At 42.5% G+C, this 134834-nt stretch overlaps 1 protein-coding gene across 2 annotated transcripts; it reads right to left on the reverse strand.

The window, feature by feature from the left end:
- Nucleotides 1–248: 248 nt before the first annotated feature.
- On the reverse strand, nucleotides 249–96490 carry SLC9A2 (solute carrier family 9 member A2). 2 transcript variants are annotated; one of them, XM_047781330.1, is made up of 13 exons: nucleotides 95965–96008; nucleotides 60051–60190; nucleotides 55921–56384; nucleotides 47454–47704; nucleotides 29941–30158; nucleotides 29278–29480; nucleotides 18791–18880; nucleotides 18163–18233; nucleotides 12216–12377; nucleotides 8000–8096; nucleotides 5419–5550; nucleotides 3496–3586; nucleotides 249–2167 (listed from the first exon to the last, which is right to left on the reverse strand). In XM_047781330.1, the coding sequence occupies exons 3-13, from the start codon at nucleotides 56326–56328 to the stop codon at nucleotides 1797–1799; spliced, it is 2094 nt and encodes a 697-aa protein (XP_047637286.1). In that variant the 5' UTR covers nucleotides 56329–56384; nucleotides 60051–60190; nucleotides 95965–96008; the 3' UTR covers nucleotides 249–1796. The 2 variants fall into 2 exon arrangements, with proteins under 2 accessions (XP_047637286.1, XP_047637285.1); XM_047781329.1 differs by lacking the exon at nucleotides 60051–60190 and having other exon boundaries at nucleotides 95965–96490.
- Nucleotides 96491–134834: the final 38344 nt, after the last annotated feature.

Below are 134834 nucleotides of genomic sequence, written 5' to 3' on the forward strand. Positions count from 1 at the left end.
ATTAAAAGTCAGTTTTAATTTATTTCCAGCAGATGAAATATATATTTTTTATATAAATATTTCCATTTAAAATTAAGAATTTTGGCACAGAGTCTTGAGCTTGTAGATTTTAATTGTGTCTACACTGCTTTCCACTGATCCACTTGGAAGAGTTTGGGAAAGAAACTGTGCTCTTTATGAACTTGTACCTCGTGAGTTTCCCCTCCCCTCTCAGGCCCAACAGTCTAGCGGTATGAAAAGATTTCAGAACACGAGAAAGAAGGGTAGATTTATTTCACGTTGATGAGGGCAGAAGAAAAGATTAAGCTCTATGGCAGAGGATTTCTAAGTACTGGATCTTTTTGTTTAATTTATCCATGTTTGTCTGGCAGTTATGCTGTGGTCACTCGTATTCTCTGCTGATTCTCCAATATGAATCCAAGGAATTACATGAGTGGCTTTATCTCACTTCTAAGCCCAGAAATTGAGTCTTGTTCAACTCAAGTTTTAAAGGGTTTTTTCAGGGAAAATGACAAGCCAATAAAATCTATAGTTGGAGAGATTCCAACATTTATCTTTAATGATTGCATTCCCCTTCTTGACTTTCTGCTGTACTTTCGAAAGTACTCAGACTCATAGAATCAATTTTTATATGAAGAGTTGGAGCTATTAATGTATTGTGAGGGGAGAGGTAACAACTACAGATGAGTGCAAAAAAAAAAAAAAGAAAACCCTCCCACATTCTCCAAAGTGCTTCCTGCATAAACTTCAAAACCTGAACACTCCCCAGTTTGTTAAAAATCAGAATATGGTTTATATCAACCGTCATCCTTATCTACTAAGAGCCGCTGTCCTGGAGTCAAAGTTCTAGAATGTTCTGCAGAGAAGTTCTAAAGCAGGTGGTCGCAGATGGGCATGACAGGAAACTCCGCCCAGTCTCACCAGCCAGGTGTAAGCAGGTTCTGCCCTGTCTATGGACCATGGCTGAGGCCCACACGGGGGTGTGGTGGTGGTAGGGGTGTCATCACAAGTTGGCACTGCGTCTGTCATACAGCGTAAGGTAGTTTCACCCACACAACCTCTCTCTTTGTACCATTTAAACAGGAAGGGGAGACGGACTCAATGTATCACCCACATACACGTAGCAGAATGTGGAACAAGGTGGAAACCAACTGACTCTCAAACTTTCACAGGAGCCACACTCTGGGAACTAGTCCACCTTCTCTGCCCAGATGCCCTGGCTGTTGCAGGCCTTAGGTTCTCTAAACCTGCCCTGCTTTTCCTTAAACAACTGGCCAGCAACTCAGGATGGGAAAAGGCCCCCATCCCCACAGATGGCGCCCCCCACCCATCCTTCAGGAGCTGCCCTTGACGCCTGGGAAAGGTGTTCTGAGTATTTTTAGTGCCATTCACTGAAAAACTAATTCAGGTATACACATTTTTTCATAAATAAAATCTGAGGCATATATGTATATATTAAAACTTTCACCAACAAGGGTGTGTTAAAAATTTCAAGTTCTGTCCTTCAAGTTCAACAAAGGCACATGTGATTTTTTTTTTTTCTTCAGCCTTGCACAAAGAATACGACTGCTAGCAACAAGTCATAAAAGACACTTTATGGGATTTTTTTTTTCTTTGATTTTTCTTCTTCTTGGGATGAGCAGCCGCCCCACAGACCAGGGGCGTGAATACTACCCAAAGGCAGGCTATAGATGAATGGACGGTTCTAAGTGGATTGGGTGGTGGTGTGATGATGGCGGAGGAACAAGCCTCAGCGGGGAGGGGCCGGTCCTCCAGGTCTGCTTTGGCCGTTTCCATTAAGGCTTCTCACTCCCGGGTCGACCTTTCTGGTTTCCAGGTTCCGATGCCCTACGGACCAGCCTGGGGGGCGGCTTGGGCCGGACGCCTTCATTCACACTGTCCCCGCGCACGCAGCCAGACTGGCTTTTGGAGAGGAGGGGCTGGCAGAGCATGCCTGGGGACTTGAGGCCCCCCTCCTTGCTGTGGGCCGCCGGGGGGGTGAGGGGCTGGCCTGGCCCAGACTCAACGTCCACCTCATTCTTCCATTCCATCTTATAGGCTTGGGGGGCTTTCTTGGAGAACTGCTCCGGCAAGAAGCGCCGCGCTCGGGGCTGCAGATTGAGGACGGTGGTCCCCATGTCTGGGTCTGAGTCGCTGCTGTTGCCACCTACCAGGAAGCAAAAGAAGGATAACACAGGCAGGCATTTTAATGAGAGGGTATGACAAGCAACTGGACAACACACTCACGGGTCTCGCACCTGTGGGGCGGTCCCTGAGGATGTCCGGGCGGGGCGGGGAGACCAGAGAGCTCACCTTGACTCCAGCTGAGTCCTGGGCATTGGCAGGAGCTCTGGGAGCATCCATGTCCTTGAGTGTGTATTTATACTACTACTGAAGAGCTCACCAAGTGGCAGGCACTGTCCTAGGTGCTTTTAAATGCATTGAGCTACCTAATCCTCACAGTTGCCCACTTATAGAGGCAAAGTAACAGGGGGTTCAAGAGATAAGTGGTGGAGCTGGATGCCAAACTGAGACCACCTGGCAGCAGCTGGGCTCTCACCTGCCCCATCCCAACAGTCCCAGGAGGGCTCCACTCAGTTTACCAGCAGACCAAAAATCAGATGCTGTTATGAAGATTCTTGTCTCTTTTTTTTAAAATGTATTTCTTACGTTTTTTTAAAATTTAAATTTTTGTGTTTTGTTTTTGCTTTTTAGGGCCGCATCGGTGGCTTATGGAGGTACCCAAGCTAGGGGTCCAATCGGAGCTATAGCTGCTGGCCTCCACCTCCGCCACAATAACATCAGATCCAAGCCATATCTGTAACCTACACCACAGCTCACGGCAATGCCAGATCCTTAACCTGCTGAGTCCCCTTTCTCATTTCTCACCTTACCCTCCAGTACCACCAACCATCATTAGACTTTCCTCCTCTTGGTTAATTAAATAACCAAGCAACAAGAGAGAAGGGTATTATTGTTACATCTCACATTTTAATAACATGATACCCTAATATATTTCTTCTGAGGTTCACAGAAAATGGAGTGGAATCTACATAAAGATTATCATCAAATAAAGAGGTTAGCTCTGATGTCAAAGCTTTAATAATGGTAGCCGGAAGTCAATTATATGGTTCCCTTTACAAAAATATATTAAAATTGTTATGAAAATTTGAATTAGCAACATTGTAAGAATTAGAGAATTCAATTAAAACCTTCAAAGATTTATAACTTTCTATGTACCTGTTTACTAACCACATGGTGACAATATTTGCTTTTGTGGTATCAAATGGAATCATGGAAAATAATTACAGATAATGTGCACAGAACTCCATTCCAAAACGGTGTGATGCTGATTAAAAAATCACCATATTACTATGATGGATTTGCAAACAACTGAGCTCACTGTCATTAGTAAAGAAGGAAAATAAACATTTTCTCTTTTATAAACATTAGTAAACAAGTTTAAGGTCTTTTTGCCCCAACTGTATTCATTACCTGCGTTAGAAATATTCTTTTTCTTTTGTAGCTTTTCTGGAAGCTTTGTATTTTTCGGTAAGGATAAATATCGGGAGGTTGTAGTAGAAGCCTGTAAAAAAATAGAAAACCTTATTTAGATGGCACACATGTCACTTACTGTATATTATAACTTTAAAATTCTATGGCAAACAGTGCTAAAAATTAAAATTTTAGCTCGTGTTTCCAAAATGACTGGGTTATAAATTATATATATCTATGTATATCATATATATGTCTATGTACTATAGACATACTGGAGACTACACTAGACATATATGTTCCAAGTAATAATTATTTGATTTACACTAGGTAAAAACCTCTTCTAAAATATAATGGAAATCAGTACTAATAAAAACAAAAATGAAGTGGGACCCTTAGAAACAAGATGCGAAAACTGCTGGGTTTTCTTAAAGAAAAGCTATAGGAAACATTCACTTATAAGAGCATTACTAAAGAAAGATTTAGTAATATGAAAAAAAGTAACCATGTTGTATTTAATAAATCTTGAAAATGATGGAATAAGTAGTATTACTATAGCTCAGTTTTACTGTAGTATTATATAGCTATTCTTGCTGGCATTTCCAACACCACAGTCTCTAGCTTCTTTAACTTTTAATTGATGCTGTCACACGTAACAGTTTTGTTCGCTGACCATTCAATATAGAAGGTTACTGAAAATAAGATGCAGATTCTGTTATGTTCCATCAATCTGTCAGAATACCATTTTATTTCTTGTCTTTTTAGGGCTGTATTTGCAGTATATGGAAGTTCCCAGTCTAGGGGTCAAATTGGAGCTACCACTACTGCCAGCCTACACCACAGCCACAGCAACGCCAGATCTGAGCCACATCTGCAACCTACACCGAAGCTCACGGCAACACTGGATCCTTAACCCACTGAGTGAGGTCAGGGATCAAACACGAGTCCTCATGGATACTAGTCAGGTTCATTACCGCTGAGCCACGATGGAAACTCCCAGAATACCATTTTAAAGTGAGGGGGAGAGAGTGGGATGGATGGGGAGTCTGTGGTCAACAGGTGCAAACTGTTGCATTTGGAGTGGCTAAGCAATGAGATCCTGCTGTATAGCACAGGGAACTATATCCAGTCACTTGTGATGGAACATGATGGAGGATAATGTAAGAAAAAGAATGTGTGTGTTTGTGTGTGTGTGTGTATATATATGACTGGGTCACTTTGCTATACAGTAGAAATTGATGGAACACTAATAAACCAACTATATGGAAAAAATGAACATCATAAAATAAAAAAAGATTAAAAAATAAATAAAGTGGCTTCTTCATCAATACGGCAAAGGCTGGACCTAGTGGAATGCTGAGCATGCTGCATCTGAACCGCGCCCCCCCCCCCGCCCCCGCTCCTCCCGCCACACACACAGAAAATTCCCATGAACGCAGGCAGATGCACCTTCAGGCTGCACGTCTCCCTGGAAAGGTCTAATAATACTCTCAGAAAGAAGCCTGGCCCCTCCATTCAGCTTAAAACTGCAGCCTGTCTGACCCCTCCCTGCCCTCCCAACCTCCTTCCTCAGCCCTTTATGGTTTATTTTTTCCATGGCACTTATTACCTCTAACATAACACACAATTTTCTTATTCTGTCCACTCCTGACAGCCTTCTCCCCCACGAGAACATGGATTCTACAAGGGAAGGGATCTTTGCAGTTTTGTTCATCAGCATATTTATTCCAAGGGCCTAGACGGTGTCTGGAACATGATGGGTGTTGGAGAAACATCTGGAAAGACTTGAGGATGAACTCTATCCCAGTATTCCTGTGAATCATCCCTCACCCCCCAAGGCCATTCTGTCAGCAGACCCTCCAGACTGGCTGCAGGCTCTGCTCTTGGAAGCCTCCCACTTCCCAGAGGCAAGCAGCCTCTTACCCTGTGCTCCCGGTTCAAGCTGCTGTCCTTGCGAATGCTTTCCCGCAGACTGTGCCTTCGGCGGATCAGGATCTCCTTGGCTTGCCTCTCACTTGTGTCCGTGGTCAGATTGTGTCTGTTGTAGGACAAAGTCTGAAATGAAAGCACAAGTGGTGTTTTACCAAAACACTGATCACTGCCTGGGAAACCTGAAACTTCACTCCATTTCTTTGGCTTTGCACCTCTGATAGGCACTGAGCAATGACCGTGCAGAGTCAAAAGGGGAAAAAAGTATAAAAGCTAATATTATTTCAAATTTTGTAAGAATTCATGTTCTCATAAAAGTTAGTGAATACGTTTCATTGGAATGTGTGATCTTGAGAAAAATGAGTGAATTGAGCAAAGCACCTTCAACTACTTTGAAGCACCTTGTATGTATTTACCCATCAGCAGTAGCTAGGGAAAAACACAGGTCACCTTATGCATTCTCCATGGAGAGTAATTCTTGGGATAAAAACTAACCACTCTGGGCCACTTGGTGGTGCCGTGTCCCTTTGCTTAACTTAAGAACAGTTCTTTGAATGAGAAAGCTGCTGCCTCCACCAGCAATGATCAGGTCCTGGTATCTGAAGCCACACCATGTTTAAAATAGGGCTGTTCAGGGCTTACGTTTTTAGTAGGCTATGTAGAAATCTGTTTCCTAAAATAAATTGTAACTAGCAATTGAGTTCCTGTTCTGATAGAATGAATGCATACTTCTTGGGAACATCCTTAGCCTCAGAACCCTAGCAGACCTAGTAGAGATGAACCAAAGTAGCACAGAACACTCAATTCCTGCCTCGAGGAATGTGCTGTTCTAATTGGGCATTTAAAGCTAACAAAATAATATGAAATCATGAAGTGCTCCATGTACGTAGTATGTACAAGCTCTGAGATAAGCCGGGGATGTCATAGAGGGTGTTGGAGAAACTGTAAAAATTGGAGAATATGGACTGACGGACAGGGAAGGGTGGATATTCCAAGTGGAGACACAGAAAAGAGCAACACGGGCCAAGGGATGAATTCAGACCAGCCCCTCCTTCCATGGGTTTCTGGGGTGGTGGGTGAGGGAGAGGTGGAAGCGATGCTGGATAAGGGGGACTCAGAAATAGATCCCAGGAGTTCCCACTGTGGTGCAGTGGGTCAAGGAACCGGCATTGCCGCAGTTGTGGCATATGGTAGAGCTGAGGCTTAGATTCAATCTCTGGCCAAGAGCTTCTATATGCAATGAGTGCAGCCAAAAAAGCAGGGGGGTGGGGAGTGGGATGGACTGGGAATCTGGGGTTAATAGATGCAAACTATTGTTGCCTTTGGAATGGATAAGCAATGGGATTCTGCTGTCTAGCACTGGGACCTATATCGAGTCACCTATGACGGAACATGACAATGTGAGAAAAAAGAATGCATGTATGTGTGACTGAGTCACCTTACTGTATGGTAGAAAACTGACAGAACACTGTAAACCAACTATAATGGGGAAAAAAATCATTTAAAATTTTGAAAAAATGAAAATTAAAGAAAGAACAAAATAGATACCAAACAGTAAAAGAATACTTTACCCTGGAAGCCACAACTGTTGTTCTGCTTCATTTTAAAAATATATGTATGTATTTATTTATTTTTATGGCTACACTGGCAGCATATGGACATTCCCAGGCCAGGCACTGAATCTGAGCTGCATCTGTGGCAATGCCAGATCCTTCAACCCACAGTGACAGGCCAGGGATCAAACCCATGCCTCTGTAGTGACCCGAGCCACTGCAGTGGGTTTTTTGAACCACTGCACCACAGTGGGAACTTCATTTTAAATAGGATGCTGCTGTATTAAAAGGGGCTTTAGGAAAATGGTGCAACAGCTGGAATGCTGGATGGAGTGGGGACGGGCTGTGGGGAGTCCAGCTTAGAAACTACAGGAAGGACTGGACACGAGTGACCAGGACCCCTGACAAGCAGAGTGGCCCGTGCCTCAGTTTCTTTGTAAAATGGAGACAACTTATCACACCACTTGTCGGAGGATTAAAAGAGTTAATACACATAATGTGCTGAAATGGGGCCTGGCAAATTGTATTTGCTAAGTGTCAGCTGTATTATTAGCAAACTCTGAGAATGAGGTGTTAACAAGGCAAATGCTTGAAAAAAGGGACTCAGAAGATACAGGGAAGGAGGAAACTACTGCACTTTCTGAATAACAAAGAAGGTTAAGTACATTTTTAAACATGTTCTAAAGCTATCTTATTTTGAAAAATTTAAAAGAGTAATTGATTACTGTCTTCACCATTAGATAACAATTTTTCTTTTTTTTTTATATCTCCAAGCCCAGAGTAGCAGAATTTCCAGCTCCCCAGGACTCTAGCCTTCAGACTTGACCAAAGTGTCCAGGAGGAGAATGGTACCCAACAGCAGGAAATGGAGTGGGTCTGAGGAAAGGAAGATGCCTGGTGTAGCATCTGAAGAGGGTGGCATGATGGTGAGGCAACAGCCACCATAACTGGGCAACATCAAGTCAGAAGGCATATTTTCAGCCAAAGGCCAGTACATAATCTGCGAAATAAATCATTCTTACTCGCTGACGGATTTGATAGAGATTCCTTGATAAAATTTCTCGAATTTCATCCATTTCACCAGGTGTGAGCTTCCTTATTTTTTCCTCACGACAGTCACTGTGAAAGTTTGGAAAAAGAATATTTTACTGTTCCAAAAGTGTTGGAATCATCAATTTGCTTTCTTAGAGATACAATCTCATTATCTAGGAAGAATATTAAAGAATAACACTTAGGAATTATTCTATTCTATTCTACTCTACTCTACTCTACTCCACTCCACTCCACTCCACTCCATTCCATTCTTCTTTTATAATTTTAGGGCTGCAAGTGTGGCATATGGAAGTTCCCAGGCTAGGGGTAGAATCGGAGCTACAGCTGCCAGTCTACACCACAGCCACAGCAACACAGGATCCGAGCCATGTCTGCAAGTACACCACAGCTTGTGGCAACACCACAGCTAATAGCTCCTTAGCTCACTGAGTGAGGCCAGGGATCAAACCCACATTCTCATGGGTACAGGTCTGGTTCATTACCACTGAGCCACTAAGGAAACTCCTACTATTTTAAAATAATTAAAAAATCTAAAACATTAATTTCAGTGTCAAAATCATTCACACAAGTTTAATCATGCACAAGTTATCAGAGTCTGGTCACGCAATTATGTTTTTCATGAAAAAAGACCAGAGTAGCTTGTAATGCTATCACTTTATTATTTCTAATACTCCATAAATAAAGTAATATATGATTGGAATTTTTTCCCAACAGAAACTTAATTAGCTGTATTTTGCTCCTATGGCCTATTCTTTTAAACACCTCATTAGAAATATCTGCAATGACACCATTTACAGCATGTATGTGTATGCAGTTGATCCTCATTGTTTAAGGATCCCATATTTGAACATTCATCCACTTGCTACTATTTGCTTAAAGACACATCATCAAGACTCATGGCCCTGTCCCAGTCATTCACAGACACATGTGGAGTGAAGAAAAATCTAAGTTGTTAGGCATGCATGTTGCCAAATGAGGCCAAATGTGTCCATGCTTTGCCTCCTTGTCTCAGTCCTTTTCATGGCCTATTTAGTGACATATTTTTCACATTTTTGTGCTTTTTACAGGTGACCTTCCCTGCTGTTCTAAATGGTCCCCAAATATAGTTCTGAAGTGCTATCTAGTGTTCCCAAGGGCAAGAAGTTCCTAAGTTTTAAGTCTACTTTTTTTGAAGGATATCTTAGCAAGAACAGAACTTAACGGAACTCTGTGTTATCAGTTACAGTTTTGTTTTGTCTTGTTTTATTTCCTCAGAATTTTGAAGATACCAATGGTGTCCACTGGTTTCGTTGAATCATCAGTTATCTTTATTTTTCTCTTTTGAAGACAATAGGTCTCCTTTTTCCTATGAGTATATTTAGGATTTTTTCTTTGTATTTTTGATTTTTAGTGGTTTTACTAACATGTACCTACATTCAGTTCTCTTCTTATCTAATCTGCTTGAGGTTGTCAGAGTTCATGTCCTTTATCTCTTTGGGGAAATTCTCAATCCTTATCTCTTAAAATATTGCTTCCACCAATTTCTCCCTCATCCCCTTATTGAGCTTTTCACTATATATATATATATAAATGGAATTATCCCACATGTTTCTATTTCATCCTTTTTTTTTTCAATCTGTGCCTCATTCTGGTTATTTCTTCCTGTACTGTCATCCAATTAATCATTCTCTCTTCAGCTGTGTCTAATCTGCTTCTATACCTACCAAATGAGATCCTAAACTTACTTTATTTTAGCTCAAATACTCCACTTAGATATTTTTTGTTTGTATAATCTCCATGATGATGTCTAAAGTGTCAATGCCATTTTCTTTCCTTAAACATATTATTATTTCTAATTTAAGACCCTGTCTTATAACACAATTATCAATCCCTTTTGTACATATTATTACTCTTTGTTTTCTTGTCTTACTCTATATTTTCCTCAATATTTTCAGTCACATTTCCTTGTCTACTCATATGCTTGGTTCTTTTTGATTGATTGTGAGGCATTATTTATGAAAAAAAATATGGAGGTAGGTTAATGCTCTTTAAAATCTTATTTTCCTCTCGAGAAGATTTAAGTTTACTCCTCTTGAGCAGCCAGGATGTAGGTAATCTAAATCTCTGACGGTTTAAACAATCATGAATTGAGATAATTCTAGGCTTGACTTCTTTCCTTTGAGGGTTAAGGTTTAGAAGTAACAACCTATAACTGGGTATGTGCAAATGCTCCTCCTTCTTGGTAGGTCTTGAATTCCAATTTTATTCTGTAAGACCAATTAGTCTGTCAAAACCTCTGTTTTACCTTTTTAGACTCTCAGATACAGACACATTCTCTATATTCCAGGCAGAAAATGGCAACAAATGCCAGTTCTGTCTTCTTGAACTTCCATCTTTTTTTGACCCTTGGTCAAGGCATTACTTACTATATGGTTATTCTCCAGTTTTCAAGCAGATGTTTAAAATACATTTTGTCCTTTTTTTTTCTAGTTTTCTCAGAAGATAGTGTGGTCTGGCATGCACTCAGTTCATTACTGCCAGAAAAACAATTCCTTACTGCCTCCCTTTACTTTCCTCTAAAGAAAATATCTCAGGAGAAGCGGAATGGTCAATATGGCATTCATTTATCTAACTAAATATCATTCATCTGTAACCTACTATCCATTCATTTTGTTACCTACTTCTATAACTTTAAAAAGCCTTTGCTTTTACTCTGCTTTCTACTGGCTTCAAAATGAATTGTGAACAGAGGTAAAATTGAGATTTCCTTCTTCTAGGATCACAAAGGCAATGGCTCCCTTTTGAGAAGCTAGACATTTGAATTATCCCTTGCTACAACCACAAAAGGAACAGTGCATAAGAAAGATGATAAATTGTAAAGCTTGAGTAAATCTTGAGAATCGGGCTACCTCCTTTTTTAATTTAATAAATTCAATTTCAGGGAAATAGACGGGCTGGCTTAAGGTCACACAGTGAGTTATCAGCATGGCTAGTACTATAAATCAGTCATTCTGCTTAATCATCTCTATGTCCAATGAAATATAATGCTTTGAGTCATCCTAGCCACTACTTCTTTTTATTCTAGATTGTGTAAACTACCATCCTTTTTCATAGGGGGCTGTAGTCCTAGTAAAAATCGTAGTTGATATGGCTGGCTGTGATTTGGAGCTTCCTCTCTCATTTCAACCCTCCCATAGGTAGCATTTTAATTTAGGTGATATTTAGTTTAAATGAGCTTCGAGCTCATCAGTGAAAGAAGAAATCGGTGTAACCTGTAATTTGTCATTTTTGTGATAGAGAAGGAATGATGCTTACATGATAAACTCATTTACTAATTTGCTAACAGTATTTACTGCTCTGCTATAGATTTGATGTGAGTCGCTTTACATTCTGGGCCTTTATTTTCTCATTTTTAAAATTAGGATGACAGACTCAGTCAATACAACTCAATCCTGGATGCATATTAGGAACTTCTACAGATTTAATAAACTTATAAATAAACTTATACTCTGGGCCTCAACACCAGAGAACCTGATTTTATTGGTCTGAGTGGGACCCAGGCACCTGTGTTATTTAAATGCTCTCACGGTATATTTTTGTTTTGTCCACATCCACAGTGTGCAGAAGTTCCCAGGCCAGGGATCAAACCTGTGCCACAGCAGTGACCTGAGCCACAGCAGTGACAATGCCAGGTCCTTAACCCACTGAGCCACAAGAGAACTCCACCAACAGCATTTCTTATGTATAGCCTGGGTCGAGAACCAGAGCACCAGATGATCACAAATGTTCTTTCCAAGCCTTAAATTATGATTCTGCAAATAATCCATGAGGAAATAGGTACAAAATTGCACGCAGATTTATAATGGCAAATATAACACACCTTAAAATATTCTATTTCTACATGCCTGCCAAAGAGGATTTACTTTCAGAACACACTGAATTGCCCAAAGCAAATGTAACAAAAGCATAATTGTCCTAAACATTATGAAGTATTCTCTGACTAGTCGATTCTAAAATAACACAACATGGTGTGATGTGACATAACATGATATGACCCAATATAATATGCACACTTCTAGGCTTTCACCATTTTAGCCAGGATCTCATTCTGCTTTGAGGCCTCAAGTCAAATCCATTACTATTATGGGTTGCAAGCATCTCGAAAGACATGGTAATACTAACTTTTATTTGCAAAACAGTACTTACTTTAGAGAAGCAAAAGACGGGACAGTGCTTATCATCCCAGTCTCGGCCATCTCAATGGCATGTTTTATTTCGAGCTTTTTATATAAGGACACAATGCTAGACTTGGGTTGGTTCTCCCGAATCAAAAGCTTCCGCAGGTATTTGTCATCAAACTTCTTAAACCTAGAATTAAAGAAAACCAAAACTTCAATTAATTAATAAGACACTAAGAAAAAAACCTGCTTTTAACAACAAATTAATTTCGCACTGCTCCAGGAGGGAAGGAAATTTGTCGCAGTGTTTAGCTAGTCTGATCATCCTATTTATTTGCATATGTGCATACCTGAATACATATATAAAATGTATATGTACATTAATGTATAGGTATATATGTAGCACCTATTAGTATATTTTTTATATAGCCACAACAAACATATACCTAATATTCATTAATTATGTATAAAAATGCAGATATTTCTACATTTCCTATGTATCTGATTCCCCCTTTAGCAAAATTACTCAAAAATGTTGTTAATACCGCCTATCTCCAATTCCTCTCCTCTAGTTCTCTTTTGAACCTCCAGAGATCAGGCTTTTGCCTCCAACTGTCCACTGAAGCTATTCATATTGAGGTCATCAGAGACAGGATATAAATGCAATGGCCATTTATAAATTCCTGCCCTATCCTGCTTAAAACACTGTCTTGCAGGACACACACTCCTCTGGGTTCCCTCCCACCACCTTCTCAGCCTCTTTTGTTAGCTCTTTTCCTTTTTTCTGACCCCTTAAATGGGACTGGGTTCAGTCTTTGGTCCCCTTCTCCACCTTCACTCACACTCCTGGAAATCTGGTCTGGTCTCATCATTAATAGCATCTCTATGCCCAAGACTCCCAAATCTGCATCTCCAGCTTCAACCTCCCTCTCAACCCCCAGCAATGAGCACCAGCCTCCTGCTCAGTATCTCCACTTGGACTTCTAGTCAGTGTCCCAAACTTGACCTGCTTCTCCCAAGTCCTCTCCACTCCAGTTAGTGACAACTCCATCAGGCCAGAAAGCCTGAGGTCATTGTTGATTCTTCACAGTCTTTCACATTCCATGTTATGGCCTGAACTGCATCACCCTGCACTAGTCCCCAGTGCCTCAGAAGGACCAGAGGGGATGGTCCAGGGGCCGGAATCCAATATGACCAGTGTGTCTTATAAGAGGAAATTTGGACACAGACATGGACAGAAGGAAGATGATGTGAAGAGGCAGGAAAACAGAAGGACCTTTACAGACCAAGGAGGGAAGCCTACAGCAGAGCCTTCCTTCACAGCCCTGGAAGAAACCAAATCTACAGACACTTCGTTCTTGGACTTCGAGCCCCCAGAACGATGAGGACATTTCTATTTAAGCCACTGATGTATGGTACTTTGTTATAACATCTCTAGCAAATCTCCATAGCCACTGCATCAGCAATTTCTGTCGGTTCCACCATCAGAATACACACCAGATAGAACCATTTCTCACCCCTGTTCCTGCCATTGCCCTGGGCCAAGCATCACCATCTCTCATCAGGCACCTAACCGGTCTCCCTGCTTCCACCACTGTGTTCCTGGAGCCCATCATCCATACGCGCCAGATCGAACCTGTTAAAGTGTAAGTCAAACCACACAATTCCTCTGCTTCTCGCTTGAGAAAAAGTACAGTGACCTGAAGGCCCTGCACTGTTTGGACAGGCACCTCTTAGTGCTGTGCTGCTCTAACTCAAAACCAGCCTCCCTGGTGTCCTTCCTGTCCCCAAAACGCACCAGCCACAGTCCCACTTCTGGGCCTCTAGACTCACTATTCCTCCTATTAGGAGCACTCTTCCCCCCACACCTGCAGGGCTCATTCACAGACCTCCTTAAGGTCTTTCCTCAATAGCCAGTTTCTCAAAAGAGCCTTTTCTAATCCATCCCATTAGAACTGCAACACCTGCTGTGTAGCACAGGGAAGCCTACCTGATATTCTGTGATCATCTATGTGGGAAAAGAATTTGAAAGAGAATGGATGTATATGTATAAGTGAATCACTCTGTTGTACAGCAGAAATTATCACAACATTGTAAACCAACTATACTTCAATAAAACTTTAAAAAGGGGAAAAAAGAGAGTTGCATCCCCCAGAACTTCCTGTTCTACTTCTCAGATATATTTCCCTCCATAGCAGTCATCATTTTCTAATAGGCTATATAATGGACTTATTTATCTTATTTTCTATCTCCTTGAACTAGAATGATCCATATGGGCAGATCAAGTTTTGTTTTGTTTTGGGTTGTTTTCCTATATCACCAGTACCTGGAATGGTGCCTAGCACACTATAACCATGTAGGGAGACTAGATTATTGGGTCCCAGTTCCTCCCTGTATCCTGCATCCCTACCCCCTGCCATGCTACTTGGCAATGTCCTTCCACCATGGCCTAGGGGACCTTCTCTGTCCTGCTTCCTGCCACTGGACTCATTAATATTACTCGCTTTGGTCAATGGGCTCCTAGCAGCCACAATGATGGGGGCAGAGAGTTAAAAATGGGCTTGCCCACTGAAGCTCCCCATCACCATGAGAAGGATGGAGTGACTCCTTAGTCCCAGGAGAAAGGTGAATGTCACCTGAAGCAGAGTTATGTCACCCTGGCTACACCAGAGAAGGCCCTCAAGGATCAGCTGACCACCGGCCGACCCTCTCAAACAGAAGCAAGATCAGGCCAGATCAGCCAAGCCTGGCCCAGATCAGCTGACTCTCAGCCTCTTGACTCAAGGACTTCAATAACAAGTGACTCTTCTTTAGAGTAGCTGAGTATTGGGTTGGTTTGTTATGTAACATTATCCTGTCAATATTCAAGTGAATCAGCGTGCAGTACATATTTGTGGAGGAAAAAAAAGATTGTATTACAGTGATCACTGTAAGCCCAGGATTATAGGCACACCTGTTCCATGAAAGGAAACTAGGTTGACCCATGTTCTTGGAGCTTGTCCTTTGTTCCAAATACTGGAGGGCTCTGAATAATTACAGAGAGTCATCCTGAAAGGGCTTTGCTATTGACTGGCCACTACACAAAATACTGGGCTAGCTTTTTTCCCAAGTTTACTTTGCATTTCATGTGAAGCTCATTGAACCAGGACACCTGGCCTCAACACAACATTTTTTCTTAAACTTTTTATTGTTATTATTATTGCCATTGTTGTTGTTGTTGTCTTAGCTTTTCACTAGAGAGCTACAAAAGGAAGAATCAACATGAAAGACAATAACATCTGATCTAGGTAGCAGAGGAATCAGGCATGGACTTCCTTTGCTTTATTTCCATGCCCTTCTCTGCCAAGCTACAAGTAGGCAGCTTCTTTCACTATCATTAGATGCCTTTTGTCAAGTGTGAGAAACTTCCCTACTGCATGACCCTTTCATTTCATTCTCAAAGGATCCAGTGACTCAAGAATTCTCTAGCAGAACCACTAGAAGTCCACAGCCTAAGGATTTCAGAGGAAAGGAAAAGATACTCCACATACTGGAAACAATCACTTGGTTTTTTATGCCATTTTTAGGAACACCAACAATTACGTACAGAAATGAGAACTGAGATCTAATTTTATTATGGCTGAGCCTGCAGCATATGAAAGTTCCCGGGCCAGGAATTGAATCTGAGCTATAGCTGCGGCAACACCGGATCCTTAACCCACTGTGCCAGGACGGGGATCGAACCCATGCTGCCTCAGAGAAAACACAGGATCCTTAACCTGATGTGTGACAGTGGGAACTCCAAGAACTAATTTTAAAAGCAGCCCATAGCAGCACCAAATTCCTCCGCACCAACTTCCCTGCTCTACCTGCAAAACACAGTGTGCTTGACAACCCAGAACATAACTTAATATTTACCTAGAAAATTTCATGCATGGAAATATGTAAGGGTTTATGAATGAATGACTGCAGAGAAAAATGGTAGGCATGTAAGAAGACCTTTCAGACACGAATCGACCGTGGGTTTGCATCTTTAGTATTTATAGTCCAATTAGCCTGGAGCAGACCCACATACAGAGATAATGTGACTCTGCCTGGAAGACAGAGAGAGCCAGACTTTCTCTGCCATTCACTCCCTCACCTGAGGTCCAGACCAAAGCCATAGGATCGCAGAATCACACTCATCCATCACCTAACGCTGCCCCAGGGCCCATTGGCCTGATCCCTACGCCACACCCATGTTGTCCCCTGCTGGGGAGGCAGAGGGGATGTAAATCTTTAGTGAAATCTTCACTGAGGAAAAGAACACACTGCTGTGGGTTCCCCCCTTCTCACCCATCACTTCAGGAAAGGATGGATGGTATGCAGGAGAGAGAGAAGAGTGGCTAGGCTGAAAGGGAGATGGGAGATGGAGAAGGGCATGGCTATGAAAACAGTGAAGAACAAGAGGCAGAAAAACCTGTATCACTGGCTCAGCGGAGACAAGGAAGGTCTCAGGGACATAAGGCAGGGCTGCGTAGAAAGTCACAAGACAGGCAGCTGGGGATCTCTGGTCTACTCCTGCCACCAAAACAGTGAATACTGCCCAAGACAAATGGCCTTTTTTTTTTTCCACATTTTTACAATTGAGATTTTAGTTTGCCTTATTTTAGTACTTCGTGTCTCCATCTGGTTAATTAGGTAGTCTGTCCATGTAAATAAAATACTTTTTCCTTTAGTTATAAAGACAGGCCAGGTCCAAGGAGACTTTTTATGTTAGTAAACAGTGCAACCAGGCTTATAAAGGTCATGCTAGCACTTATAGTCTCTGGAACTCATGCTATGACTTAACGATGTCTCTCTCTCACACACACACACACACACACACACAGCCCTGTTTGCTGTGTGACTGTTTTATTGCCTTCATAATATTGCAAAATCTCAGATACCTGAAGCTATGGCTTATGTGCTTCTCGTAGTCCAGTGTCATGTCAGAACATGTGAGCAAACAGCAAGCACTCAAAAATGCACTTATGTTAAATCACAGAAATTAGTAGGTTGGTCAACATCACATCAATTAGCACCAGGCAGGGTGGGGGTGGGGGATCTGTTAGCAAGTTAGGAAAGAAAAGACGAGAAGGCAGTACAGATCCACCAAATATAGTTTGAAACCTGTCCATCTCTCTTCAGGGACCAGCTGAAATGCCTCCTTCAAAAGCCTTTCCCAGGAGTTCCCGTCGTGGCTCAACAGTAATGAATCCGACTGGCATCCATGAGGACACAGGTTCAATCCCTTGCATTGCTCAGTGGGTTAAGGATCCGGCATTGCCATGAGCTGTGGTGTAGGTTACAGACGTGGCTCAGATCCCATGTTTCTGGGGCTGTGGTGTAGACTGGCCACTATAGCTCCAATTGGACCTGTACCCTGGGAACTTCCATACACCACGGCCCTAAAAAGACAAAAAAAAAAAAAGCTTTTCTCAGCCAGGGATGTGCCCGTGAATGTCAACAAATTCCTTTATGGGGAAAAAAGAAAAAAAATAAGGCCCTGATCTGTAGCATTTGTTGGTTCCATGGCACCCTCCCACCATGGCTGGGTCAGGTCTGTAGCATGGACGGCACTGAACTTGGAGCTGGGAGTAGACAGACACAGGTGGTCAGCTCCCACCACCTGTCCACCCCTGCGGCTGGCCACTGCCCCATGCCCTAACCCAGGTATTGACTTAATCCTGGCCTCTTTGTCCCCTAAGTCGGTTTTTCAGAATATATTAAAGCATGCACCTGAGTCTGCCTGGCTCCTCTACCTCTTCATTTCAAGTATACGGTCTTGAAAAGAGGCACTGAATCTTAATTATCATATTGTTCCAGGTCTCTATTCATGCTGCACTTCTTCTTAAGGGACATATTATGACACAACAGGAAATATGGGCAACTCCCCAAAATAACACAAGACAGTCTGTCCTGCTTCCACGTGCTCCAAAGCCACCTCAGGAAATAGTGCCCTAAGATCTTCTTACTTGTCTCTCCAAAAGTTGTGACCCCAGTGTCCACAAACATCTTCAATCCCCGTCTTCACATGATCAAAAAACTAAAACAGAAAAAGCAGGCCGATTGATTACTTTTTACCAGAAATCAGTCATTGCCGCTTCCATTTACAGAAATTATCATTACGGTTTCTATGTATTTTGAAATTGTATTTGTAGAAATTCTAATTATAGAAATTTCTCTTGAGGGCAAGCTTACGCATCCAAGGCCCTGATAGAGTTTGCTTTTTGTTTGAATTTTTTTTAACTGAAAACAAAAATAAAACAATAATTCATCTTCGAAGACACGGATGTTTCTCCTATCAATCTCAGGTGATTCCTTAGCTTATTCTTCCCCTCACAACCATCTGCTCATGGTTTTGGAGGATATGAAATATAGTCATGATTGTCCATTAGAAACATTTTGGGTTGAAGGAAGTGACGAGGGCATCATTTGTCCCTGTATTCCTGTAGGAGTGTAGGCTCTGTGGGGCTGTGTTCATTCTACCCCCAGCTAGAGCCTTTCTCAGCCCTCCTCCTCATCCCCCACTGTCAAGCTGTCTGGCTTAATCCAATAATTTTCCCTTCTATCATTTAAATTGTTACACTACTTTCAACCTACCCGACAGTGGATTTCCTCACTGACGGCTTGCTGTTTCTTATTGGACCTCTTAACATCAAGGAACTCCACCAGTGGTCGGATAGTTATTCCCTGCACAAAAAATAAAAGGGGGGGGGGGAGAATCTTCTTATAAAATTCAAGGATACCTTTTCTTCTCCTAAACTGTGATAACCAGGAAAGGATACCCTGCTCCCAAGACTTAACACAGCCTCAGTAACATTTCGTTACTTTTCCTTCCTCTTCAACAGCTGGCATCTTTTCAGAGGGCCTTGTCCCCAAAGCTCCTACTAGAATCGAAACAATAGACAAAACGCCAGAAATTGAAAATGGAATTCTATGGAAAACAGCCAACGAAAGTAATTCTAAGAAATAATCAAGTGTTATCCAGTTCAGAGGAATCACCTCCTTGTGTTATTCATGGAAAGCATTTTGATGATTCATCGGCTCATCTATTACAACAACTTGAATGGAGCTTTGATGGCGTATCTGTCGGGGCGGGGGCATTTAGGACACACAGATGGACAGTTAAGGACCTCAGCTGGAGGAATTTGTAGTCTTATGGGGAGAAGGTTACACACAGAAACAGTCACAAAGTAGGCTGAGAAGGATTGAGAGTGACACACAGGGTCGTGGAAGGCTCGGTCACAGGGAACCCTGGATCGCAGTCTTAGAAAGTGTTGGAAGCCTATCTTAGCAGAGACCTAAGAGGAGAACAGGACCAGCTGTGAGAAAAGTCCCTGTGTGGGTTTGGGAATGTTCATGGGGGCACTTGGGAAATGGAGAGAAACATAAGCTATTTAGTAAACTAGGAAGGGAAGAGAAATCCTGATGATAAAAAAGATCTGCAGAAAATTATAGTGAACATTTGATTTCATAATGAAACATTAAAAGCATTTCGACAGAACTAGGAACAGCACAAGGATATTCCCAACCTGTTGTGTCCACACCTTCTGCTTGCCCTGGTCAGTGAAATAGGAAGAGACAGAGGGAGAAGCTGAATTTGGAAAAGGGAGTGGCAAGGTTGTTATTGCTCATGGATGACCTAGTTTTGGCCTAAAAAAAACCCAACAACAACAGGAGTTCCCATTGTGGCTCCCGTGTGTTAAGGACCTGAAGTTGTCTCTGTGAGGATGCAGGTTCCATCCCTGGCCTTGTTCAATGGGTTTTGGATCTGGTGTTGCTGCAAGCTGTGGTGTAGGTCACAGATTCAGCTTGGATCCAGTGTTGCTTTGGCTGTGGCAAAGGTCTCAGTTGCAGCTCCAATTCAAACCCTGGCCCTGGAACTTCCATATGCTGCAGGTGCAGCCGTAAAAAGAAAAAAAAATAAAAAAATAAAGTACAACACTTTTTCATTTAAAAAACAAGAAAGTATAGTAACACAACTAGACATAAAGGGAATATATATGAATCCATCCCATCTGCTAATTAAAAAAAATAATAACTACAAAATAGCAATGAGAAAATATATATATATATATATAGAGAGAGAAAGATATATAATACACCAATATTATATATTATGCTATATGGATATTAAATACACGCACACATATAAATACACACACACACACACACACACATACTTTTATATTCTCTCTACATATGTATATATTATATAATCCTATCAGGTAATGAACAAAAAACCTTTACAAAGAGAACTATGAAACTTAATTAAGGGATATTAAAAAAGATTTGAGTCTTAAAAAGACACACACACAGTTCCTAGATGGGATTACTTAATAATATTATGATGCCAATTTAACCTCAGTGTCTGCAATAATATTCCAATAACATATTCCAGAGGATGTTTAACAGGACTTGAATACTTGGAAGTCAAGAAAAGGTTGTCAATTCTTTTGGAAGAGTAAATGGAAAACCAGTAAAAATTCAGAGAAAGGACAATGATGGGCAACTTCCAGCTATCAAAACAAACTATCAGCAAATATATTTAAAATGATGTAGACATGTATGTTTTAAATGATGTGATGCTAAGCCATTGTGGCTCAGCGGGTTAAGAAGCCAACTAGTGGGAGTTCCCATCGAGGCGCAGTGGAAACGCATCCCACTAGGAACTCTAATATTGCAGGTTCGATCCCTGGCCTCGCTCAGTGGGTTAAGGACCCGGCGTTGCCATGAGCTGTCGTGTAGGTCGCAGATGCAGCTCAGATCTGGCATTGCTGTGGCTCTGGTATAGGCTGGTAGCAACAGTTCCAATCAGACCCCTAGCCTGGGAACTTCCATATGCCACGAGTGCAGCCCTAAAAAAGGCCAAAAAAAAAAAAAACAACAAAAAAAAAACCCTATTAGTATCCATGAGGATGCAGGTTTGATATCTGGCCTCACTCAATGGATTAAGGATCTAGTATTGCAGGAAACTGCGGCATAGTTGGCAGATGTGGCTCAGATCCAGCATTGCTGTGACTATGGTATAGGCCTCAGCTACAGCTGAGATTTGACTTCAAGCCTGGGAAATTTCATATGCCAAAGGTGTGACCATAAAAATGAAATGAAATAAAATAAAATGATGTGACACTGGCACTAAAATGGGCCAAGTGAGGAAGGGGTGAAAATGTGGGGTTAAAAAAGAGCCCTGAGTTTCCTGCTTGGTTGGTAGGTGGCTGCCACCACTGGGCATGAAGAAATCACGACCAAGTGGGGTTAGTGGGTTTGGGGGGAGGGGGATATGTGGAGGAGTGCTCCCTGACACCCGTTTCATTCCTATCTCACCTCTCTGAGACTCTAAGAATGTTTCTGATGATATAAACTATGATACGCACACTTTTTTAAAGGCCTTTAATTTTTCCATCAATCCAGCTTCAGACATTTTTCAGCCTCAATTTAACTTTCTCAAGTGTGAGTGATTTTGCGCAAACCTGGCAGAAGACACACCTTGTGTTCTACCTGATTTTCAGTCTGCCACTTTGAAATAACATAGGAGGTAATAACAGTTTTCCAATCAACACGTACTCTGTAATTTTTAACTTAGGTAAACGAAATAGGCGTAAATATATGGTTTATGGTGATGGGTGATCTCACTGAGTTTCAGGTTCCCTGAAGCCTCTAGGTTGAGAAGAGCTCCAGGAACAACAACAACAAAAAAATCAACAAAATCAATGCTATTTATAAAAACAGGTAATGTGTTCTAAGGACACGACTTGTTTCAGTTGCTTTTTTCTGTCAGTATTCATCCAGGAAATAATAAATGAGTGCCCCATATTTGTAAATATAGGACATAAAGCTAAAGATGGGATCCGGGGGTCTGCCCCAGTCACTGGGAAGTCATTCCTTCCATAGACGTACAGCCCAGACAGGAATGGGACTGTCACAGACAAAACAAAACTGATCTTCTACAGCAAGCAGGGGTGGCTCCGATCAGTTCGAGTTTCTCAAAATAATAATTAAGTTTATAATTAATACAAGTATTGATGATATGCAATGGAACGTTGCTACTGTGTTTTAAAAATATGTCCTTGATTAAATAGTCCCTTTCAACAGCCCCCTTCTCGCTTTGAATTATTTGCAGTTGTCACTTCCTGCTCAATAGGAACTTATCCAGAGGTTCTGCCCTCCTTTCTCTTCCTTCCTTCCTTCCTTCCTTTCTCAATCCATCTATTTTGGATAGATAGTACATGGCATCTGTTTGTTTTATTAAGTCCCCGAGCTGGATGTTATATTCTAAGAGACTGGGTCTCTGATTGGGAAGACAGGAAACAACACCAACAAGAAATGTTTTTGAGAAAGTGCCTTATTTTACCACGCTGGAAGATTCCTAATTTTGGTCACCTGAGAGCAGCCTGATCAGTATTAGAAAAATAGCTTGTTACATCCATGTAGGGTACAAAATTAAAGAAACTCCTTAGTTTTCCGCCAAACCACTGAAAAACATGTTTGCAAAGCACATGTTAAGTGTTCGCCCATTCGTGTGGCTTTGGCACAACACCCAGGACCCCTTAGCGCTGGGCCTGGGGAATCGGCTACAAGGGCAGAAGGACGCTGAGTTGAGATCTGTTTTCTCCCCGTGCCATCCGGGCTTTTGGCCCCCCCTCATCCTCCTGCTCCCTGCAGAATGAGAAAGAAAAGGAACTGCCTTCTGATTAAATGAGGAGCAATCTTCGCTTTTTTGGAAGGAAGTGATTTCTTTTCTTTTTCTTTTTTTGGAATTAAATTTGGGATAAATAGGTGGCGGGGGGGGCAGTTGGGGTACGGTTTCATAGCTCTTTGCCGATTTAGCAGGCGATTTCCAGAAAAAACTGAAGAAACTATTTTCATTCATTAAAAAAATACCACTATCATTGCTATGCTATCCTATATAGGGTCTTCTCACATTATGAGCGTTTTTCTTTTTTGTTTTTTGGCCAAATCTGTGGCATGGGGAAGTTCCTGGGCAGGGATCTAACCGGCACCACAGCAGCAACCTGAGCCACAGCAGTGACAACGCCGGATCCTTAACCCACCTGGGAACTCCTCACTTTACAAGCTTTAGCACAGAGATCATAGAGCCAGTTGTACCTACAGTATTTATTTTAGAGCGTGGTCAGTGGGATGAGAACCATAAAGTATTCAAGGAGGCACTTAACTTGTAAGTGGAGTAAAAATCAGACACAAGACATTTTGGACAAAGACTTAGAGTAGATTACTGTACTCATCTACGATGGAGGAAAAAAGAGACTCTATCCCGGGAATTCCAGCCAACCGTGCTCCCAGATGGACTTTGAGATAACTACTGAATGGGTTTCCAGAATTCTGAGGTTCTGCTCTATAATTACAGGGGCCACCTGAATAAGAATTATTGTGCTCTAAAATACATTGAAAGAATTTTCTCTTTTTTTCCTACTGTCATTCTACTTAATGTTATAATAAAAACACAGCAAATCATCAGGTTAAAACTTTGCATCAAGCAGAGTGTTTTATGTATATATTTCCTCTCTGCTGACTGGGAGGGAGGCACCACTCTCCAGATGTTATAGCAAAGTAAACTGAGGCTCACAGATCCTTTTAGGAGCTGGACCAGAACACCAAACCAGAAGAGCCTTATGTCAATGTCTGCACTTTCAACTCCTGGGTTCTACCTCTCCTCAATGTTAAATATCATTTTAAAATCAGAGGGACAGCTTTTACTTGATAGATCATTACCAATCTTATTTACACATCCAAGTAACATGTAATGAATTTACACATCCAAGGAATCAGAATTATTCACTCATTCCTCCTTCTACAAGCAAGATGATTTCCAAAAATATGTTAATGGGCTTCATCAAGAGGCCACTTGCTCTCATTATCAACATGACTCAAATTTTCATTAGAAATTCCATGATAAACCTGAGTATTGAAGAATAAGCCATGTGTCACACAAGGGAATTCTGTTTAGAAGCTAGTGCTAACTCAACAGTATCAGGACAGAAGGGCTCATCCTATAAGAAATATTAAAGTAAGGGGGAAGAGTTCTCGTCGTGGCACAGTGGTTAATGAACCCAACTAGCATCCATGAGGACACAGGTTCGATCCCTGGCCTCGCTCAGTGGGTTAAGGATCTGGCATTGCTGTGAGCTGTGGTGTAGGTTGCAGACTTGGTTCAGATCCCAAGTCGCTGTGGCCATGGTGCAGGCTGGCAGCTGTAGCTTCGATTCGACCCCTAGACTGGGAACCTCCATATGCCTCAGGTGCAGCCCTCAAAAGACAAAAATAAAATAAAATAAAATAAAATAAAATAAAATAAAATAAAATAAAATAAGGGGGAAAGTCATTTTAAAGTTCAGTGATAGATCCCTCAACATAAAAGTTGTCACTGGAAGAAGAATGCATGGCTCTCGACTGGCAGGCAAATTTTTTTTCAGAAGGCAAAACTTTATGCATGGATTATACGGAATTATTTCTACTGTGTTGTAACCCATTAAGTATCTCCTTCTAGATCCTCTTCCCTGAGCGCCTTAGTAATGGATGTATTCTAGAAGAAAGATCCTTTCTGAAGGATACACGTGCATGTGTGTGCATGTGCATGCATGTGTGTGTGTGTGTGTGTTTGCATATGTGTTCATCATCTCCAAAACACCAGCAACAGGTAGGAGAACATGAGGGAAGGAAAGAGGTCGAATCAAGGACCCTAGTGATATCCTTGGTCTCTGATCTGGGCACACAAAGGGGGGATGGAGCAGAAAACAGTGAAGGGAAGGGGACAGCAGGTGTGGAACCACAGCAATCCCTCTTCCCATGGGTGTCACAGGGCACGGGACCAAGTAATCCCTAAACCTAAGGAGAGCAGGGAGTTTCTGTTGTGGCTCAGCAGTTAATGAACCTGACTAGCATCCATGAGGATGCAGGTTCAATCCCTGGCCTTGCTCAGTGGGTTAAGGAGCTGGCATTGCCGTGAGCTGTGGTGTAGGTCACGGACATGGCTCAGATCCTGCGTTGTTAAGGCTGTGGTGTAGGCCAGCAGTTACAGCTCCGATTTGACCCCTAGCCTGGAAACCTCCATTTGCCATGGGTGCAGCCCTAAAAAGCAAAAAAAAAAAAAACAAAAAAAAAAACAAAAAACAAACAAACAAAAAAACAACAAAAAACCTCTAATGAGAGCAGAAGACTCTCTGGGATGGGGGTATGCTTGCAGATGCCAAATACTGACCACCCTCCCCCCGCCCCAACATCTCTAACACTAAAGGGTAAACTCCATGTTTACAACACCAAACACAGCCAATCCAACTAAACTATTTTGTTTGGTGAGCTGTTCTTTTTAATTTGTAACGTTAAGAACTTTCCTAGTGTTATCTATTGATGCATATGGCACTCATTCAAAGTGAATGTGCAGTCTTTTAATTCGGGAAGCAAAATTTCACAAACATCTTTCTGTTGAGTTACAATCCCGAAAAGCAAAATATGAAGTGTAATAATGATACCCTATATTAACCACCACATATTCAATGAACAAAAGCATACCTGATTCATAATATTTTTTCCTAGGCAATTTTTTTATTGTTATTGATTTTTTTTTTTTTGTCTTTTCAGGGCCACACCCATGGCATATGGAGGTTCCCAGACTAGGGTTGAATTGGAGCTGTAGCCACTGGCCTACACCAGAGCCAAAGCAACACCAGATCCGAGTCGCATCTGCAACCTACACCACAGCTCACGGCAACGCCAGATCTTCAACCCACTGAACGAGGCCAGGGATCCAACCCTCAACCTCATGGTTCCTAGTTGGATTCGTTAACCACTGAGCCATGAAGGGAACTCCTGGTTCTGTTTTTGTGTTTGATACTCATATGTGACATCTTGAGCTCTGAGAGCGTGGAGAGGAGTCCAGAGTGCTGACCAAGCCTGGGCCGGGCTTCCTGTGGGCATAAGGATGGGGCAGCTGTAGGAATAGGGCAGCCGGCTTAAGAGGAGGTGGTGAGTGACTCCCTGACCTGACCACTCCCCTCAGGTCCTCTGCCCTGGGGCTGCTCCTGAGAGCTTAGAGAGCTCAAGGCAGGAGGGGCTCAGGCCACAATGTCACCTCAGGCCGAGGGTGGGAGTAGCTAATTAATTGACGTCTTGTTCAAGGTTCCTGTAAACACAGCATACAAAGAAGACAAGAGATCAGCTTCTCCTCTCTACCCACAAGCTCCCTGGAGTCTCCTACGTTTAGGAAGAAAACACAGACCAACTTGAGATGCTTGAAGCAAACTTGGACGTGAGCCTCTAACTGCAATCACTGCAAACCATAACCTGGTAAACAGGTTACTCTAGGTCTTCTCTAGGGGCATCAGCAGAGCCCCACAGCCCGAGCTTGTCTGTGACATCAGAGCCCTGGACTCACCCCCAGCTTCCATGCTTCACCCGCTGTGCCCCTCATCAGCCAGCCTTCCCTCTTTGAGCCTCGGTTTCCTCGGCCGGTGTCCATCCCAGAGGCTTGCTGGGAGGAGGAAATGAGATCACGCACATGGAAAAGCCCTTGTTCCTCTTATCCAGGATCCCTTGGATGGGACAAGCCCCTGTCCCCAGTGTGGGCAGGTGTGAGCGAGTAAAGGCCGATGCGCTTGGTGCAGAGCTGACTAGGAGAAAAAGCAGGACGAGGTCCAACATGACTCTCACCAGCCACTCTGCCCGGCACCTCATTTGAGTTAAGAGCAAACAGGGCTTTGACTCCCTGATCCACTTTGCCCCGGCTGAGGAAACCTAACCTTAGTTTCAGTGCCTCGGTCTCCTTGGCCATTAAATAGGAGCAATGACAGTGACTCCTCTTAGAGTGTGTGCCATAGAACTGTGAGGAGGATTCAAGAAATAAGATGGGGAGTTCCTTTCGTGGTTCAGTGGTTAACGAACCTGACTAGTATCCATGAGGACTCAGGTTCAAGCCCTGGCCTCACTCAGTGGATTAAGGATCCGGTGTTGCCATGAGCTGTGGATGTAGGTCAGCAGCTGCAGCTCCGATTTGACCCCTGGCCTGGGAACCCCCATATGCCATGGGTGCAGCCCTAAAAAGACAAAAACAAAAACAAAAAAAAGAATTAAGATGCTTACACCTGAGGAAGGCACCTGGAAAGCATTCTGTGACACCCTGGTAAACAAAAATGAAATGAAATAAAGTAAAATAAAACAAAACACCTCCCCCCGGTCACTTATCAGTCCTTCTTGGGCTCCTTGGCTGCCTCCTCTCCTCTCCAGAGTCATAAGATTCGGCCGCCTCTGAGCCCAGTCCCCAGTGGTCCTATGATTTCCTCCACAGAGATACTCATCCCCTTGGCCATCACTTCGTTTCCTGGCTTCGGTACCAGCCCTCCACTACGGCCTGAGCTCTTCCCTGACTCCAGGCTCCAGTCCCACACCCCCACCTGGAGGTCTCACAGCTCCTCCACCACCCCGCATTCTTGTAGGTGGATTCCCACCTCCCCAGCCGCAGCTTGCCCTTCTCCCACAGAGCGAACCCCCACTTTGGCAGCTCAGATGTCAGCGCCTGCAGTGCTCTGTGGCTTCATTTTCCCTCACTCCACACCCCTAACCTATCAGGGAACCCTGTAGGTTCCACCCCAGGACCTCACCCTTCTCGCCACCTGGCTGCCACCACCCTGCCTGGGATCATGGCCACTTGGCCCCCAGACTGCATCTCCCACGTGTGCCTTTTCCTCGTAACTGCTCCTTCTCACAGCACCCGGGGGACCCTTTTACAAAGTAAAACACATCACGCGTCTGCACAAAACCTTCCGATGGCTTCCGTTTCACTGGGGGAAGAGCCCAAGTCCAGGCACTGGCCTGTCCACCCCCTCGAGATCTAAGACCCCAGAATTTGCCTCACCTCTTTTGCCCCAACCACTCTCCCCTCTAGCCACGTGGGCCCGGAACACACTGCCTTCAGAGCTTTGTCTTCAATTCTGTTTGCCTGGAATGTTCTTTGGCTTAACCGATCCCTTCACCCCCTGCAAACCTTCGCTCAAATGTCATCTTTCCCATTGTTGCCTGCCCTGACCCTGAAGCTAGAACCAAACCCCTCTTCCCACCCTACTCTCACCAATTCTGGTCCCCTATGTCTTATTGTCCAGCATCTTTCATCTGTGAAAATACTCCAATTCTGGAGTTCCCGTCGTGGCGCAGTGGAAACAAATCTGACTAGGAATGATGAGGTTGTGGGTTCGCTCCCTGGTCTTGCTCAGTGGGTTGAGGGTCCGCCATTGCTGTGAGCTGTGGTGTATGTTGCAGATGCGGCTTGGATCCCACGTTGCTGTGGCTGTGGTGTAGGCCGGCAGCCACAGCCCTGATTAGACCCCTAGCCTGGGAACCTTCATATGCTGCTGGTACAGCCCTAAAAAGGACAGAAGACAAAAATAAAAAAATACAATAAAATACTCCAATTCCTTAACTAATGTTACTGCCCAGTGCCTACGTCCTCCTGGAATGGAAGCTTTGCTGGGTTGGCAATATTTCTATGCTTTGTTCACTCCTGGATCCTAAGTGCCCTGAGCTCAGCAGGAGCCCCAGACTGATTTACTAAATGATCACCTGCAAAATAGAGCCTCCTAAGGGCTGGCTTGTTTAACCTCAAGAAGCTGATTAACTCTCAAAAACGGGATCCTGACTTGGATCCATGTCTTCCCCACCATACTTTCTGCCTCTCGATATTAAATGCACCTTCACCCCTCCCATCATTCCAAGGTGGTGAATCCACGTCAAAGAGCTGCCGGAAGGTCATCACACAACTGGCATTGACCGGGCACGTGCACTGGGTCAGGAAGACAAATGCCAAGGACAAGCAAATGCACCTCCCAAGTTGCCAGGAGTAAGCTTAGCTCACGCAGCTGAGTTTCCTTAAATAGCAGTTCCTTTACGTGCGCCAAGGGGCCAAACTGGACTCTGAGGCTCCGCCACAAGCCAGTGATGTGAGTTAATATGGTTTTCCCTTGTGTCCTAATGATCCGAGCCTCCAGACACCGTCAGACGTGGCACCTACGACTGTCTAAAAGATCTTGCTTCCTCCTGGGAAAGGGAGAAACATTGCTGGGAGAAGAAGCCCCACTCACCAGGATGAAGACAGTGAAGAATATGACCACAATCGCTGCGGTGATGAACAGCTTTTTCCGGGGAAACACGGAGGAGGGGAGGAGAAAGACCAGTGCAAAGCAGATGGCCCCGCGGAGCCCGCCGTAGGCAATGATGAACTGGTCCTTGAAGGTCAGGGGAATCGTCCGGAACCAGTTAATGACCTGAGTCAGGACAAACACACCTGAGAAGAGAAACAAAACCCAAGAAAACGGACTGCGTAAGACGGAGGCACAGAAACACGAAGACACGTTTACTGTGCCTCTGATTCAGGGCGAAGTATTTCAGGACACACCCTTTCCTACCATCCTGCCTGGGGTCCCAGGCCCTGCTCACATCACCAGACTCCTGGGGCTTTGTTGTTTCAGGACAGCAGGTGAGAAGGTGGAATCAGAGAAGCCAAGAATTCAACTTAAAGCAAAGACATGGCAACACTCTGGAGCAAAAGGGGGATGTCAGGAACTGAGGAGACAAGGAGGAAGAGGAGAAGAAAGAGATTCTGGTGGAAGGAGAAAGACAGAGAAACCAAGACAAACCAGAAAAGCAGAAGCTGTAGCAGGGATGGCAAAGGGGAGGGACAGGAAGGAAGGGCCAGCCTCTCAGTGCCCAACACCAAAGGCTCATGGAGGAGATGTGCGCCTTACCCAGTGCCCTCCAAATCAAGCAGAAGGCCAGGGTGAAGCAGACGAAGGCCCAGTGCCACTCATGGTTCTTTCCCACGGTGGACACGCCCATGAAGATGAAGATCAGGGTCTCGCTGACGCTGCTCAGCATCTTCATGAAATACTTGATGGTTGTGTAGGATTTCTGGGACACATTTTCTTCCACATATTTATTCATGGTCATTGCACAAGCAGTGATTCTGTAAGAAGAGATGTGGCTTCCATTTAAATGGGAAAATGGTCCTAATCAGAATGTAAGAGTCATCACTCAGCCCAGTTGGGTCTCTACCATTCCACTGATGTGACTACAATGCCACCAGCTGATTTCTCTAAGTGCATGTGATTTGCATCCCTGGAAATCCTCCTGTCTCTGGAGGTCCCCATCAATACCCATGGCTTCAACTCCTGGGCTCTGTCCAGCTTTTCAGTCTGTGGACACCCACACCATCAGCTCTCTCGCCCGCCTTGCAAGTAAAACAAGCCCAGACTAAACTCAAAACCCATTACCTTCCTATAAAACTAGCTCCATCTTCTCTACTCCTCTAGGGCCCCAAATGCTAATGTTCTTGAACTTGTGGTCACAGTGGACTTCCTCAGTGCCCCCATCACCATCTAATTAGTCACCAATTATTTTCAATCCCTCATCCTGAATCTCTTGGACCACTCACTCTTTTTTATACAGATGCCTTAGTTCCAGGCATCTTCACTTGTTTCTACATATCTCCTACAGGAAATTCAAAATGTATTCATAAGACTCTGAAAATTCCTAAAGGAAAGAAACTCTTTTGCTTCTTTCCCTAGAATTTCCAAAACTCTGGGACCACAGAGCTCTTCATGTCCCTTCCCACATCTTTTTTTTTTTTTTTTTTGGTCCATGCCCAAAGCACGCAGAAATTCTAAGATCAGAGGCTGAACCTGTGCCATAGCAGCAACCTGAGCCACTGCAGAGACAATGTCAGATTCTTAACCCACTGAGCCAAAAGGGACCTCCCCATGACATTTATCTTAGTACCACACCTCTGCACACTCTGGGGAATGAAGGGCTCAGGGTGCAGCCCACATCCCTAGGCTGGATGCTTTCCACACTCTCGGCTCAATGGCAATTCCAGGCCACCCCCCACAACCCCCTCTCCAACCAGCACATGCCACATGCCCAACGATCTGTAATGTTCCAAACAGGCCCTGCTCTCTGCTGTCTTCTTGCCTCAGAAGCACACACACACGCACACTCCCTGCCATCTGGAATGCACCCCTGGCCAACTCAGATGATACCCACAGGGCAAATTCAGTAACAGTTCACACCAGGTTCCCTCTGAGGAGACAGAGATACCAGAAAATACCAAAAGGGCATTATTATCCACAGGCGCTCTATCATGAAACAGAACAGAGCCTGAGTGGGCTGCCCACCTTCCACTGAGAGATAATTGTGCCTTAAGCCAATGGCTGGTCATGATCTGGAGGTTTTGCACATTCTCAGAACTCTAGAGCTTCCATGACTCTGCAAGCACTCCCCACCCCCTTCAACCACTGCACATAGATCCCCTTCCCGGAGATGTCCGATGTTTTACAAAATCCTGGGAGTTCCCATCGTGGCACAGAGGACAAATCTGACTAGTATCTATGCGAATGTGGATTCAATTCCTGGCCTTGCTCTGTGGGCCTGGGATCCAGCATTGCTGTGAGCTGTGGTGTGGGTCACAGACTCAGCTCGGATCCCATGTTGCCGTGGCTGTGGCGTAGGCCAGCAGTTATAGTTCTGATTTGGTCCCTAGCCTGGGAACCTCCATATACCGTGAGTGTGGCCCTAAAAAGAAAAAAAAAAAATCCTCCTTCTGTGAGCAATAAGGAGAAGTGAAAGAATGCAAACTTCAGGGACCTCTGAGTTGAGACCTAAATAGTAACCATGAACCTCTTTCCTTGCAAGGAAGAGACCTGTTCCTTACATAGAAAACATGTATATATTTTGTGCCTCACATTAAAACAAAACAAAGACTGCACCAAGCCAAGGATCTACATGGTCACTGTCCAAAGAATGAGCAGGTGTTTCTTTTTTGTTGTTTTTTGCCGTTGCAAATTTTTTGGTAAATTTTCTTGGCATGTAGTTGACTTACAACGTTGTATTAGTTTCAGGTTCACAGCAAAGTGAGTCAGTTATACATATACATATATCCATTCTTTTTCAGATTCTTCTCCCATGTAGGTTATTACAGAGTATTGAGTAGAGCTCCCTGTGCTTACAGCAGGTCCATGTTACTTACCTACTTTATATACAGTAGTGTATATCTGTTAATCCCAACCTCCTAATTTATTCCCTCCGCCCAATGTTTCCTCTTTGGTCACCATAAGGTTGGTTTTGAAATCTTTGAGTCTGTTTCTATTTGGTGAATATCCTTTTGGACCATTTTTATTAGATTCCACATATTAGTGATCTCATAGGATATCTGCAGGCATTTCTTTTAGATTTATATGAGTGAGGAATGCAGCATTGCTGTGGCTCCCCAAACAAAGAGAACTTAGTAAATGGGCTAATAAAATTCAGCAGCCACACAAAGCAAAGACTGGGAAGAGCTGAGGGCTTATCTAATCTAGTTCAAGTCCACACAACCTCTACTCTGTGCCAGGGACGGTGCAAAATGCTTTGTATGGATTATACCAGTTAAACCTCCTCACAAGCCTCTGAAGCAAGTTCTCTTATGGTTCCCATTTTACAGATGAGAGAACAAAGGCAGACAGAGGCCCACCCACTCAAGATCACGATACTAATGAACGGCAGTGCGATGATTTTTTTTGACCTGTAATAATTTATTGGTAAAAAGCAATGATTTGATATATGTAGATATGTGCAAAACGATCATTACAATAAGTTTAGTTAATATCCATACCCATACATAGAGTTGCAACTTTTTTTCCTTGTGATGAGGATTTTTAAGAGCTAAGCAACCTGACTCAAAGCCAGTGCTGCTAGAGACATACCCCCTGCTCTTTGCCAGCTCTTGTGAGCCCAGTTATCTCCAAGGAGAGTAGGGGCCTCGCCTGCCAAGCCCTTGTGCACCCTTCCTCAAGCTCAAGCCTCTTTCACTGGTTTTCTATGGCAGTGGTAAGAAATTCACAAAAAGACTCAGCGGCTTACAATAAATAACACAAATTCATCATTTTACACATCCAGAGGTCAGATGTACAAAGTCACTTTCACTCTTTTATTCATTTGGGGATAAAATCAAGGTGCCCAGAGGGGAATTCCCGCTGTGGTACAGCAGAAATGGAACCGACTATGACGAGTATCCATGAGGACACCAGTTCGATCCCCAGCCTCACTCCATGGGTTAAGGATCTGGCCTTGCCATGAGCTGTGGTGTAGGTCACAGACACTGCTCGGATCCGAGGATCTGGTGTTGCTGTGCCTGTGAGGTAGGCTGGCAGCTGTAGTTCCAATTCGATCCCTAGCGTGGGAACCTCCATACACCATGGGTGAAGCCCTGAAAAGAAAAAAAAAAAAAAAAAAAAGGTGCCCAGAGGGCTAGAGGCTCTGGGGGAATATGTTCCTTGCCTTTCCTTGTTTCTGGAGGCGTTCACAGCCCTGGGCTTGCAGCCTCCTCATGCTGATCACTGCTTCTCTGGTCACATCTCCTCCCCTGGCCAACACTCAGGCCTCCCTCTCATCAGGATGCTGGGTTTCATCCATCCCGAGGTTATCTTCCCATCTCAGGACCCTGACTTATCACTCTGGGAAGTCCCTCTGCATGTCGGGGGATGTATTTGGCAGTTCTGGGGACTCAGCTGACCACACTGTCATTGGCATTGCCCTCGCCTGTGTGGTGGCCACGACCCAGCACATGTGCCCCGGGGGCCTGGCCAGAGCCGCTCACAGGTGCTCAGTGACAGAAGTGAGCAGGAGCTCTGTCACACTCACTTGACATGAAAGCCTAGAACCTCCACCAGCACAGCAACGCGGCGAAGAGCAGAGGGGCCATGACTCCAGCACCGCCCGAGTACAGACCAGACCGCAGGTGAACGACATGGCTGAACACATTCCTCCTTCATCTGCTGGCTCAGTTTTTCTCTAACCAGACTTTAAAAAGTAAACATTGCCCAATACTAAGTAATGAGGGTAAAAGCCAAAAAAATCTGACCCACACTGTCTTTTATAAAGAAAAGACACGAACACGGCAACACCAATGAATGTGCCTTGCTTCAAGGTTGCCAGGTGGAAAGTTTTTAAAGAAAACAGTAATGGCCATCATTATTTCTTGAATTCTTTAAGCCTATGCAAAGATGCATTAAATTGGTTTGACTATAAAGCATTTAAGCTAAGAGACACATATGCAGACTAATAAACACCAGAGTACTCATGGTCCAGCTTTTTCCAGTCACTTTTTAAAAATGTATTTATTTATATGGACTCATCGGCAGCATATGGAAGTTCCCAGGCCAGGGATTGAATCTGAGCCGCACTTGTGACCTATGCCACAGCTGCAACACCCACTTGGCCAGGCAGGGGGTTGAACCTGCACTGCTGCAATCAGGTTCTTAACCGGCTGTGTCACAGCGGGAACTCCCTCCAATCACTTCTATTTTTAACAATAAAAGCACCAGCTATTGAGTTAAAACTCCTACGTTTCTCGTACTAGCTCTACTTCTCTCTCTCTCTCTCTGATTTGGATTTTTTGTTTGTTTTCATTCACAAAGTGATTTTTGAAAGGCTAAAGAAAGTTGTTTTGTGAATGTGCTAATTATTTCCCTCTGCGATCACGTCCACCACATTCACTGGGGAAAAATATACAACATCCAGTCCAAAAGTAACCTTTGGTTCATTAAACGAGCAATTTAATAGACATCTCTGTTCAGAAATTACTGAAAAAAAATATTTTGGCGTATGAATGAAAAATAAATGAATTTGACATGAATATTCACAAGATCATTTTCCACTCCTTCATATCTGTAACATGACACCAGAGTGAGGCTCCTGTCAGCCAGACACCTCCCTGTAACTCAACACTGAGTCAGCCCAGCACAGGTGCGATCCTAGGGGCCTGGATGGGGGATGCTCTTAGCGGGATCAGAGGCCCCAGAGCCTGGCAGCGCCCTTATCAGGAAGTGTGGGTATGTCTATGACATGGAAGCACCCTACAGGCTGGGGACATGTTTCAAATGTCCTGTTCTGGTCTGTTGCTACAGCTCAGTGCCTATGGCTTCTCAGGCAAAGGCCAAGAGGTATCTCACTGCAAAGAGTGCTTTCTTGCTGAAGGATGCTCTGATCTACATCAACCCACCTCACCTTTAATAACATCCTCCATCTACAAAACTACACATGTGCTAGTCTCCCTTCAGCGAGGGAGGTCTCCCTGGAAGAGAAGAGAAGAAAACTTTCCCTGCCCCTTCCCTGGGTCATCGTCTACAGCTGGGGTTCTTATCCATCAGCATACATTTGAGTCTCCTTCCTTTTTCTAAGAGAATAATGAGAAACTTCTAGAGCTGGGGCTTGGTGCAGGCTGGTGGTGCCTAACTGTCCTCAACTTTAGCGGGTGTGGAGCATGTGCAAGTCACAGGAGCAACAGCAAGTCACAGGAGCATTGAAGCACATACAAAGGAGCAAATATCTCTCTCCACCAAAAGGAACACATGAAGCCTTCATGCTGAGGTCCACAGCCTCTCATCCTCCATCTCAACATCAGTGCAATCATATTTAGGGCAAAATAATAACCTAGAAAGACTCATTACCTTTTAGAAAATTCTAGTTGAATTTCTTGACTCTAAAGCACCTTTAAGACAAAACTATCAGCCTTCCGTATTTCCAGGATGAACACTTATCAGCCCACGTCATTTTTTTTTTTTGTCTTTTTGCCTTTCTTGGGCCACTCCCACGGCATATGGAGGTTCCCAGACCAGGGGTCGAATCAGAGCTGTAGCTGCCAGCCTACACCAGAGCCACAGCAACGTGGGATCCGAGCCGCGTCTGCAACCTACACCACAGCTCACAGCCATGCTTGATCGTTAACCCACTGAGCAAGGGCAGGGATCGATCCCGCAACCTCATGGTTCCTAGTTGGATTCGTTAACCACTGCGCCACGATGGGAACTCCTCAGCTCATGCCATTGAATCATCTTTCTCCTCGATGTCCACGCAGGTCTCTCTCTCCTAATTTCCTGATTTAGTTCATATGATGGTGAATAATAATTGAATATCAACCTATATCTTCCTAGCTCAAGTTCCATGCTGGAATCTAGGAAAATGACAGCAAAGAAGCAGCTTCTACGTTCAAGAGTTCATGGTCTAAGAGGAGAAGGAGTTATGAGGAGGTCACTGTAACACAGCACTGCCAGTACCAGAAACAGAGGTGGGGGAGAGCCTCTGGGAGTGCTGGCAAGATCATGGCTACCTCTGCTGCAAGAGAGGGACCACACGGAGGTAAGGTATGTACAGAACTCCCGGTGCACCTGCTGTTATTATCTTGCCTCACTTTAACACACATAGGTGGTGACTATCACCCATTTAGAGATGGAGAATCTCAAGTACTCTATCTCTGAGCAGAGTCTTCAAGGTGAGTGAGAGCTGCCTGAGCAGGAAGAAGAGGGAGGGAAGTGATTCAAGAAAAGAAGAGGGCATGCACAAAGCTGTGAGAGAAATAAACAGGGTGGCACATTCAGTTTCCTGCCGAATTGACTCTGCTAATTGGGGGCGGGGCGGGGGGGAGAATGTTAGCAGATGAGGATGAGAAAGTTAAGGGCCAGGTAATGACACATGACCATCTTAGATGTCATGCTCAGGAATCTATTCTATAGGCTGGAGGGAAAAATGAGAGATGGTGTGATGGTGTCTTTGACCTTAGAATAAGTGTTTGTCTCCAGAGCCCACCTGGAAGCTTGATGGGGGGAAAGTGTCATCAGTGTTCAGCACAGGGCCTGGTACCTCACTGATGTGTTTTGAAGCAATGACTACATGGATCCTTGGATGGAGGGTTAATAGTGTTAATAGGAAGAATGGTGCGTCGTGAACAGATTTGCTTTTAAGAAAGAGAACTCGGAAGGGCATGCGAAGGACACACTTGGAGAGGCAAGACCTAGAGGCTGGAGTCATTTGTTTCCCACAAATGTTTGGGGTTCACCATTTCATTTTCAAAATCCATTGCATCACCTGCATAACTACCCCAAACACGTCCACATCTGGACTCTGTGGGACCACATGGAGGTAAAAGACGTACAGAACTCACGGTGCATACTACTTTGTTATTATCTTGCCTCGCATTATGGTTTAACACAAATGTGTGGTGACTATCACCCATTTAGAGGTGGAGAAACTCAAGTACTCTACTCAGTGGTTTGTATATTCATTGGCAATTGAGGTTCTCCTCATTACAGCATCACCCTCCATGCAGCACAGAAAACCTTCAGGCCCGCTAATACTATCTCAGCAGACCTCAAACAGACTTTCTAGCCAGATCATTGGTAATTTGACTATTCTCTGAATAGAAAATTCCAACAGGACTTCCTGTCAAGGCTCAGTGCTTAATGAATCCGACTGGGAACCATGAGGATGAAAGTTTGATCCCTGGCTTCGCTGAGTGGGTTAAGGATCCGGCATTGCCAGGAGCCATGGTGTGGGTCACAGACTCGGCTCGGATCCCTAGTTGCTGTGGCTCTGGTGTAGGCCAGCAGCTGTAGCTCCAATTAGACCCCTAGCCTGGAAACCTCCATATGCCGCACGTGCGGCCCCAGAAAAGACAAAAGACAAAAAGAAAAAAAAAAGAAAATTCCAACAAATACTTCTTCGCTAGGACTCCATGGTGCCATCAAGACTGTCAATGAAGCCTGCCTTCTATTGATGTTCACTTCCATTCACCCATGCCTAGCTTGGCTCCCTGCCTGCAGTGGTACCCAGTGTCTGGTCACCTGATGCTGGCTCAGTGTAGCTTAGTGAAGATCCAGAGCCCTTCATCAGGCAGTTGGATCTACAGAACCAAAGGGAACTGCATCTGTACAGGCAGTGGGCAGAGAATGTGGATTTCTGGTTGTGAAGATAAAACACATATATATCTTGCCTGTGTTTACTTACATCTGGTGTAGTCATGACTGTGAATTCAGATTACAAAAATACCAGAGCTTCTATTCTTTTTAAAGAGTGGTCAATTGTCCCATTTCGATTCCCACAATAGGAGACCTGTTCTGTAATCCGAACTGTTTAGAATGAGACCTGAGTTGCTAGAAAGAATGTTGCAAAATTCTTTTGTGCCCAGTCCATACCTGTGTGGGATCTTAAAAAGTATGGATGCCATTGCAGGAAAACACAGCCCAGATAGTGCTTGTGTCTTTTCCATAAAGACATTGCCAAATATAAAAAGCATACTGCACTAATCAGTGCCGAGCATTAGCAAAGACGAAGAACAATTAAGAAGCTTTCTCTGTATTGATTAAAGCCAGGTATTTGGTGACTCAGGGTCCACTGGATGTTCTCAGAATAAAGCACTCACTCATGTGAGCTAAATTAATTATTCCAGGGCATGAATTTACTATATAACAGATTGCCTCTTCCAGGAAACCTGACAACCAAGAGAGAACCAGTTTGACATATGAGGAAATGAAAAAAAAAATGTTTTTCAAAGGCACATCCAAGCACAACAACAGAACCATCTTTCTTGCAATATCAAAACTGAAATATATTCAAACCATTATAGATGCTTCATCATTCATGTGGTCTTGCCCATTTCATGATTTTCTACATCCTTTCTCTCCTTTAGATGCTTTGTTTCTACCTCATTTCCTAGCACCTAAAGCAATTGGGGTTTTTTTGTGGAAAGGCCACCTAAGAGATCACAACTCATGGTCAACAGTGTGATGAACCACAAGGCATCCAGGGGCCCAGGGCCACCACTGACTCTAGGTGGGGGCTGTTGACAAAGCCACAAGGGCAGGAAGACTGGTCCAAGGTCTCGACGATGGAGACCCCTGGCGGGCAGTGATGCGTGCAGGCAGAACCTGGTAGAGAGACAGCCATGCACCAACCCTGCAGGAGAACAAGCATCAAAATGCTCAAGGCCTTTTCTGGCCAGGAAACCAGGAGAGGAAGGCTCTAGGTTCTCGCCAGGTTGGCAGCCTCTCCACTGCAGGAAAGCACACCACAGTTTGTTACATCAAGATGAGGGTACCGTGACTCCTGTCGCTAAGCTCCCTGGTTTAACACCCTTGGGAAAGGAAGAGAAATTTGGTTTTAGGCATTTGTGTCCAGAGCTGGGAGGTTACTGTACACTGTTTCATGATCGATTTTCTGAAAGGTTTTTTGTTGTTATTGTGTTTTTTTTTTTTTTTTGGAGGCGGGGCATACCCGAGGCATATGGAGGTTCCCAGGCTAGGGGTCAAACTGGAGCTGTAGCTGCCGGCCTATCCCACAGTCACAGCAACGCAGGATTCGAGCCACGTCTGTGACCCACACACACAGCTCACGGCAATGCCAGATCCTTAACTCACTGATTGAGGCCAGGGAGCAAACCCGAATCCTCATGGATACTAGTTGGGTTGTTACTGCTGCACCACAACAGGAACTCCCTGAAAGTTTTTCTCATTAAAACAGAAAAGGTAATTCCCTCTCAGCAATTATACAATAGTTAATTTCTGCTTTATAATCTCGTTTTGCACCTTGGCCTACATTTTGCTAAAAAATAATTTTAGCCTCGTTGTTGCAATTCTCTTAGACGTGAGAGACTGGGTGAGGGAAATGCCGCTTTACATTGTAAGCTCAGGACCAAGAGCAATACAGTGATGACGTGAGCATCAAATTAAGTTGTTTTCAATACACGTGAAACACAGGCCAGCAGTGATATAATCATGTTTAGATAAAGAGAAAGACCAGTCAAGAAACAGTAAAAAATAAAAATAAAGTAATGGCAGAACCAGTATTATTCAGTTATGTGAAAATCTCCATTCTTCAAATCCATCTCAGAGAGTCAGTTCTTGATTCAGGAGCAAATTGTTACACTTTCATGAAATTTAAATTTAGCAGGAAAACACCTGATATTTTCCTGGTCTAGGAATTCCTGACCCCCGGTTCCCCCTCCTAAAATCTCTCTAATATTTAGACTCACGGAGAGGAGAAGGGACATGATTTGTCCTAAAGAACAACAAAAAAAGTATTGATTGTCTTTTTTAGGAAAACATCATTCTGAGAATGTAGTGAAAAGATTTTCAAAAGCTGGTTAAATAAAGCATTTATAGGACTTATTATGTATGGATCCATTTCTTCCTAAAAAATTTAACTTTTCTGTCTGTGTTTCACTTAACCTAAAATTAGTATCCCTTCAGCACAACTGATAAACAGAAGAAAAGATTCAGGAACATGTTAGGAATTGGGAGAGACTGAGAAGCTTTTTTTAAAAAAAAAAATCTATCCATGATCACCTCCGCAATAGGATATTTCACTTTATGAGGGTTTTTTGTTTGTTTGTTTTGCCTCCATCAAAATCAAGTATCTGGAGTTCCCATCGTAGCTCAGCTGTTAATGAACCCCACTAGCATCCATGGTGACGCGGGTTCAATCCCTGGCCTTGCTCAGTGGGCTAAGGATCCGGCGTTGCCGTGAGCTGTGGTGTATGTAGGTCACAGACGTGGCTCAGATCTGGCATTGCTATGGCTGTGGTGCAGGCTGGCATCTGCAGCTCCGATTAGACCCCTAGCCTGGGAACCTCTATGTGCCGCAGGTGTGGCCCTAAAAAGACAAAAAAAAAAAAATCAAGTATCTTTTGAGCCTACCTCAATAAAGATGCTTGGAAAGGACATACTTCAGAAGCCACCATAAACCTTTGGTGAGAAATGCCCTAATTTATATCATTTAATTCATTTGGTCTTAAATTAAAACCCATAAAATACATTTCACAAAGGGAAACAGGCTGTGGTAGTATTTATTATGATGGCTATTTTTAATTTTTGTCCTGTGTTTTTAAGGACTATTATGAAATATCTCATATGCTGCTTTTTGCATTTTTTTTTTTCTTTTTGCCATTTCTTGGGCCGCTCCAGCAGCTTATGGAGGTTCCCAGGCTAGGGGTCCAATCAGAGCTGTAGCCGCCGGCCTACGCCACAGCCACAGCAACTCGGGATCCGAGCCACATCTGCAACCTACACCACAGCTCACAGCAATGCCAGATCCTTAACCCCCTGAGCAAGGGCAGGGACCGAACCCGCAACCTCATGTTTCCTAGTTGGATTCGTTAACCACTGTGCCACGACGGGAACTCCTGCTTTTTGCATTCTTAACATAACTTAAAATACCTAATTACAAACTGTGTAACAGAACCATATAGGACTCATGTAATTGAGAACTCACAGGCTGCATAAATTATATTTCCCAGATAGACCAAAATACACGGTGCAATCGATCTCAGTCTGCAGAGCAAATACAGACAAAAACAGAGATTAAAAATCATATTCTAAATGTTGTTCTACCTCTAAGAAGCCAGGGTGAGAAGATACATTTTTGAACATTATGGATTGTATAAGTTTGCAATTTCAGTTAGTGAAAAATATGAAATATCCAAACTCAGGGACTCTGTTTTAAAGGGTTTTGCCCACCCCTGTTGGAGTGACTTTTCCCCAGGGACAGTCTCGCTCCTGAGCTCAGTTCAGAGGATGTTTATCTCCAAATCCCGAAATGTGGGGTTGGGGTAACTTTTCTTTTTTTCAACAACAGCTTTAATTTGACATCTTCACAATGGCAAACCATCTCAAAGGAACCTTCCACTCCCCCTTTATGGAATCTTTCCTTCCTTTCTGACCTTCTTGCTCTCAAAGAAAGGCTCTTTATAAACTCATGATTACCACTGATTGTGGCAATAATGCATGTCAGTTCTCTATTTTCCCCATTGTTTCATGCCCTCATTTTTTCTTTTACTTTATCAAAGGGAAGAAAACATGTTTGAACCAGTCTTCAAATATCCAAATAGCAAAAATGAATGGTGCACGCTATGGAACAAAGCTAACAGAGATACAAGTCATATGTGTTATCTTAAATTTCCCAGTAGTCATGGTTGAAACTGCAGAGAAGCTGGTGACGTGAACTTCCATAATATATGTATTTAACCCAATTGACCTAATATATTATTTCAATATGCAAGCAAAGTACTATCAAAACATTAATGAGCTATTCTATATTGAGCTCCCTACTCAATCTTAAAAATCTGGTGTACCTTTTAAACTGAGAGGCCCCACCTCAGTTTAGACTGGCCATACTCTAAGTGTTCAAACACCACCAGTGGCCAATGGCCATCATACTGGACAGCACCCAGGGGAAAAAGTAACAGCTGACCCATGTTGTCCTTCCTTCAAAAAACCAAGCAAACGCTGGAGTTGACCTGCTGCATCTATCTCACGCCAAGTTTAAACCATAAGCATCAATGAAAATACCTTCACAAAACATTTACACCACGCTGGGAAAATTCTGTATAATCTCATATATAGACTCGGAAAAAAGGAAAGTCACAGAAACAGAGAGTAGATTGCTGACTGCCAGGGGCTGGGGGTGGGGTGTATGGGAAGGAGGTAATAGTGGTCACAAGCTACAAAGTTCCAGCTGTAAGATGAATAAGTCCTGGCATCTGATGGACAGCATGGTGGTGACTGGACAATCCATGATGAGACAGTGCATTCGATAGTAGAGGCAGCTAACAATACTGAGTTGTATACTTGGAAGTGCTTTAAGAGAATAAGTCTTGAAAGTCCTTACTCTCACAAAGCAGGTCAACTCTTTAAGGCAATGAGTGTGAGCTAACTTTACTGTGATGATCATTTGGCAACATACACCTAGTACCTAATCCTCACGTTTTACATCTGTTAACTCACTCAATGATGAGTGCCAATTACATCTCAATCAAGTAAGAAACAAACAAAAGGTTTATAATTTCCAGCTCCTCCCTGCTCATTCTAGTCTCGCTCTGCAGGTGAGGCAAAACTACACCAACGAAAATAAAAGATGTGGGAATTATCCTAAAAAAAAAATCATAACACGGTTTGTTTCTATTTTCACTTGTTTCCTGAATGTGTCCAGAAAATTAATGGAGATAATGGTTTGATTTTCTATTATTTAATAAGTTCTGCCTCATTTTACTACCTTCCTCCCAGACCCCCACGCCAAACCCTGCTCCACTGAGTGTTTGAGGTAGTCACATAAGATTTGAAAGAGGTCTGCCCTCACTGACATAGAGAACAGACTTGTGGTTGCCAAGGGGAAGCGGGAAGGGAGTGGGATGGACCTGGAGTTTGCAGTTAGTAGATGTATAGCACGGGGAACTATATCCAATCTCCTGGGATAGACCATGACGGAAGAAAGGGTATATATTATATATATACCTATATATATCTACACACACACACACACACACACAGGTCACTTTGCTGTGCAACAGAAAATGGTACAACACTGTAAATCAAGTATATGTTAAAATAAAATAAAATAAAATAAAGAGGTCCATCTTGACCATCCAGAGCTATCAAGGCATACACGATTATCAAAAATAAAGCTTTTATTTGCCAAGGCAACATAAGGTACAATGAGACAGTGAACAGAGCAGGAGACACAGGGCTGAGATGGCAGGCTGTGTTGTGGTCCCCTCTCTCCTTCCCTCCAAACTCTACCTTCCTTCTGTTCGTGATGCAAAGGGTTGATGTAAACAGGATGCTCTGACTCTGAGAGCCTGGCATGGCAAGGGATTGACCCAGCACAACAGCCACGCATGCTCAGAGCCTTCTCACGCCTCACCTCCCCCCACTACAGGAGTTCCCATCACAAAGGCCGTGAGCTGCTCTTGGGAAAAGAGACCCCTGGCTGGGAGTAACTAGGGGTCTTACATCCCGAGGTTCTTCCTGAAAACAGGTTCACTAGGAGTTCCCGTGGTGGCTCAGCAGTTGAGGAACCCGACTAGCATCAATAAGGACGCGGGTTCGACCCCTGGCCTCACTCAGTAGGTTAAGGATCCTGGTGTAGGTTGCAGATGCGGCTTGGATCCTGCACTGCTGTGGCTGTGGTGTAAGGTTTGCCCAAGGTAGGCTGCGGCCAACATCCTTCCAAAGAAACGAAGAGGCTGGAATCCTGCCAGTGCTTTCCTACTGACAAGGCTGACCACACTTGGAATCCAGGCCTGCTTTCTGCTCTACAGAAAGATGTTTCTTTCTCATCAGACTTTTGTATGAACTACCTGATCAGTAAATAATCTCCTTCTAGGACTGACTGTCCAAGAGCCTACCCAAGACAAAGTTGAAGTACAAGGGGCTGCGGGATCTGAAAAGCATTAGGAAGAGGAAGGGAGCAGGCGAGGAGGATGGAAAAGGGGGAAAGAGGGGAGGACAAACTTGGGGCAGCCCAGGTTTCACGTTCCACGCTATTGTACAAATTGAGAGAGAGCTGCTTTCACCATTTCCTCGGCTCCCCGGCTGCCTAACCCCTCTGCTGATCTTCCTGTCCCTGTAGCTCCTGCTTCTCATATCCCAACAAGGGCATCTACTGAGCATGCTCAGAAGTAATGTGCCTTCCCGTCCATTGACCAACAACACCTGCCTTGAAATAAACAGTAAAAGAAGGTGCCATCAGCCTGAAGGATGATAGGAATTTCTACATGCTCATTACAAGTTAAACATAGGAAAAAAAAATTAGGAGTTCTATAAAAGAGATGTACATGGACATGCGAGTTTGATTATATCATTATACCAGATCCCCTGGACCAGCATCCCCAGGTAAGGACAGTAAGGGGACAATGTCCCCTCCAGTGTGGAAGGGCACACAAGGCACCTTCCATGGGGAGTGGGGGCGGGGTGGGGGGGTGGTGGCGGGAAGCACAGCTGTGATGTAGCCCATACAGCTACCTCATGCACGGTCAGGTTTTAGAAAACAGGGTGTGACTTCTGAGAGCAAACACACTCTGATGTAAATCTGTCCCTTTCTTTGGTCTCCCAGGATTCCTGGGATGTGTGGTAAAATGCGAAAGTGTTCAGATCTCCTGGAGTATGTTGCTGAATGGTTTACAGTATTTTAGTGCATTGTGTGCCACAATGTTCATTTAAATGTCATTAAGCAATTTTCTGTGCTCTGATAGTATGATGGAATGTTGTACCATCAATGTTCACTTTAAGGTGGAGGACAGGAGTTCCTGCTGTGGCGCAGTGGAAACGAATCTGACTAGGAACCAGGAGGTCGCAGGTTCAATTCTTGGCCTCGCTCAGTGGGTTAAGGATCTGGCGTTGCCACGAGCTATGGTGTAGGTCTCAGACACGGCTCAGATCTGGCATTGATGTGGCTGCGGCGTAGGCCAGCAGCTGAAGCTCCAATTGGACCCCTAGTCTGGAACCTCCATATGCTGTGGGTGCGGCCCTAAAAAGCAAAAATAAATAAATAAATAAATAAAGTCGAGGACAAAGGTGATGTGTTTCATCCACCGAAAAACCACAGCAGGGAATTGCCTGTGCTGTTTACCAGGAATATGTGGCCCGATTCATCCCTGATGTCCTAACTCCTGGAGCAAGGAAGCCCATGATCCCGTCTTCACAGGAGGTCGGGGATGTGACACACAAAGACGTCCAAGCTCTGTGGACTCTGAGTCCCCAGACGTCTCTAAGCAGAGACACACGAGTACTCCATCCCTACCCAATACTTCTTCCCACCCCAGTTTCTGCCTCTGAACATCAGGCAAATTGACAAACATATTTAGATAACTCTGCAGGTGTTCTAGAACTTATACATAGGCACATGGTCGAAACACACTCAAGCTTCTTAAATCAACCACTGCAGCAGGAAAACTCAACCCAGAGCCCTAGCTCCATGGTCTTTGCAGAGACCTTGCCACCGGCTGATCAGACACTTTCAAAGACACCAGTCAGAGAACAGTGAGGAAACTGGGAAGTCATACAAATGATGTGAATAGCGACTGGGAAGACACAGAACATTTCATTACTGGGTCAGGCTGGGTTAATACGGTGCTTCATTTAGGTTCCCTGGGATACGGAAAACCACACCACCTTCTAATGCATGGCTGTCGTTACCAGGGCTTCCACTCCCCCGTGCAGAGGGGCATGGCTTCCTTCACCACAAACCCATCAGCTTTTGTAATAAAATGGTGATATGGAGTGGAAAACAAAATGGTTCTTTGTCAAAGCATCACTGAAATAAAGGTGCAAGAGAAAACTTCAAGAAGTAGACCTATATTTATAACACCAAAACTCTGACTATATACGGCAGGCCCCAGGAGAGCCTCACATGCACTAAGCTGTAAGTATTTATCAAAATAAAAAACCTTTTTTTTTTTTTAGGGCCACACCTGTGGCATATGGAGGTTCCCATGCTATGGGTAGACTCACAGCTGTAGCTGCCAGCCTATGCCACAGCCACAGCAATGCCAGAACTGAGCTGCATCTGCGACCCTACACCACAGCTCATGGCAACGCTGGGATCCTTACTGAGCGAGGCTAGGGATGGAACCTACATCCTCATGGATACTAGTCAGGTTCATTAACTTTGGAGCCACAACGGGAACTCCAAAATATAAACTTTTAAAGGCCCTTCATCACTGAGCATTTCTCACTGGCCCTATACAAGGTGTGACCATAATTTAATGGGCTTATTTTTGGAAGCCATTAAACATCCACACCCAACAAGTGGCCTCCTTCACAGTGACCCTCCAAAAGCTAAAATTGGATCCAAACGCTACTGTTCTTCAGCCACTTGTAGACCTTTTAGAGAACAGCCTTCCTTTGGTGGGTGGGGCCTACGCCCAAGGCCTGTGGAAGTTCCCCAGGCCAGGGACTGAACCTGAGCTGCAGCATCGACCCAAACCACAGTGGGGACAACACTGGATCCTTAAGCCCCTGTGCCAGAGAACTCCGAGAACGCCCTTCCAAATCAAATAGGGAATGACACACTAATTGTGTCTTTAATAAATAAACATTTTGCTTCACCTGTTTCTTGCTTTATGACCATGCCTCCTTCTTTAAAAAGCTAAACTCAAGTTCCATGATGTCATGCCTTAGTCACTGAATGGTGCTTTCAATGATGCAAAGCTAGGATTTCAGGTTAAATTGATCCTACAAAGTGAAGGTTTTCTACTTCTAACATTGTTCACATGAATACACATAGGCAATTCCAGAATGCCGGGCACAGGCTGGGCGGTGCAACCTCGCTGCAGTGAGATAGTTGCCCTGACAACACCGAATGGGTCTCAAACTCAGAAAATTCTTGGCACCTGACCATCAATCCCAACACTGTACTGTCATATTTCACAAGACCCCAGACGTCACTTTTAAGTAGTTTTCCAATGTTCGCACCGGATCATGTTAGTGTGTGTCTGGCTGATGCACCCTTTCAGTTCTTTGAAACAAAGAGTAATGAAAATCTACTTTTAACTTTTCTTAAGAGCATGTCAAGAATTCCTACCCTTTCACATAACGTATTCAACATTCACATGTCCCTTGAGAAGGCATGAATTCCATGAAAGGCCATCGAGGGCTTTCAGCCAAGCTCAGGTACTCACGCCATGATTCCCGACAGGTGGAACATCTCAGCTGTGATGTAGGACAAGTAGCTGTACAGAAAGACGAAGAGCGGCTCAATCACGCGGACGTTGTGTGTGAAGCGAGTGGTAAACGCCGCGATGAAGCCCAGGAAGACACCGATCATCACTCCACCGATGCCCACGACAAAGAAGTTGGTGATCCCAGCAAACACGTCAATTGTCTCAATGGTTTTCATCTGGCAGAAAGACTTGAACAGGTTGTACAGGACCTGGGGGAGAAACGAGTACACGTCAGGACCCGCTGATTCCCCCATCATCGTCACAGCCATAGGAATCCACCTGCGTCCTGAGGAGGATGTGTCTTCTGTGCCCCTGAGCAGACCACCAGTGGCAGGGATCAGGGCATCACTTTATCTCACATTTGAGCAGCGCAGGAGCTCCCGTGTGGCTCAGAGGGTAAAGGACCTGACATTGTCTTGTGGAGGATGCAGGTTCCATCCCTGGCCTCACTCAGTGGGTTAAGCATCCCGAGTTGCCACCAGCTGCAGTGTAGGTTGCAGCTGCAGCTCAGATGCGATGTTGCTATGGCTGTGGCATAGGCCAGGAGCTGCTGCTCTGATTTGACCCCTGGCCTGGGGACTTCCTTCCATATGACACAGGTACAGCAGTAAAACGAAGAGAGGGGAGGGAAGGGGGTAGGGGAGGGGAGAGGAGAAAAACAGTGCATTTAAGTAGCTTTAAACACAAAGCTTTGATGGACGTGTGAGTTCAGGAAAATTATTTCTACACATAAGAGAGATTTCGAATGTATATAACTTATTCCCAAAACATTTTCTAGATCCAGCCTCAAAGATTATTTTAAAAGGCTCGGCTGCCCTCCAGCACAACCCGATTGTGTAATCAAGGCTGGGGAAGGAGTATGTCACAGAGGAAGCTTGTCAGTCTTAGCTGTGGATTTAGTGACCTTTAAGGCCCTGTTGGTCATACCATGACCTGTCCATCGGTACAGGTGTCCTGTCCATCGGTACAGGTCTTCTCCGGGGGTGGGGGTGCTTCTTCCTTCTGAGACCCCCTCCTCACCCCACCCACACATGCACCTCTGGTGAAACACAAGACCTGGTGAGACTTTCTTAAAGCAAAGAGGCAGCAACTCACATGTGTGTATATATGTTTGTGGGTATACCTGCTGTATCTTCATACATATTTATGCCTCTAAAATGACAAGACTGCACTTTTGCTTGGTTCCTGAAAAATATACACGATCTTCACCTCAAGTCCTCATAAATGTCAGGCATTCACACCTGAGGGGCAGGACGCTTTCAAACACGTTTCCGAGGACCACCGAGCACCCGACATGGGAAGTGGTGGCTCACTCCTGGACCACTTCTTTTTTGCACAAGACCAGCAAGGGAGATGCCAGTCGGGCACGTCTCCTGCTTCTTTTCATTGTGAGGTTTGCAGCTGGAACCTCCAGGAAAGCCTTCTGATGGGGCGCTGGGATGAAGGCCTCTCAGAGCACAGCCCGGGATACACCCACCTGGGGGGTGGGGTCTGAGCAACTCGAAACGGAAGCCCTCTGTTCACGGGGAACACAAAACATTGAGGGCGACACCAGGATCCAGGTCTCCTGACCTTCCATGTCAGTTCAGTTTCAACCAGGAGAATGAGTCAGAGACTCTGCTAACCAGAGCGTGCCCTGGCAAAAAGCCATTTCATCTTCTCAACCTCACTTATGGTCCTTTATAGCCTACACGTTACAGATTTCGGGTAACTTTTTCCTCTTTTCTACTGGATCATAAACTCCGTGTAGCTAAGGATCACGCTGTGTTATGGTTTGCTTCTTCCACGTTGCCTAGTAGATGACAATAAACATCTATTCATTTTGGAAAAACAAAAAACAGTGGATTATAACTTAGAAATCAGTGGGCTTTTCCCTTGCCCTGATTGTTGATGGAACAGTCAAGGCCATGGAGTACTGGACCACCAAGAAATGACCTGAGTGAGAAAAGAAAAAAGCAGCTTACAAGCCCAAGGACTTAAATATCTTGAAGGATCGTCATTTGCCAGAAAAGAACTAGTGTCAAGTAGCACCACTTCCTACTTTCCCCCAGAGCCGGCTGAACACATCAGATTTCATCAGCATCAACAGGCCACAATTGCTTCCTGAGAGCAGATCAGAGATGTGCTATATTTACCCCTGGCCTCCTAACAGCCGAGGCCAAAAGGTGACAGTCACCTGCTGCCTGGGGAGAGAGACAGACTTCCCAGTGCAAGCCCTGCCCAGACAGTCTGCCTGGGCCACTCTGGCTCTGGGCTCTGCCCCCAGACTCCCATCGCCCAGCTACAACCTGGACCAGCAAGTCTCATCACCCCCTCCTCTAACGCCCCTAAAGACTCGCTTCCTTTAAACATCACCATTGGGAGTTCCCCGGTGGTCTAGTGGCTCACTGCTGTGGCCCGGGTTCAATCCCTGGTCTGGGATCTGAGATCCCACATCAAGCTGTTTCATGCTGCAGCCAAAAATAAACAAATAAATACTGTGGTTCCATTCCTCACTCTCAAATTTAAAATCTTTGGCTGCCTGACTTGGGGAAGGCAGCTCGATACACCTGATACTTTTTTTTTTTTTAATGCTTTACAACACCCTTCAGTTTAGGAGAGAGTCTCATCATCAAGTCACAAAACACACCATATTTACTCATCACTGCCCCTGGCTTCCCCTGGCAGAAACCCAGCCCCTAAGCAGAGGGAAACTTTATCTCCCATGGCTCAGCTGTTCCTCTCCAGCTTCCCTAGGCTCCAACAGCCCTTGCTAATCGCCTTCCCTCTGCCCTCCTGCAACACAGATGATCATCCAAACCACTCAGCATTTGGTGGTGTGCTGTCTGGTGTCATTGGTGCTGCCTCTTGAATGACAACCTCATTTCCTTGGAAAAATTAGAAATTACTTCTTCAGGAAAAACTCTAATTCAAAAAGATATATGCACCCCAATATTCACTGAAGCACTATTTACTGTAGCTGAGACATGGAAGCAACCTAAACATCCATCAACAGAGGGATCGCTAAAGATGATGTGGTACATATACACTCAATGGAATATTACTCAGCCATAAAAAGGAATGAAATAATGCCATTTATATCAACATGGACGAAAATAGAGATTATCATACTAAGTGAAGTAAATGAGAAAGAGAAACACAAATACCATATGATATTGCTTATGTGTGGAATCTAAAATATGATATAAACGAACCTATCTATAGAACAGAAACAGACTCAGAGACATACAGAACAGACTTGTGGTTGCCAAGGGGGTGGGGTGGGAGTGAAGGATGAAGTGAGAGGTTGGGGTTAGTAGATGTGAGGTATTATATACTGAATGAATAAACAACAAGGTCCGACAATATAGCACAGGGAAGCATGTTCAGTATCCTTTGATAAACCATCGTGGAAAAGAATATTTTTAAAAAGAATATATATATTTATGTATTTCATACTATATACAAATATCTATAAATTATATTTTATAAATATATAAATTTTATTTAAAATTATATATTTTGTAAAAATTTTAAGATTATAAAATACAAAATTTATAAAATTATATATTTTGTAATATGTATTTATAAATATATATATAAATAAAACTGAATCACTTTTCTGTGTAGCAGAAATTAACACAACACTATAAATCAACTATACTTCAATAAAAAAAATAAATACACCACTGTCCCATTCCTGCGACATTCCTCAAGCACAGAACCCATGCCACCTTCTCCTCCTGTCTCATCCCCCACCTCACCCAACCCAGCACACTTCTGAGGCCTCTACAAGAAGCCCAGGTACTTACTCGTCCTAAAGAACAACTTTCTATATCCAAATCTTTCCCAAGTCATTTCCCTGGCAACTCAACCCATCACATCTATCAAGGCACTTTCTGTGTTTAATATTCCTTGTTTAGGTCTTGCAAAGAGTCCAGCTGAGTCACAGGCTCTTCCCTTTCAGCACACTAGCAGAAACTCCAATTTGATCATTCTACTGCTTCGGATGCCGGGGCCACATTCTGAGGAAATATCTTAGGTAGAAACGTTGCCTTGACAACCAGAAAGCTTTCCATAACCTCTCACCTGCTGCACACTGAACCTGATACTTACTGATCAGCACAAGATAAAATTCTTTTAGTTACAACTGGCTATAACCCCATGGTTAGTTCATTCCAGGTAAATCCTTTAAGTTTACCACCAGGGAATCTACATCAAAAGGCTGTGGAAGTTATAATTTATATATAGCATATGTATATGTATTATGGGTGCAGCTATAATTACGTCTTTAGTTGATCTGTGCAAAGTTGACCTCAACTTGACAACAGTATTTTTAGAAAACTGAAAAGTCAGAGGTGCCTGTTTGCTTAATTCTATAATGGGTTAATGTGACAGCTGAGTACTTTCAAATACTTCTACTCATTATTATTATTTTTAAAAGACTTGCATACATTACAATTAGATATTAGCTGTTTTGTCCTTGGATATAAAATGTGCAAGAATGCAGTGAAACCACGTGGTGCAAGGATACAGACAATACAGAGTTCTTTTTCAGAACAGCTCTGTTGCAGAAAAATAGTTTTCACGTCACATTTTCTGATACGAAACACAAAGGACAATTACTTTTGCATAGGGAATTTTAAATCTGTTCTGCTATTTGCAAAAGCAATATTAAGTACCAACTGGTCCCTGGGTACCCTCCAGCTTCCTGAGTTACATTCCATGACACAGGACAAAATACCTGGGCCATTTGTGAACCAGCTCTCCTTAACCAAGCCTAATTAGGGTAGATTGAGGAAATTCTTTAAGTGTTCTTGGAAAATGTGCTACAATATTCAGTGGTTGCATTCATGTGTCGCAGAAATGATACTGGAAATTAATGTGTGAGCCCAACTCATTCGATTGTCAACTGTTATGGAAATAGCAGGACTTCTCAGATGACTGAGAACCTGAACATCTTTGCCTCATGCAAGAATTTTGAAGGATTTTCCTAAAATATTTTGTAAAAGGGAAAGCACAAAAGTCCTATTAAAAACCTCACCTTTATTATTATTTTTTGAATCTCACTTCTCCAGTTAATTGCAATCTGCCATGGTCCCGGATAATCAAACAAAGAGTTGGACTTCAATTTACAGATTATCAATTTCTCACTGCTGCGAGACATTTTTATGGTAGGTTTTCTCCCCTTCAAATTTTCTAAGCATAATACTGAGTTTACCATGATTTGGGGAGGGAGTTAATTGCACCGACCTACAATTCCACTCATCCTTCAGACTACATTTTTAACCTGACTTTTTCTCTGTTTAATCCCTACCTTCCTTTCCACTGTATGCAGCATGGTCTATGTTTTTCGTACCTTCCCCTAATCCATGAGTTCCTTAATCCTCTGCTAGAGATAAGACTAGATGAATGAATCAGAGAATGTGCTATAAAACATCTCTAATTCTATTCTTTGAGGGCACCCAAGAAGAAGGAAAAATTACATATTTTTTTCTTTTTAGGACCGCACCTACCTCACATGGAAGTTTCCAGGCTAGAAGTCGAATCAGAGCTACAGCTGCCGGCCTACACCACAGCCACAGCAATGCACCAGATCTGAGCAGGGTCTGCGACCTACACCACAGCTCATAGCAACACCGGATCCCTAACCCACGGAGCGAGGCCAGGGATTGAACCCGCATGCTCATGGATACTAGCTGGGTTCTTAACCCACTGATCACAATGGGAACTTCCAAAACTATAATTTCTGACACCATTGCTCCAATCATTCCTAACACCTGGCCAATTCAGCCCACAATTCAGCCAGTGCCATGAAGGAGATACATGGTGGTTGATGCTTTGGTGTGAGGTGGGCAAAGCCCCCGCCCGATATCTGTCGGGGTGGCTTTGAGGGGCGGTGGTTTTCAGCCCTGGGTAAATAATCTACTAACAGTGGCCCTTTCATCTGAAAGCATGTCATTCCTTCTGACTTAGAGGCTTTGTCCTTACAGCAAGGGCTGCCAGCTCTAAGAGCAGCTATACCCTTTCTACGTCCTTGCCTCCTTCCTGCTCTGGAAGGGCAGGCCCTCAAGCTGGCCCACTACCTGTTCTAGGTCAGCTCTCCCTCTCTGCCCATCAGACCACATTTGATGGCTTCGTGCCTCTTGGCAGGAAGCAGAGCATATGTCTCTGGAAGGCCTGGGTCTTTGCACACTTTAAACCATGCTCTAGATCGGGATGTGTGTACACGCATAACTGAATCACCTTGCTGTACAGCAGAAATTAATGCAAGCTTGTGAATCAACTCTGCTACAAGAACATAAAAAATAAATTAAAAAAAATTAAAAGCCCAGTAGTTTAGCCAGAGAGTTTGCTGAGCTCTGACTCTTGACACAATCAAAGAATGGATGAGGTGAATGAATGAGAAACCTCAGAAAAGGGACAGCAGTGTAAAGACACAGCAGGTCCTTCTGAAACTGACCTGACACTGCCACCCTGCCCTAGAAGGAATGCAGCAGGGTGTTACTATTTAACTATAAAGTTTCCTATACCTTAAATATAGAAATATAGATGCAAGCTTGCCACAATGAAAGTTTCACAGTCTCCTTCAACCAAGGTAAAGATATATATAGCAAACATTAGTCACAATGGAAAACGTGATGCCTCCAGAAATTAGAATGAGTTATAAAACACCTTCATTGTTACGGCAGTTTCCCTGTTGAAATTTAATACTGGTGAGTTAATGACTAATCACTGTTAATGAATAATGGAATAAATGAAGTGGATTTTGTTACTTAAGTAACTTCGTTGTCTTAAAATAGCTCTTAGCTCTTCTAAAAAAAATGGGATTTCATTGCCAGTAACCCATTTTTTTTAATGTAGTCATATCCACATGGGGTTAATGGACATCCTTATAGATGATATTTATTCAGTTCAGGGACCTGAACACAGGCCAACAGCCTGTGGTGGTTTCTATGCTGACTTTTATTTTATTTATTATTATTATTTTTTATGGCTGCACCCTTGGCATATGAACGTTCCCAGGCCAGGGGCTGAATCAGAACTGTAGCTGCAACCAATACCACAGCTACTGCGGCAGCAATGCTGGATTCTTTAACTCGCTGCACTGGGCCAGGGATTGAACTCTCCACAGTGACCTGAGCTGCTGCAAGTCAGATTCTTAACCCATTATGGGAACTCCCCTATGTTGACTTTTTAATGAATAAGGAATAACCTTTTAATTACAGGGACTAATGGAGGGAACAATATAAAGTACTTTAGTTAAATACACTTTACTTGATATTTCCCTCAATTTTCTTATCCACGAAATGTTAAGAACACATATATCATAGACTGTGGCAAAAAATCCGAACACAAGGGAGTTCCCATTATGGCTCAGCAGAAATGAATCTGACTAGGATCCATGAGGATGTAGGTTTGAATCCTGGCCTCGCTCAGTGGGTTAAGAATCCGGCATTACTGTGAGCTGTGGTGTAGGTCACAGATGCAGCTCGGAACCCATGTTGCTGTGGCTGTGGTGTAGGCTGGCCTACAGCTCTATTTGACCCCTAGCCTGGGAACCTCCATATGCTGCGGGTGTGGCCCTAAAAAGACAAAAAAAAAAAAAAAATACGAGTACAAGGTAAACATTCACAAAAGGTGGATGGCTATCATTCCCATCACCACCACTATGCAGAATCCTGGTTATTGTAAAACAGCATCACCGATGCTCCCTGACTAGTTAACCAATGTAGGGTCACTTGAGCATCCTTGACAGGTGGAGGAGGGCTGCGCATTCCTCTGATGAAGGGAGCAGCTTCTTACCTGAGATCAGGAGGCAGGCAATTCCTGCCAAGGGCAAGCTCACAGCAGCCTCAGATTCTAATTATGTGTCAAGTGGTGAGGATTAAAAATAATTTTCTTTTTCTGAATAAAAATCCACTTATGGGAAAATGGCGAGGACTCAGAATCTGCTGGCTGAGTCGAAACAGGAAGTGAGTGGCATGATGAAAAATCTTCCTCAAACCAGGAAATAAAAAAATACACCATCCCTAGAGGGAGAATGGCAGTATCATAGCACTTGCCTTATTCATGTCAGAGACTGAGATCATCATTTCTGATCAAAGACCCTCACTAATGAAGCTGCTAGAGAGGTGACCAGGTCACAGTTCCACATGATGCTCCTCTGGCAGCAGCAGAGCTATGCAAGAGGGACCAGCCATGCAGCTGGCATGATCCAGGCAAAATGAAGAGGAGGGCCCATTGTAGAATTATAAATACATGACAAATAAATTTGCTGGGCCTTTTAAGAAATCGAGAAAAGAGCGTTACACCTGGCATTGCCCTTGGCAGTTCAGGGCTGGGGACCATGCACAGGTGCATGCTCTGCTCGCAGGGTCTCCCCCTGGCCTCGGTGGGGGTAGCCCCATCCCTGGAGGTGATGTTGCATGAATGTGTTACTCACCACTGTCACGGCGTCGTTCAGCAGGGACTCCCCAAAGACCAGGATGTAGAGCTGCTCATTGACGTGGATGTTCTCGAAGACGGCGAGCACGGCCACCGGGTCCACTGCGGAGATTAAGCTGCCGAAGAGCAGATTCTCCAGCAAAGTGATGTCGCTCAGGCCAAAGGCTTCAATCTGGCAGATCCCGAACAGAGACACCCCGATGCCGATGGAATTCCAGAGCGTCCCCACCACGGCGTACCAGAAGATGGTGCCAATGTTTTCAAAGAATGGGCGGGTAGGCATGAAATAGCCCGCATCCAGCACAATGGGGGGGAGGAGGTACAGGAAGAACACATCTGTCTTCATGGCCGGGGGGGACTTCTCATCCACCCCAAAAATAATCCCCCCAAGCAGCAGGCCAACCATGATGAGAAGGCAGCTCTCAGGGACTATGGTGGGCAACTTGTGATACAGATGGAAGCCTGGCAAAGGACAAACAGACACAAACCTTAGGTTATGTAGGAATGAGGGAGAAGGCAAACTGATTCTCTCTGACAAATCCAATAGGTCCAGTTTCAAAATCTCCCAGGTCAGCATAATTGGCTCTCAACTGGCTTTAAAGATTAGGAAGCAAAAGTCAGAGATTCCCCTTGAAACTATTCACAGAGCGGATTCAGGTACACTTTTGGATTTAAATCAGAAGTAGTGGGAGTCCCTGTTGTGGGCAGGCAGAAACGAATCTCACTAGCATCCATGAGGACGCAGATTCGATCCCGGGCCTTGCTCAGTGGGTTAAGGATCTGGCATAGCTGTGAGCTGTGGTGTAGGTTGAAGATGAGGCTCAGATCCTTGTTGCTGCAGCTGTGGCCGGCAACTGTAGCTCTGACTGGACCTCTAGCCTGGGAACCTCCATATGCGGTGGGTGCAGCCCTAAAAAGACCAAAAAAGAAAGAAGTAGAATGCTACAGAAACACAGTATCTAAAGAGTTGGCTTTCATCTAAATTCCAATTAAGTGTTCTTAAACAAGACAAGGCAATTTTATACTTGAAGCAAGATCTTGAGTCTCAGCACATTTTCAGATGTCACATCTCGTTTCATACTCATAAAAAACCCTAAGGAGGGAGTTCCCCCATGGCTCAGCAGGTTAAGGATCAGGCATTGTCATGCAGTGACCCAGGCCGCTGCTGTGGCTCAGGTTTGATCCCCAGCCCAGGAACTTCCATATGCCACCACTACAGGAGTGGCCAAAAACAAAATAAAAGATAAATAAAATAAATTAAAAAAATCAAAACTCTCAGGAGTAAGCAAGACAGTAATTTTCACCTCTTTTTTTTTTTTGTCTTTTGTCTTTTGAGGGCTGCACCCGCAGTATATGGAGGTTCCCAGGCTAGGGGTCTAATTGGAGCTACAGCTGCCGGCCTACACCACAGCCACAGCAACTTGGGATCCTAGACACATCTGTGACCTACACCACAGCTCACAGCAACACCAGATCCTTAACCTACTGAGTGAGGCCAGGGATTGAACCTGCGTCCTCCTGGATGCTAGTCAGATGCGTTTCTGCTGAGCCATGACGGGAACTCCCAGAGATAATTCTTAAATGCATGGGTGTGAGTGTGTTCCAAGGGAAGTTTATTTACGGGCTCTGAAACTAGAATACAATTTTATATGTCACCAAATATCAATCTTGTTTTGATTTTATTTCACCATTTAAAAATGTCAAACCATTCTTGCCCCACAGACCACATACAACCATGCTAGGAGTCCTCCTGGACCCCAGGCAATGGTTTACCTACCCAGGTTTAGTTTGTACTTTGTATTTCCTGCTAATTTCTATTTAGACTGCTTAAGGCACTATACTTGTGTCATTCACTTTTTTTTTTTTTTTTCAGGGCCACATCTGCGGCATATGGAAGTTCTAAGGCTAGGAGTCAAATCAGAGCTGCAGCTGCTGGCCTAGGCCACAGCCACAGCAACACCAAATCTGAGCTGCATCTGTGATCTACACCACAACTCTCGGCAACACTGGATTCTTAACTCACTGCACCACAACGACAATAGCAACAGTGGATCCAGCCACATCTGTGACCTATGCTGTAGTTTGCAGCAAGGCTGCATCCTTACCACTGAGCAAGGCCAGGGATCGAACCTGAGTCCTCACAGAGTTGAATCCTTAACTCGCTGAGCCACAACGGGAACTCTGTGTCATTCACTTTTTATTACCAGCACATAAATTGCTGTAAGGATGGATGCTTTAAAGTTTATTTTATTTTACTTGCAACAGAAATTCATTTGGTGGGGAAGGGAACAAGATTAGGCTCTCATATAAAATACAAAGACTTTCCTCTCTTGGAGTGAATCTATCTTTTTAAAAATTTTTTAATTTTTATTGAAATATAGCTGATTTACAATGTTGTATTAGTTGCTGGTATATAGCAAAATAATGAAAAGTATTCCTTTTCATATTCTTTTCCATTATGGTTTATTACAAGATATTGAATAGAGTCTTCTAGACAGTGGGACCTTGTTGGTTATCTATTTTATTTTATTTACTTTTTGATTTTTTTGGTCTTTTTTTTAGGACCACACCCACGGCATATGGAGGTTCCCAGGCTAGGGGTCTCATCAGAGCTACAGCTGCTGGCCTACACCTCAGCCACAGCAACACCAGATCTGAGCCTTATCTATGACCTACACCACAGCCCCAGTAATGCCAGATCCTTAACCAACTAGGTGAGTCCAGGGTTCAAACCTGCATCCTCATGGATGCTAGTCAGATTCATTTCTGCTGAGCCATGTCCAGAACTCCCAGTTATCTATTTCAGATAGAGTAGTGTGTATCTTCTAATATCAAACTCCTAATTTATCCCTCCCCCCCGCCACCTGTCCCCTTTGGTAACCATAAGTATCTTTTCTATGTCTGTGAGTTTTTTGCTGTTTTCTAAGTGAAAGGAATCTAACTTAATTTCTCTCTGCATATAGATGTGGAAATGAACTGAGTTTAAAAACTAAAGGTCTAGGCATAACAGACTGCAATGCAAATAATTCACTGCATTTTCTCATTATACATGAAATAGGCCATTAGATAAATACTGGAAAGAGAGCAAAGGGAGCAGGAACACAGGAAGCTTCCAGAGAGCAGGAGCTACAAAAGGGCAACAATGTAAAAATTTGAATCCCAGTAACCCACCCCCACTCCTACCACCACCAACAAAAACCACACAAAATGTTTCCAGAAATAATACAGTTCTACCTCACCATTAGCACAACCACAAGGGAAAGTGAAAATCTGCAGAGGTGAGAAGAGAGACATGCCTTCAGGCAGAAGAACTCACTGGCGGTGAAGATAAATACACGTGTTCTAACTCACGCTCCATATTCTAAAAGAGCGTAAAAAATAATGATATTGTTAGGTCCAGAAATATTTGCTAAGCCCTTGTTAAGTAGGGGACAAGAACCCTTGGGAACAAGGTCAGTGAGGGCAACCACTGTGGCTGCCAGACCCAGAACTAGCTTTCCTGGCTGGTCCTTCTCGAAGCAACTCTGGGCAACACTGGATATAAAGTAAAGAATATTCTAATCCAAGTCATGCCTCTTTGGCTGGAGAAAAAAAGGTAAATATGGAATACATTAAACTGGTTTTTGAGAAAAATACCTTCATTCAAGCTTAAAAAAAGCTGACTGTATGTATATCAATTCACATAGCAAGCAAATATTTGTTTTTAAAAATAGTGGTTAAGGATCTGGCGTTGCCATGAGCTGTGGTGTAGGTCGCAGACGAGGCTCGGATCCCGAGTTGCTGTGGCTGTGGTGTAGGCCGGCAGCTGTAGCTCCAATTAGACCCCTAGCCTGGGAACCTCCATATACCGCGGGTGTGGCTCTAAAATGCAAAATAAATAAATAAATTAATTAATTAATTAAAAATACAGTAGAAAAAAATTGCATTGGGGAAATAACAATTAAAAAATAAAATTAAAATAAAAAATAAAATAAAATAGAGTAAAAAAAAACAACGTCCTACTTATGGCACATGGAATTATATCCAATCTCCTGGGATAGACTGTGATAGAAAAGAATATAAAGAAATCAACTATACAACTATATTGTACAACTTACAGCCCACAACTATATTGTAAATCAACTATACCTTAATCAAAAAATTTTGTAAAGTCTTCCAGTAACACAGGAAAGATGATGGCTGCGTTCATGAACCCACGTGGTGAGTACGAGAGGAGGTGGGATGCTGGATATATTTTGAGAGTTGTTCCAACAGAATGTGTTGTGGGCCTGGATGAGGGATGTGAGTGTGAAACTGAGATACTATATATATATATATAACTATATAACTAATATATATATATACATACATACACATAGCTATTTTCTTCTTCAGCCCCAGCTCCTGGACAGAGCTCTTAAAAACCTTAGTAACTTGCTAAGGGTGCTAAGATCATCTTTTGTTCTACCCTCTGGTCTTTGACTGTAGTTTCTGACACAGAGCTCTTACATTCCTTGGAATTTCCTGGGTCACAGGAGCATCTTTTGTTCTAATGAGCCAGCTCTTGGTGGGCTGCTGGATAGATTCAGTATGGAGGCTGGTCACAGAGAGACAAACTTAGAGTAGAAGCCCGGAACTTTCAGCTCTGCCCTTCCTCCTCCCCGGGCAGTCAGGAGAAACCGGAGATAGTGTTACTAATTGATCGTACCAGTATGCTGAAGCCTCTGTAAAAATCCCTGAACTATGGGGTCCTGAGGGCTCCTGGGCTGATGAACAAATCAACCCACTGGGAGGGTGGTACATGCCAGCTCCACAGGGACAGAAGCTCCTGCACTCAAGACCCTCCCAGACCTTGTTCTATGTCTCTCTCTCTAGCTGTTCATCTGTATGCTTCATTATATAGTAAACCAGCAAATATAAGAAAGTGTTTCCCTGAGTTCTGTGAGCTGTTCTAGCAAATCATCAAACCCAAGGAAGGCACCACGAGAGCTGCAATTTATAATAAACGCCAGTAAGAAGTGCAGGTGACAACCTGAGAATTAAGAAAGAAAAGCAGAAAGGGTAAAAATAAATGTACAAATTCAATACATTTTCTTCCTCCCCCTGAATTTTCTAAATTAAGCTTGGCCACTGAAGCCAAAATTATAGTACTCTTAGATGTGGTTCACGATGTATATGGAGAAAATATATATTATAAGGTGGGGGAGATTTTAAAAACATAAAAGGAGGAAAGGTTTCTATACTTCTCTCACACCGGTAAATGACTACACAAGAAAACAGCTATTACTCATGTGTGTGTCTGTGTGTCTATATATATATATATATAAAATCATATATATATATAAATAAAATCATATATATATATAAAATCATATATATATATATGAAATCATATATATATATATATATATGATGTAATGCCTGAAGGAACAACTAAAACAGCCGTACAAAGAGTTACCCTCAAAAACACTATTGATACATGAAAATGGAGTTCTAAAAATAACCCACAGGAAGACAGGAAAAGAAAACAGAGAAGTGTAAAACAGAGAACAAAGACAAAACAAAAAGTGAAGATTTAAATCTAAACACATCAAACACATCAATAGTTATGAAAAATGTAAATTGTCTAAATGCATCAATTAAAAGACAGTTCCTAGTAGAATCAATTAAAAAGCATGACCCAACTACACATTATCGAAAAAAATTCACTTCATATATAAGGATACAGGAAGGTTGAAAATTAAAGAATGGAAAAAGTCACATCAATAAAATATCACAGACAGAGAACAGACTTGTTCTTGCCAAGGGGGCAGGGGGAAGGTGTGGGATGGATGGGGAGTTTGGAAGATGCAAACTATGACTTTTGGAATAGACGGGCAATGAGGTCCTACTACACACACAGGGAACTATATCCAGTCTCTTGAGATAGAATATGAGGGAAAATAGTATAAAGAAAGGAATGTGTATATATATATATATATATATATATATATATATATATATACACACACATATGTATGACTTGGGTCACTAAGCTGTACAGCAGAAACTGGCACAACACTGTAAATCAACTATACTTTAATAAATAAATAAATAATTTTTTAAAAACTAATCCAGTGGGATTGGCTATATGAATATCCAATACTATAAAACATAAGCTTCAGAGCAAAAAAAAATTATGAGAGATGGGGGGGGGAAACATCACCTAACCTAAAAGGGTTAATCTGCTGAGAAAATACAGCAAGCCGAAATATGTATGCCCCAAACAACAGAACTATAAAATATACAAAACAAAACCTGATGGAACTGAAAAGAGAAATAAGCAAATATGTAACTATAGATAAAAACATCCATATCCCCTCTCTCAATAAGTGGTAAAATAAATAAATCATCAACCCACAGGATCTAATTCTATAGAAAATCCCAACCAGTAAGAGCAAAATATATGCTCTTTGTAAGAATACACAGAAACACATACCAAGATAGAATATATCCTGAGCCTTGACAACAAACCTCAGCAAACTCAAAAGAACTGGGATCATACAGGGTATATTCTCTGATCACAAGGAAGTCAAACTGGAAATCAATAACACAGATAAAACAGGAAAATCTTGGAATTCCCGTCCTGGCTCAGGGGAAATGTATCTGACCAGCATCCATGAGGACACAGGTTTGATCCCTGGCTTCCATCAGTTGGTTAAGGATCCTGAGTTGCCATGAGCTCTAGTGTAGGTCTCAGATGTGGCTTGGATCTGGTGGTTCTGTGGCTGTGGTGTAGGCCGGCAGCTGCAGCTGGGATTTAACCCCTAGCCTGGGAACCTCCATATGCTGGAGGTGTGGCCATAGAAAGACCAAAAAAAAAAAAAAAACCAAAAAAAAACTCTAAACTTGAAGACCCAACAACACACTTCTAAATAAGCTATGGGTCTTCACATCCACTAGGGTGGCTGTAATTAAAAAAAAAAAAAAGATAATAATAAATGTTTTTTTAGATGCAGAGAAATCAGAACCCTCACATGCTGGTTAGAAATGCAAATTGTGCAGCCATTCTGGGAATCAGTCTGGCAGGTCCACAAAAAGCTTAACAAAGACTTATCATTTGATCAAGAAATTTCACCCTGGTATATACCACAAAGATATGAAAACCTGGCCACAGAACAGCTTGTATACAAATGTCCATGGCAGCATTATTCATAATAGCCAAGAGGTGAAAATAACCCAAATGCCCACCAGCTGATAAATGGATAAACAAAATGTGGTTAAAAAAAAAAAAAAACATACAGTGGAATACTACTTGGCCATAAAAAAGGATGGCCTATTACCACATTTCTTACATGGATGAACCCTGAAAATGTGCTAAATGAAAGAAAGCAGTCACAAAAAACAAATTCTGTATGATTCCATTGATAGGAAGTGTCCAAAAATAGGCAAATCTATAAAGACAGAAGGTAGACCAGGGATTTCCTTGGGGTGCAGCAGGATGAGGAAATTGCATAGCCATAGCTGAAACATACGTGATTTCTTTTGGGAGTGCTGAAAATGTTCTAAATTTGGTTGTAGTGATGGTTGCACAACTGTGAAGATACTGAAGATCATCAAATTGCATACTTTAAATGGGTGAAATACAGCCTATGTAACTTACATCTCAATAATACTATTCAAACAAAAAAGTCCACGGGTCAAAAAGGGAGTCGTAAGGGAAACCACAAACTTGGACTGAATGAATATGAAAATACAACATATCAAAAGGTGGGACACAGCTGAGATAGTGCTGAGAGCATTCTAATGAATGCTTCAATAAAAGCATTCATTAGGCAAGAAGAAAAGATCAATGATCTAACCTTCCTCTTCAAGAAGCTAGAAAAAGAAGAGCAAAAAACCCAAAGTAAACACACAGAAGGAAATTGTCAAGACAGAGCAGAAATCAGGAAAATTGAAAACAGAAAAATTAAAAAAAAATCAATGACATAAAAATCTGGATCTTCTTAAAGATAGATAAAATCAACAAACATCTAGCAAGAATGTCAAGAGTCTTCACAGAAGACAAAAATTACCAATATTGGGAATTTAAAAGGGGAACCAACAGATTCTGCCAACATCAAAAGGATGGTGAGGGAAGAGGATGGACAGCCCCACACACAAATGGCACCTTAGATGAAATGGACCCATTCCTTGAAAAACAAAAATGACCATGACTTACCCAAAACGGAGATAATTTGAATAGCCCCAGAAAATACACTGAATCTGTAACTTAAAAATCATCAAAAAAGAAATCTCTAGACCAGAAGTTTTCCCAGTGAATTCCTCAAAACATCAAATCTCTACACTCTCTCCCAAAAAACAGAAGAGGAGGAAACATTTCCCAATTCATCTTATGAAGCTAGTATTATGCTGAAATTAAAACCAAAGACAGGACAGGAGTTCCCTGGTGGCCTAGTGATTAAGGATCTGGCTTTGTCACTCCTGTGGCTTGGGTCACTGCTATGGCACAGGTTTGATCCCTGGCCTGGGAACGTGCACATGCTGTGGGTGTGACCAAAAAATTTAAAAAAGAAAAAATGAATAAAAGAACAAAGACAGGGCAAAAGAGAAAAGCAGAGATCAGGATCCTTTATGAGTATTGTGACACCGTGATCTGTATTAAGAAATACATTTTTTTTTTTGGTCCTTTTACCTTTTCTAGGGCCTCTCCGTGGTATATGGAGGTTCCCAGGCTAGGGATCCAATCTGAGCTGTAGCCGCCAGCCTACACCAGAGCCATAGCAACGCGGCATCAGAGCCGCATCTGTGATCTATACTACAGCTCACGGCAACGCTGGACCCTTAACCCACTGAGCAAGGCCAGGGATCGAACCCTCAACCACATGGTTCCTAGTCAGATTACTTAACCACTGAGCCACGATGGGAACTCCAGAATATATTTTTGGTCTTTGACACTCAGTTCTAGACAGAGAGCACTGGAAGCCCTTGGCATCGCCTAAGTGTCCTTTGTTATGTAAATAAGGTCACTTTTGGAAGGTCCCTAAGGCCCTGTAATCTTATCTGCCTGGTGGAGGAGGGGCTCCTTAAGGAAATTAAGTTCTATCTGAGAAATGAAGAGGAAGAGAAACGGTTGAAGCCAAGACCAGTGGAGGGTGTTCCTCGCAGAGGGAACAGCACAGGCAAACCTCACTGGTGTGGACCCAAGTGTGGTCCATGGGAGGTGGGGATGAGTCTTGGCCTTGTCATCCACAGGGTGAGTTTCCCCTGAATTAGTGGGAAGCAGTAACAGTGGACGTGGTCAAGAATATGAAGAAACAGGTGCACTTTCCAATGATAGCGCTGAGCGTTTTGAGAGGACAGTGTTGAACACCGCGACTCTCCGCCCCTGCTAACACTGTGCCAATGGATTGAGCAGGACACTTACTACACCAGGGACACTTCGCCGTTCCTGTCATCTGGCTCTTCTCTAGGGATTCTGGGAAATTTGCCCCACAGTTACGGACAGACACACAGTGGAAAAGCATCAGATATGCATGTAATCCACCAAAACGATGGAAACTAAAAATCGTACATCTCACCTTTGATCACAGTTCTCCTTTCCCTACTTCCAAATTTTGTCTTCTTTCAACTTTAATTTTTCTCATTTATTTCCCAAAGGAAGGCACAGCCAGCTGGTTTAAGCAGATTACACCAAAGGTTGATGCTTTTATCACTGCTGGTGATTTTCACCTTTACCTCGATTCCATAAAGACTGGAAGAACTATACCATAAAAGTAAAATCTTTACTTTTCCCAAGCACAAGAGAGTAAATATGACATAATTCTACCTCCATAAAATATCGAAAGCAGTCAAATTTATGGAGACAGAAAATAGACTAGAGGTTCCCAGGGAATGGGAGAGGGGTGGTGGGGATTGTTGTTTAACGGGGAGAGTTTCTGCTTGAGAAGATGAAAAAGTTTTAGAAATGGATGGTGGTGATGGTGTCACAACATCATGAATGTACTTTTTCTTTCTTTTTTTTTTTAGGGCTGCACTCGTGGCATATGGAGGTTCCTAGGTGAGGGGTTGAATCGGAGCTTCACCTGCCAGCCTACACCACAGCCACAGCAATGCCAGATCCAAGCTGCGTCTGTGACCTACACTACAGCTTATGGCAATGCCGGGTCCTTAACCCACTGAGCGAGCGAGGCCAGGGATTGACCCTGTGTCCTCATGGATCCTGGTCCGGTTCATTACTGCTGAGCTGCAACAGGAACTCCAGGAACGTACTTAAATCACTGAATTAGACACTTTAAATGGTTAAAATGGTCAATTTATGTTATATATATTTTACTACAGTGGTAAAAAAAAGCTCACCATCATTTTTCCCATTGCTACTCATTTATATTCAATAATTACAGCAAAATAAAACAAAATATTGACAGATCTGCATAAACACTGATAAACAAACCAGCATGAAAAGATGATGTTCCTAAAACTGATCCCTGCTGACAGGTACTATCACCATGCAGATCACCCAAAATATTCAGTGATCCGCTGATCCACAGCCTCGGAACCAGGCCTTTGTAACACAACTTGAGGAGTGGTGCGAACCCCAGGCTGTTCAAAAATAAAAAGCAAAAAAACCCAGAATTTTCTGCAATTCAAAGGGCAAAACAAGTAATTTTTACAAAAATGTTCATAGCAAAAGGTCAAAAAAGAGAGAAATGGTTGAGCAAATGATAACATATTAACATACTATAACAATTTACTACTGCACATATATTTATTATATCAGTACTTCATGAATTTATTCAAAATAATGATCAGTCAACAAGGGCACAAAGAAGAGTCATGCTATTATTTTCGTTATATTTAAAACTGTTAAATTCATTGGTTTTAGTCCTAGGTATATTTTTATTTTATTTTTTAATCATTCATTTACATATATATTTTTTTTCCTACTGTACAGCATGGTGACCCAGTTACACTTACCTGTACACATTCTTTTTTCTCAAATTACGTGTTCCATCCTAAGTGACTAGAATTCCCGGTGCTACACAGCAGGATCCCATTGGTAATCCATCCCGAAAGCAACATTCTGCATCAATTTACCCCAAGCTCCCAGTCCCTCCAACTCCCTCCCCTTCCCCCTTAGCAACTACAAGTCTATTCTCCAAGTCCATGATTTTCTTTTCTGTGGAAAGGTTCCTTTGTGCCATATATTATATTCCAGATATAAATGATATCATATGGTATTTGTCTTTTTCTGTCTTACTTCATTAAGGATAAGAGTCTATAGTTCCATCCGTGTTGCTGTAAATGGCATTATTTTGTTCTTTTTATGGATGAGTAGTATTCCATTGTGTATATATGGCACATCGTCCTAATCATTGGAATATCAATGGACATTTGGGTTGTTTCTATGTCTTGGCTATTGTGAATAGTGCTGCAATGAACATGCGGGTGCACGTGTCTTTTTTAAGGAGAATTTTGTCTGTATATATGCCCAAGAGTGGGATTGCTGGGTCATATGTATAGTTTCCTAAGGTACCTCCATAGTGGTTATACCAGCTTACATTCCCACCAACAGTGCAGGAGGGTTCCCTTTTTTCCATACCCTCTCCAGCATTTTTTATTTGTGGACTTATTAATGATGGCCATTCTGACTGGTGTGAGGTGGTATCCTCATGGTAGTTTTGTTTTTTTGTTTTTTTTGTTTTTTTTTTTTCCCCACTGTACAGCAAGGGGGTCAGGTTATCCTTACATGTATACATTACAATTACATTTTCCCCCCAGCCTTTCTTCTGTTGCAACATGAGTATCTAGACAAAGTTCTCAATGCTATTCAGCAGGATCTCCTTGTAAATCTATTCTAAGTTGTGTCTGATAAGCCCAAGCTCCCCATCCCTCCCACTCCCTCCCCCTCCCCCTCCCATCAGGCAGCCACAAGTCTTTTCTCCAAGTCCATGATTTTCTTTTCTGAGGAGATGTTCATTTGTGCTGGATATTAGATTCCAGTTATAAGTGATATCATATGGTATTTGTCTTTGTCTTTCTGGCTCATTTCACTCAGTATGAGATTCTCTAGCTCCATCCATGTTGCTGCCAATGGCATTATGTCATTCTTTTTTATGGCTGAGTAGTATTCCATTGTGTATATATACCACCTCTTCCAAATCCAATCATCTGTCGATGGACATTTGGGTTGTTTCCATGTCTTGGCTATTGTGAATAGTGCTGCAATGAACATGCGGGTGCACGTGTCTCTTTTAAGTAGAGTTTTGTCTGGATAGATGACCAAGAGTGGGATTGTGGGGTCTATGTATAGATTTCTAAGGTATCTCCAAACTGTTCTCCATAGTGGCTGTACCAGTTTACATTCCCACCAACAGTGTAGGAGGGTTCCCTTTTCTCCACACCCCCTCCAGCACTTGTTATTTGTGGATGTATTAATGATGGCCATTCTGACTGGTGTGAGGTGATATCTTCACGGTAGTTTTGATTGCATTTCTCTTATAACCAGCGATGTTGAGCATTTTTTCATGTGTTTGTTGGCCATCTGTATATCTTCCTTGGAGAAATGTCTATTTCAGGTCTTTTGCCCATTTTTCCATTGATTGATTGGTTTTTTTGCTGTTGGGTTGTATAAATGTTTATATATTCTAGAGATTAAGCCCTTGTCGGTTGCATCATTTGAAACTATTTTCTCCCATTCTGAAAGTTGTCTTTTTGGTTTCTTTTGGGTTTCCTTTGCTGTGCAAAAGCTTTTCAGTTGGATGAGGTCCCATGGGTTTATTTTTGCTCTAATTTCTATTGCTTTGGGAGACTGACCTGAAAAAATATTCATGATGTTGATGTCAGAGAGTGTTTTGCTTATGTTTTCTTCTAGGAGTTTGATGGTGTCCTCTCGTATATTTAAGTCTTTCAGCCATTTTGAGTTTATTTTTGTGCATGGTGTGAGGGTGGTTCTAGTTTCATTGCTTTGCATGCAGCTGTCAGGTTTCCCAGCAATGCTGCTGAATAGACTTTTCTTTTTCCCATTGTATGTTCTTGCCTCCCTTGTCAAAGCTTAATTGACCCTAGGTGTCAGGGTTTATTTCCGGGTTCTCTCTTCTGTTCCATTGGTCTGTCTGTCTGTTTTGATACCAGTACCACACTGTGTTGATGACTGTGGCTTTGTAGTATTTCTTGAAGTCTGGGAGAGTTATGCCTCCTGCTTGGTTTTTGTTTCTCAGGATTGCTTTGGCGGTTCTGGGTCTTTTGTGGTTCCATATAAATGTTTGGGTTGTTTGTTCTAGTTCTGTGAAAACTGTCATGGGTCATTTGATAGGGATTGCATTGAATCTGTAGATTGCTTTGGGTAGTATGGCCATTTTTACAATATTCATTTTCCCAATCCAGGAACATGAAATATTTTTCCATTTCTTTACATCTTCTTTGATTTCTTTGATCAAAGTTTTATAGTTCTCGGCATATAGGTCCTTTACCTCCTTGGTCAGGTGTATTCCGAGGTATTTGATTTTGTGAAGTGCAATTTTAAAAGGTATTGTATTTTTGTATTCCTTTTCTAATAGTTCATTGCTGGTATACAGAAATGCAACTGACTTCTGAATGTTAATCTTATATCCTGCTCCTTTGCTGAATTTATGAATCAGTTCAAGGAGTTTTGGGGTTGAGTCCTTAGGGTTTTCTATGTATAGTATCATGTCATCTGCATACAGTGACAGTTTTATCTCTTCTCTTCCTATATGGATGCCTTTTATTTCTTTTGTTTGTCTAATTGCTGTGGCTAGGACTTCCAAAACTATGTTGAAGAGCAGTGGTGAGAGTGGGCATCCCTATCTTGTTCCAGATTTGAGTGAGAAGGCTTTCAGTTTTTCCCCATTGAGGATTATATTTGCTGTGGGTTTATCATAAAGGGCTTTGATTATATTCAGGAATGTTCCCTCTATACCCACTTTGGCAAGGGTCTTGATCATGAATGGATGTTGGACTTTGTCAAATGTTTTTTCTACGTCTATTGAGATGATCATGTGATTTTTGACTTTTTTTTTGTTAATGTGGTGTATGATGCTGATTGATTTGCGTATGTTGAACCATCCTTGTGAACCTGGGAGGAACCCTACCTGGTCATGGTGTATAATTTTTTTGATATGTTGTTGGATTCGGTTGGCTAAGATTTTGTTGAGAATTTTTGCATCTATATTCATCAATGATATTGGGCGATAGTTTTCTTTTTTGGTGGTATCTCTGTCTGGTTTTGGAATGAGGGTGATGGTGGCATCATAGAATGTCTTTGGGAGTATTCCTTCTTCTTCAACCTTTTGAAAGAGTTTAAGGAGGATGGGCACCAATTCCTCTTTATGTGTTTGATAAAATTCACCTGTGAAGCCATCTGGTCCTTGGACTTTTATTTGTAGGAGTGATTTTATGACCTCTTTCAATTTCATTTCTAGTGATCGGTCTGTTCAGTTGGTCTGTTTCTACTTGATTCAGTTTTGGCAGGCTGTAAGATTCTAGAAAATGTCCATTTCTTTCCAGATTGTCAAACTTGTTTCCCGTATAGTGTTTCATAGTATTCTCTTATGGTTTTTTGTCATTCTGCTGTATCCATTGTGTATTTCTCCTTTTTCATTTATAATTTTGGTATTTGGGTTCTTTCTCTCCTCTTTTTTAGTGAGTCTGGCCCAGGGGTTTGTCAATTTTGTTCACCTTTTCAAAGAACCAGCTCTTGGTTTTATTCATTTTCTCTATTTTTTTTGAGTCTCTATTTTATTGATTTCTTCTTTGATCTTTACTAATTTCCTTCCTTCTGCTGACTTTAGGACTTTTTTGTTCTTCTTTTTCTAATTCATTTAGGTGGAGGGGGGTTAAGTTGTCCACTTGGGATCTTTCTTCTTTTTTGAGAAAGGCCTGTATTGCTATGAATTTCCCTTGAGCACTGCTTTCGCAGCATCCCATAGATTTGAGCAGTTGTGTCTTCATTATCATTTGTTTCAAGGTAGTTTTTAATTCCTTCTTGATTCCTCATTGACCCATTGGTTTTTTTAGTGGCATGTTGTTTAGTCTCCATGCAGTAGGTTTTTTTTCTCTTTCCTTTTCCCATGGTTGATTTCTAATTTCATGCATTGTGGTCAGAGAAGATACTTGAGATAATTTCTATGCTCCTAAATTTATTGAGATTGCTTTGTGTCCAAGATGTGGTCGATTCTTGAGAATGTTCCATGAGCATTTGAGAAAGAATGTGTATTCTGCTTTTTTGGATGTAGTGGTCCTGCAGATATCAATGAAGTCTAACTTTTCTATTGTTTCCTTTAGGATCTCTGTTGCTTTATTGGTTTCTGTCTAGAGGATCTGTCCATTGATGTGAGGGGGTATTAAGGTCTCCTACTATGATTGTATTCTCATCAATATCTCCCTTTATGTCTGTTTAATATTTGTTGTATGTATCTGGGGTGCTCCTGTATTCTGGGGCATATATGTTGACGATAAGTAACATCCCTCTCTTGGATGGATCCCTTAATCATTAAGTAGTGTCCTTCTTTGTCTTTCTTATGTCTTTTGTTTTAAAGTCTATTTTGTCTGATATGAGCTTTGCGACTCCTGCTTTTTCTGTCATGTCTATTGGCGTGAAATATTTTTCCCCACCCTTTCACTTTCAATCTATATGTATCTTTTGTCCCTAAGGTGAGTTTCTTGTAGGCAGCATATTGAAGGTTTTTTGCCTTTTTATCCACTCAGCCCACTCTGTGTCTTTTGATTGGGGCGTTCAGTCCATTGACATTTAAGGTGATAATTGATAGATGATTATTTATTGCCATTTGAACATCGTGTTCCAGTTGATTCTATGGTTCTCATTCTTCCTTTCTTTCTTTCTTTCTTTTTTTTTTTTTTTGGTTGGATGGTCTCCCTGTTATTATCTGCTTGAGTGTATTTTTTTTCATTTTTTGCAAATGCAATATTTGGTTGGCTTGTGGTTGCCCTGTTTTTTAAGTATGCTAACCCCTTCCTAATAATTGTGTGTTTAGCCTGATGGTCCTGTAAGTTCAAACACTTCATTACTATATTAAATTAAGAGAGAAACATACAAACAAAAAGGGTTATTACTCTCACATCCCTTGCCCACATTTTCTGGTTTTGATGCCTTTTTTATTTTTTTCTTTTTTAATTTTATTTTGTGAGGCCGGTTCATGATTAAATCTGTATGCTGGCTCTATTTGAGTGACTGCTCTCTGATTGCGGTTTCCTCAGTCCTAGTTCTTCTCTTCTTCTTTTCTTTTTTCTTCCCTTTCCTTCCTTTCTTTTTGGTTTAGAGAAGCCCTTTCAATATTTCCTTAACCTGGGTTTTGGTTGCAGTATTCTTTAACGTTTTTGTTTGTTTGAAAAAATTTTTATTTCCCCTTCTATTTTAAATGATATTCTGCTGGATAGAGTAGTCTAGGTGTTATATTTTTTTTCTTTCAGCACTTTAAATCTCTCCCTGCCATTCCCTCCTGGCCTGTAGTGTTTCTGTAGAGAATAAGGCTGATTATTCTTATGGGGGTTCTCTTGTAGGGTAACATTCTGTTTTTCCTCTTGCTGCCTTTAGGATCCTCTCTTTATCACTAACTTTTGCCATTTTTATTATGATGTGTCTTGCGGTGGGTCTATTTGGTTCAGTTTGTTTGGAGCCCTCTGTGCTTCTTGTATCTTGAACCCAGTCTATCCTTTAGATTGGGAGTTTCCATCGATAATTTCTTCAAATATATTTTCCATCCCCTTATCTTTTCTACTCCTTCTGGAATTCCTATTATGCCTAGATTGGCCCACTTCATATTATCCCATAGGTCTCATATTGCTTTCCAGTTTTTTGATTCGGTTTTCTGTCTGTTGACCGGATTGAGTGATTTCCATTATTCTATCTTCCATATCACTGATTCGTTCTTCTGCATTATTCATTCTGGTTTTTACTGCCCTTAGTTCAGTTTGCATCTCTGCAAATGAATGTTCTAGTTTTTCTTGGCTCCTCCTTATATTTTCTAGTTCCTTTCTGAGGGTATCTGCATTACTGTTCATATCTTCTCTTCATTCCTTCAGTATTTTCACTGAAATACTGAAGGAATTAAGTATTGTTTCTCTTTTGAACTCCCGGTCTGTCAGACTGCAGAGATCTGTTTCATTGTTGACTGTTTTAGGTGAGTTCTCCTGTTGGTTTGACTGGGGGTGGTTACTCAGCTTCTTCATCTTGCTTGTTGTTTTCCTTCTCCTGAGGGAGTTGTACTCCCCGTTATCGGGCAGTGTTTGCCTTGTCACTGCTGTGGAATATTTCCTGAGGGCTGGCGTTGTTGGTCAATCTTTTTTGAGGCAGTGTGGCTTTTCTGGAGTGTTGATGGGGCTAACAGTGTTTCTTTGAAGCAAAGGAGGACTTGCTGAGGGCAGACAGGACTGGGAGGTCCACACCACGATGGTAGCAGATTTCACTTGGTCATGCAGAGCTTGCTCTGGTGTTTTTAGGCTGTGGGGTTCTTGCAGGGGGTTGGCGGTGTTGGGCAGCTGTTCCTCAGGAGTGCAGCACCCCCTGGGGGCTGGAGCAGCTATCTGGGTCACTGAGAACCTAGGAGGCTCTTCCCTAGGGCAGCCCAACTCAGAAGGATGACCTGAGAATGTAGGCAGATCTTTTCACAGTCTGGCCAAGCTTGTTGCAGCTTTTCTGGGCTGCAGGGGCTCTTCTAGGGGGCTGGTGGTGCTGAGCAGCTATTCTGCGGGAGTGGGGCACCCCCTAGGGGCTTGGGAGAGTAGCAGGGCCACTGGAAACCCAAGAGGCTCCTCCCCAGGGCAGCCCGACTCAGAAGACCGTCTGAGATCTTTTCCTCCCGGCTTGGCCAACCTTGTTGCAGCTTTCCTGGGCTGCAGGGGGTCCTGCCTGGAGCTGGCAGTCCTATGCAGCTGATCCACTAGGGCACCCCCTGGGGGCTAGAGCGGGTAGCAGGGCCATTGGAAACCGAAGAGGCTCCTCCCCGGGGCAGCCTGACTCAGAAAAACTGCCTGAGATCTTTTCCCAACTCGGCCAGGCTTGTTGTAGCTTTTCTGGGCTGTAGGTGGTCCTGCCTGGAGCTGGCAGTCCTATACAGCTGATCCACTAGGGCACCCCCTGGGGGCTTGGGCGTTTAGCAGGGCCATTGGAAACCGAAGAGGCTCCTCCCCGGGGCAGCCCGACTCAGAAAGACCGTCTGAGATCTTTTCCTGGTTTGGCCAGGCTTGTTGCAGCTTTTCTGGGCTGTAGGGGGTCCTGCCTATACAGCTGATCCACTAGGGCACCCCCTGGGGGCTAGGGTGGGTAGCAGGGCCGTTGGAAACCGAAGAGGCTCCTCCCCGGGGCAGCCTAACTCAGAAAAACTGTCTGGGAATTAGGCAGATCTATTCACTGCCTGGCTAGGCTTGTTCTAGCTTTTCTGGGCTGCAGGCCTTTTCTCGGGGGCTGGTGGTGTTTGGTGCTACTCTGCGGAAGTGTAGCCCCTCCAAAGGGCAAGCAGGCCTGTGCAGGGACAGCCCCTGCGGTGGTAGGCTTCAGGCAATTGTTGAGGCCAGCCCTCCTGGATGGCAGGCAGCCCCAGGTTCAGCGAGAGCGTAGGGGGTGGCGGGGGTCGGGGGAGGGGATGCACTGGGAAGCACAGCTTTCAGCTAGCTAGCGGGCCTGTAAGCTTGCTGTGGCGTGGGGTTATTCTATGGGGATCCACCCCTTCTTCTCTCCCCTCCCCAGCACAGGCGCAGACCAGGCTCTTTACCCAGGTTCCCTCTGATGCAGCTTTCCACTTCCCCGCCCCTAGAGTATTGCTCCCTTCCTTTGTTTTCTAGTCTCCCAGGCAGTCTCTGCCCCGTCAAATGGTTTCTAGACCTCCCAATCAGTTTCCGCTCCGCCCCGCCCCCCCAGCCCGGGGACTAACCTCTGGAGCCTAGGTCTCGGTGCCCAGCCCCCACCCAGGTGTCCCCCAGCCCTTTCTCAGGGACTAACCTCTGGAGCCAAGGACTCGGTGCCCAGCCCCCACCCAGGCGTCTCAATTTTTGGTGACTGTGCCCGTAGTTCAGATGGTCTGTTCGGTTCTTGATCGGCTTTTCCGTACTCCAACTTACTGCTACACTCTTCTCTGCATCTGGAGATTCCTCCAGTTCGTTTGATCTTTCCCCCCTGTAGGTGACTTTCCAGGTTGCGGGATCACTTTCTCCTCCGCAGTTCCCTTTCGGGAGCGCCCGTCCCACTCAGATTTACCTTCTCTCACTCTCCTCTTTTCTCCCATTCTGCCCCGTAATGTCACGAACTTCTTGCCATTATTGGAGTTTAGGTTCTTCTGCCAGCGATTGGTTGCTGTTCTGTGCGAGTCATTTATTCTGTAGATGTGCTTTTTTTTGTTGTGCTTGTGGGAGAGGGCGAGCGTGTCCCCCTACTCCTCCACCATCTTGTCCTCTCTCCTACATTTCTTTGTAAAAGATTCAGGTTCAGCTATTTTGCATTACAGTTGGCCCTTCCATTAATTGCTGGTTTCTCATTAAATTCTGGGTGACAACCTTTGGCTTCTAAAAATGCATCAAGCATCCACTGTATAGAAGTCTGATTTTCTGTTGTTGTAATTCACTCTCCAGTCCTTGCAGATTTGTTCTATCAGGTCACCCCGCTGATGCTTGACTAGGCCGTTCACTGCTCCAGTCATTTCCCACCCGCTTCTTGGGTGGGTCATGGTAGTTTTGATTTGCATTTCTCTAACAATAAGTTGTGTTGAGCATTGTTTCAAATGCTTGTTGGCCATCTGTATATCTTCCTTGGAGAAATGTCTATTCAGGTCCTTTGCCCATCTTTCAATTGGGTTGTTGGCTTTTTTGCTGTTGAGTTGTATAAGTTGTTTGTATATTTTAGAGATTAAGCCCTTGTCAGTTGCATCATTTTAAACTATTTTCTCCCATCCTGAAAGTTGTCTTTTTGTTTTCCTTTTGGTTTCCTTTACTGTGAAAAGCTTGTCAGTTTGATTAGGTCCCACTGGTTTATTTTCGCTCTTATTTCTGTTGCTTTGGGAGACTGACATTTGTAAGGCTGATGTCAGAGAATGTTTTGCCTGTGTTCTCTTCCAGGAGTTTGATGGTGTCCTGTCGTATATTTAAGTCTTTCAGCCATTTGGAGTGTGCATGGTGAGAGGGTGTGTTCTAGTTTCACTGATTTACATGCAGCTGTCCAGGTTTCCCAACAATTTGTGTTGAAAAGACTGTCTTTTTCCCATGTTATATTCTTGCCTCCTTTGTCAAAGATTAATTGACCAAAGGTGTCTGGGTTTAATTCTGAGTTCTCTATTCTGTTCCATTGGTCTGTCTGCCTATTTTGGTACCAGTACCACACTGTCTTGATGACTGTGGCTTTGTAATATTGCCTGAAGTCTGGGAGAAAGATCCCTCCTGCTTGGTTTTTGTCTTTCAGAATTGCTTTGGATATATTTTTAAAGGAAAGTGCTTATATGAGACCTGAGGATCTACTGAGGTTCTAAGACCAGATATTCTTTTTTTCATTTTTAAAGTTTTACTGAAGTATAGTTGTTTTACAATGTTGTGATAAAAGAACAGATTTTTTTTTTTTCTTTTTAGGGCTGCACCAGAGGCATATGGAAGTTCCCAGGCTAGGGGTCGGATCAGAATTGCACCACAGACACAGCAAACCGAGATCCAAGCTGCACCTGTGACCTACACTGCGGATTGTGGCAACGTCAGATCCTTAATCCACTGAGTGAGGCCAAGGATCAAACCCACATCCTCCTGGAAACTACATCGGGTTCTTAACCAGCTGAGCTGCAATGGGAACTCCCAAATGTTCAAATTGACAGAACAGAGACGTTTCCAGGAGCGTAAGGAACACTTTCACTCAGGATTTCAAAGACTGTCAGGATGACTTTGATTCACCCATAGAGTTTACCTGTCACAGATGATGAAGCTGCTGTGAGACTGAACTAAATCTCAGAGGCAATGTGGGAAGGACCTGCCCACCTCCTGATGTCCTGATTTCCATCTCATCACTGCTTCCACTCCTCAGATTCCTATTTGAGGTGTAAAGCATGAATGTCTCTCTCTTAGAAATTCTGTAATGGCCTCAATGCTAAAATTATGTCACCGTTTTTATTGACTTCTCATTTTGTAACATGATCCCACTCTGAGAATGGCATTCATTTGGATTATTATTGACTTGACTCCACAACAAACTCCAGTGGATCCTGAGTACATAGGTGTCCCAAAATAATAGATTCAGCTCCCTTCAGCATAACCAGGTATAAATACTGGAAGCAAAATTTCATGTAACATGAGAAAGTCTGGACCAGAGGTTGCATGCTGGCAGGTCACAGGCCATGGTGGCCTGCAGGCCTATTTTGTTTTGTTTATCTGGTGTTTTTAAATATGGAGCTAATATTCAGAAATGGTTTGCACATACAAATTCTCTTGAAATTCAGCAACCCCGGGCCCTCTGAAGCCAAAACATACCTGTGCACACAGAAGGGCAAGCCCCTTTAGCCAAGGCCAAGGTTGGTTCTCCAGCTCTGTCTGCATCCACCCTCCCCCCACATGCATCCCACAGGATTTGTTCATGCACAACTAAGTCCATTCTGGCTGCTCCCTGTCTGGACCTAAAATCCAAAAGCCAGGCTTCAGATGCTACCAAGACTGGAATGGGCCTCACACAGGGAACTATATACAGTATCTCAGGACAGAACATGATGGAAGATGGTTTGAAAAAAAGAACGTGTATACATATACATATGACTGGGTCACTATGCTGTACAGCAGAAATTGGCTCAACACTATAGATCAACTAGTTTCTAATAGAAATAAAATAAATAAAATTGCTGCAGGGAAAAAAAAAGACTATAATGGAGATGAAGGTGGGGAAACCTTCCATTCTATTCCTTCTCCCTGCTCTTTTCAGACTCCTGACTTTAAATCGCAGCCTTGGCAATGAGAGCAAGCATAGGCACTCAGATTCTGTGACCTGCGGATCTGCCGTCTCATATCTGAAGCACGTGAGTGAGGGGCCACGGTGCCTCTCTGCTTCATTGGGCCCTGTGGCTGGTTTCTGCCAGGGACCCTCAGCCAATGGGCTGAGTTCTCTGCCAGGTGCCAGGCAGCCCATGGAGTCGGTGAAGTTCACGTGTGTGGGAGGAAAGAACATCTGAGGGTACACGGCCAGCCAGGGAGTTTCCTGTCCACTGGAGACAGCTGGAGCCTCGCCTGGTCCCGGAGCAAGGGCTGGGCACAAGATCTGACTCATGGCCTTGCCTCAGTGCCGCCCACAACAAACCTTCAATCTCAGACCTATCACTTCCGCTCCTAGGCCATCAGCAAGATAAGATCAGTTATTATATTTTTCTCTCTCTAAGAAGTTGGGTGCAGAGGGTTAGCCTGTATCTAATGAGCAGAGAAGGTACTTCTGAAGAGTAGACTCTGCAAACACCCATAACTAGAAATTTCATCTGTAGCTTTTAACTGGCAGCCTCACGACAGCCTTAAAAGGTGTGTGTGTGTGTGTGTGTGTGTGTGTGTGGTTGTACGCATAACACATGCAGAAAAGGACACACACCCATTGATACACACAAAGAATCATCCATAAACCCTTCTGGCTCATGGTGTTCATATAAGACACTGTATCCAGTGCGGATGGAGAGCTTCCAGTCATACAGAAGGATATATCAGCTGAGGCCAAGGCAGAGGCAGCTGGAGATGCTGCTTTTAGGAATTTTATATAAATATATATATATATATATATCTAAAATATACAAAATATATAAATAAATTCATAATTTAAATTTAAAATAAATATATAATTTATAAATTTAAAATTTAATATTAAAGTATTTTATATAATTATAAATTTATATAATATAATTTTTATATGGGGGAGGGAGACTGTATCTCTGGATTTCAAGAAAAGTCACATTGCAAAGTAACAAGCTGTCCCTTCCAATGACAATTCTTTAGTCCCACCCTTGGAGGCATCTGGGAGGAACTAGGCTCTGGGCAGGAGCAGGATGGCTGGGAGGATGCTGCTGGCACTGGTCCCTCGGCTCAGAGCTCAAGGGTCCTGGGGGGCCAGCAGGCATGCCCAGGGGTCCCCCAGGCTTCTGCTGCCCAAATCAGTTCTGGCAGGCCGGTCAGGAACGAAGTTCTCCTGGCTGTTAAAGGACCTAAACCATGGCGAGGAGACCAGAGAGCACATTACAAAATGAACCACCCATTGATACAGCCCCCATCTAGTGCCTCCCAAATGTCTAGAGTCCTCCAACATCTCTGTAAAATCTATTGAAATTAAAGAACAGGCAGCAGGCCCCATCTACTAGATGGCTACCTCTATGGGACAAAAGCTCACTCTTTGTCCCTGAATTTTCCAAGAGACCCACATACAGGAGACCGGCTATATAGCATCTGTGTAAAGTATATGTATTATATGGAGTTTCCGTCCTGGCACAGCAGAAACAAATCTGACTAGGAACCATGAGGTTGCAGGTTCGATCCCTGGCCTTGCTCAGTGGGTTAAGGATCCAGTGTTGCCATGAGCTGTGGTGTAGGTTGCAGAAGCAGCTTGGATCTGATGTTGCTGTGGCTGTGGCATAGGCCAACGGCTATAGCTCCCATTAGACCCCCAGCCTGGGAACCTCCATATGTTGCAGGTATGGCCTGACAAAAGATAAATAAATAAATAAATAAATAAATAAATAAATAAATAAAATATGTATGTGTGTATATATACATATCATATACATTTTGCATAATGACCTTGTAGAAAGCAAATCCATCTCTCATTTTCTAAGATAAGAAAAAAATCATGCTTGATATTTGAGGGATGCCAGTGAAAGAGTGAATAAATAAAAACACTGTGCTTTTCTGTAATCACATTTCTCACTTTTTATTTAGAGTTGTGAAGTTTATGTTCAATTGTTTAGCACTAACTGACTTTCAAAAAACCAAAACCATACCATATGACCCAGCAATCCCAACCTTGGGCATATATCTAGACAAAACTTTCCTTCAATAAGACACATGCACCCCTATGTTCACTGCAGCACTATTCACAATAGCCAAGACATGGAAACAACCCAAATGTCCACTGACAGAGGATTGAATTAAGAAGAGGTGGTTGGAGTTCCCGTCGTGGCGCAGTGGTTAACGAATCCGACTAGGAACCATGAGGTTGCCGGTTCGATCCCTGCCCCTGCTCAGTGGGTTAATGATCCGGCGTTGCCATGAGCTGTGGTGTAGGTCGCAGACGCGGCTCGGATCCCGCATTGCTGTGGCTCTGGTGTAGGCCGGTGGCTACAGCTCCGATTGGACCCCTAGCCTGGGAACCTCCATATGCCATGGGAGTGGCCCAAGAAATGGCAAAAAGACAAAAAAAAAAAAAAAAAGAAGAGGTGGTGTGTGTGTCTATATATATATATAGACACACACACACACACACAGTGGAGTACTACTCAGCCATAAAAAAAGAACAAAATGATGATATTTGCTGCAACAAAATGATGACGTTTGCAGCAACTAAAGACTCTCATACTAAGTGAAGGTAAGTCAGAAGAGAAAGACAAATACCATATGATAACACATGTCTGGAATCTAATATATGGCACAAATAAACATTTCCACAGACATGAAATTCATGGACTTGGAGAAAAGACTTGTGGTTGCCAAGGGGGAGGGAGTGGGATGGACTGGGAATCTGGGGTTAATAGATGTAAACTATTGCCTTTTGAATGGATAAGCAATGAGATCCTGCTGTCTAGCACTGGGAACTAACTATATCTAGTCACATGATGGAGGATAATGTGAGAAAAAGAATGTATACATATATGTGTGACTAGGTCACTTTTTTGTACAGAAGAAAACTGATAGAATACTGTAAACCAACTATAATGGAAAAAATAAGAATCATTTAAAAATGTAAAAAAAAAAAAAAACAATTATGTACTTTCCTGCCTTGGCTACTTCCTGGGAAAGAGACCGTGTTAGATTACCCTGTGAATGGGGCACAGTCTCCTTTTTGAAGCTACAGGTGGGAGGGGACGGGGGGATGAAATCCAAGGATGTTCAGTTCTAGCTATCAGCACACTCAGTCTCTACGGCCGAGGAACAATGTGAGGTCTGTGTCCTATAAATTTTGCAAAACGTTCTTCGAGTGCCGTGCAACCAAGATGGACCAGATACTGCAACAGCCTGGCAGCCCGGAAAACACTGCTGGCTTAGCTGCACCTCAAAGCCGACAGAGGGACCAACCCACCCCAGGAAATGATAATAGTGACACTGGACAGTTTTCCAAGTATCTCTGTATATCTCTCTTGTCTAGGCATGAAGTATGTCTCTCCCGAATTAAGGGATCCAGGTGAAGGGCTCCTACAGCCAGGTGGGAAACAAAATCTGTGCTGGTAAAATGCTGAGCATGAGGCTCTCACTGACTATTCTTATTTAGAAGAGTCTTTGGCTCGTGTTTCATTGACGTGGACATGCTGCTCAGAGGCGTCACCGGACTTGCTCTGCCTCCGGCCTGCCAGTGTAGGTGGCAGGGCTCTGTAGCAGATCCCACAGCCCTCGTCAGCACGAACCAGTGCTAAGCATCTTTAATTTTACTGAGTTTCAGATCCTTGGGGCTCTAGACCCCCATCTCTTTCTTTTTAGTGTTCCTTATTTCCCACTGTCATAACAGAAGGGGTCAGATCAAGAAAGGATTAGGTTTGAAGAGTCCATTCAAGAGGGTAAAAACTTGCCCCTTTAGGGAAAAGCTTCATGGAGAGGGAATTCCAGAATCCAGGTAGCACTTAAATTCTGGGGACTGTTTCAGAAAAGACGCTTTGCAGGGCCTGCTGCAAGGAAGCCCAGGGGGAGGGAGGGAGCTCCAGGCTGGCGGAGGGCTGATGAGACTCTGCATTCCTGTAAACCTAGATTCAAAACCTTCTGTGGAGCCCAACTGTTGAAAGCAATTTTTGTTTTATTGCCCCGGGTTAGACGTTACATGCTGGGATGTGTCTTTCAACCCATGTGCTAGTAAATGATTTATGCTGGTTTTAGTTGTTTGCCCCCTGTCACCATTGAGCTATACAAGGCTATCCAGGAAGCCTGCCCCACCCACCACCCATCTCCTGTCAGAGCTTTAGTCTCCATTCGGTTGTTATTCCTTGAAGAGCCTGCCTTCTAAACAAATTGACCACTTGCTTAAAATAAGCAGATCAAAGCAGAAGAAAGGAACCCACAATTGCCAGTAATTGCTACCTGATTTCATTTTTCAAATGGTGGCTCATACTCAACTGTAGGCACCAGTGATTTGCACGGAGGGACCCATGTGCTATGGCATCTGGCTAAACTAAGAAACTTCCGTATTTACTAAATGACAATGGTCTCCAAACTTTCTAGAAGCATAACATTTTCATCACCCCCGCCTCTTCTCTGGCTTCTGATTACCAGCTCGGTGGTCTTTGTACATCCATGTGTTGTCCCATTCACTGATCATTGCAAAGACCACCAGGGGTTTCAAAGAACATCAGGATGTATGCAACTTAAGGATCCTTATGCAGACTCTTATGGCTCCACCTTCATCATATTTATTATGTTTCATCAAAATCATAGTCAAACCTACCAACATGCTTGGTGGAAAAACAGAGACTAGAGTCCTGGCAATGACGCATATTTTCCCAGAGTTTTAAGAACAATACCAACTCCTCTGATTTCAGTGACCTCAAAAAATAAAAGTAAAAACATCAAACGATGTTTGATTGTGGCTCAGTGGGTCAAGAACCCAACACAGTAGTCTTGAGGATGCTAGTTTGATCGCTGGCCTCACTCAGTGGGTTAAGGATTCAAGGTTGCTGTAAGCTGTGGTTCAGGCCTGCAGCTGCAGTGCCAATTTGGCCCCTAGCCCAGGAAGTTCCATATGCTTCAGGTGCGGCCCTAAAAAGAAAAAGGAAAACAAAAGTAAAAGGAGATAAAAGGAGCACTTATTTAGGAAAAAAAGAAAGGAAGAAAGAAAGAAAATATCACATGAAAAGAAAAAAAACACCAATGGAAAAAAAAAAATTCCTGCAAGGGGAGTGAAGTCATTAAATACCTAAATCAGCTATCTTATCAACCAATCCCTTGGGCAAAGCCATTTGCACATAACCTGGGTGAAGTACAAAACAAGACAAAATAAAGACCCTTGTGAGAAGTAAAACGGATGAGAGATGTGAAAGGACTGAAAATAGAAAACAGTGTTGGGAGCACAGACTTCCCAAGTTTTACTTCTGTGCAGCCCCAGCTCCCCAGAGCTAGATAAACACAAAGGCTACGAGGTGTCCACCCCGGAGGCTCTCCTTGAGGAGGGAGGGACAGTGAGTCCACAGCAACTAATAACTACACAGTCACATGTCAGAGTGACAAAAGCTCTGCAGAAAGTCAGCCTGGGCACAGGGTGCAGAGAGACTGGGGCTGGAGCTCTTGCATGCATGCATGTATATTTTCCAATCCCCCTAAAAATGTGAGCTCTAGCCAGAGGCTACATCTTCCCCACCTTTCAGATAGTTCACAAGAGAAGGTGCCAAGAATGATGCCATTCTCCTAAGAAGATCAGCTGCCACCAATAGTGTATCCTTCTCAACCCTGCAGAAAGGAAACTTCTATCGGATAGGAAGTGGGGGGGGGCAGGACTATGATTTCTCATGGTCCTTCTTCCTCCTCACCACACTAGCATTTTGTTAGAGAAAACATCCACTCAGCCAGCGTGTGATGCTGCCTTAGAACATTGGCAATAAAGCGGGTCGGTGGGCAGTTTTAAAATAGCAATAGTGACTTTCGGTAGCATTTGCTTTAAAGCTCTTTCCCATTCAGATTCCTGTTTGTTCAAAACCCTGTGCGTATAAAAAGTACAACAGGACTTGGAAATCATCTGCTGAACCACATACTCCTCCTGTCCGTGTGTGGGTGGACATGTCTGGGGACCCCAGCGACACTGAGCAGGCCCAGCAGCTCAGCAGGTGTCAGGAGGAAGGTCAGGAAGAGAGCCTGTTCCTGCAGAGAGGGGCACACCTGACCACGAGCCTTCTCTTCTGCCCTCACTACCATGCTGGGTCCTCACTCTCCAGTCCAGGACAGGAACCTGGGATTAAACAAAGGCTTTTCTTTTCGACTGCACCTCAACTCAAAAAGGCAGAGTGATGATTTTTAAATGTAGGCAACACTGGCAACTGAAACATGCATAACTGAGAAATGGAGATTTAAAGATGATGCATAACACCAGCGGCACGAGACAAGAACATCTAGATAATCTAATAGCTGCTACAGGACCACTGGACAGAACGGACTTCTGTGACAGAGGCTATGATGCCTAGGAGAAGGCAGCATGACCTCTGTTCTCATCCAAGGGCTAAGCAAATCTTCACAGCCTGTAAGGGAGTGAGATCTCTTTTTATTTTATTTTATTTTATTTGCTCTTTAGGGCCACACCTGTGGCATATGGATGTTCCCACGCTAGGGGTCGAATCAGAGCTATAGCTGCTGGCCTACACCACAGCCACAGCAATGCCAAATCCTTAACCCACTGAGCAGGGCCAGGGATTGAACCCACATCCACATGGATAGTAACTAGGTTACTCTTACCATTGAGCCACAATAGAAATTCCCAGGGGAGAGAGATTTCTAGGTAGATTAACTCCATCCTTGCAACAACCTAATCAGGAAGCTGCTCTCATGATCCTGTTTTACAGATGAAATGACTGAGCTTATAGAGGTTTATTAACTCGCCCCCAAATCCACAGAGAGTAAATGGCAGAGCTCAGACTTGGGGCAACAGAGCCTAAGTTACCACTCCAAGCATGGGCAATAATGGCAGATGAGTTGGAAGTGGAGTGACCGAGTCAATTACCATACAGTAATTAATATTAAGCATTAAGTATTAATATGTAGCTAGGAGTTCCCATCATGGCTCAGAGGAAATGAATCTGACTAGTGTCCATGAGGACACGGGTTCGATCCCTGGCCTCAGTCAGTGGGTTAAGGATCCGGCATTGCCATGAGCTGTGGTGTAGGTCACAGTCGCAGCTGGGATCTGGCATTGCTGTGGCTGTGCTGTAGGCTGGCAGCTACAGCTCTGATTTGATACCAGCCTGGGAACCTGCATATGCCACAGGTGCGACCCTAAAAAAAGGGCAAAAAAAAAAGGTATGTGCTAGGACAACAAAAGTAAACCATGGATATTGTGGACAAACCAGGATGGATGGTTACCTTAACCACCACATGATGAAAGTGAGATGAAACCAAAAGAGTTTCTCCAGATGATTTAGTAATGTATGTCCACAATGATTCCTTATGGAGTACCTACTATGTGCCAGGCATTGCTCTAGACAATAAGTCAAACAAAGACTCTTCCCTCATACAGCATATGTCCTAAAATGTCATTTGTGTGTGTGAGTGCAATTTGGTAAGTGTGTATGCATGTGCAATAGTGAAACAGATTGAACACCTTTTTCTCCTGTAAACCTGTGGAAATAGAACCCTGTCCAATTAAAATTTACATGGTAGCTCAAGTTATACAGGTTAAACCTTTAACCTAAGAATTCCTTAACCTGTTAAGCACATATTTCAAAAGCATTAGAATTTCACATTCTGTCAGTTAGGGAGGGCGCAAAAGGCTAGACCAAGAGTCAGAAATTCGAGGCGTTCCCATTGCGGCTCAGCGGTTTGAGAACCCAATATAGTGTCCGAGAGGATAAGGGTTCGATCCCTGGCCTCGATCAGTGGGTTAAGGATCCAGCATTGCCGCAAGTTGTGGAGTAGGTCACTGATGCAGCTCGGATGCTGCGTTGCTGTGGCTGTGGCATAGGCCTCAGCTACAGCTCTGATTGGACCCCTAGCCTGGGAATTTCCATATGCCACAGGTGTGACCATAAAAAGAAAAGGAAAGAACAACAACAAAAAAGATTCAGAAATTTGAGATGCACATTCTAGTTCTGACCCTTCCTAGGAATAATGTTACTCTGCCTTCTTGCAGTGTTTTCTGACCTAAGTGGTGTGCAGAGAGGCTGTGAGACCTCACTAATCCCCCTTTGCAGTCACAATTTGCTTTCATGTTTATTGAGGTTGGTCCACACAGGGACCCTGTGAAGCAGGCAGGATGTTATTCTCACCATTGTCTGATTTGACAGTGAAAATCCGAGCCAGTTACAAGGAGGCTCAAGTAGGACACTCAAGCGCAAGCTTCTGGGTCCAGGTTAAGGGCGACTGAGACAAGGCACAGAAAGATGCTTTGGAGAGCAAATAGGTGTCCTGGACTTGATATCCTTCTCCGTGAAGCATGGAGGGTGCCTGTCCACAGGAGTGTGACAGGTACCCTCGCCGTGGACCCACCTCTCCCACTTAATAGCTGTGATACCTCGGCCCAAGAGACACCTAAACGCTCTGAACCAGCCTCCTCATCATTGTTTTTAAAACTGGGGCTAACGATGCTGCCTGCCTCCCAGAGTCGCTGTGAGGATTAAATAAGATAAAGAGTGTAAAGACCTTGGCCCAGATACCTAGCATGGAATAATGTGTCATCCTTGTTAGCTACTATTATTTTATTAAAGAAGCCACCATAGAGGGCTCACCCAGTCCCGCCCAATTCCACCCTCCCCACAACAGAAGCCTTTGCTCAGGTGCACGACACCATGCAGGTTTCCCAGCCTGGTGATCACAGGAAACAAGCTCAGGAACAGGGAGCAGTGGAACTGGCAGTGCAGACTCACAGAAATATGGCAACAGGGTGTTTCAGGGCCCTGGGCCTCCATGAGGAACGTTTTACGGTTAAAAAAGCCTTTAAATGCCCTGAGAGTGCTTTCTATGCAGGGTGGGCATGTGTAATCTGTTTCATTTTCCGTTGAAACTGCTAAATATGATTGTGAATTCCAATTTTTCTTTCCTTTGACACATGAGCCTCTGCATGCCGACACTAAGGAAGAACATGAAACTCACCTTTAAACTGTGATGCTGTCACCACCACAGGGAGGGCTTTCAGAGGGATCCCCATGCCCTCCCCAGGAATTATTGAAGAGAAAGAGGAATATACCCATCTTCAAACAGGGATGAGCTATAAAAAATCAAGATGAGAAAGGAAGCCCTTGGACAGTGATGAACAATGCACAGGATCGTTGCAGGAAGTACATCAATTATGATTCATTACATTTAAAAGATGTAATTGCTGGAGAGTAAGCTATAATTGTGCCTGTCTCATTTAGGATGACAAGACGCCCGTGTCCACACAACACTTTAATAGAAGGCACACGTGTTTCTCTTGGCTTAAATTTCTCTGGTGATAAAAGCAAAATCTTTGTTATAAATGTTTTCCTTCCCAACAGAGTATCCCATATTATTCCTATGGGAATGTGAAACAGATGGCATAGATACAGATCCCTACTTCTACGAAGTAAATGTAAGAACCAAGTAGATGAGACTTGCAGGGTCATGAGACAACGTTGATGGTGGACCTGCAACTGAACAGGCTCTTCTTACTTCTGATTGGGAGACATCTTTTCAAAATGTCCTTCTTCATTGAAGAAAGGTCCTTCTTCAGTTGCTAAGCTATTTCTCTCCTATCCAAGTATGAAAATACAGCAGATGAAACAAAGGCAGAATAATCACACACTGTAGGTAGAAAAACTAGGAAAGTATATATAATTTTCACCTTACATGAAAGAGAATCCATTATGATATTTCATAAGCAGAACATATCCACAGATTTTAAATATTATATAGAAAGCACTTCTTCAGAATGTGTCATGTAAAAGGTCACCAAGCCATCCAACAGTGTGGGCATTGATAGAGCATCCTCTCACTATAAGCCTACAATATTAATATCGAGCCTCGTTCACATCAAGGAAAATGTGTAGGAGACCAGAAATTAGGAGAGAAATCAAACACATCTTAGTAGGATTTCAAGCCACAGTGAACTAGGGAGATTCCAGACAAAATACCTGCCCTATTTGAATAGGACCTGGCATTTGAATACCTACACAAAGACAAGACGTCTGATTTCACACTAGTAAGGGAAGGATTCATGCATAAATTCCTGATTTGCGATAGCCATTCTGTCCTAACTAAATAAATTCATAGTAAGTGATGCCTATAGCCAGGAAAAATGGAAAGAAACATGTCAACTCCTGATGGCCATGAGCAGAGAGAAAATTCACCCGTGAAGTATAAAATTCACCTACAGAGAAAAGATCTATTTCCCATGAGTCATTTAGGAAACCAAGTTCTTGAATCACATAGGAAAACCAAATTAAGAACCAAGCTAAAGTCCAGCTAATGCTGAAAACCAATCACTGAAACCCTGGGTTTCAGCAAGAGGACTCAAAATCATTCTGTGAGAACCTTTCACAATTTGAGGAAAACAGACCACTATCAAGTAAACATCCCCTGGTAGAGCTAAGCTCACAATAAAAACTATAATCTATATATTGCAAGACAAAAAATGAGAATCTTGAAATGGGAAGATATCAGGTAAAGATATTTTAGCTATAATTCAGGAAGAAAATAAAGAAATAATAAAAATAGCAAATACTATGTATACTATGTATACAAATACTATGTATACTGTGTATACTATGTTCCAGAAAGTACTTTTAATATTGTACATACATTAACTTTTCACCACAGCCTATGACATTCATACTTTTATAATTCCCATTTTACCAATTAGGCAGCTGAGCCCAGGATTTAAGCTATGCATCAAAAATCATACAAATACAAAATATGTAGAAAAATGTACTTGGGACATGAGCCAAGGCAATCTGACCTGGCTCCCATTAAATCAGGTAATCATATTAAAACCAAACTATAATCACAAAAGAAATAGAAATAAAATGTATGATTATGTATAAAAAAAAGGAAGGAAAATTTTGTCTAGGTCAAAATATGGCAAGAAAAGTTAAAACTAAAGATACCAAGTAAAAGCACAGTAAACAGAGAACAAAGTCCAAACGTATCATTACATGCAATAAATGCAAATACACTTCTCCTTAAACCATAGATATTTGAAAATTTAATTAAAGATACGAAATCCAACTGCATGTGGTTTAATGAGCACAGCAGATAACAAAGTCCAAATGTATCATTACCTGAGATAAATGTAAGTTCACTTCTCTTTAAACTACAGATACTTGAAATTTTAATTAAAGATAACGAAATCCAGCTACGTGCAGTTTAATGAGATACATCTAAAGGAAAAATATCCAGTTGACTTGAAAGTAATGGTTAGGCAAAAGATTAGTGTGGAAAAAATGTGTGTGTGTGTGTGTGTGTGTGTGAAAAACATAGATACAGAAAAAAAATGCATATGTGCAAAATGGCTTCTATTCTGAACAGCAACGGAGATATAAGGAAATACAGACCTCATGCCCTAAGAAAATTATTTAAAATAGAGAAGTTAATAAGTAACTTAATAAGTAAAGGAAGCAATCACTAAGAAAATATAACAATAATGAACTAGTATGTACCTAATACTATAGTATCAAAATATCTAAAGCAAAAAAAAAAAAAGAAAAAATTACAGTGATTGGCATCACAGTCTTAGAGGTTGATCTTAAAGTACCCAGGAAACTAACACATAAAGTAGCCCAAATGTTGGGTAGTGCTGTTAAATATTTGAACACCATAGTTAGAAATTTCATCTAGACCTCTCTGTGTGTATACATATGTGTGTGTCTGTATATATGCACATGTGCCTGTATAAAACCTTGCATACGGTAAACAAAGAATACACAATCTTTTCTAAGCAAGCCTTGTAATGTAGTTTTTTAAATAGTCACATATTAAGCCACAGGAGATATCGCAATTAACACCAAAAATCAACATCAGGTCTATATAACCAAAATGGACTAAAGTATAAATAAAATTAAAAATAACCACACATCTAAAACCTACAATTCTAAATAAGCACTGAGCTAGAATAAAAAAATCACAAGGAAATTTAAGAATGCTGAGAACTGAACAACAGTGAAAACTACATATTAACACTACGTAATACAGCTAAAATAAGATCAGAAGATATATTTCTAGTCTTAAATACATATATTGCTAGTCCTCTAAGATACATCCATTTGGGTCATGAGAATTCATCTTTAAGAATAGTTTCATTTAATACTCCTATTTCATCTGAGGAGGCATTTATTTGAATTCATGAAGACCAAACTGGATTTTATAGACTTTAAATTGGTGGCTGATACATCAAGCAGTCATCTTTCAAGGTTTATCACTAATATATTGTGTTAAGTTCTCCTCAGAATACAGATGGTTTGCTAGTTAATAGCAGTAATAATTTCACACAATTTATTAGGAAAGCATAATTTCATCTGCATCATCACCCTGAATTCTTGCCATTCTCTTTATTGTTATTATAATAATTCGCAATAAAGATAAATTTACATAAACTTAAAAGTATCATGAATATGTTTTCTTTGTAAGATAGTCTTAAGCGTCACTTATCATAGCTTTAAATTTAATGAGAACAAGTAAATAGCCATATTTTGGAAAAATCAACGAAGGGAAAATGGCTTATTAGGGCTTATAACAACTAAAGTAAACTGCTGAAATAATTTTGTCCGATTTTAATGAGACTAATGTCACTTTAACCATGCCAACTTTGGAGCTTGGGAATTCATGAAAATATTTTTCATTGAAAGTAATGTTAATTATGTTTTCAACTATAAGTGATTTTTCAGAGATTAATTACCTTTGTAAGGTGGGAGTCAGCATATGAAAAAACAAGTAAATTCAATAGTTAATAAGCTAAGCTTTCAGTTCAATATTTAAAGAAAATACACCCAAATAAAGTAGGAGTAACCTGATAAGAAAGAGCAAAAATCGATAAATTAGAAGCAAACCAAAATCTAATTCTTTGAAAAAGAATAAAATGAAACTTCCTCAAATTTTGATCACAGTAAAGAAAGACAAAAATGACAATATTAGGAATAATATGTAGAACATAAATACAAATAGAGAAATGATGTTTTTTGTAAAATCAAAAAACATCATTTTCTTCCCATAAATTATGCATATATGTATGGCTGGGTCACTATGCTCTGCAGCAGGGATTGACACAACAGTGTAAATCAGCTATACTCTAATTAAAAAAAAAATTAACCAACTCAAATGAAATAATGACTTTCTAGAAAAATAAAAATACAAATACCAAAGTTGACTTAAGAGGACATAGATAAGCCAAATAGAACTATACACTTTAAAGCCATTGAATCATTGGTGAAAATTTACCCATATTCAAACCATCCAGTTCACTTGGTTAACAACCAGTGAGTTGTTAGCACCCTACAAGGAACAAACAAGTTTATACAAAAGGTTCTTTGTATACCTGTTTAGGGCTTCAAGGTATGTGAAAGAATCTGTAAAAAATAAAGCATCCCACTGAGGATAAATATTACTCTCATTTTTAAACTTGATATAAAGAGTAACATTTTTGGTAGAAAATCACTTGCTACTCTTTTCGGAGTTTTTTTTTTTTTTGCTTTTTTTTTAGGGCCACACCCATGGCGTATGGAGGCTCCCAGGCTAGGGGTCAAAGCAGCGCTACAGCTGCCTGCCGGCCTATGCCACAGCCACAGCAACTCGGGATCCGAGCCGGGTCTGCGACCTACATCACAGCTCACTGCAATGCCAGATCCTTTACCCACTGATCAAGGCCAGGGATCCAACCCCCAACCTCAGGGTTACAAGTCAGATTCGTTTCTGCTGTGCCACAATGGGAACTCCTCTTGCTATTATTTTTAAAGGTACAAAAATCTGTCTGTGGTAGAGGGCAGTGATAAAATTCTAGAAGGCACCTGAAATGGTTATTAGAAAGAAAGTCCTTGAAGTCATCCTTCAGACAGAAGACAGGAAACGTATGGTTGTCCCAATGAGAGAGATGGAGGTTTTGATAGAAATTAGACCTCTTCTTTGAGCTTTCTTAGAAACAAACACATGCCATCAGGAGGACCTGGCCTCAGAAATGTGTTCAAAGAGAGATGTGGTTCAAATAGTAAGTGGAGACCATCAGCTTCACCCACTGGCCAAGCAGCCGGTGGATATGCTTCAGGAAAACCAAGAGTGACAAAGAGAAACAGATCAAAGGCAAGGAGAGGTTCTTTCAGAGATCAAGATCTCAATAACCAGGCAGATATTAACCAAAGAAACTCTCTGGTTTCATATCTTAAATTCAGGACACTCTGAAGCCTGGAGGAGAAAACGTCCCAGACCACATTGCTTTGTCTTTCCTTTAAAATAATAACACAAGTTATTTAACTGCAAGACCACAGGATGCAAAGAATCCTGCATCTGAACCCCAAGTTTAAGGGCAAGTGAAGAGGGCAGAGAAGCGATGACACCTGAGAGAGGCAAACAGGCCAGCTCCACAAGACTGCAGATACATGGAGGGGCATCCGGGGCACCACTAAGCTTTGTTACTCTCAACAGCAGGGGACCCACTGCTTTGTCATTGGACCTTGACCAGAACACTTGCCCAAGTTCACCTAGGTGAGGACAAATCCCACTGATGCACTTCATGGGCAAGGAAATAAGAGGAGACAATCTTCAAACATTCTAGGAAATTTGTTCACTTCTTAATTCGTTGGCTGTCTACTAGTCCAGGCTGTAGAATTCCATCCCTGAGTACACGATTGACTGAGCAAAGCCAGCATGTACATCTGCTCAAAAAGATCAATAGTTACTCCAACTATAACATTCAAATGAAAGAACAATAACAGTTCACCTGCACGAGGATCTAAATGAAAAATGGATTGGGAGATGTTCCTTGCCGACATTTAAGAAATGTTTCAAAGGTGTACTGGATTTGCTGTTCTTTAGTTTATTTAACCTACTTCTCACACCCATACGCAACATCATCACTGTCATCGTTTTAGGAAACTTTTCAACCACAGGACTTCCTTTTTTGACAAAATAATTAGAATGTCAACTGTCTCCGCTAATCAAGTAAAACGATGAAAAGGTGGCTCATTCAACAATCTGCCAAAAAATGCATTTTCTCACTTCTGCCTGTAGTATTGCTAAGGTTATATTGTGCTGCCATCTAGAAAAAGATTCTGAATTCACCATCAGGCATGCTTTAAACCTCCTACAAATGCTATTAGGAGCCTCCATCTGGGGCAATCTGTGATTCCTGTTGAGATTAATCACTAGCAAATGTTTCTCCATGTTCTCTGGGGCAGATAAATTCAGGTACACTAGGTACACAGCATAAAGGTGTCCCAAATAGAAACCGGGGCATTTTGCATGCATCGACACTCCTGTCACCCCAGAGCTTGCCGTCCCCCATATACTGCTGAATTCATTGCCTTACCCAAAGAGGAGCAAATTAAGTCATATAAATCATGCCAGAGTAAAAGTTTTCCAGTGCACACGTTAAAAGAGAATTTGAACTAGGCGACTGTTCAATGTGATATAAAAGTTATCTCTTAGAACCAGAACAGTCTTCCCCAAGGCCAAAGAAAAAGTTTAGGGCCTGCGGGAGGGGTGTGTGGGGGGAATCCCTGGGCATTCCCCAGGTCTGCTAGGAACAGAGCTGCAGCAGGAGGACAGGCCTGGAGGATATACAGGAAGAACCTAGAAAAGGCCCAAGCCGGTGGTCCCCGGAAGCTACACGTGCTTTGAGAACTATACCCTTCACCCCACCAGGGCGGCCTCCACTCCACTCAGACCCTCTGGCTGGGAAATATGATCATCTATCTTTCCCCATCTCTGTGCCACTCCAAACGCAGAAAGGAAAGAGCAAACAGTAGCCAGAGAAGTTCCAGTCTGGGGGAGGCAGAGAGATGGGCAGAACAGCAGGTGCCAGAGAATACAAACACCCTTGGAGAAAAGTGCCAACGGGCAGATAAATACACCTCTGAACTCACACAAGCAAGAATGCCTTTTATTAAAATGTCATGCAATTACCATAAGGTCCCATAAGATGAATAGATCATGTAAAAAAAGCAAGTGTAAAGAGGCTACCCACAGAGTAACACTTGGAAAAGGCAGCGCTTAAAACAGAAACAGAGAAATGCAGGAGGCAGCCCAGCCCAGTGGAAAAGGAACCATAGTGCCAGAAAACTGCCTGAGTAACCCCTGTGTGGCTTCCACCATGGCTACTGATGGTGACAATATTTAGCACTCACTGTATGCCCAGCACTGTTCTAATAAGGGTATGCCTATCTCCTCTCATTTAATCCTCACAGTAAACCAGCCTCTAGGGTAGACAGGAAGATGAGCCATCCGGCAGAGCTGGGTGGAATTCTGGCTCATCACCCAGCAGCAAGGTAACCTCCCCATTTGTTTCCTTGTGTATGAAACATGGTCATCACACCTGCCCAGGATGGTGGCGAAAATTAGAGATAATGAACTTAAGTGCTTACTTGAGGCTGTTATTAGTGTGATGGAGCAGATTAAAATAATCAGGGGTGAAGAACAGCAAAAAGAGTGGTAATTGAATAGAAGTGGCCACAGAGAAGCAGTCATGGAAACAGGGCACGGGAGCACCCCGCCAGTGAGAGAGGCCCAAAGAGAGAAAGTGCATAGAGCCTGCACTTGGCTGCCTACTTTGTGTGTCCGTGGGCGACTCAGGTAAACTCTCTGAGTTTCAGTTTCCACCTCTACTAAGTGGGTATTAATACCTGTCCTTCCCACTTGGCAGTGTTGTTGGGAGGACTGTACCAGGAGGCAGCACCTGAGCTGACTATTACAGGGAGTGAGCTTACGCTGATGTGCCTATCTTCCTCGCAGTTGGGGAAGTCCACTTCCCCTTATGCATTTCTCAGGTGAAATTAAAACACTCAACTAGTAGAGCCAGGTCAATGCCATTAAACAGCACGTGCCTCCTTTGGTCACCATTAACCAAATCGAGTTAACTTAATCTAACATCCAAGGTTCCCTCCAGGCTTACTTCCCACAACTTCCCCCTTCTATAAACCAGCCCTGCTTTGCACTTCCCTCGCCATCTATGCTTTTGTTTATTCTTCTCTGGAATGTTGTTCCATTTCATCTCCAACTGACTATATTCTGGTCACCCTTGAAAACCTAGTTTAAATGCCCCCCTAGCATGAGGAAATGAGTCCCTTGACCCTACACTGCCTATTATCTTTTCTGAATGTCTTACTCCACCTAGCACTTTCCTCTATTATGATCAGTGGTGTGTTTGCCATCTCCCCCACCAACCTATAGGCTTGAAGATGCTGGCAATGTGTCTTTTCATCTGTTATGAAGACCTTAGAGCAAGGGACCTTGCACAGGGCAAATGCATAAAACATACACAATAATGCATGCCTTCTGTCGACCCCGTAACTTTTTGGAATCATTACAACAACAGTAGTTGCCATATTTTAAGATTTTAAAAGCATTTAAGACATAAAGTTAAAATAATGTAAAACACTGCAATCATAACAAAAGTGTACTGGGGGTAGGAAAAAAATGAAGATGACAAAATATATACCAAGGCTTCTGCTTTCCAAATGAGACTTAAAGGGGTTTTGAAGAGTGGGTTAATTATTTTTAAAATGCATGTTGCCTCATTGGTCTTCTTCATCTAGAACATGCTTTCTGGAGAGTGACAGCCTCAGCTCAAGGGAGGAGATGGTGTCCCAGATGTGCCACCAGCACTCAGGTGTTCCTGGTCCCTCCATGCTCCTTGGTAGCCAGGTGCAGGGCAGGGACTGTGTCCTGAACAAGGTGCCCCTCTCTGAGCATCCAGGGCTTTAATAGCTCTAGCCTTGGTGCTAGACACCCCTCTCCCCAGTAGGTGAGACCCATAAACTTCAGCCCACTTGCCTCCTCAGTAAACAGGTCTCCACTTTGGCACAGGGCTGTCACACCTGACGGATCGAGGCAGAAGGAAGAATCGCGAAGTTTGTACGGGCTAAAACTCTGGGGCTATTTCAAGGCCCATGTTCACTTAAGACCCAAGCATGAAACTGCTCCTCCCCACGTCTCTTTTGGCTAGATGAAGCTGCTGTGTCGCCCCGGCCCTGGTCCACGGGGAGGCGGCCACGACCCAGAGGTCAACTTGCCGACCCCGGCACCCCCCCAAGGTAGCCCCGGCTCCACCCCGCGGGTCCAGCTCGCTCACCGATCTTGGCCAGGGAGGCCAGCAGGATCCACAGAGTGATCTCGAAGGGTATCTGCACGTGAGGGTAGTCCAGGGTGAACACTGGCAGTCGGCTTTCCTCGAACGGTGTCGTTCCGGGCGCCACCACGCTCGCGGGGCTGGGCGGGCTGGAACTGGTGCCCATGGCCTGCGGCGCGTCCAGCAGGGTCTCGGCCAGGGCGCCCGCCGGCCCAGCCACCTGCAGGAGCAGCGGCAGCAGCAGCAGCAGCAGCAGCAGCGACGGCGCCCGGCGGCTCCGCCTGGTGCCCGCCGGCTCCATGGGCTCCGCTCCCCGCACCGCCTTCGCCCCAGCGCTCCGCCCCGGGCGCGCTCAGCGCATCGCCCCGGGCAGCGCCGCCCGCCGGGCTGCCGCGGGGCCGGGTGTCTGCCGCGCACCGGCCGGGTCCTCGCCACGAGCGGGCGCAGCGCCTGGCGGGCCCGCAAGTACGCGAGGCCACGGCGCGGACCCTCGGCGTCCTCAGCCGCCCTCCGCCGCCGGCCGCCGGCCCATGTCCCGTCCGCCGCCCGCCGCAGCTGCAGGCCCGGCCCCGGGCGGCCCGCGGGCGGGGGCGGGGCGGGGCAGGCGCGGCGCCCGGGCCACGGGGCGGGAGGACGGGCCCGGGGCGGGCGCACGACGCACCTGCCGAGCCCACGGGTGACGCGGGGCCGGGAGCCGTGGGGGCGGCGGCTGCTCTTGCCTCGGGCCCACGCCCCGCGCGGAGACCCGCCAGGCCCGGAGCCGGCGAGGTCTGCGCGGACTGGCCGAGCCGGGCGCAAGGTGGCCTGAGCTGTCCCCGCCCCGGAGGCCGCGTCGGGCGTCCATCCAGGGACGGGGCCGGCGCGACCCACGCGGCTCGCGCTTTGCTGGCCGGCACCGGAGAGGGAACCTGGGACGCAGGGCGCGGGGTCGGGAGGAGAGGCGCGCCCAGCGGGCGCGCCGTGGGGCTCTGCGCCCCCGAAGGGAAGGTTTAGAAAAGCCTCATCTTGTTGCCCTTCCTGGAGTTAACAGGTCGCAGGGGAGGCGCGGTCTCTGGGCGCTGAAACTCCCAGTGCAGAACTGCGTGTTCCTGCGCTCCCACCGAATGCTTTTCTTTTCTTTTCCACCGTGGACGAGTGTCACTCATCGTGCCCCTGTCGCTTCCACTTTTCCCCTCCTGGCCCCGGGTCACGAAAAAAGAAAAACATCGTCTCTGTTTTCAGGCTCAGAGGTGTACATATCCGCGAGCAGCAGAACCCTCATTATTTCGTGGAAAACCCTTGATTTGCCTAGCTCAGATTGACTGGCTCCGCAAATTACAGGACGGGCTGTGGTCAGGAGAGGGGAGGAGAGGAAGCCTGGTTCTCCTCTGGATCTGAAAGATCCTCATCCGCCAGAGCAGCCTGAGCCTGATTCAGAGAATAGCTTCTCATGGGGCGTCTTAGACCTTCCTGTGATCCACTGTCCCCACATCTCTATCACCAGACACAGAAGGGACCCTAAAAGCAGACCAGTTGCTACTCAACTAACTGAAACCAATTTCCCTTCCATATTTAGAAAACAACATTTGTCTTTTCTTTTTAATTTTTTTTAATGTGTCGAAACCCAACTCCTCCTATTAAACACCCTGGATGTTCAAAACAGACTTTATTTTCAGAGTTCTAACCTAGGGAATCAGTGAAATGTCAGCTGAGGATACAAGGAAAAAAAAAAAAAATCCTCCACCTCAACAGAAGCATAGAAAGAACAGTCATCTTTGGACCTTGAACTTAACGCAGGGACAAGTCCAGAATAAAGATGGGTGAGTTCTAGGCAAGAGTTCACCTCACTTAATACTTCATAAAGTATAACCCTTTTAAAAGCTCAACGGAGTAGAAGGTGAGGATGTCTTACCTTCTTTAAAAAAAAAATCACGGAGTCATCCCAAAAGTTGCCTCCCTTCTCTATTGAACAATTTCTGGAAATCCGCTGGAAATTTGTGTTAAAGAGATGAGTTTTGCATCCCCTTGTAATTAAGGAAGGAGCAGCGAATAATAACTGCCTTTTTTAAAAAAATGTGTGTCTCTATACAGAGAGTTCCATGCAAAGTATGTTACTATTTAATTTATTTTCGGTTAATCATCATAAAAGCCAAAGAGACAGGCATTCTTGTACCAATTTTGTAAGTGAAGAATCGGAGATGCAGAAAGGTTAGAAAACAGTTTCCATTGTGACGCAGCAGAAATGAGTCCAACTAGGAACCACGAGGTTTCGGGTACAATCCCTGGCCTTGCTCAGTGGGTTAAGGATTCAGCGTTGCCCTGAGCTGTGCTGTAGGTTGCAGACGTGGCTCAGATCTGATGTTGCTGTGGCTGTGGTATAGGCCAGCACCTGTAGCTCCGACTGGACCCCTAGCTTGGGAACCTCCATATGCCGCAGGTACGGCCATTAAAAAGAAAAGAAACGTTTGAAAACAAATAAGGGAACAGACTTATCCAAGTTTACACATCAAGTAAGGGTCTAAAAGAGATTTAAGCTCAGCCCTGTCCCTATAACCCTGGTTCCACCCCACCCTCTGCCCTGTGACTAGTTGCCTCAGAACAGCAGGTCACTTTCTTGGGCACTTTCAAAGAGGATAGTGGAGGTTAATTTAGGGATTATCTACAAAAGCCAAAGCAGGACAAAGTCTTATTTACAGTAAGCGAATCAGACCAGTTCTACACGTCGAGTGAAATTATGGTCGGGCAAGGGCACATTCAGACGATAATTTCTAGGAGTTTGAGTCATGCAATACTTTTAAGAATAATTATGCCTCAGAATCAGGAAGATGATTGACAAATCTACATTTTGGGGGCCTTCCTGCCTGTACTGCAGACTCCAATACCTCTTAAACGTTGTAGCTCTAGAGTATTGTAGGTAAAGATTATCAACTTTTCTTTTTTTGGTCATTTCAGGACTGCATTGGCAGAGTATGGAAGTTCCTAGGCTAGGGGTCAAATTGGAGCTACAAGTGCCAGCCTAGCCACAGTCACAGCAATGCCAGATCCAAGCCGAATCGAATCTGCAACCTGCGCCAAAGCTTGGGCAACACTGGATCCTTACCCCACTGAGCAAGGCCTGGGATCAGACCAAATCCTCATGGATACTACTCAGGTTCTTAACCCTCTGAGCCACAATGCGAACTCCAAGTTTTTTCTTTAATTTGGAAAAAACTTCTTTTAGTCATTCTTATACGTGCAAGATGAAGGACTTAGTTTAAAAAACACTCTTTTCACCTTTCCCTAAAGCAAATGAGAAAGAGTTAATTTACATTCCCTTGCTAACCAGGACTGGGTGGAGCCATCTCTTCAAAGGGCCCCAGGGCTAGGAGCTCAGCCCCTGAAAGAGATAACACCTGCTATGACTATAGCCATGGAATGAATGAAGGTGTGGTTTCATTTCTTCCAGGTTAAAATCCTTTAGTACCTTCTCAGTGCCATTTGGAAAGACTAACACCCTATGATGACTTAACCTGATTTGACCTATGCCTTTTCCTCCTACTACCTCACTCCCCGTACCCACTCTCAATGCTCTATGAACCCTGACTGGTGTTCCAGGCTCCCTCTCACCTCAGGACCTTTGAATATTCTGGTCTCCACGCAAGGTAGCCTTCCCCACCCTCCGCCTAGGATCTCAGCTCAAAGGAAAATGACTCAAGGACATCTTACCTGGCACCTGCCTTCCTGGACAGATCAGGGTCCCTTTTATGCCCTCTGATTGTTCCACCTTTCCTTCTTAGTACTTAATCATTTTCCTTTTCTCCCACTAGACTGAACGCTCCACAAAGATAAGGATGATCTGTTTGGTTCACTCTTTTATCCTTTGTTCCTGGCCCAGTGCCTAGAGCATGTAAGTCCACGAAGTAGGTGCTGGATGAATAAATGTGTGATTTGACCTGGAATGACAGCTCTCCTGCCTTGGGAACATGGGCTGTTGGCTTTTCTCCTGATTGGATCAGTCACAGGATGGATATGAAAGTTCTACATGAAATGTTGCCTTCCAATGATCCCTGGTTCATATTTGGGGGCTCACATCTCCTTTTTCCCTTCCTACCCAAAGGATGGGAAAACCCAATCACATGACAAGATATCTAAATATTTCCATACAGAATAATTACCTGGTTTGAGATGAACCCTCGAGTGGGCAGGGGCTGGGCAGAAAGGGCTGGGGAGCATGTGGGGTGTTCTGAGGGGCCTTAGCCAACGGTAGCCTCTGGGTCCACTGCTGGCTGGGTCAAGAGCTCCCCTCCACCAAAGGGAAAATAAAAGTTGTTACTAGGAACATATGAATCCTCTATGAGAAGCTAGTAAGGGTTTTTTCTGCCCTTCCACCTAAAGTGGTCTATTAGAATATTAATGTATTTTATGAAATCCTTTAACCGCAATCACTCTTCTGAAGCAGGACAGTATCTCTGACACCACTAAAACTCATAAAGGATTTAGAATTTAGCTAAAAAGGTAGCAAAACTTAAAAAATAAAAAAAAACCATGGAGTTTCCATCATGGTTCAGTGGTTAGCGAACCCAACTAGTATCCATGAGGATGTGAGTTCGATCCCTGGCTTTGCTCAGTGGGTTAAAGATCCGGCCTTGCTGTGGCTGTGGTGTAGGTGGGCAACTGCAGCTCTGATTCGACCCCTGGCCTGAGAGCCTCCATGTGCCACAGGTTCGGCCTTTTTTTGGGACAAGGAACCAAAAAAATAAAGAGAGAAGAGAGATAAAAAATGTGAGCTCTGCAGAGGAGATTTAAGATCATCCACCCAGTGCAAAGCTGGTCTTAAATCCGCCCTCCTGCTGGGAAGTTTCTGGAGGACAGGAGATTGAACTTTGTGTCTTTTTGTCACATAGGGGCTGGAGTTTGGGGGTGTGGTTGAATGTAGAACCCCCAGGGACTTCAGTGTGAAGGATCAAGCAGAGATCACGCCTGCCTCCTCCCAGCGAGCTGCTCCATCCCTATTTTTCAGACGGAGAGTGAAGGCATTTGTTCCTAAGTGGCAGTGCCCCCCTGCACCACTGTGGGGCACCAGTACGCTCTCCATGGGTCAGTGGCTCCCTGAGTCTCCAGCTCACCATGTGAGCTTGATCAACAGACAGGAGACAGGAAAAATCTCCATCATTAGATACCAGTAAAATAGTCGCGAGAGCACATAGTAATAGTTAGATAATAGAACAGCTACTTCACACTCCTTTTTACCCACTCTTAAAATGCTCATACCTTAACTCCTCCTTTTTTGAAGGCTGTGTTGTACAGCCACTAACCTTTATCTTCATAATAACACTCAGTTCAAAATAGTTGCCTATAAAAAGTTAGCACTTGCAGTACCATTGACTTAATTTTATTGTTGTATTCAAGGTCTTAAAGTCTGACCTAGCTTCTTTTTAAAAAAAGAAGTTCTCAACCAAAATCTGGAGCCCTCTTTTTAGAGAGCAACCCCATTAAGGATCTTGTAGAACTGCAAATGTTTGACTGCTATGCATGGAATCAAATGCTTTTTCTCGCTTTTTAGCCAGAGATATTTGTTTCATTCTAAAAGAGAAATGCTTTGCTATATAAAAAGCTAGTCACCACAAATTCAAGTTTATGAGTGGTACTTTTGATATCAAAGTCTCCTAGTATGTTTAAAATAAGATTCTGTCTTCAGATATTCAACCAGGAGGTTTTTCAGGGCCTCGGTTTTCCTCTAAGTGAGAGAGACTTTGAATAAGAAATTTTGTTTCTCATAACAGGCTTTACAAATCTAAGACTGGACTCCAACACACCTCTGTGTAAAAAGGACACACGGACATCCCACCTCATCCTCCTCAGGTACTGCAATGACACCTGTGGGAGGAGAGACTCCTTGTCCTTTAAACTGCCACACTGTGTGTGAGCTCTGATGTGCAGTGCAGTCAGAAAGCGAAAAGATAGGAGTTGCCATTGTGGCTCAGCAAGTTAAGAGCCCGAGAGAGTGTCCATGAGGATGAGGGTTAGAGCCCTGGCCTTGCTCCATGGGTTAAGGATCCGGCATTGCCATAAGCTGTAAGGTAGGTCTCAGATGCATCTCAGATTTGACTCCTAGCCTGGGAACTTCCACCTGCTGTGGGTGTGGCCACAAAAAGCAGGGGGGGGGGGCAAAAAAAACAACCCAGAGGTCCTTCTGAAGAGTATCCCGTTATTATATGTAAGGCACACTCATTCATCAAGACATTATATACTTGTACAGTTGCTATAGATGCTGCAGTTGCTGGGCACCTGCAACTGAAAGTCTCTTTGTATCATTGGAAACCCAATAAATAAGAGTGCTTCCAAGGATTGTAGGGGAGGAAAAGTAATCTTCCCTCTAGCATTCTGAGGGTTTAGCAGAGACTTCTCAAAGGGTAACAAGAGGAAAAAAGTTGAGGTTTATTAACAGGTAAATCTCCTATATACATTAGAGATCCAGGAGAACAGGGTCTCTCTCCAGGGTGGCTTAGAATTTGAGATGAAACATTACCTATGTAGGGAGAGAGAGGTGGAGATGGAGCCTCTTAGAGGAGGATTGATGATTTCTAGGACAAATGAATTGGCCCTTAGAAGAATAGATGGGAGATAAAATAACTGGTGACTCAGTTTGTCTGATGTCAAACTTCTCGTTTCCTTGCCTGCAATGAGTCAATCTTTCCTGGCTGAGGAAACTCCTAGGGAGAAGATTGATGATTGCCGAGTTCCTTTTGGGGGATCGGAGAAAGTGCTCCCTGCACTGGCTGTTTTTCAGGTGGCTACAGCTGAAAAACAATCCATAAACCAAAGTGGCAAAATTGGTGGTGGCATGTTGCTACCCTTCAGGATCATGGCAAATATGTTTCTAGAAGCAGGAGTTGGAAATGAGTACTTTTGCAAATGTGTATTTTGTTTCATGTTCTAGAATTTCATTAATGAGTAACATAGTGGAAATAGAAAGCTGACCAAACCCAAAACTGGAATAAAGCACCAGAGTTTAAAATGCTAATCTCCATCTAAGCATCTTTGCCCAAGCATCTTCACCTAAGCATCTTCATCCACTTCCCACTCCCTTCGATCTTGAATAATTCTTTAAGGCTTTTTAAGCTTCCATTCATCTGTCTGAAGGTCACTCTGAAAAACATGCTTGTGCAGAGTTTATTTAATAAGACTTCATTTTGAGAAAAATCTCATCAGTTGCTTCCAAAGTGAACTCTGGCCCAGACCATTCACAGTGGATTGTTTCTGTGGTTTCCTAGTACATTCCTAATGGGGAGGAGTGAAACTTAAGTGTCTGTATTTCTGAATCTCTGTGCTTCCTACAGTCCTTAAGCTCCTAGGATTTAATGGTCAATCTTAAAACTTGAAAATAGCTTAAAGAGACATTAGTTTAAAATTCAAGATGTTCCTGTCATGGCACAGCGGAAACAAATCTGACTAGGAACCATGGGGTTTTGGGTTTGATCCCTGGCCTCGCTCAGTGGGTTAAGGATCTGATGTTGCCGTGAGCTGTGGTATAGGTTGCAGAAATGGCTCAGATCCTGCGTTGCTGTGGCTTTGGTGTAGGCTGGCAGCTGTAGCTCCGATTAGACCCCTAGCCTGGGAACCTCTTTGACTTGTGTTTTCATCAGTCCACCCATTCATTTTCTCATTCAAACAACCAAACATCAAGTATTTATTTATTTAACTATTTGAGGACCTACTACTATGTGCTGAGCATCTGTTCCTGCAGGAATTACAGTGATGGACGATATTAGTCTTGCTCTTGAGAACTACACAGCATGGTAGAAAAGATGGAATGATAGCAATGGCTACATTTACTGAGCACATGCAATGAGATGAGCTCTTTTTCAGTCACTATATTGTTCATATCATTAAATATCATAATACTTTACAATTACAGATATTATAAGTACCCATTTCATAAGTGTCTGAAGACAGAAAACTTATGTAAAATGACCAAGGTCACACAGGTAATTTAACCCAGACACTACACCATTAAACACTGTACTACGAGAACAATGTGGTGACAATGACAGTGAGGGTGAAAATGGTGATGATGATTGTGATAGTGGTGATGATGGTGGCAGGGGTAGTGGCGACAGTAATGGAGCTGGCAAATTATCATGATGGATGATGATGATGGTGTATGGTGGTGATGAATGACAATGGTAATTATTACATCAACATAAACTGAGAGCTTTAGCATATTTTTTTTTTACTCATAAGAAACCAGTTTAAATAAGTAAACAGGTCAATAATTGTCTTTTTCTTACTCACATAAGTTTTGTATGGTATTCAACTAATTTTTTCTTTGAGAGAAGGGCAAAAAAGGGAGAGAGAAAAGAGATCTTTCTGACTTTGAGGTTCTTAATAAGCCAGAATCGGTCTTAAAGTTTTCTTTTTCAAGGAAATATTTTTAATTTACAGCTGAATGAACTGAAACCTTGAACGATACAGCTTTGAGCTGCACAGATCCACTTATTTGCAGATTCAGATTTTTTGGTCAATAAATACAGTACCACACACACACACACACACACACACACACAAAACCAATTATCTTTTGTGATGAGTATTATTTCTTCCAGTTTTGATATAAGAAATGTAATACTCAGAAAAGTTAAGGAAGTTTATCAAGAGATATTCAGCTTCTAGGTAACAGAGCTGAAGCTGGAACAGGAGTGGCTTTCCATTCTTACAGGTTGTGTATCCATGGCCATGAGAGGCCTTCAGATGTTATAGAAGATGCAGAAAAATAAATATCAAAGGCTGTAGAAACCCAGAAGTAGGAACCACAGGAAACAGGCTGTATCAAGGAAGGCTCGCAAGGCCCTGACAAGGACATTTGCATTTTATACTATGACGGGATATCTTTAATAGGTTGGAGCAGAAACAAGAGAGATGACCTGATTTTTATTTAGCAGGATTTCTCCAGTTCCAGCCTTGAAAATGTAAGAGACTCTTTATAATAATCCAGACAAGAAATGATGCTAGTTTGATTCAGTGTGGAGCGGTGGTAGGAAGTGGTTGAATTCTGACTATATTTGATCCTGGATATATTTTGAAGGTAGAGCTAACATTATGATGTGAAAGACCAGATTCAAAATGTTAGAGAAAAAGAAGACTCTAGATTAACTGTCAACTGTTTTTTTTGTTTTTTTTTTTTTGTTTTTTCCTCTGAGCCACTGGAAGAATGAAGTTTCCTTAAGAAAGTTCTGTTTCTTTAACACAGACAGGGAAGTTTATTAGGAGCTGTCCAACAAGCTGTTTACCAGGAACTTTGGAGAGGGTGGGCATAAGGAGCTTAGACCTCTGAGTGGAAATGTCAAAGACAATTGAGGATTCACATTTGGGGTTTAGAGGAGAGGCTCAGAATGGATGTATAAATCTGTGAGGCATTGGCCAATAAATTGATGCATTAATTAAGGAAATACAAGTTTCTGCTACAGCAAAACACAGCCTCTATTTTTTTTTTTTTTGGCTTTTCTAGGGCTACTCCCATGGCATATGGAGGTTCCCAAGCTAGGGGTCTAATTGGAGCTGTTGCTGCCGGCCACAGCCACAGCCACAGCAACAATGTGGGATTCGAGCTGCATCTGCAACCTACACCACAGTTTATGGCAACACCAGATCCTTAACCCACTGAGCAAGGCCAGGAATTGAAGCCTCAACCTCATGGTTCCTAGTCGGATTCGTTAACCACTGTGCCACGATGGGAACTCCCAACGCAGCCTGTAACTGACAGAGCTGAAACTCAAACCCAATGCTTTCCTGAGTTAAATTAATAAAAAATCTTTTTTGCTTTTCAAGTGCAATCCACAGTGGGAACAGGAAGGATTATGAAGAGCTCGCACGGTTATTCAGGGGACCTTGGCTAATGGAGGTAGCACCATCCCAGTGAAATGGAGAAAAAAGAAATTATGCCCATGGAAAATTTTTAAAGAGTACAGATCACTTCTGCTCATATTCCATTGGCGAGAAACAGACTAGCACTCACAATTAGATTTGAGGAGAACTTGGAAATTGTCCCTGGCTGGGCAGTCTTTTCCTCCAGCAACAACTCTACCCTAGGGAAGGGGAGCACTAGTCTTAGGCAGTGAGCTGGGCATCCCTTCCAGGGTGAGCCCTGAGATCACTCCTTGAATGAGAGTAGAAGGAGAGAGGAAGAGGTCCAAGAAACTGGGCCATCGGGTGTTCTAACTCTAGGAGGTTGGGGAGCTATGAAGAACCAGTAGAGAAAGACTGAGAAAATAAAACTCATGGGAATTGAAATGTCCTGGAATGAAGAGAGCAGTTCACAGAAGAGTGAATAACAGCATCACAGGTCACTGATGGGTCAAGTATGAGGAGGATGGAGACAGGGCCTTTGGTTCAGAAACATGGAGGTTTGGGTTCTTTGGGAAGAGCACTTTTTGTAGAGCAATAGATGTCAGATGTTGATGACAGTGGATTCGAGAGGAAAGTAGAGAAATTAGAGACAACATATATCAACATTTATTACAGGGATTTTACTGAACGGGGAAGGAAATAAATAGGACAGTAACCAGAAGGAAACACGAGGACAGAGATAGTAAAAAAAAAAAAAAAAAGTAATGACCAAAGAAATAACATCATATTTGCATAGCGATGAGAATGATCTAGTGAAAAGGGAGAAAATGAATGATGTAGAGAAGGAAAAGGGAAATTGCTGGACTCTTCCAGTTATATGAGAGGGATGGTATTTGGTGGGCTGGTGGAGGGGCTGGGCTTAGCCAGAAGCAAGAGGAGTTTATCCCCAGCAACAGGAAAGGAAGGGCATATGGGCAGATTGGAGAGTGTTTGTGAGGAGAGAAGCTGTATTAAGTCCTGGTCTCATCGCTTTCATCTTCCAATGAGAGTGAGGATGAGGAGAGAGGTGTTGGGGGAGAAAATGAAGATATGAACTATTCGTCAAGGAGAATGGAAAAGAGGATGACTAGGGATGTAAATTATGGATGCCAAACAGGGTTAGAGCACACTGGAGATTAAGACCCATGACTATAAAATGGGACTAGTCAGCTCAGTTGTGTTTTGCTATACCTAACTTCTCTTGTGCACCTGTTGGGCAGAGATGACTTTTAACCTGCATCGTGGTTTCACCAAGTATATGGGAAGGAGCAAAGTGGTTGTGTGCTTGTACAGAGAAGTGGTATAAAGATAGACCATGGCAGTTAAGTGAGGTAGGTAAGTTAACCGATGGAATCGAATGCTAGTAGAGTCAAAGAAAAATGCAGGTGGGCTAGTAGAGGAAATGAGCTCAAAGGATAAGGAGATAAAACATGATGGAAGACCATATGGGAAAAAGAATATATATATATATATATATATATGTATGAATGACTGGGTACTCTGCTGTACAGCAGAAATTGATACAACATTGTAAAGCAGCTACAGTTTAATTTTTTTTAAGAGGTAACAAGGAGGAGAAGAGAGTGGAATGTTTACAGCTTGAATTTATTTATTTATTTATTTATTTATGAATTTGTTTCTTTTAATATACACTTTGTTTATGAGGAAAGAGCTGCAAAATGTGAACATAAAGAATTTGTGAAATGTGGAGGTCCCGTCGTGGCTCAGTGGTTAACGAATCTGACTAGGACCCATGGGGTTGCGGGTTCAATCCCTGGCCTTGCTCAGTGGGTTAAGGATCCAGCATTACCGTGAGCTGTGATGTGGATCAGATTCTGCATCGCTGTGGCTCTGGCATAGGCCAGCAGCTATAGCTCCGATTAAACCCCTAGCCTGGGAACCTCCATATGCTGCAGATGCAGCCCTAGAAAAGACAAAAAAAAAAAAGAATTTGTGAAATGTGTTCTTACACTGATAATATTCATTCAACACAGGATTATTCAGATGAATTTCTGAAGGCTTTGTAGTAGACACTCAGAATTGCACAACGTGAAGTGTTTTCATTAATAGAGCTCACTTTCTCATGGGTTGGCATAAATCTTATATAGTAACTCGGGTTTAAAGAAAGTTCTGACTATAGAAGTGAATGAACAGCCTATTAAGATACTGGTCTTGGAGGCTCAAATTTATAAACCAAAAATGTAGATCATAAGTGGTTTTTGCACAGGAACACAGCCTGGGATTTCTTCAGAATTCTGTGCTTGAGCAAATGTGTGATTTGTACCAAATAGTAATTTATCCCTAATATGAACATATAATTTCAAGAACAATAGATTTCAAACAAGGTTTAAATACCATGTAATGCTGAATTTGATAAAGTATTGCCAAATAATTTCCAGTTTGAGCTAGAATTCACCCAGGTTGTTTTTGTTTTTGTTTTTGTTTTAAATCACCCTGACCTCTAGGAACTTACCTCTTTCTGGGTCTAGACAATGCTTAGAGGTAGTTTAATCAATTCTCGAAGTCTGAGGACTATTGTAAGGAGAAAAATCTTTGCACATGACTTTATACAACCCTTAATTTGTTGCTTACAAGGTAATCCATGTCTCTCTTCCCTATCAAATATTTGCTCCTTGCAGATTTGTCTAAACGCTCTATTGGACTTTCATACATGCTTTTCTTATTCTTGAAAAGTAACCAGATAAAGAAAAGGAAATTGAGCCATAAAATACATGCGTCCTAGCTGGGAACTGGCTTTTTTCCCAGTCCTGGGAGCATCCTTGTAAACCATAACTGTTCCACTCTTGGCCTCGCTCCTGAGGGGAAATGGCCTGCTTCTGGACCTGGGGAACCAGTCTTCTTCAAGCAATTCATGGGCTTTCCAGAATATCCTTCTTTTCATTTTCATTCCATCAGCAAAATAAAAGTCTATGTCATACAGAGTGGGCTCTTCAAAGCAACACTGCTTGCTGTGTCACCAAGCTTGCCCATGGCCCAAATTGATTGTTGAACAAAGGAACAAAGTCATCTCAAGAAACACTGAGGGTTCTCAGCCATAAAAAAGAATGAAATAATGCCATTCACAGCAACATGGATGCAACCAGAGATTCTCATACTAAATGAAGTAAGTCAAAAGAGAAATACAAATATTGTACAATATCACTTAGATGTGGAATCTAAAATATGGCGCAGATGAACCCATCTACAAAACAGAAACAGACTCACACACATAGAGAACAGACTTGTGGTTGCCAAGGGGGAGGAGGAGGGAATGGGATGGACAGGGAGGTTGGAGTTGCTAGATGCAAACTATTACATTTAGAATGGGTAAGCAATGAGGTCCTACTGTACAGCACAGGGAACTATATTCAATCTCCTGGGATAGACCATGATGGAAGATAATATATGAAAAGAAATGTATATATATATCTGTATGACTAGGTCACTTTGCTGTACAGAAGAAATTGGCACAACGCTGTAAATCAACTACACTTAAAAAAAAAAAGTTTGAAGGTGAGCAAAGATTGGGGCAGGCAGAGTCCCCTCAGTCCCAATTTTCAGACTGGTCCCCTATACCTCAGTGGGGACATACCCCCTTTTCTCTTCTTGTCCCAAGGTAGGTGACATTAAAACTCCAGTCTAAGATATCAGTTGACTAAATTGAAAGGGAATGAAAAGGTCAATGTAGTAAAAGCCTCAATGGCAGTAAAAATCAGTTACACACAATAATTCAGGTAAACACCAAGAGCAGCTCTCTGCTTTGTGTTACTTTTTCCAAGGAGTTGTTGCAGGGCTTCCTTCAGAAAATGAACCGTTTTCAAAATGTAACCTCTCTAGTCCTTCTAAAATGAACGTGTGATTGCAATCACGTCTCTGTGGGCACCGGAGTCCCATGACTGCTCTCTTGGCCTCTCAGGTCAGATACACCTGCACTATAGTCGATTCTCACAGATGGACCAGAGAACGCAAACCCTGTATTTTATGTCTTAAATACATAAACATTCTATCTCAAATATATGATGTATCATGACAATTATTATGTCACAATGCATTGTGACAAAAGTATTACGATCCCAAATGTATTATGTCAGTGTACCATGACAATGTATTATGAAATGGATGAAGCTGTTAAATATAAAATCAGGATCATAGGAAACCAGGACAGAGACATATCCTCCCACCTCCCCTAAGGGCTCCATGTGCTCCCATTAGGAAAGAAAATTGGAAATGAATGCGAAATCACATTTCTTTCAATTTGATGCATACCCTATTTACATTTTTCATTTTTTTACATTTTTAGAAAACAGTTTCCTGTTCATGCCATGATCTCAGGGAGAGACCAATTTGCTTATTCTCGGTTTAGAGAATTAAGATTATTCAGATCCATTGTATGCAAAGCTACTGGATATAGCTTGTATACAAATTGTTTCAAAGATCAAGAGAGTTTTACTCCCTAAAAATACTGTTAGATTCATATCTTACGGTATGCATTTAATATATTCAATGTTTGGCTAGGTTAGAAGACATTTAATTTCATGAAAAATATTGCAATAGCTTTTGAGAGATAATTTAGGCCAACGAACATGCATATATTTGTATGAATTAGAAATAATGATGATAATAATAATGATAATAATATTACCTTCCTATTGTATTATAAAATATATGTGCAATAAAATAGGCAGACTATAAACATCCAAAGAGCTATTCCTTTCTGAGAGGCAGAATAGCATCAGCAACATAAATGACTCAAATATGCATAACTGCTGGTCCTGGAAATGAAATTTCACATCACCGTGAGGCTCCCTGAGAATTCCAGCTAGAAAGGAAAATCATCATCCTTCTATAAATATTTCCTTTTCTGGAATAATTGACTAAGTGTTAGACTTATTAGTGCTTATTATTGTTCCTTTGATGATTCAACTTAAATATGATGCTTGTACTTATATTTTTATCTTGGATTGTTCTTTATCAGCATGAATGTCTTTCTTATCCTAGAATTAGTTGAGAAAAAAAGTAATACATGCATACAAAATGAATGAATAGCAAGGAAAACACAGAAGTTATCATGAATGTGCCTGGTATTGCTGTGAGTCCTCGTGTGGTCACATCTCTGCAGCTTCCCAGACTCAATTTCTATATTTCTTCAATGATGCAATTGAAGTAATAATGTCCACTCGGGAGAGCTGCTGTCAGGGTTGACTTTGAAGATGTATGTGCAAGCACCTGGCCCAGGTCTGCACAGAGTACACACTATACTGCAGTGGACAGTCTTTCCTATATGGCCCCTGAGAGCCCCCATCCCCATGATTCTCTGTATCACATGGTGCAAAGTCTAATGACCCTGGATATTGGCCAATGACACTTGGTCCTAGGTGAATCCCAGGGAATCATAGCATATATATTCAGGCTAGACCTTGCTTCCCTTTCCCGGAGATGCCAGTCTAAACTGGTGGAAATATAACTTCCTGACAAGTATGGATAGCCTAGAATTCTGTCTTTATGGGTCCAGGAGACGAAGTGTCAATGATTCAAAATTAACTTGTAATCTTACTTCTATTTTTCCAGCTACTTAGACACAAATAGAAACAGCAGGAAGATAATAAAAAATAATGGAGGTGGAGGGAATAATTGGCCAAAGCACCGGGCTACACCATGTACTCAAATCTACCGTTCACTTTTGACTCTGTAAGTATGTGGAGTGTCAAGAATGGCTAAATTCCGAACTGCAAAACAGAAACAGACTCACAGTCGTGAGAACAGACCTGTGGTTGACAAGGGAAAGGGACAAGGAATGGGATGGACCAGGAGTTTGGGTTTAGTTGATGCATTTAGAATGGATAAGCAATGATGTCCTACTGTACAGCACAGGGAACTGCATTTAATCTCTTAGGATAGACCATGATGGAAGATAGTATAAGAAAAGGAATGTATACACACACACACACACACACACACATCTGGATCACTTTGCTATATAGAAAAATCAGCACAACATTGTAAATCAACTATACTTTAATTAAAAATGTAAAATAAAATAAAACAAAATACCTGCTTATTAAAAAAAAAAGAATGGCTAAATTCCACTGACTATACAAATAAAAAATGTATTTAATTTCCACTACACTCTATTCCAAGTATATTTAGGTTTAAATCCAGGTTTGAGTTATAAAATCTATTTGGATTCATTTCCAACTACTTGAAAACTGACATAGTGACTGAGCTAAGGGGTTAATGGTTCAATTATCCTGGAACCCCATGTAGTCCTTGGAGTGAATGGTGAGCAGAAAGGACTTCCAACAATACTTTATTAAGAACACGTGAACTGGACTTCCTGCTGTGGCTCAGTGGGTTAAGAACCTCACTAGCATCTATGAGGATCCAGGTTCAATCCCTGGCCCCACTCAATAGGTTAAGGATCTGGCATTGCTATGAGCTGCTGTGTGGGTCACTGATGCTGCTGGGATCTGGTGTTGCTGAGGCTGTGGCGTAGGCCGGCAGCTGCAGCTCCAATCCGACCTTTAGCTCGGGAACTTCCATATGCTGCAGGTGGGGACTATCACCCTGGGTGGGGTGGGGGGCAGGCTGCAGCCTGTGAAGAGTGACACTGAGCCTGGGACACTGATTTCCCAGATGCTCGTGCTTTGAAGTTCCATGGACATGAACTAGATAATGCAGGCTTATAAACTGGCACCAAATGAATCCCTGAAGCCCAAAGAGTTCAGCTGCCTTTTCAGTCATACTTGGAGAAAGGTGTGACAATATCCACAATATGAAAGAGTAGATGAAAATAAGGAAGAGAAATGTCCACGAGCCAGTTTTAAGGAAGAGCATGTTCAATTCCTCTCCTCTTATGAATGAATCTCTGGGCATTCAACTGAAAAGGCAGAGGCTGCAAAAGAAAGAACTGGTCTTCCTTCAGTGGGGAAAACTCACACACACACACACACACACACACACACACACACACGATGCCTTGACATAAAGGCCAGCACCATCCCAGGAAGGAATTCTGACCTCTTGATTTGCTAGCTTGGTCTCTTGCCATTCAGTTTAATGATCCTGCTAATTTTATGGCCCCCCAAATTAATGAACCTCCAACATTTCCAGGTATCGATCTGAAATTGACTGGGACATTTTCCAGGTGAATACATGACTTCAGTAAAGATACTCCAAGAATAAAACTTAATCACAGAAGTTGTTTGAACAATGAGATGTCACATTACCTAGACTTGTCGTTTTGAAACATGTTTTTATCAAGGTAAATGAGATTTAGGAGGAAAGAGAAGACAGAAGCTAGAAGAGAAATGCAAACATCCTCTAAGACAGAAGAGAAATGCAAATGGTTTTTCTGGGCTCAAAATTTGCAGAACAGCCTGGTCCACCCTCCTGACCTGCAGAAAGACAAGAGTTGTGGGAAGTTCTTGTTGATTTTCTGTGAAAACACAGGCTTACTCAGAAGTTGAAACTGAATCAGGCTAAACTCAAGAAACTTTATTTTGCAACACGCACATATACAGACCCGTGCACAGCCCGAAGCTCAGCTGTGGCCTGGATTCTCAGCAGGCACAACAGGCAGGGCATTTACTGACACCAGCACCTGCTGCCTTTCATGCCCTGTTTTCCAGACGCCCACAACCTTGCCTGCCCATCGTAAGCAAACAGCTGCAGAAAGGAGCCTTTAGTGACTAAGCAAAACAGTTCCCATGCAGTAAAGCTGGGGACAAAGGTCAGCTGGGATAAGACTCTCCATAGCTGATGAGGAGGAAACAAAATTAGAAAAGAAATCTCACCCCAGTTTTTCCCCCTGCCCTGTATTTAGTCACTTAATGATGCCCTCCCTATTTTTCAGATTTCAGGTCTACTGACAAGTGGAAAAATTTTATTTATTTTATCTTTTTTATTTTAATGATTTTTTTTTCCATTATAGCTGGTTTACAGTGTTCGGTCATTTTTCTACTGTACTGCAAGTGACCCAGTCCCAAATACATGTATACATTCTTTTTTCTCACATTATCATGCTCCATCATAAATGATTAGATGTAGTTTCCAGGGCTATGCAGCTGGATCTCATTGCTTATCCACTCCAAAGGCAATAATTCCCATCTGTTAACCCCAGATTCCCAGTCCATCCCACTCCCTCCCCCACCTCTTAGCAACCACAAATCTGTTCTTTAAGTCCATGATTTTCTTTTATGTGGAAAGGTTCATTTGTGCCGTATATTAGATTCCAGATATAAGTGCTATGGTATGGTGTTTGTCTTTCTCTTTCTGACTTATTTCACTTAGTATCAAGAGTCTCTAATTCCATCCATGTTGCTGTAAACGGCATTATACTTTTCTTTTTTATGGCACAGTAGTAGTCCTTTTTGTATATATACCACCTCTTAATCCACTCATCTGCCAATGGACATTTAGGTTGTTTCCATGTCTTGGCTATTGTGCATTTTATTTTATTTATTTTATTTTATCTTATTCTTTATCTTTTTAGGGCTGCATCCATGGCATATGGAGGTTCCCAAGCTAGGGGTTAAATCAGAGCTATAGCTGCAGGCCTATACCACAGACACAGCAATGCCAGATCTGAGCCACATCTGTGACCTACACCACAGCTCATGGCAACACTGGATCCTTAACCCACTGATCAAGGCCAGGGATGGAACCTGCATCCTCACAGATACTAGTCAGATTTATTTCTGCTGAGCCACAATGGGAACTCCAAGTGGAAAATTTTTAAGTTATCTGCAAGAATGAAATAAAAGGAAAGAAATTTTTGTGTCAGTTATATTTTCTCCTTAAATTACCTGTGTAATGAGTTCTATTTCCCACTTAGTTTTTCTGATGGAGAGCTGACCTTTGATAGAACCTTAATAAAGGCTGTCACTCCCTGTTCTTATATGAATCTCTCATTCTATATATGGTCCATATTGTGAATTGTATTTAAATACACAGCACATATTCTTAAATTTATTCATTTTTTAAGTCAATTCTGTATGTCTTATGTGTTTTGTCTTTCCCTTTGTATTTTTCACAAAAGAGGATAAGGGGAACTAAAATTATCCTTTAGTGGAGTGAGGGACTCTGTCCTGTGCTTTCTGCAGGCTTTTCTCATGGTTTCGTCTTTACCTTCCTCTCCCTTCCCCGCTTCTTCTCCTACTCTTTCCTCTTCTCCCTGCTTCTTCCTTATCCCTCTCTCTATTTCTTTCCTTTCACACCTGTGCTCACATACACATGCACACATACATACATACTTCAATTTGAAGCCATGTATACAGAATTAAATGATTCCATTTGATGATAATGTCAATATCCAGCTTGCTCTATCTATCCATCTATCTAATGATCTATCTATCCATCATATCCCCCCCCCATTTCCATCCCCATAACTTGTCCATATCTAAACAGGGAGGCATGCTTCTTTTTCTTCATAATCCAGTCTAAATCTAAACTGCTCCGGGGTTTTATGATAGTTCAGCTGGTCAAAGCATGTTTTCTGAAGACTCTCAACTTCTGCATTTCATTAACATCATTTGCTATCATCCCAGAGAGGAGATAGTCTAGGATTTAGGCTTCTAAAAGGGCCGAGAAAACCTGGAAATTAGACTTCAGGGGGAAAAAAAAGGATATGTCCATTGACTTAAATATAGTGATTAAGCTGTATTCACAAGGACAAGTTATTTAGCTTATATTTAAGTCATTTTTAACAACCATCGTGGTTCCTGCCCTGAATCATAGATATCGAAGACAACCAAAATATATAGAATATTTGGCTCACTCACCTTGTGTATACTCAACTCCCAGTAAGAGTTAGTTTACTTTTGAAAAATACGCCTATAGTGCAATCCAGTTCTTACTATTTAAGAACCAGTTCTGATAAACCTGTTCTTAAGAGCTGTTGTTTAATTCACAGACATCAAATAAAGCTGTGAAACCAGTTCCTCTATTAGGGCTGGAACAAGACAAGAGCCTATGTCTATAAATCTTATTAGATTATGTAATTGTCTCTGTAAATAGACTTGCATTCTTCTATTAGTAACTGCGTTCCACCTTTTATAACTAGATTACTCCTGTTTAAACAACTCATGGCTTGGTCATGGATGCTCTATCACAACCTTTGAATGTATTACCATCCTTAGGTTCTCCACCAACAGTTCAAAGTGTTTCTATCCTGAGATGTATTTAACTCTGAAATGCGAAAATATATCATCACTCATGGTTATACCAGGAGCTAAAAGGCTATAGTGAAATGATGCCTACTTAAAGTGTATTTTCAAGTTAGATGTATTAACATGTAAAATGTTGATCTATATAAAAAAATTTGAAAGTATCATGGTAAATTAGCATATCACTATTCAGGATTTGTCCCTTGGTATTTGGACGTAGCAAAGAAGAAAAGCTAATAATTTGCCTCAAACTACCTCCAAACTCCTAGTCCATCCTTCTCCCCACCCCCTCTCCCTTTGCCAACCACAAATCTGTTTTTCTTGCCTGTAGATCTTTATTTATTTTCCTTTTTAGAGCCGCACCTGCAACATATGGAAATTCCCAGGCTAGGGGTCAAATCAGAGCTGCAGCTTCTGGCCTATGGCACAGCCACAGCAATGCTGGATCTGAGCTGCATCTGTGACCTACATCACAACTTGTGGCAACCCCAGATCCTTAACCCACTGAGCAAGGCCAGGGATTGAACCTGAATCCTTATGGATACTAGTTTGGTTCTTAACCTGCTGAGCTACAATGGGAACTCTGCCCATGGATCTTTAGACTGGATAGACAATGAAGTCCTACTGTGTAGCATAGGGAACTATATCCAGTTTCCTGGGATAAATCATAATAGAAATGAATATAAAAATGAATGTATATATGTGTATAACTAAGCCACTTTGTTGTACAACAGAAATTAGCACAACATCGTAAATCAACTACAATAAAAGGGAACTAATAAAAAAGCTTTAGAAAAGTAAAAACAAATAAAAACTCATAAATTCATTGTGCCCATTGAAGTCACCATAAGCATATCAAGTAAGCAGACATTGTTATGAGAAAACCTATTTTTACGTCTTTACCATTGACTAAACCATTGATTATTTTTGAGAAGCATCCAACATAACTAAAACTCTGAATTTTTCAATAAATTCTAAAAACAACTTAAAATTATGAAAGAAGGAGTTGGTTTTGAGTAAAATAAATCCAGCGTCCTCAAAGCACTACACTTGGCAAACTTTTATGTGGATTAAGCCAGGTTCTCTGTGCGTGCATCCAAACACTGGTGGAAAGCAGCAGACAGTAAGATTTTGGACATCATCAGCTCACAATCTCTTACCACTCCTGGACCCTTCATGCTATTGGGACAACAACTAGGTTTCTTAATTTTCTCTCCCAATTTTCATTGTTTTTGTTTGTTTCCAAACCTCCTCTACTTTCCACAAGAATAGTCATTTAGGAGTTCCCATCATGGCTCAGCAGAAACGAATCTTACTAGCATCCATGAGGACGAAGTTTCGATCCCTGGCCTCGCTCAGGGGGTTAAGCATCCTGTGTTGTCGTGAGCTGTGGTGTAGGTCGCATATGCAGCTCGGAGCTGGAATTGCTGTGGCTGTGGCGTAGGCCAGCAGCTACAGCTTTGATTCAACCCCTTGCCTGGGAACCTCCATATGCCATGGGTGTGGCCCTAAATAGACCAAAAAAAAAAAAAAAAAAGAAAAAGAAAAAGAAAGAAAGAAAAGAAAAGAAAGAGAAACCATCAGCAGATAAACCATTTATTTGCTTGCATACTCACCTTTTCTTTCCCTACTGAAGGGGGGGCCTCAATTCCTATGGAAATTTTCTCCTTCAAATCGCATGCGCTTGGGTCTCACCAAGAAGTCTGCACTGATTATCTCTTGCCCCAGCTAGCCAGCCTCTCCCTCCACACAGGCTGGCACCCCACTTCCTCCACAGCCTTCCTCCCGAGGTTTTGGAGGCTCATTCTTAGCCTCCCTGGCAAGATGCCCTCATCTGTCGGCTCTTTTGTGGTTCAGCTGTTGGCTGATACCATTCATCCTTCTGTCCTCTTTTTCCTGTATTTTTAAACCATGAGCATTTTTACCCTATCCCCTGGTGTTCAAATCTGCCAATACTTGGGAGACATAAATCATCTGCCAGCCCTAAATTCCCTATGGCACTCATAGTCACAGTCACTGCTAACTGCAGGACAACGCCTCTGGAATACCTCTCAGGTGTTAAAGACAACAAGTCCCAAATGGAGTCACTTATCTAAGCCCCATGTCACCAAACAGACTAAATTAGTTTCAGCCCTTCCAGAAATGGACTCTTAACACAGTTAATCAGAAATCATCTCACTAGGTCATCTGCATAGACCCTTTCACGGCCTAAAGGAAAGTACTCTTGTCATGGTCAATCCCGTTTTTTTTTCCTAGTGTAACTTCCTTATTGCAGCTCCCTTCTGGTATAAAAATCTTCCACTTCGTATAGCTCCACAGAGCTCCTTCCTGCTATAGATTGTATGCTACTTGATTCAAATCGATGTTTGCTCATATCAACCCTTAAGATATTAAATATGCCTCAGTTTTTCTTTTAACACGGGTAACATATATTATCTACACCTCCCATCAATCCAAGAGGATCATTCCTCTAATTGTTTCATTAAATACAAAATCACCTGTAGATTGCTCAAGATGTTTTGGCGTTTTACTTGACTTCTCACTCACTTCCCTTTAATCTCACAAAGAGTCAATCTCCACGACTCCTCACTGTGACTCCAGCTGTCACTGAGGTCCAATCATATCTTTCCATGCCTATTGCATCTACCTGTTTGTTGGACCATCAGCTCTAGCCTAGACATTGTAATAGCGTGCCTGCCTCTTGTGTATCCATTCTGAGATCCACTCTCCATTCTGTGACTATGGAGATCTTTCCACTTAACCTCTATGCTACCTCAAGTCATCCTGCCCTTCATCACCTCTTGCGCGTGCTAACGCACTCTTCTCCACCTTTGCCTTTCTAACTCATGCTCATCAGCTAGGCTTTAGCTTAGATGTTAGTTTCTTTTCTTTTTTTTTTTCTCTTTTTGAAAGTTTTTTATGCTTTTTATTTTTCCATTATAGTTAATTTACAGTGTTCTGTCAATTTCTACTGTACAGCAAAGTGACCCAGTCATATATATATATATACACTTTTTCTCACATTATCCTCCATCATGTTCTAGCATAAGGGACTAGATAGAGTTCCCTGTGCTATACAACAGGATCTTCTTGCTTATCTGCTCCAAATGCAATAGTTTGCCTCTATTAACCCCAGATTCCCAGTCCATCCCACTCCCTCCGCCTCCCCTTTGGCAACCACAAGTCTGTTTTCCAAGTCCATGAGTTTCTTTTCTGTGGAAAGCTTCATTTGCGCCCTATATTAGATTCCAGATATAAGTGATATCATATGGTATTTGTCTTTGTCTTTCTGACTTACTTCATTCAGTATGAGAGTCTCTAGTTCCATCCATATTGCTGCAAATGGCATTATATTGCTCTTTTTTATGAATGAATAGTATTCCATTGTGTATATATACCACATCATATATATATGTGTATATATATATTACATTTCCACTTTGTATATATACCACATTTTTAATATATATATACATATATAAAACACATGCTATATATCTAATCTATATCTTAATCCATTTATATCTTCTTAATCCATTCATCCATCAATGGACATTTAGATTGTTTTCATGTCTTGGCTATTGTGAATAGGGCTGCAATGAAATAAGGGTGAATGTATTTTTTTAAGGAAAGTTTTGTCCAGATATATGCCCAAGAGTGGTATTACTGTGTCATAAGGTAGTTCTATATTAAGTTTTCTGAGGTAGCTCCATATTGTTTTCCATAGTGGTTGTACCAATTCACATTCCTACCAAACAGTGTAGGAGGGTTCCCTTTTCTCCACACCCTATCCAGCATTTGTTATTTGTTGACTTGTAAATGATGGCCATTCTGATAGGCTATTCTACTATGAGGTAGTAGGTTTGACTTGTGTTTCCCTAATAATTAGTGATATTGAGCATTTTTTCATGTACCTGTTGGCCATCTATATACCATCTTTGGAGAAATGTATATTCAGGTCTTTTGCTCATTTTTCAATTGGGTTGTTGGTTTTTTTGCTGTTGAGTTATATAAGTTGTTTGTATTTTTAGAGATTAAGCCCTTGTCAGTTGCATCATTTTAAACTATTTTCTCCCATTCCGTAGGTTGTCTTTTTTTTTTTTTTAATGGTTTCCTTTGCTGTGCAAAAACTTATCAGTTTGATTAAGTCCCATTGGTTTATTTTTGCTCTGATTTCTGTTGCCTTGGGAGACTGACCTAAGAAAACATTTGTAAGGTTGATGTCAGAGAATGTTTTGCCTGTGTTCTCTTCTAGGGTTTTGATGGTGTCTTGTCTTATGTTTAAGTGTTTAAGCCATTTTGAGTTTATTTTTGTGCATGGTGTAAGGGTGTGTTCCTGTTTAATTGATTTACATGTGGCTGTCCATTATTAGTATATAGAAACGCCACCGATTTCTGAATGTTAATCTTGTATCCTGCTACTTTGCCAAATTCACTGATCAGTTCGAGTAGTTTTTGTGTGGAGTCCTAAGGGTTTTCTATATACAGTATCATGTCATCTGCATATAGTGACAATTTTACCTCTTCTCTTCCAATTTGGATATATTTTATTTCTTTTGTTTGTCTGATTGCTGTGGCTACGTCTTCCAATACTATATTGAATAAAAGTGGTGAGCGTGGGCATCCTTGTCCTGTTCCAGATATTAGCAGGAAGGATTTTAGCTTTTCTCCATTGAGTAATATATTTGCTGTGGGTTTGTCATAAATGGCTTTTATTATGTTAAGGTATGTTCCCTCTATACCCACTTTGGTAAGAGTTTTTATCATGAATGGATGTTGGATTTTTTCAAATGCTTTTTATGAATCTACTGAGTTGGTCATGTGGTTTTTGACTTTTCTTTTGTTAATGTGGTATGGCGTTGATTTATTTGTGTATATTGAACCATCCTTGTGAACCTGGGATGAATCCCACTTGGTCATGGTGTGTGATCTTTTTTATATGTTGCTGGATTCGGTTGGCTAAAATTTTGTTGAGAATTTTTGTGTCTATAGTCATCAAAGATGTTGGTCTATAATTTTCTTTTTTGGTAGTATCTTTATCTGGTTCTGGTATTTGGGTTGATGGTGGCATCATAGAATGTCTTTTGGAGTGTTCCTTCTTCAACCTTTTGGAAAAGTTTAAGGAGGACGGATATAAGTTCTTCTTTGTATGTTTGATAGATGTCATTTTCTTTGTAAAAATAAAATTCCTTCACATCATGAGTCTCCCAGAATCTATGCCATTTGTCACATCATTTTGCACAGGTCTTTAACTGTGGCATGCTTTCCCTACCCCTTGACTCTGGTTTCGACCATGAGATATGCTTTAGTCAATAGACTGATGTGAAGATGACACTGTGTTCTTCTGAGTCTAAGACTCAAGAGACCTGACATGTTTCTCCTGGTTCTTTTGTGTCTCAACCTCTGTCAGGAGACTATGGCTATGCTCACCCACTGACCCCTGAGAACAAGGAGAGACCCATGGAGCAGAGGTACCCCAGCCTGGAAGCTTCAGCTGACCCCAACTGACCTGGACCTATGGTTGCTGTATAAGGCTTATGGTTTTTAAGGCCTTGAGTTTTGGCATAGTATTTTACACAAAGTTCTTGCAGCTCTAACTGCCTGATATGTCTGTCACTTGAATGTTTGGGTGTACCTATTCCAGAAAATGGTTATGAAATATACTTGCCATTGTTCATGAAAAAATCATGAAGTTTTAGAAAAAAATATTTACAACACATATGTCTGACTAGAGAATTGAGTGCAGAATACATCAAGCACTCATAGCAAGCAATAATAAAAAAGACAAACAGTTCAATTTAAAATGGCAAAAACAAAACAAAACAAACAAAAAAAAACCTCACCCTGGAACGAACATTTCCTAGGAGTTGCGCCACCAGGGAAATGCAAGTTAAAGCCACAGTGAGATACCATTCCATACACACTAGCGAGGCTATGACCCCAGACCCTGACAAAACAGATGCTGGTGAGTACGTGAAACAAATAGAAAGCTCATCTATTGCTGGTAAGAATACAGAAATGCCTGACCACATTGGGGAGCTCTTTTGCCATTTCTCATAAAGATAAACACACCTCATGACCCAGAAATGTCACTTCTAGGTATTCCTCAACAGAAATAAAGATTATCTGTCCACAAAGAGACTTAGAGAGGAATGTTTATTGGAGCCTTATTCATAATTACCTTAATCTGGAAACAACCCAAATGTCCATCAACAGATGAAGGGACAAGCAAATTACGATGTACTCATAGTGGAAATCTTCTTAGTAAAAAGAAATGAATCCCTGACACATATAACCATTCAGATTACTTTCAAAAGCATTATATAAAGCAAAAAAAAAAAAAAAAAAAAAAAAAAGGCGGAAATAGGAATTCCTTTCATGGCTCAGTGGTTAAAGAACCCAACTGGGATCCACGAGGTTGCAGGTTCGATCCTGGCCTCACTAGCTGGTTAAGGATCTGGCATTGCCATGAACTGTGCTGTAGGTCACAGACGCGGCTCAGATCCTGTGTTGCTGTGGCTCTGATGTCGGACAGCAGCTGTAGCTCCGACTGTAGCTGAAGCTCTAGTCTGAGAGCTTCCATCTGTATAGGAAGAAGAACACGGAATAGAACGCAATTTTGTCACGACAAGTCGTGGCTACACAAGGTAGCACCAGGTAGACAGACATGTGAGGCAGACAGGACACTGCCTTGCCTAATAGAACTCTCAGGATTTCAGGTTTTCTTGAACTGAAAGTTTTCACCAGGCTGTGCACCTGTCAGACACCAAACCCTAGGCAGCTGCGTCTTCTCACTCAGACACAGGCATTTTTATTTGGTACAGTCTTTGCTAAGTTTGTTTGCTGCTTGCTTAAGTGAGATTAAAAGACTTCTTCCTCTGCATTCTATGTTCTCCAGGTGGGGCCTGAAAAAAAAAGGCAAATAAACCAAAGAACAACAGAATTTTATTAACATGTGCGGTACACCGACCTATGCAAGACACTCAGTAATGAGTAACTTAAAGGGGTGGTTAGAACTTGGACCGAGAGAGCATCTTAACAAAGAAAAATAAATGTGTAGGAAAGTGACAAGACAAAGGAAAATTGTTTTTAGGCTTTTAGGGGCTGTAAACATTGGGGAGGTAAATAGGTCGGTGAAATGAATGGATGATCTTAGCGAGGCTGGCTTGTACAAATCTTTCTGGTGCCAAATCTCCATCTTCTCCACAGACTTAAAGCTTCCCCAGGAGAGGGAAGGTATGGCTGTCATTCTTGGAGGTTACTGCTTTTATTCAGACAGAAGAAGCTCTGAGGTTTCTTTCTGCATCTGTCGATTCTCATTTGCCTCCAGATCAAAATAGTCCTTGTACCAAAGTAGCACATTTTGGAATGGCGTCTTCTGATCCTTTCCACTAGCTCGTAAAGTGAAATGAATGTATTTATAGTTAGGGTCAAGTTCTTATTTTTACTCATCTTGGACCCTAGAGATCAACAAAGTTTAGTTCTCATCACTCTGTTCCAGATTCTAAACCTTGAACATCATTGTGTGTGTGTGTGTATGTGTGTGTGTGTGGTTTTGTGTGTGTGTATGAGTGTTTGTGTGTTTATCCTTCCCAGTTTATACCATGGTGTGATTTTTTTGTTTAAAATACCCTAATCCAGGGGTTCCCTTGTGATTCAGCAGGTTAAGCATCCAGCACGGTCACTGCAGCGGCTCAGGTTGCTGTTGTGGCGCAAGTTTGACTTCTGGCCCAGAAATTTCCACATGCAGCAGGTGTGGGAAAAAAAAAAAAATCCTAATCCATTATTTATTTATTCATGTTGATTTATAGTTGACATAATATTTCAGGTGCACAGCAAAGTGATTCAGTTATATACATATACACACACACACACACATATCTATATATAACAATGGTTTTTCAGATTTTTCCATTACAAGTTATTACAAGATACTGACTATAACTCCCTGCGCTATACAGTAGGCCCTTGTTCACATATTTTATATAGAGTTGTTTAAAATGCCCTAATCCTTAATGAGAGCTGGTATCACTGCCTTCTAGATGGAGTCACTCTAATCATTCTTCCTTTATAATTTAGCATTACTTTGCTTAACACTACAGATGAATTCCTGAGGAAACTGTAGATAAATAGGTTGTCAGATCATCTTCATGGACTGGAAAGATTCTATTTAAAGGATTCGCCATTGAGAGAAATATCGTCCTGAGCCTCTATGCAATTGTGGCCGCGTCCCTGGTTAAAGCAGAAGGAATGTGCTCATTTTCTCCAAGAGGTCGTGAACGCATTGAAAAGGAATCAGAGCAATAACAGCTTATGTTCCAAACCAGGTAAGGGCCCCAGAAGACCATGTGGCAAGAACCACAGCCAAAGTAACAGTGCAGGTGCCAGACCTTCACACAGTAGCTGCCCCTGCAATGACTGTGGCTTCAACCAGTGCCCTTGCCTTGCATTTGGGTCATTTCCTTAGGTCCCAGGGGCCACCAGAAGGTCTAAATGCCCAAGGGACTGTCCCCTCCATGGGCTCCCTACTCTGATGTGTGGGTAGTAGGGATGATAGATCCCACAGTTTGCTAAGAGATGTTTGGACTCTACCTCCTAATCCCAAGACACAGCAGGTGCACTCTTCCAGATCGAGCCTTGAGTGACTGGGAGTTGTGATAAAGGACTGACAACAAGGGACGCTGCTGGGCAGCCCCAAATGGACAAATGCCAACCACCACTTCATCCATAATTGATGAATTTCAAATCCATCCAATATGGAGGTAGAATTTCTTTCACCCATAAGGCAAAAGGCCTATAAGATATCCCTAAAATATCCCTAAGAGATACTGTTACCAAAGGTGCTGGAAAGTAGTCTCCTCTTCTGTGAGTTGGCATGGATAAAAATTAATTTATTTAGGGGCAACCGGAAATTTCTAACAAAACTAAAGCTGTGTAATCTCTTTGAATCCACAGTTGACTCTCTAAGATTTATCTATAGCTATCCGAACACATACCTGCAAAATGGATTTACAAGGATAATTTTAGCAATATTGTTTATACAGTAGAAGACTGATGAGACGATTTTTTTATTTCTTATTTTTATGGCCATACCTGTGGCATATGGAAGTTCCTGGTCTAGGGATGGCATCAGAGCTGCAGCTGAAACCTACAGGATGATACCTCTTAAACTGTGTTGATCGAAAGAAATATTGTCAGGTAAATGATGGTACCTCCAAACAGTGAAACAATATACAGTTTTTAAAAACTTTGTCGATATGGAAATCTCTCCAAAGGATCTCTTGTGTTAACGAAAGCAAGCTTATAAAACACCACACATACTATGTACACATTTGTTAAAGCAAATATGTTAAAAACAAAAGAGCGAATAAGACATATATTTAACATTTCTGCTTATATACATGCATTTTCCTAAAGGATCCACAAAAAACTGTCAGTCAGTTTTGCTTCTGGATAGGGAACGATAGGTTTGAGGTGAAGAAACCTTTTATTACAAATCATATTTAGTGTTTTAAAACATGAATTCTAATATGTTTTCAATTAAATAAAAGGCACAAAGGGATTTTACATTGCATATGTTTGTAAACTGAATACTCAACATTTATTTTTATTTATTTATTTATTTATTTAGTTTTCTTTTTTCTTTTTTTTTCTCAGAGCTGCACCTGCAGCATATGGAAGTTCCCAGGCTGGGGGTTGAATCAAAGCTTACACTACAGCCACAGCAACTGGGGATCTGAGCTGCATCTGCAACCTACACTGCAGCTTGTGGCAACACCAGATCCAGAGATTGAACCGACATCCTCATGGATATTAGTCAGGTTCTTAACATGCTGAGCCACAACTAGAACTCCTATTTTTTAAAATGGTATGGCCACACCCGAGGCATACGGAAATTCCCAGGTCAGGGATTGAATTTGAGCTGCAGTTGCAAATTACGCCTTAACTGTGTCAACACCAGATCCTCTACGCCCTGTGCCAGGCAGGGGACTGAACCTGTGCTTCCTCAGTGACCCGAGCCAAGGCAGTCAGATTCTGAAGCCTCTGCCACAGCAGGAACTCCCTCAACATTTATCTTTTACTAAAAGAAATACCTGCAGTAATCAGTAAAAGAAGAGTCAAAATCTTTAAGCCAACCTAGATTACTGAAAAATCCATAATAACTGTAAGATTTAACATTAGGTATACAAAATCAAATTTTATACCTATAGGATGTTACTAATAGGACTCGCCATGTGAGAAACTTAAAAACTGGGAATCAGAGAAGTTAAGTGATTGAAACATCAGAACCAGTGAAAGTGTATTGAGAATTTTCATGGGCTTTGCAGAGCCCTAAGCAGACTGCTAATCCTCTTTTTGTCCCAAGACACTACCGACCTGAGAGATCAATTTTCTTTTCTTGCTATGATTCAATACAAACTTAATTAGATTAAATTGTTTTGCTTCCCTCAATATTGATATTCTGATTTTCACTTAGTTTTGTAAAGAAATATAGCCCTAACCAGCCTGAAAGAATAGACTTCTTCATTGATCAGTGTCTCAACATATTGATACCCATCAAGAATTTTTTTCCTTTTTATGACTGAACCTGTGGCATAGGGACGTTCCAGGGCCAAGGATTGAACTGGAGTTGCAGCAGCCACTTACACTGCAGCCATGGCAACGCCAGATCCTTAACAAGCCGAGCAAGGCCAGGGATCAAACCCACATCCTCACAGAGACAATGTCAAATTCTTAACCCACAGAGCCACAACGGGAACTCTGTCAAGAAATTTTACACTCAAAATTTTGTTTTCTGAGTTCAATAAAATTCTTGAATGTCAAATTGGAGATTAATTTTGAACTCTAAAATATTGGGAGTACCTTTTAATTAGTACGGATACAAAATTTTAGAAAGCAGATTTTGAAAGCTATCTTTAAGTATATTTACTGAGCTGAAAGAGAAGAGAAAATTCAGTCCCCACTTTGATTATGTGTTTAAATAGTTACATTGAGAACATGCCATGTTTGACTTTTTCAGACTCAAATTAATAGAATAAATTATTAGATGAATAAAGAAGCAACATGTATTCTTCCTGATAATAACCAATAACAATGATATGGGCATTCCATCTATAAAAAATAAAAAGGGGAACTCGAATAGCTTTGGTGACAGCTATTTGAGTGCTGTGGTGCTTGCTTTTCTTTCCAAGCCTCTAAATTTAGTTTTAAAATGTGGTACTAAATAGTTTAATGTACTATGTAAATAGTTATATGTAGTCAGATCTAATGCGTTCAAAATTAAAAAACACTTAGAAAATGTGTGCAATGTCATTTGTGTCAAGTACCTTTTGGTCAGCAAATCATGCTTGAAAATGCATTTGGAGGAGTTCCCCTCCTGGCACAGTGGAAATGAATCTGACTAGCACCCATGAGGACCCAGGTTCCACCCCCAGCCTCACTCAGTGGGTTAAGGATCCAGCATTGCCATGAGCTGTGGTTCAGGACACAGATGTGGCTTGGATCCTGCGTTGCTGTGGCTGTGTGTAGGCCAGAGGCTACAGCTCAGATTCGACCCCTAGCCTGGGAACCTCCATATGCCGCGGATGTGGCCCTAAAAATAAAGACGACAAAAAAAAAAAGAAAAGAAAATGCATGTGGAATATCTTACTAGGTTCTCACACCCCATTATAGTGATTGGAAGCTCTATCTTAAGATATTAATCTACCTCCGTGTCCATTTATTTTATATGGCACCAAAACCAAAAAATAAGCAGAAACACTGGCATTCCACAAATTGTAGATGAATAGTAAGGACTGACCAAAACAGTAGGTTTACAGGCATTTAAAAATAAAATCTCCTCTAAATTTCAACTATCCCCAAAATATTTCCCCATCAAATGTTTTAATTTCTGAGTTTGTGTGTGCATTTTTCCCCTTGATGCTCAAGATCTCTAAGCTATAGGAGTTCCTACTGTGGCTCAGTGGAAATGAATCTGACTAGCATCCATGAGGACACAGTTTCGATCCCCGGCCTCACTCAGTGGGTTAAGGATCCGGCGTTGCCTGTGAGCTGTGGTGTAGGTTGCAGACACACCTCAGATCTTGCCTTCCTGTGCCTGTGGGTATGGCCCTAAAAAAGACCAAAAAAAAAAAAAAGTCTAAACTATAGCACTGATCTTCCTGCTTCCAGGCCCTGCAAGTGGTCATATACTGTGACCAATATTGTAAATATGCACAGACTTAGAGCTTGCCATTTCTACAGGAGCCATTCACCCAGAGTTGCCAGATTTTGCTAATAATATGTAGGATGCCAGGTAACTTTGTATCACAGAAAAACAAGGAATAAATTTTTGTGGGAATATTCTCCCTTGCTTATCAGGAATTCAGATTAAACTGGGCACCCCATCCTGAGGAGGAATTTAAGGAAAAGCCCTATGAAACTGTGTATTAATATGAGGACATTATTCTACTGTGTAATTCCTTTTTCACGGAGCCCAAGCATATATTTTTGGTTTTGTTTTTTATTTTTGTTTTTTCCTGGTCCTAATACCAGGAAGCCTTGGTTGTCTTTTGTAAAATTCATTTTCTTTAGTCTTGGAAAGTCTGCACAGAAGCCCTTGACTTTAGCTGCTGGAAGGCGTAGAGCCACATTTATAGTCCATACCAGCATAAGAGGGCACATAGTACCGTGTTTGTGCATATTTTTAGCTTCTTTTCTGGCTCCATTTTCTGGCCCCATCTTTGGTTTCCTTTCTTCTGTTGCTTCTACTTTATTCTTGTTATTTTCTCAGGTTTTCTATCATTTTTAGCAGTCTTCAAAAGCCTTGGGGACAGGGTGTGTGAAGAAAAATAAAGAGACTAAAACTGCAGTCTTACAAAAATAGTTTGATAATTTGATATGGAACTCTTTGTTTTGAATTCCACGGAAAATGGTTTTGTGAAAGATTTATTTATTGCTGTGAAGGGGGTCTATGGCTATGGCCCCCTTTGAAGAGGACCCCAGGATTGAGTCCCCAGAGGTGGGCTAGTGTGAAGAGCCAGTAAGCTCCCAATCTCCATTTGGGGAACTAAAATGTTTGAATTCTTCACCTGGTGTTTTGTATACTCTGTCCTTTGTGACCCTTTCTAAAATCATCCTTTTGTTCCAATAACATTTGTATTAATATCTCATTTCCAGTCAAATAAATACCCTACCTCCTGTGTGTCTCTCTTTAACCTCGAAGTTATCAGTATACAGATCGGTGGCTTTGTATCTCTGTGTTAGATAGAAACTAGGGTGGCTGTCCAGATGGGATGCTTTATGTATGGTCCCATCTGAAAGTCGAGTTAATTGGGCAGAAAGGGAAGGGATTCAGTCCGTGCAAAGGTTAAAATTGGAACAGTGAGTTTAGAGCCAGTCTCCAGGCTAACTCTTTATTGCCTGCTCCCTCATAGCGGAAGGGTTTATGATTTGCATTCCCATTTCTACCTCTTTCATAGGATTAAGGGGTCTCGAGTTTAATTTCTTTTCTTCATTTTTATTTTTTAATTTATTTTATTGAAGTATACTTACTTTATGACGTCTTGTTAATTCCTGCTGTACTGCAGAGTGATTCGGTTATACATATATATGCATTTTTTTTCATATTTTTTCCTTTATGGTTTATTACAGGATTTGAATATAGTTCCCTGTGTTAGAGAGTAAGACCTTGCTGTTTATCCATCCTGTTTATAACAGTTTGCACCTGCTAATCCCAGACTCCTGGTCCATCCCTCTCCCACTGTCCTTCTTGGCAACCCCAAGACTGTTCTCTATGTCTGTGAGTCTGTTTCTTTGTGTAGATGAGTTCATTTGTGTCCTATTTGGATCCCACATATAAACGATCTCATATGATATTTGTCTTTCTCTGTCTGACTTCACTTAGTATGACAATCTCTAGTTGCATCCATGTAGGAGCAAATGGCAGTATTCCAATTTTTTTGTGGTTGAATAGTATTCCATTGTATATATGTGCCACATCTTCTTTATCCATTCCTCTGTTGATGGAATTTAGGTTGTTTCCTTGTCTTTGCTAGTATTTAATTTCTTAATGCAATTTCTAAATTCCTTTAAAAAGTCTTTACCTTGCAGTGTTCCACTGTGTATGTATCTCTCTCTTTTTCTTTTTAGGGCCAAATGTGCAGCATATGGAAGTTCCCAGGCCGGGGGTCCAGTCAGAGCTGCAGCTACCAGCCTATGCCACAGCCATGGCAATGCCAGACCCAAGCCTCATCAGTGACCTACACTATAGCTTGCTGCAACACGGGATTCTTTGACCCACTGAGTGAGGCCAGGGATTTTTTTTTTTTTTTGTCTTTTTAGCACCACATCTGTGGCATACGGAGGTTCCAGGCTAAGAGTCAAATTGGAGCTGCAGCTGCCGGCCTACACCCGGCAGCTGCAGCCACAACAATGTGGGGATCTGAGCCTCATCTGAGACCGACACCACAGCTCACGGCAATGTTGGATCCTTAACCTACTGAGCGAGGCCAGGGATGGAGCCCACATCCTTGTGGATGCTAGTCGTGTTTGTTGACCACTGAGCCACATCAGTAACTCCTGAACCCTCATCCTCATGGGTACTAGTCGACTGTGTGGCTCTCTTGACCATGCCATCAGAAGCTGTCTCTTCCACTTCCTCTTTCCCTCGGTTGACACCAAGCAATAGGAGTATGTCGGAAGTGAAAAGGGGATGTGATGTTGGACCAGTGGCTCCACGCATCTACACACGGGCAATAAGAACAAATAAAAATTAAAAGAACAGTTTTTTCAAAAACTACTCTAAATCACCATGACTTTTTCTTCTAAAATATGGCATGGAGTTTTTAAACTGCTTTGATTAGAATACCTTGCTTGGTTGGATTGTGAAAAAGCAATGCACAGTATGAAATATTTAATTCTTTGAATGATGAAAAAGTAGTAAAATCATTTAAAAGAGTGAATTTAATGAAGTTCCCATCGTGGCATAGCAGAAATGAATCTGACTAGGAACCATGAGGTTTCAGGTTTGATCCCTTGCCTCGCTCAGTGAGTTAAGGATCCCACTTTGCCATGAGCTGTGGTGTAGGTCAAGAAGACACAGCTCAGGTGTGGCGTTGCTATGGCTGTAGTGTAGGCCTGCGACTGTAGCTCTGATTCGACCCCTAGCCTGGGAACCTCCATATGCTGTGGGTGTGGCCCTAAAAAGCAAAAAAAAAAAAGGAGTGAATTTAAGCTTGTGCTTCTGGGCACATGGCCAATAGGGAGAGACAGAATCAGAGCTGTTGTTAAGAAACATGCTGGGCAGCGCTACAGAGCCCAGCTCTGTTGTTCCCTCTGGCCTTAGTCACCTCTGATGGCCCTTCTCTGTTTGAGTCTGGGAATAGCTCACATTCCAACCTCAGCTTGACTCCTTTCTGGAGTTTCTCTCACTGCACTTTCTGGTTTCATCAAGAGAGGTCACTGTGGCACTACTACTACTAACAGTCTAACCAGCTCCCAAAACAATAGAAAAAAGCCATCAGTTAGTCAGTCAACAACCCTGTATTGGATGTTATCAGGCAGTAGGGATAAAGAAGTGTGTAAGGAGGTGGTCTCGTCTGCATGGGAACATAAAGGAGGAAGTTAAGAGGATACAGTTAAAGACACTAAACTACTCAAGGTGGGCCAGATCTGGCAAAGGCACCAGCATTTTATTTATATTTGGTAGGCTTCGTGTTTTACAGCACTTATATAAAGCCTCAAACATGAAAAATTACTTTTTAAAAAGATTTAACTTGCATCGTTTTAATCTTGTGTATATTTCAGAATACCTTGTAAGCATTCCTTCCAAAAACAAGCAAATAAACAGAAAAATAATCAGCCTAAATCTCGTCCTTTGAGAAACAAACTACTATGTCATCATCCATCTTTTCTGAAGGCTGGTCCCTACAGCAGGAAACAGCCAAGCCCCAGACATTACCCCCAGCTAGAGTGCTGAGCAGCTCTCAACCTTGGCAGAGGGTCTTTGGCATGAGAAACAATTTACCTGAGAGCCAATTACATGACCACAAATGATGACATACCGAAGCAGGGGTTTGCATGTCATCAGCTGTGATTTTTGAATTGGGTTCTGATCCAACACTGAAAATGAGATTTTATAGAAGATTGAAGAAAAAGCCCATTTTGTGGAAACGGCTGAACAAATGGAGGGGCATTCAGTTCTTTAAAAAAAAAAAAAATTGCACAAATTGAATGCAGAGCTGGTGCTCTTTTATGGGAATGGTGGGGTTGTGAGCTGGTACCCTTTGAAAGGCTGCCAGCCCAACCATTATCTGTGGGTCAGGTGAAATGAGGTTTCTGTCCACAGAGTAGAAGCTGTTTTTTCTGTGTGGTTAAGTGCTTTTGCCTGGTTAAATGAGCAAACAAATGTGGGGCAGGGAAAGGAACTGAGTTTGATTAGCTTCGTGTCTCCAGACAAGAGGCCTCCTTTCCCTTAGTTTGATCTTTAACAGAACGGTCCCTCTCCCTCTGCCCCTGCTCTGGAATTGATAACAGGTGCTGGTTGTTAAAGAGCCCTCCTACCCAACATATTCAGGGGCTCATCCCAACCAGGAAATGTCCAGAACTTTGTTTTCACTCCTTTCTTAAGTGGCATGACCACTCTTTTCATGGACATAAGCTTTAAGCTATGTAAACACTAAGTGCACAATAAGAATTAGCATTATTAAAAACAATGATAAAAAATTAACTGAATGAAATGTCTGGTGATTATATTTAATGCACAAAGGTTGCTAAAATATTTTCTACTACCTTATGGACAAATATAGAAAAGTAAATTAAAGTGTGTAAGTAAATTGAAAATTGTTCAGCTTCATTCATAGTAGAAGATCTCAGATGAAAGCAATAATGAAGTTCCTGTATTAAATTATTTAGCAAATCATAGTGTGTAGTACTGGTGAAAATTTAAATGGAGTCAATATGTCAATTCATTGCTGGAGACCACTAAAGTGGCAGAAAATGTTTGAAAAATAATTCAAAAGGAGTTCTCTTGTGGATCAGCAGGTTAAGGATCTGGTGTTGTCACTACAGTGGCTGGGGTTGCTGTTGTGGCTTGGTTCGATCCCCAGCCCGGGACTTCCACATGCTTCGGGCATAGCCAAAAAAAAAAAAAAAAAAGAAAAAGAATTTGAAAATACCTCTAACACCTTTAAACAATTCATACCCCAAGCAATAGCAACCAAGTTGTATTAATACAATACATGCTATTTGCAATATTGTGTTTAAACACTATGAGAATAATAAAATTTTTAAAAGTATAGAACCATATGTAAATACAAAAGAAATCCACAAAAGTAATACCTTTCCGTAAAATTAAAATCATAAAATAGAACAAGAGTATACATTTATTTAAATATCCACAATTAGATGAATAGAGATGCAAAAATTCTCAACAAAATCTTAGCCAACCGAATCCAACACCATATCAAAAAAATTATACACCATGACCAGGTTGGGTTCATCCCAGGTTCACAAAGATGGTTCAACATACGCAAATCAAGCAATATCATACACCACATTAACAAAAAAAGGCAAAATCATATGATCATCTCAACAGACGCAGAAAAAGCATTTGACAAAGCCCAACATCCATTCATGACCAAGACCCTCGCCAAAGTGGGTATAGAGGGAACATTCCTGAATATAATCAAAGCCATTTATGATAAACCCACAGCAAATATAATCCTCAATGGGGAAAAACTGAAAGCCTTCTCACTCAAATCTGGAACAAGATAGGGATGCCCACTCTCACCACTGCTCTTCAACATAGTTTTGGAAGTCCTAGCCACAGCAATTAGACAAACAAAAGAAATCAAAGGCATCCATATAGGAAGAGAAGAGATAAAACTGTCACTGTATGCAGATGACATGATACTATACATAGAAAACCCTAAGGACTCAACCCCAAAACTCCTTGAACTGATTCATAAATTCAGCAAAGTAGCAGGATATAAGATTAACATTCAGAAGTCAGTTGCATTTCTGTATACCAGCAATGAAATATTAGAAAAGGAATACAAAAATATGATACCTTTTAAAATTGCACTTCACAAAATCAAATACCTCGGAATACACCTGACCAAGGAGGTAAAGGACCTATATGCCGAGAACTATAAAACTTTGATCAAAGAAATCAAAGAAGATGTAAAGAAATGGAAAGATATTCCATGTTCATGGATTGGAAAAATCAATATTGTAAAAATGGCCATACTACCAAAGCAATCTACAGATTCAATGCAATCCCTATCAAATGACCCATGACATTTTTCACAGAACTAGAACAAACAATCCAAACATTTACATGGAACCACAAAAGACCCAGAACCGCCAAAGCAATCCTGAGAAACAAAAACCAAGCAGGAGGCATAACTCTCCCAGACTTCAAGAAATACTACAAAGCCACAGTCATCAACACAGTGTGGTACTGGTATCAAAACAGACAGACAGATCAATGGAACAGAATAGAGAATCCAGAAATAAACCCTGACACCTATGGTCAATTAAGCTTTGACAAGGGAGGCAAGAACATACAATGGGAAAAAGAAGCAAGCATTGCTGGGAAACCTGGACAGCTGCATGCAAAGCAGTGAAACTAGAACACACCCTCACACCATGCACAAAAATAAACTCAAAATGGCTGAAAGACCTAAATATACAACAGGACACCATCAAACTCCTAGAAGAAAACATAGGCAAAACACTCTGACATCAACATCATGAATATTTTTTCAGGTCAGTCTCCCAAAGCAATAGAAATTAGAGCAAAAGTAAACCCATGGGACCTCATCAAACTGAAAAGCTTTTGCACAGCAAAAGAAACCAAAAAGAAAACAAAAAGACAACTCACAG

This window comes from Phacochoerus africanus, chromosome 5, assembly GCF_016906955.1.
Source record: "Phacochoerus africanus isolate WHEZ1 chromosome 5, ROS_Pafr_v1, whole genome shotgun sequence".
Taxonomy (NCBI): domain Eukaryota; kingdom Metazoa; phylum Chordata; class Mammalia; order Artiodactyla; family Suidae; genus Phacochoerus; species Phacochoerus africanus.

Excerpts from the sequence above, each read along its gene's own strand:
- SLC9A2 (XM_047781329.1), bottom strand. The coding sequence starts at position 96,262 with ATGGAGCCGGCGGGCACCAGGCGGAGCCGCCGGGCGCCGTCGCTGCTG. Across the intron at positions 29,481-29,940 it reads CTTGATTTGGAGGGCACTGG|GTGTGTTTGTCCTGACTCAG; the intron begins GTAAGGCGCACA and ends TTCTCTTCTCAG. Across the intron at positions 18,234-18,790 it reads GTGAGGAAATCCACTGTCGG|TTTTTTGATCATGTGAAGAC; the intron begins GTAGGTTGAAAG and ends TTTCTGTTTTAG.